General features: G+C 31.3%; 6 protein-coding genes and 1 pseudogene across 8 annotated transcripts; 1 reads left to right on the plus strand and 6 right to left on the minus strand.

Moving 5' to 3' along the window:
• Positions 1-5,018: 5,018 nt before the first annotated feature.
• Positions 5,019-27,163, plus strand: LOC128160026 (ALK tyrosine kinase receptor-like). Of its 2 annotated transcripts, XM_052823274.1 has the most exons (24): positions 5,019-5,253; positions 6,778-6,846; positions 8,456-8,539; positions 12,900-12,971; positions 13,934-14,005; positions 14,455-14,526; positions 14,667-14,738; positions 15,934-15,999; positions 16,184-16,255; positions 16,729-16,806; positions 17,269-17,438; positions 17,523-17,573; positions 17,761-17,907; positions 18,142-18,330; positions 18,890-18,949; positions 19,503-19,580; positions 19,940-20,061; positions 21,710-21,920; positions 22,636-22,746; positions 23,314-23,510; positions 24,323-24,445; positions 24,561-24,769; positions 25,461-25,566; positions 25,960-27,163. In XM_052823274.1, the coding sequence occupies exons 1-24, from the start codon at positions 5,033-5,035 to the stop codon at positions 26,371-26,373; spliced, it is 3,066 nt and encodes a 1,021-aa protein (XP_052679234.1). In that variant the 5' UTR covers positions 5,019-5,032; the 3' UTR covers positions 26,374-27,163. The 2 variants fall into 2 exon arrangements, with proteins under 2 accessions (XP_052679234.1, XP_052679235.1); XM_052823275.1 differs by lacking the exon at positions 18,890-18,949.
• A 612-nt stretch (positions 27,164-27,775) lies between these two features.
• On the minus strand, positions 27,776-35,906 carry LOC128160027 (ubiquitin-conjugating enzyme E2 N). Its single transcript, XM_052823276.1, has 5 exons — positions 35,750-35,906; positions 31,878-31,979; positions 30,797-30,941; positions 29,065-29,205; positions 27,776-28,685 (listed from the first exon to the last, which is right to left on the minus strand). The coding sequence occupies exons 1-5, from the start codon at positions 35,777-35,779 to the stop codon at positions 28,642-28,644; spliced, it is 462 nt and encodes a 153-aa protein (XP_052679236.1). The 5' UTR covers positions 35,780-35,906; the 3' UTR covers positions 27,776-28,641.
• A 749-nt stretch (positions 35,907-36,655) lies between these two features.
• LOC128159676 (prion-like-(Q/N-rich) domain-bearing protein 25) lies at positions 36,656-46,430 on the minus strand. The gene is made up of 13 exons (XM_052822845.1): positions 46,278-46,430; positions 46,022-46,156; positions 45,304-45,447; positions 43,620-43,772; positions 42,711-42,866; positions 42,443-42,598; positions 41,961-42,104; positions 41,253-41,387; positions 38,935-39,066; positions 38,528-38,554; positions 38,308-38,419; positions 38,079-38,166; positions 36,656-37,998 (listed from the first exon to the last, which is right to left on the minus strand). The coding sequence occupies exons 1-13, from the start codon at positions 46,399-46,401 to the stop codon at positions 37,714-37,716; spliced, it is 1,791 nt and encodes a 596-aa protein (XP_052678805.1). The 5' UTR covers positions 46,402-46,430; the 3' UTR covers positions 36,656-37,713.
• A 6,896-nt stretch (positions 46,431-53,326) lies between these two features.
• On the minus strand, positions 53,327-59,993 carry LOC128160474 (uncharacterized). The gene is made up of 13 exons (XM_052823804.1): positions 59,929-59,993; positions 59,780-59,846; positions 59,569-59,660; positions 58,998-59,216; positions 57,608-57,751; positions 56,971-57,126; positions 56,703-56,858; positions 56,351-56,494; positions 55,978-56,112; positions 55,467-55,493; positions 55,243-55,360; positions 54,890-54,974; positions 53,327-54,808 (listed from the first exon to the last, which is right to left on the minus strand). Exons 1-13 carry the CDS (start codon positions 59,930-59,932, stop codon positions 54,539-54,541), a joined length of 1,617 nt encoding a protein of 538 aa, XP_052679764.1. The 5' UTR covers positions 59,933-59,993; the 3' UTR covers positions 53,327-54,538.
• A 5,265-nt stretch (positions 59,994-65,258) lies between these two features.
• On the minus strand, positions 65,259-88,654 carry LOC128161710 (transmembrane cell adhesion receptor mua-3-like). Its single transcript, XM_052825075.1, has 21 exons — positions 88,560-88,654; positions 88,392-88,461; positions 88,155-88,246; positions 87,800-87,999; positions 87,486-87,582; positions 85,846-85,980; positions 84,321-84,470; positions 83,160-83,309; positions 82,914-83,057; positions 82,243-82,395; positions 81,843-81,992; positions 81,612-81,755; positions 81,333-81,482; positions 80,776-80,919; positions 79,134-79,283; positions 78,478-78,615; positions 68,922-69,065; positions 68,601-68,735; positions 67,795-67,903; positions 67,623-67,710; positions 65,259-67,325 (listed from the first exon to the last, which is right to left on the minus strand). The coding sequence occupies exons 1-21, from the start codon at positions 88,633-88,635 to the stop codon at positions 67,068-67,070; spliced, it is 2,877 nt and encodes a 958-aa protein (XP_052681035.1). The 5' UTR covers positions 88,636-88,654; the 3' UTR covers positions 65,259-67,067.
• A 5,662-nt stretch (positions 88,655-94,316) lies between these two features.
• Positions 94,317-108,139, minus strand: LOC128160173 (neurogenic locus notch homolog protein 1-like). Of its 2 annotated transcripts, none has more exons than XM_052823447.1 (15): positions 107,985-108,139; positions 107,823-107,880; positions 107,608-107,699; positions 107,315-107,518; positions 107,003-107,098; positions 106,072-106,209; positions 104,570-104,719; positions 103,908-104,054; positions 103,004-103,147; positions 100,401-100,547; positions 100,074-100,223; positions 97,500-97,526; positions 97,240-97,351; positions 97,052-97,139; positions 94,317-96,948 (listed from the first exon to the last, which is right to left on the minus strand). In XM_052823447.1, the coding sequence occupies exons 1-15, from the start codon at positions 108,025-108,027 to the stop codon at positions 96,697-96,699; spliced, it is 1,848 nt and encodes a 615-aa protein (XP_052679407.1). In that variant the 5' UTR covers positions 108,028-108,139; the 3' UTR covers positions 94,317-96,696. The 2 variants fall into 2 exon arrangements, with proteins under 2 accessions (XP_052679407.1, XP_052679406.1); XM_052823446.1 differs by having other exon boundaries at positions 97,052-97,142.
• Positions 108,140-111,794: 3,655 nt separating this feature from the next.
• Positions 111,795-120,656, minus strand: LOC128159319 (prion-like-(Q/N-rich) domain-bearing protein 25; annotated as a pseudogene).
• Between the last annotated feature and the right edge of the window lie 2,000 nt (positions 120,657-122,656).

The following is a 122,656-nucleotide window of genomic DNA, read 5'->3' on the forward strand; positions in this document are numbered from 1 at the left end:
GCAGATTATCCTATTTATGGCAAGACAAATTTATAAATATTCCTTGGTTAAAAATGAAAGTTCGCACCATATTATTAGATTAGTTCAAACAATCATGTTAAAGTGATGTACAAAATTCACCACAAAGTATAAATTTCAGACTATTTAAAAAACATTGGCTTTTGAGGAATATTTTTTTGAATTTGCCAACAAAACTACGGAAGAAATATTGAGTAAATACAATTATTGAGAGAGTTGGCTCTCTTGGTTAATGTACTTATCCTTCTACACAATGTAATTTGTTTATATTTTCTCTACACTGTAAACACATTTAATTGAGAATAAAGTTCATCGTCACTGTCATTGATATGGTTACTATATAGTTTTCTCTCTGCTATATTAACATTGATGAAATTATGTCATTTTGTTGTATCTTAAATTATACAATAATATCCTTTTGAAGAGGTCAATACATGGTTTTACAGTCTTGATGAGAATACATTGACCGCGGACGAAGTCCGAAGTTGATATACTCTCTCCAATCTATAAAACCATGTGTTGTCTGACATCAAAAGGCTATAAATGTTCTTATATAATCAATCAATAACAATTCTCTTCAAGAATAAAACTATTGCATACTTGCTTCATAATATTTAGACGTTGAATTTGCTATTGTTACGTGTACGTCACAATGTCGCACATGCAAAAAACCATTATTTTTGTAATGATAATATTTTTAGCATTATAGTTAGGTTTAAAATCTTTCTATTTCTAGTATTGTAAGGTTCATAACAGAATTTATCAAACAATCATATGTAGTTGGATAAAAATACGATCATATTATAATGAATTGTATTAATAAAGAAAACGTATAACTGTACAGATTTTACCCCAAGAAAGCTTTCACAGTATTTAGAAAAAATCATTTATACATGTATCCATTGTATCCCCAATTCATGGAATTCCACCGGAATTATACCTTGGCTAGAGTATCATAATAGCCTTACCTGTACAGTGGCAATTTTGCCAATCATGATGCTGCTATGAAGTACTTTTCATATCAGAATGATATTGAACTCACATAAGAATGATAAAAAAATTGATTCATATACGAATTATATGATCTCTATCATATAATTCTGATATAATGCCCTATTCATGTAATTATCATATCAGAATCATATGATTCTCATATGATACCTATGACATGATTCTGATATGATTTGTTTTTTATCATTTCATATCAGCGCAATTATATTAGAATCATACACTTTGGATATGAGAATTATGTGTGTCGAAATCCCCTGTGATTTTATGAACTATACAAATATACCATAATGACATACCCTATTCCCAAAGCCGTGGACTTGTTTCTATGTTTACAAGAATTTGCCTTTGATTCTTAATTGAACGGTGTGAACGGTGTACATTGTGCCAGCATATCTACCAGATTTCAAATAATACTTTGATGGTGATTGAAAAAAGTCTTTGAAGAAATCTCTTGGTCTATGATTTCCCAAGTTTCAGGTTATTCCGAGGCTATGACGCAAAATACTTAATTCATTTTTCCATATACACGTAAATAAGATTTGCTTTTATCATTTTTGTATGAAAATAAGATAAGTTTTTTGTTTGTTAAGAGAACCAAAGAGACGGCATTAAAAACGAGATAAAAATAGTAACAAAAAGATGGTTTCTTGAAAAGAAAATCAATCCCTTAAAGCTGGATAATGTATCTTTACGTGACTATCTAACATAATATTTGTTTTTTATTCTGAGAAAACACAAAGAAAATAATGAAAATTCTACATCTTCTTTCCGCAGCATGAGTGATTCTTTACTTCTTAACCTTCGCCATATATAGGTTAATTAATTTCCCATTATGCTTTACTTTTATACGACTACAAGAAAATGTACATTGTAGTTTAATAAGGAAGATTTCTCTTATTTTCTGTTCATATGACAAGCCACTGTGACTCGTCAGGTCATTAAATTGATCAGTAATGGAAGAATAATTCCTTTTTGGTAGATTTTGTTTCCCTCAGTACTTGACGAACCCACGTTTATGCTCTTAATTAGCAGAGACCAACAGGGAAAAGGATTTACACCGCAGAAACTAGCCATCTAATGATGAAACCTGCGGCGAAAAGGTTCCAAATAGCGAGAAAACATTTGTAGCTGACGATATCTATGAATCCGTTCCTACGAAATGGAGTATAACGCAGTTCAAAGTAACTTACAAACTAATACAATGTTCGAGTCATGCTTGCAAAAAAGCAGCATAAACAAGACAATTGAATTGAATTGAATTCAATTTACATTTATTTTGATATCACAAATTGTGGGCTTTATTTTTTTTGACTTTTGATTAAAAACGGTTGAATTTTGGAATTGGCAATGCTATACATTATTATTAATTAAAAAAAAAAAAAAACTATCTCGGATTGTTTGAAAAAAAAAGCAAAAAAAAAATATATATATATATATATATATATATATATATATATATATATATATATATATATATATATATAATTTGAAACCAATTTATAAATTTTAAAATAAAGAATACAACTGAGTTTGTTTTATTTATTTTAACGTTAACACGGCAAGTCGAGTGTAATTGATGTTTCAGGATGATTTTAAAAATGTTTGTTTCACGGCGAAGAAAATTAGTGTTCTCACAAATATACTAGCACCGGTATTTGAATAATGTCGCCAAAAACATAGACCGCATTCACAAGCCAAAATCTTATTCCCATTAATTAACGATAGCATGTAGACTAAGCATGTCCCGGGAGATATTCGATGCAAGTGCCCTGTTAAACATGATTACATAAATGAAACCTGTGTGTGTGTGTGTGTGTGTGTGTGTGTGTGTGTGTGTGTGTGTGACCATTATAATACATGTAAATGATTACTTCATCTTTATCATATTTTATCTTTTTATGTTCTTCGACTAATCAAAACGTTAATCTTACGTGCTAGAGTTTGAAATAAAAATACCCCTTTGCTCAATAAAATGTAGTGTTATTAGATAAACGATATGTTAAGGAACTGTCCTTAAATCACGATTTGGAGAATGCATTTACAAAAATATCACAATCTTGTTTTTTAGTGTGAAATGTAATACTGGAATCATATTAAACTAATGTATAATTCATTATTGAAAAAAAATTATAAAATGTCACAAAACTAAATAATGGACACCACTTCGATTACGTTCTCTTTATAACAATAACAACAAAAGAAACTTATGAAGTAATAATTTATTGTTCTTAAACAATTAGAGGCCTTTCATCTTATTATTATTACGTGATTAAAACACTTTTCTTTCGATAGCATTTATGAAACGTTTTCCTTGCGTAACGTCATTTAAAAAAATTCAAAAATGTTAGAACGATGTTTTTTTTTTACCTTTGACTTTTCTGTCATTTGAATTGAACAAGGACAACTTCAAGTTCATTTTCAAGTTGTTCATTGCCTTTACTATATATTCATAGATTAAAAGTTAAAATTATTTCAAACAAAACTAAGAAACGTTTGGGGCAGTAAGTTTAAAAGAGACATCAGAACCTTTTGTTATGAATAAACTACAAGAACCTTAAAGTACACTAAAGACATTGGGAAAAATGTACATCCCTTAATACGGTTTTAAAGGAGTAGCGATATCAAGCATTTGTACAATAGGCCTTGGGAATTAACTCTATTTCAAGATGGAGACTGATTGGCTATATCTAAAACGTGTTGGGAAGACCGAACTTCATCCACGAACAATTTTGCAACCCCCCCCCCCCAACAACAGAGATATGCAAACTCATAAATACACATATTTTTTTTAAGGAAATTGCATTTTAACCTGTATGTTTTAAAGATTAGCAAAGGTAGACTCTTCCATCTCATGTGGTCCGATGTCTCTACGACTTGTGGTTTTCAAGAAAGCTTACAAACTTTTAGAGTCAGTAACTGCTAGAAGGGGGCCTCTGGTTTGAATAAATTGGAAGACCCCCTGAATGAACTTAACACATCATAGTTAAATTTTCCAGTTTATATCACTTGCTATTTCAGAGGAGTAGAGATTACAGTTATTTTCTTCACTAATCAATAACTGTGTATTTTTTCTGAGAATTTTCAGGCAAAGAGTCATCTGGCGCAATAACTTTGATAAACAATTAGGTTCAAAATATGTCACAAGTTTTATTAATGTTGCTCGTAGTTAATGCTCGGCCTATTGTTTATGTAAGAGTTAAAAAGAGTTAAAACCTAGAGCATGAAGAAGACCACAAACAACTGTTCATAAAAATAACTCTGACAGAATAGAACGTTAACATTCATAAGAAAAATGCAGTTAAATACTTTAGAAATAAAACCAATAATTTTGCATTTAAATCAACTAGCAAAGACCATAGAGGCCTTTTACTGTCGACTTACAAGTAACTTATGCCCACCAGGATAGCAACTAAATGTACACAAGAATACCAGGTATTTTTTGAATTTGATTTTACTTATCATACCAAATGTCAATGTTCTCAAAACTTTCACAGAAATCATAAAATAGAAAATATCCATAGAAGATGCATTCTTTTTGAAAGTTGATAAAAAGTACCATTTATCAAATCTTGAAGTAAGATTGGTCTTACAAATAAAGAGTATAATATCTGTTAATTTGCACAATGATTGAAAGTTCTTGCCATGAATAGTTTTATATCCATATTTTTCATAAACACTTTGAACGCTGTATACAAAATAACTGCAAAATGTTTATGAAACACTAAACCAAATTTGCAACTAAAATGAGTGTTACTAGTATCATTTTGGGTGTAACATAAGTTCAAAAGAACAGGTCAATGCTTGTTATTTTTAATTTCTTCATTCACGATGAAATATCAAACCATCTTTCAGAATTGTTTTATGCTGTTATATTTTTAAGGGACAAAACATAAAATCGATATTTATCAGCATATATACGAAGTTCAAATCACTGGATCCCCATTGTTTAATGTGCTAAGCAGTCGCGTTATCGAACCTTTCTCCTCAGTCAGCTGTTAAAGTGATGGCTCTCTATGTAACTCTTAACAGGTGTTTTGTGTTGGAAGTCACTTTTGCTTTTCTGAGCCAATTATTTCAACTGGCGGTTTTGACGCCCGTGGTTTGTCCTAAAGCATGCTTATGTGGAAGTATTTTCGGAGAAAAGCCTTACGTTCGGTGCTCGAATGTGGAACAAAAGAATTTGTACAAAGTTTTATCTGAAATTCCAGAGAGTACAGAAAATATGTGAGTACATGTTTGAGGTATATATAATAGGTACTATCTACTCTTAGAATGTTTTCTTGCATAATACTTCTTTGACTAATTATCAAAAATTCACAGGGTTAGTTCTTGTACCAGTTTGCACTACAGGTACTGCATTTATCATAACATGTACATATTTAAGTGAAAAGTAATATTTAAAATGACCCTTAACTGTTTTTTGTTATCTTTTTCTTAACTACTGAGCATTTCCGCTGTGTTCACCTCTTTTTCAATTGTTGTAAGTTCTTAATCATTTAACCTCATATTAAGATTATAATATTTAATTTAGTTTATCATTAATTGATTACTATAGTATTTTATTAACCTAGCTAAAGGTTATTATAATTTTATTCACTTTTAGTGACCAGAAAACAAATAATATCTCGACAGTTTGAATATCAAGATGGTTTATGTATTTTAACAAATTCAGTAAATCGGTTTACTACAGCTACAGATTTTCACTCTGTACGTTATTAATTATCAATTTTGATAATTAGAGTGATTCATTAAAATCTGCATTTACATTTTGTACCAGATTCACCATTGTACATAAACTTGTTTTACTCAGTGAATAGGGTTAACAGTACAGTCATATATATAAACGACTATCTGTATTCTAATTCCGGGTTTCCGATTCTTCGAATTCCTTATTATTCGCTTCAGTGACTTGGATACGTAGCTTTCATAAAATAAACGTTGAGACTTTTGAACCGAGTTCATATGGTCGCTTGTAAAATAAATCAAAATTGTGTAATCTTCTCGAACAGCATTTTTTGCAATCTATCATTTAGACATTTAATTTTTCTGTCCTTTTCCGATGTAGTTATCTTTAAATTTTTGTTGGCATTTCGCTTTTATATATATATTTTTTATTCTGAAAACAGTTATTTACGACGTTGCACGACATCATTTTTTGTAATGACCTTCGATTTTGCCTACAAATATGCTCTAAAAAAATGTCAGACAGAAAGATAATATTACAAAAATATGTCCATGAAAAAAAATATATTTTCCTTAAAAATTAGTTGAAAATCAAAAGTGGTCAAATGTAATATTCTTTATCGAAATTTAAATAATAGAAAAAGTTGTATTTGTAAACAGATATGTGCAGTTTACTTGATTATTGTATCAATTTCATTGTGTGTTAAGAGCTCCAATAAAAGTATTGTAAGGAAAATTCAAATCAAAGATTGGTATTAATCAATAATTGGTATGGAAACGATATGATGGTAAGTTATCAATCGTGTTAAGTGGTGAAAATGATAATGATAGTTATCAAAAATTCCTTTTACCACTTGGTGTTTTTATCTAATCAGAATCTTATTAAAGAATAAGAAATCATTCTTTTCGTATTATATGGTAATCAAATACAGTCAAAGGTAATCCAAACCAAATACGCCCAAAGGGCTTTTTGCTAAATTTGATTTTGTTTTTTCCCATTAACATAGTTAGATTATATTAAATTCTGTCAACGTATGTACAACATACCATTCTTTTCAATTTCAGCAAAATGATGAACACATCTTTGAAAGAAGTGTTTGAATTTCGAGGAAACTTCCCTAAACTTCATGATCTGTAAGATATCTACTGTCATTTTTGAATTAATCAATAAGCAATTTACATTTTTGATATAACTTAGTCTTCAGCTTTTTCTAAGGGTGTTGGTTGGCACGTCTAACTACCTGTGCTTTTTTACTACTCATATTTTGAATACTCAAAGGCTTCAGCCTAGCATATATTATGCATAGTTAGATCATACCTTTAAGGTTTCTTGTGAATTTTCTGAGGTTACAGAGCGATGCTAAATGCATAAATAATAAATTCATCACCGACATTTGAAAGATAAACACGGTGCTTTGAATTCTTTTAATCATATCAATATTAAACCATATATGAAAGCCAATTACCAAGCATAATGTACTATATATCACGAACATATCAAATATTTATTTTGATTACTTAGGCAATGACATATCCTTATTTCTATTTTCATGGATTGGTTAAATAATGAATAATTGTAGTTCTAATAATTCAAAGCGATGGTAGAAAGGCGTTGTTTTTTGTCACATCCAGGATGCATTCACAGGAAAAAATGACGATGTACCAAATAAGCATCTTGAAAGAAGAAACCGATGCATGATTAATAGACAACTGTCTAGAGTATATCGAATTCATTTTCTCTATAAAAATAAGCCTGATTTTCAGTACTTTTTTAAGAGCCTTAGAATTATATTACCCAGGTAATGACCCCAATTTTTCGAAGAAAATATTTTTTGGCTGTTACTGTATAATCATCATTGTTTGTGGGGGACCAATTTTCGTGGGTTTCGTGGGTTCCCACGGAAGTATATACAAGCATTTATTTAATACGTATTCATTTACGAAAAAGAACTACCAAATACCAACGAAATTACGTCCCGACGAACAAGGAAAATTTTGGCTTCCCACGAACGATGACCCCAACGAATAACATGATTCCACAGTAGCTATTCTTTTGTGAAGAAATCCAAATATGCATCAAAATATTTTATCTTAAAATTTCAATCAGTTTCTGTATCCTTATGCCTGGCTTAAAAATTTTATAAATCAGAACTTATGGTTTACATTCTTATAATTCTTGTATCGTTTTAAAATTGTTGATTTAAAGAAATTAACGTTACATTTATAAATAAAATTTTCTATTAAAACTGAATATGAGAAATTACGAATCCTATAAGAACTTTGTCATAATAATGACAATTTTCAGACTTCTATCTCATTTTCAAGGAATTATCGGAATCATAAGATCATATTTATATCAGAAAAAAACTCTTGTAAATTCGGAGGGTTATTTCAAATTTCGTTAAAAGTTTCTGTTGTCGATAACTAAAAACTTCTGACCTCCTTCGTAAATGTTACAAGAAAAACTTGTCAAGTGATGTATGATGTTAACACCGATACTTTCAAATAATCCGTATGATATGATTAAAGAAAAATATACAAGCACATAGAATTTATAAAAGAAGGTATCTGCGTCCCAAATAATTAGTGCATCTATTTTAATATTTTTCATTACAAATGACATGAATTAAAAAAAAAATAGCATTTTGACATACATAATGTGTAAATATTTGATTACATGAATATTAATTTAATTTTTTTATATATATATATATGCATATGAATTTGTTTCTTTCACTTGTAGATCTTTACAGAACTGCTCAATACATGACCTCAATGAAGCTTTGCGACCTTTTCTGGAAAACAGCAAGAGGAAAATATATTCAATGTAAGTGCTGAAGAATAGATTCAGGGGTTAAATGGGGTCCTAGATTGATATGTTTTACATGGCGCCACAATACATTGGGAGGGTATTTATTGGATATGATCACACAATCCAAAATCGGAATAAACAAAGGTGAATGTTTATATATATATATATATATATATATATATATATATATATATATATATATATATATATATATATATATATATATATATATATATCAAAGGCGTCAAAACGGGGGGGGGGGGAGCGGAGCTAGGGCTAAGCCCCTCCACTTTTTTGCAAAGTTATACATAAACTATAATGATCACCTTTTTTCGCCTGTCAAGATGTTAAGTTAGTTTAGCCCACCCCGAATTTCTTTTTTTTCATTTCGTTTTTTACGACTTATATCCCCGACATCCATAAACGTCATTATAATAGTTTCATATCTCCATGAGCATGATATGGTTTTGATATTTATATGAGAAAAAGTTCTTTTTGTTCAGCAGAATAAAGATTTAATATGACACTTGTTCATAGTAAACTATGCATACAGAATGCCAAATTGTGTTTTTTATTGTCCAAAATCTATGAGATGTATTCAAACTCTCTCAGATAAGAGACTGTCAAACCTGTTTGATGGGACAAGATATTAATTTTCATGAACATTCACGGTTGATAACTGACAATCATTGGTTTTTTTTTTTTGCCTTGGGAAACATGATCCGTATAATTGAAACTTTTTTTTCTAGATATATTGATAACATTTCTGAATATTTTATACTTTTGTTTTCATAAAGAAAATGGATTTGATAGAACTATTTACTCATAACTGGTATTTATAAACAATTTAATTAAAAATAAGTTATACAGTAAAACTCGGTTACAGCAAAGTCATAAGGACAAATGGATTTACTTCGTTATATCCGTATAACGAATTCGTAATAATAAGTAATAATAATTCTTCAAGTTAATACTTCTAGTATTTACACTTATTTGATTTTTAGAGCATACGTTCAAAGAAAAGATGAGTAAGAATATTTCCAAACCACTAAATAAAAAAAAAAGAAGTTTCGGTTTTATGGTTTGTACACACCATGTTTGTACTTTCCAACTATGATAAAACTTGCCAACAATTAAAAACAGTGATGGCTATGATGAATAGAGATTTTATTTAAGCCTATGGTAACACATTCAATAATGTTAACTAAATGTGTCATAAAAGTACCTTAAATAGAGTCGCAGATCGATTTATGTATGTCCGGTGTTCATGCCGTTCATATCCGACGTTTTTCAGACAGTATGTCTGTTTCCACCCCCTCATAACCTGGATGCATGACTTCTGATTTCAAATTATTGTTTTTCTTTGTGTTTAACCTACCTTTTCCTTGACACACCACTATATCATACATACAATTTGAAATACTTAATTGGAACTGCGCTTTATGTTACCAAACACGAATGCATAAAGAAGGCACGATGGAAATATTTTCCGATTGGAAGGATCGTACGTAAAACCTGTAAATAGGCGAATATTATAGTGACATGGTGACTCAAAATAGATGTGTAAGTTTTTGATAATGACAACGAAAAAATAAGCATGCAAAATTTCAGCGTACGGAAGGGCAATGATATTAGGGTCACGTTATTGCGATTCCTGTTTAAAAATAGTAACACTGGGATTCACACTCTGTTAAAAGATTTATGTATAAAGCTATTCGATGTCAGTAAAAAAAGAAATATGCATTTATATAGAGAACTAGATTCTGTTGCTATAGCAACAAAAAGGTCTCCCGTTCCTCATGTTTTAATCTGTACAAAATATCCATTTCTCTTTTAAACAGAAAATGGACAAAATATATACTGTAAAGGAATTCCCAAGAAATATAGCAAAAAGATAAAATGTCAATTTTTGATTACTTTCTGTGACGACCGGAAGTTACGCCGGATCATACAGAACATAGTAACCATATCTTCATACATTGTTTTGTCTTTCCTTAAAGTTTAGATGTTCAAATTCTTTTAGTTATAATATCTTGCTGAGAAAAGGTTTTTTTCTCGGGACCGGAAACGAACAAAAGGAAGTGTTTTAAGAAATTGAAAGAGGATATTTTTGCACATAACCCTACGGTACGTTACTGTTCATTAAATTGAATAAAATGTTTAAGAAAACTAAAGTTAAAAAAAAGAAAACTTCTTTCGCTCGAAGGCTTTGAGTGAGAACCAGAAGTGAAGTACGACCAAATGAAACCTCTTAAACACATATTCAATCAAATGTCCATTATCAATATATGTTTTGTGCCTTGATCTCTCACAGTTTCTGAGATCTTATGGGTAGTTTGTTTTTAAAAAAGAAGGCTACCTGAGATATTTGAGAAGTCTCAACGAAGAAGAACTTTTTTTGTTTTTTTTTTACCATGTGTAGATGACCTTTCGCATTTCTATAGCTAAAATGTTACTTCCATGCAAAATAACCAAATTATTTTTAAAAAATCAAAAATGGGTGTTCTTCCTGTGACGACCGGAAGTTACGCCGGATTAAACAAAATAGTGTTAACACATGTAAATACATAGGTCTATCATCCCACAAAGTTTGGTTGTTCAAGTCATTACCGTTTTTGAGATCTTGTCTATATGAGGTTTTTTGTCTCGGGACAGGAAACGGAAAAACGGAAGTGCTCAATGTAAATTGATTTAAATATTTCTTGTATACTTGCCTTTTGTAAATTATTGTTTATCGAACTAATTACAAATATCAAAGGAATAAAGTTAAATTGATTAACAGCTCGATTTGTTTGAACTCTTCCTGTGTGGACCGAAAGTGACGGAAAACTAAATGTAACCAATTAAACACATCTTCAATCAAATGTCTGTCATCCCTGAACGTTTCGTGTTTATATCACTTATAGTCTCTGAGATCTCGTGGGAATAAAATGTGTTTTTAAAATGCTACCTGAGATAATTGAGATATCTCACCGGAAGTAGAATTTTTTTGTTAATGTAACATCGCATAGATAACCTATGTATAGATTTATACTTATATATATTTATTATATGGAAAAGGAATTTAATGCGTAAAAATAATCATTTTTGAAGTGCTCCCGGTGACGACCGGAAGTTACGACAAACAAAACAAAAAAGTTTAAACATATTTACAACTATAGGTCTATCATCCCACAAAATATGGATGTTCAAATATTTGCCGAAACTGAGATCTCGAGGAAACAAGGTTTTTTTGACGCGGGACAGGAAACGGACGACCAGAACTGATTTTTGAAAAAATGAAGAAAAAAAAAAAGACTCGAGATATAATCATTTTCAATCATCCCTAAAAATTTCAAGGAAATCTATCAAGCCATCTCTGAGAAATTCTGCCAAAAAAAAGGAGAAAAAATAATAAGTAAGAAAGAAAGAAAGAAAGAAAGAATCAAAAAACACTACAATCACTATAAGGTCTTCCGTTGGAAACGGAAGACCTTAAAATATATAGTTTTTGAAGACACAAGGTCTCATTGAGAGGCTCATAGCTCGTTATATGTCAAGTTGCAGTATTAACATTCCCCTGCGCTTGCGTGACTATGAAGCGAAAAATATTTTTGTGTTGGCCTAACGCTTAACTCTATTGTTTTCTTTCTAATTAGATTTATTTACTTTTGAACACCGTAATTTTTCAAAAGTTCATAATTTCATATGATATATGAAAATGTGGAAACCATGTAAATGTTCGATATTTGCGAAATCATGGGTTTGTGTGTAACTACGCGTGTCTCTTTAAGACCAACAGTAATTGGAAAGAAACTTTTTGATTTTGATTTGGTAATCTGTTCTGGAAAGAAATTCCGTTCTTTGAATTATGAATATTACGTAACATTGCCGATGAATCTTATTGTATTTAGGTTTCTTTAAACTAAAACTATATATGGTTTTGATTTTAGAGATATTAACGTACAATTTATGTTGCGATAAATTCATGTTTAAGATAAATATATGCATCTTTTACATCAAATTTGTTTGTCTGGGGGTTTAGAGCGTTGACCATATAACTAACTCCAAACATGCAGTGAATAGATATGTTTGTAAACAGATACTGACAAATGTTAACTCAAAACTTGAGTAATGAATCAGTGGTGTTTGTAAAGTCACGACAAAGTACATGTTATACATTAAAACTTTAATTTACCGGCAATCAATCTAGGAGATGGTCCACCTCATAATGGTAATGAAATTCAAAACGACCTCTTACACTTACTTGCGACTTTAAATGGATCGTTATTAAAGAACTGCGATATGTAATGGACTAGATGAGCGTCATTTTCCGGATAAGGAAATTGCTGTTATTAATATTGTAATTGTACCTTTGTTATCTATCCGTTTGCAGTTCCGTTAATTACCACGACATCACGACGGTGAAAGGAAGCGGCGTTCAGAGTCTAGCGACTCTACAAAAACTGTAAGTAGTATTTAGGATACCGAGCCCAATTTTGCTTGGTGTTTGATGTTGCAGAGTGAGTTGATCTAATTGATGACATCTTTTGAACTCCGTACTCTTGCTACCTCCCGTAGGCGTCATAAAGTTTAAAACGTCTGGGATCTAGAAGGGAAAGAAAAAGAGCAAACGATAATCATTCTTCAATAAATTGTAGACTTAGTTTACGGGTATTCAAAATAAATATTGATAGAGAGTCTGCGCATTCTTCTTAATTCGCAGACTCAGCCGATACAATCTCAAAGAAGACCTCTTTTGAACGTAAATATTTCAAGTTATTATATTTAGGAATATTATAATCTTTACAGCCGGGTAACTATATTAGAGGGTATGTATAATGGGATAGTGAATTATGCTTTGATATTCCTACTGTACTAATACCAGTAAATATATTTCTGTTCCACCTGTTCACCTAAATAAAATGATGTTTTATGCATGCACTTTTTTCAAATATTAGGTACGTTTTAAATGAAAAGAAAAATGCATGAGCCTATACAAACAATTGAACAGTAAAAAAAAACCGTTTTTTTTTTTCATTTCCTTTTCCAGACGTTAACTCACAAATATACCGGTTATTGGTTTCAATTTATTTTTGTATATCAAATCAAGATATAAAAAATGTTTTAAGTAAATATTGTGTTTAACTGCAAATTGTCAAATGAATGAAATGTTAAAGGAAATATGGTAGCATTATTTCATTACAATATTGAAGACGTATTATGAGTTTCAACATTTGGAGAAATTTATTTACTTGTTTAACGACACTATTTGAAACGTTTTCTGATGAATATTTTTATCAAAATTATAAATAGATATTACAAGTTTGTCATGTAAAAAGATCATGTGAGATTTATATTCTTATTCAATTTACGCTGTTGATAGATACTTTGAAATATTTTTGTCTCTATACATCTTTTCTTATTTAGTGATCTTTGCCATAATAATATACATTCCATCGACAAAAGTGCTTTTACAAATTGCTCAAGCCTTCGGATTTTGTAAGTATTTCTCCTTTCACCTTCAATTTTTCAAGTCATTATTAAAGTTTTGAATTATACAAATATTTTAGATGAAATAATGTTAATTTTTATCACCTATTTGTTGCTTTAAATACAGGAATCATCTAACTGTTGTTGATTTACTGCACATTGCATTAATACATTTATATCATTTGAATGCACTGTTCATGTAAAAAATCTAAACTGAATAAGACTTTAAATATATAATTATCATGCGCGGATCTAGAGGGGGGGTCGGGGGGGTCCCGACCCCCCCTGGAAAATGAAAATTTATTAAATTTACATAGTAAAATTATCGCGAAAATATGCCTCGGACCCCCCCTGGCAAACACAATTATCCTTCGGACCCCCCCTGGAAAAATTTTCTGGATCCGCGCATGATTATGATTAAAGTCAATTTCATATACACTGTGTCTTTTATTTTGTAGAAAGCTGTGTTTCAATAAACTGGAGATCCTGAATGAAAATGTTTTTATGACGAATACAGATTTAACATCTCTGTAAGAAAACTGTATTGATATCATAAAATGAATCACTTCAAATAACACCATGAACAAAACAAGACGAAGTCGTGTACACAGCAAACATTATGTGAACATTGTTACTCTTATTTCTGGCCTTTGCTTCTGAATTTTGACAGATACCTAGAAAACAACAATTTTAAAGAAATTCCGATGTTGTCTTTGGTGAATCTCAGAAACCTACAGCTTTTGTGAGTACGAACTACTTTGATTAGTATTGATTAAATTATCAATTTAACAGCAGTTAAAGCAAAATGAGCTGCAATTTCCATGTAGGTTTTTTTTAACGAAAATGTTATTTTCTACTAAAATGACAAAAATATCATGGTTTTTAATTTCTTTTCGCCAAATTTTGGTGAAAAGGGCCGTTAAATAAGGAGCCTTATTTTGAGCAAAATTGAATTATTGTCGTCCTATACAAAAATTGATTTGCTATATGTTCCTTAGAAGATATATCTTTCCTCTGACAAAAATTAGTGATTTTTTCTAACCTTATTTATCATAAAAGTTTAAGTTTTAGGCAGACTTACCATACTAGCAGGTTTTTACAGAAAAAGTAAAAAAAAAAAATACCGCTCATATTGCTTTAATTTTCAATATTCAAGGTATTTCAATTCATTGATATTTTACTACATGTAGTTACAGACAAAATTTCTGCAATCTTTTAGAAGAAGTGTATCAATATATCGTCGATTTGTTTTAAACGTCTCAAACAATGCACATTTTCATTGAATTGCAATCAATGAAGGTTACGAGGCAATGCTACTGAAGTTTTCATTAACCGCTGAGACAAATTAGTATTTGCTAAAAGCAATAAACCGAAAACATTGTAATTGTAACAATGTCAATCCGTCTGAATAATTGATATGCTGTTTCATGCATTTTTAAAGCCATTTTCAAGCCAAAAAACTCACATAATGCACTCAATCTAATATTTGGTTTGAAAAAAAAAAATAATAATACATTTGTCGCATACGTTGAATAATTAATAATACTTATATTTCAATATTTTGAGTGTCGGTGTCAAATTTTACCAATGATAAAAGGAATATTATCGTCATTTTATTAACCATGATCTACACATCAATTTTGACATAATACAAATATATTGCTTATATGATTAGCAGACAAAAATATAGTGTTAAACACTTTGTTTTATATTCACTTAATATAGTGGTTGATGTGTGACAAAAACATGGCATAAATTGATCAAATTAAACATATTAAATAATGGTTGATGCCCTAAAATTCCATTATCCCAAAACAAAGAAGTAGCAATCTTTAATCAAAGGTAACCTGATCAGTGATCAGCTACACATATTTAATCGTTAAATGAACTTGAATTCTAATGTAGAATGACATTTTTGGGGCTTATTTTTTTTCCAGAGACTTAAGTAACAACGACTTAGGAAGTGTACCTTCATTTGAAGATTTATCTACTCTGAAATATTTGTAAGGTTTTCAATTCTTATACTGAAATTGATCAAAATGAAGATAAAATAATTTATGTAAATTACTATTATAAAAAATTGATATTAGTTCGGTGAACATTGTGGTATATTTAAAGGAAATTAAACAAGTTTGTGAAGTAACTTTGATAATCTTGTCAAAATATTTTATTTGTTTTGTTTATTAGATATCTTTCCAACAACCGAATTACTACAGTTCAGACAAACGCTTTCAATGAGCTTCAACGCCTGTCATTTTTGTAAGAGATATTGGCATATACTATACCTCTTTTTAAAAATATATATAGGAATAATTGTTTTATTAAAGAAAATTACCATGTTGTCCTTTTATCATAATCCGAAATCGAAAATGAGTAAAACATGCATTATCATTTTCTTGTAGTTTATCTTACCATAAAACCATTTTAACAAGACCTTGTTCTTTCGGTAGGCCGTAACTGTTTGTTTCGTGCATCAAAACAAGTAAATAATGATGCCGATTTTGCGTGAAACATGCACAGATTGCGTAGTCTTAGCTCGAAAGCCAGACAAATCTTGTTGATATTAAAGAGCCATGGCTGAGTTGCCAGCAACGAAATCGACAGGCCTATGTCACACTGCTGTTTGACACAACTACCCATAGTCCAAGCTCTTGTTGAAATGGTTCTAAGATATCATGTACTTGTATAATGTTTAAAGGCGCATTACAGAACCAAACTTTGTAAATTTCCAGATGGCTCTCAGGAAACCTGATTACGTCACTTCCGGAAGACATGTCTATGTTGTTTCACTTGATGGATTTTAACCGGTTGTAAGTTTTTCTTATGAAAGGAAAGCATGTATCTTTCCTCTGATAAGATTCAAAGCTACGCTTTTAGTATTATTTATAACAAAAGTATACTGTGTATTTATCTTCATTCATTAGGCCAAATTTCAAATTTTACATTCTGAAGTACTTACTTTAATGAAATTAGTACAGTGTATTAAAACAAATATAGCTATCATTCTTAAATTGTCAATTTTTAGCTAAAACTTATACAACTGCAATTCTTCAGATTTATTTTCCAACTTGTGTAAATGGGATGGCAATTGATATAATATAATCTCATGAACATAATTTTCTAACATCTAATATCAGAATTGAACCTCGTCCAATTTTTTTGACAATTATTGAAATGATAATAATATCTGGGAGGCTGGCAACTGAAACATATGATCTCATATGATCTTGCCTTAAACAATGCTCAGCTTGTTCTTTGCTTGATTATATCAGAGTCCTCAAAGAAAATCCATTAGGCTGTAGTTGTCAAAACAGATGGATGATAGCGTGGTTTCAGAAGAAATGTTCTAAGCAAAACAAGTCCGTAGGATGTGCCTTAACCTGTACACAGAGCGGGTCTAACTTCCTAGTGAAAGATTTTGATATGAAAGGTTTAAGGTGTGGTACGTAGAACAGAATTTCTCTCTCTCTCTCTCTCTCTCTCTCTCTCTCAGCATCTTGCTAACACCGTATATGGTCTGTTACAGGTTGTACATCGCAGTGTTTCTGTCTTAATCAAGGCAATCAACAATGCAGTGGTACGTTGGCGTTCAATTCCTCTAACTTTATTTCTGCTTTCCAGTAAGAGAAATTGCAGAATGTCTTTAAGTATTTAATCTTTTATACCTTTTTTATGTACACAACACTTATAGAAAATCACTTAAAATACAAAAGAAAACATAAACCTCTGTAATATTTCATTCATTTTAACATCTTTTCGTCTAGTGGACTGTTACAATGAAACAGAAGGCTCTAATCGGATTCAAACACTGAAATGTTCCTCTTGTCCCAGCGGATCAAGTCCTCTATTTGACGGATCATCGAACTGTGTCTGTCAATCCGGACACTCGTTACGAGATGGACTTTGCAAAAGTATGAAAGAAAATATGGAATACATGTATATTAACAAGTATAGTTATATTCATTAGATATAACATCTACATGAACACGTGATATATACACCTCAATAAAACACAAACCAAGCAAGCACAAACGTATAAAACACAAACCAAGCAAGCACAAACGTATATGATTGCTTACATCTATATGTATGCAAAAAAAATCAACAATTAAGTAAGAATATAAATGTATAAATTATGTTTCAAGGGTGCCCAAAAGGAACATTCAAGCCATTAATTGGCCCTAGGACATGTACGCCCTGTCCCGAATACTCTACCAGCATGGATGGTAGTACTTCGCCTGAACACTGCGTATGCCAGCATGGAGAATTTCAAATCATGTCTGATCAAGAACGAAAATGCCAGCGATATGAAAACGAAGAATTAGTGAGATTAGGTAAAGAGACAATTTTTTATGGACGCTATACACTTTCGGTGATACGCATTTTAATTTGCTATATACAGTTGTTAATTCACAGTTATAAACGCTCTTTTAACTATCGTAAAATATTATCGGAAAAATATACGCTTACTTGAAAAGCCTTTCGACTTTAAAGTACTAAGAATATCGCCTGAGGTACGGAAATGTGCTATTATTGATGACCTGTTTAAATCAAAGAGAGGGTTTTTTTTAATGAAGAATCTATTTTTTAGCAATCCTTAATTCGAAGTAGAATTGATTTACACAGTTATCTTTTATTTTTTGTTTGTCAGTAAATCACCCATTTCAGGGGAAAACCGTAACAATTGGATAAATTTTTGCATCATTATTACCTATAAAAGAAAACATCTATGCAGGAATTTTGAAAGTCATCTTACAATTTTTTTCTTTTACACTTTAAGTTATATCATACAACAAGATATTCTGTAATGTTAAGGCATAACCTTGATAAGGAGTAGATGACAGGTTGTTTTTATACACCGTGGGCTCTAACTCTACAAACATTGACTTACAGGTTTTGGTCCAATAGTTTCATCTGGAGAGAAATTAAGTGTTGGAAAGCCGTCGATAATTGGTATTAACTTCACAACTGCGCCTAATTACTTTGTTAATGGCAAATTCTAATAGCTTTCTCTCTGTAATGTTGTCTTCATTTAGAAAGATGCACAGAGTGCTTTTTGTTTTGTTTTTTATTATGTCAAAGTATGCTTTGCACATTACGTTCTTAATGCATTCTTGTTATACATACATAAGTTGTGCTTTTTACTAACTTATCTAAAACAAGAGTTAAAAGATAAATATGTCATGGTGTCATAACTTTTATATAATAATATTGTTTGCTAAGTATATAATACATAACATTCCTAGTTATGTTATGAGTTCATCCGAGGAGAAAAAGTACAAATAAGCTTGCGCCTTTAAAAATAAACTAATAAATGTACATGTATAGTTATATAACTATAAGAGAGATAAAAATATTCATTAAGACATTCCAAAAGAGTCGTTACTGAGTTTTGTATTATTGTATATGTTTTTTGCATTGTATAAGTTTTTGTTATGATCGTAATAATCGCATAAACATTGTCTTTCACAAAATATGCACTTGTACATTTCTTCCTCTGCTCCAGGTATTCAATCAACAGTCACATTTACACCTGTCGAAAAAGACCAAAGTACACTATATGGAAAAACCTCACAAAATTCAGGTATATCAGCTAAAAATTATTCTTTCTAAATAATATCTGAAAAATATCGTTCTTTCGAGTTTCCAAGTGAATGACACATTGTTCATTTCGTGGAGAGAAAGAGAGAGATCAATTAAAGTAATATATTATAAAGGAACAATACTATGCAAAGATCTACGAAATTCGCATTTTTGCCATATAGTTCAAAAGCATCATTTGTATTTAGGCAAATAAATCAAAATAAATATCTCATCTAACTATAAGTAGACTTTTGCTAAGTTTTACGTAAGAAACGTGTCTTAAATGACGTTAAAGTATACTCCCACAAAACAATTTGATTTGATTTTAGATTATTTTATAGAGTTTTTGCTCTCTTGCAGATAGTGTGATATATGGAGTGGTGGGTACTGCAGTAACTCTACTTATTATCGGTGTAGTCTTCGCATTTTTTAAATTCAAACAGACCCACAAAACTAACTATGGCATTTCACAAAAGTTAATGGTAAGTTACAACACAAAGGGAACCTAAATTAGTATACTAGTATTTGACAGATACCTGCATTGAGCAATTCTATATTTTAAAACCGTATTCTATTGTCACAATACGAGATTGGCTTTATATGGAATATAGATTTCAGTGTTAAAGCATGCATTGTTTAGACAGTATACATCATCTAAAGAAATTTTTCTTTTAGGTTTCTTCCTGTTCATCGACTTATTTTAACTTTGTCAATAAATTCCGAAAGATGTACATACTTTACATTCGATGCGAATTGAATGTATGGTTTACCTACCTTACAATTTAAAGTAATACGAACACAAAGTTTGGATATGAGAAGCAAATGAAATATACAATTTAAATGAACTCATCCGATATAAGATGAACAAAAGTGGCGGCATGTAAAATTTTAATTTTCAAAATATCAAAGAGTTTTAAAATCATATAACTGCTTTTGTTCTTTTGAATCAAAAGAATTATGATTGGCGGAAAAATATATACAATAAAGATAAAAACTGAAAAACTACAAGCAACCTTGTTAGAACATATCAGAAATCGGAAAGTCCTATAAACCACCCCCCCCCAAAAAAAAACACAAAAAACCCTTTCAACTTAACTTAAAATCCGACTGGCATAGAAACTTTTTAAACTTGTTATTCAAAGTATAAGTATACATAGGTTTTGGTATTTCCAAAGAAAATAATATGTAAGATATGAAAGTTCCTTTTCACTCACATATGACTTAATAATGTAACAATACTGTATGCGGTTTGTAAATGTTCTAAGAAGATATATGTAGCCACGGTGTGCAGTTATGATATTTACATAAATATTCTGAGCATTTTGTAATTTTAGTACATTTTAAAACTTTTAATAAGACAGACAATTTTAAAATTATATTAAACGTGTCCCCACAACTCAGTTAATCATCAGATCGCTTTGTTCGTTGAAAAAAAAATATTGTTCTAAAAAGTTAAAGCTAAAGGTGGGCAGAATTTGCAGCTTTATTCCTCTAATAGTATGAAAAAGGCGATTTTTAAATCCTTTTAATGTGTTTTAAAGAGAGGAAATACCTGTAAAATGACTCTGTAATCGCAATTATTTTTCCTTGGAGATTAAGCATCAGATTCCCTGTACATATACGGGTAGGAAGAGCTTAAGCCTCAGAAGAATATGTTAAACATTGGAATTTAAGTGTTTTATTCTGTACGGTTCTAGGTTAAAAAGGAAATGTGTTTAAAGCAAGCATGTAATAATTGTATAATTCCGCCGACTCTTTGATGTTGTAACATTTAGTCATGATTTGCTAATCAAAATCCAGTAGAAACAGTCTTACAAAATGAACCGTGCATTAAAAACACCGAATGGACATGTTTTATCAGATTATTCCATCACGATCATACAATGTTATTGTATTAAAGCTAGGTTCTTTGGTTGTTTAATATTTTTTAAACAAAATTAAGTACTGCTTACTAAAATGCATCCTCAATTTATGGTTCATGTCCAGTTAATGTTTAACATCTTTCTTTACTTTCAAAAATATGATTAATGTAATCCATCAATGATTTTCAGGAAGTGCGTGATAGAATCAATTCTAATTCTAATGACAATAAAATACTGATACAAAAAAATGTTATGTTTCATTTTACAGTGTCAAGATTCATACCAGAACGAAGAACGCCATGGATCACTAGTTTATTCTACAAAACTTGAAAATTACTATAAGGGACTTGAAGTTGCCTCAAGCCAGTTGAAGATTGGAAAGTTAATTGGAAGGGGGGCTTTTGGAAGGGTTTACGAGGGCCATTTGCATAATACAAAGGACAGAGACACAAAACGAGTAGCTGTGAAGAGACTCAAAGGTGAAGAGTCGCCACTTTTCGTTCATTATTTCTGTAGTTTGTAATTTTCTTTTATTGGTTAACAGACATTACAAGAATTATTTTCTTTGATAAAAAAGGAACGAAAGTAATGAAACGATTGTTGTATGTTAAGGTTCTTGAACCTTAATGTTAATGTAAACCTTGGTGCTAAGGTTCTGGATGTTAAGGTTCTGGCAAAGACAGAAGCGTTAGGGGTCGTAAAGCATAGAGACGGTCAAAACTGTTAACAAAAAAGAAATTTAACAGTAAATGATAATAAAACGGTCAATTTATATATTTTATTGTGTTCATTTTAAAATGATTTTTATGTAGATATCTAGTTACATGTATATGTAAAACATTCGACTTTTTATTTTTTTTAAATTTATTGAAGTATATCTTTATCTTTAGTTAAACATGCACTTCAGTGCATACCGGTATATTAGATGAAGAAAAGAGCAATTGGTTATGAAGTGTTATATCATTTACTTAATTGAATTCTTTGGTTTTTAATCAACTGATGTTATAATACAAAATATATGAAAATGTTATCTGAAACATGCCCAGCCGATGACCTATTTCTTCATTAAATGTCATTGGTTATATGTCTTATCGTGAAAACAAAACAATGGAGTCATTTTTCTCTCATCCCCATGCTGATTTCTGGTTCTGTATAGTTTGCACAACTTCAGTTTCTTTGATATTCTACTTACAGAAGATGCCAATGGGGAAGAAAAAGAGGCATTGCAGATGGAGTTAGATCATATGATGTATGTGGGAAAGCATCCTAATATCATTGAGCTAATTGGTGTGTGTTCAATAAAAGGTATGATATCTTGTCATCTGGATACCTTTTTTCACAATGATTGATATTCAAAATTATGAAGGAACTTAAAGCAATTCCAGCAGGTTTAAATCTAAAAGACTATTGTAATAACCTTAATTACCAGAGTTATTTTGCAAAACAAACCCCTCTGAAAATGAAACAAACATAAATAGATAAATGACAAAGTAATCGATAAATAAATAAACCAATGAATACTTTTAAAAAATGAACGGAATGCAAGTAGGCGAAAAACAAAAGAGCGGAATAACTACTGTGGAATCAGTAATTTTCGTGGGGGCCAAATTTCGTGGATTGCTTAAATTTTACAGGTTCGTGGGGACGTAATTTCGTGTATTCTCTTAAACCTACAGAGGTAATATGACTTTATTACCCTAATTTATTAATTCGTGGAGGATGTTAATTCGTGGATGAAAGGTATCCACGAATTCCACAAAAATTGAGCCACCAAGAAATCTATGGATTCCACAGTATATTTCTAATGTATACTTACATAAGTTGTTTTTCTTATAGTTAAATGGTATCTTAAGTTTGCTTTCAAACCTTCAGGGACACTGATGTTGGTGCTTGAGTTTGCATCCAATGGGGACCTTCTCTCGTATCTAAGGCAGTGTTCATCTCTCACAAATCTACAACTGACCGCTCCAAGATTTGGCAACGATAAAACGGCTGTAGAGATCTTTAGGACTCTGATTATGTTTGCTTGGCAGGTGGCAAAAGGAATGTGCCATCTAGAAAAGTTAAAAGTAAAATAACGAGTTCTGCCATTGCAGACTCTGTCAAATCGTCGTTTATTGCAAACATCTTTCACAATTTCTAGGTTCTTTGAAAATAATCTTTGTTGTAGATTTTTGAACACCTTTTTTAATATCAACATTCAAATTTTTTTTAATACTTTAAAATGTGTTATGAGGGGTGTGCGGCCATCTTGCACATTTGAGGATAAGAATGTAAACATTTCTTGAACTGGCTTGTTTCTGCCCGAAACTGGCCAAAAATGTTGCCAAAAGATATAAAAGCAATAAATATGAAGTGATACATGTCATTTTATTTGAAAAGTGTGCATACAAAAACAAGACAATGCCTTTTAATCATTCAGAACAGCTGTTAAACTGCGCAGCTACAGACTTATTTTTAAGATTTAAAAATCTGATCAAATGTGAAGCAGGTTCATTGGTGTCCTTTTTACAACCATTTGTTGAGAAAAAAATATGAATTGTGCTTATTCAAGTGATAGCCTTGCCTCAAAATATGTTACTCTATTTTAATCAGTCGACATAGGATCTATTTTTAAAACAAGAAAAATCCAGTCTATACTTAGAACTTCTGTGTCCATGGAGACACATTGACGTTATATTTTCATAGAAAAAACTATTGGCAGAAAATAAATGTCAATTCAGAAAAATCCGTAAAATGTACAAGATGGCCGTACATCCTACTTAATATAAGTATCTAATATTTTTTATAATAATGTGTTGAATGTAGGTGAATTATATTTATTGGCCTACTGTTGTGATGAATACTGGGATATTTTGTTGTTATGTTTGAAACATTCCAGTGTATTCACCGAGACCTCGCCGCTCGTAATGTTCTTCTTACGTCAGACCCTATTGCTAAAATATCTGACTTTGGTCTCTCCAGGGATGTGTACGAATCAGCCTATTATTTCAAAGTTTCAAAGGTAAGTTTGAAACCTTGTGGAATTTCTAATAATACTTGTGCATGTTCTTGTACCTACAAGTAACATACTGATATAAATAAACGTACATTCGTGTTCGACATCTTTCTCGTTACAGGGACGCTTACCATTTAAATGGATGAGTCCCGAGGCCCTCCTAATGGGCCAGTACTCCATCAAAAGCGACGTGTGGTCTTTCGGAATCCTTCTGTGGGAGGTAGTAACACTTGGAGGCAATCCATACGCGGGCATCCCAGTTGAGTCCCTGTGTGAAATGTACTCCAACAATTACCGCCTTCCTAAGCCAGGCTCCTGTCCAGGCTACTTGTAAGTCTGACACCATGTCATTTTAAAAACTGAAATATTATGGTATAAGTTATGTAGCTTTACGAAACAAACAAGAAAATCAAGTTTTATTCACATGCCTGGACGCAAATGTCACTGAAAATGTCACTGAACGAAACTTTAACTAATATGTGAAAGAATTGCTGTAACAGTTCATTTAGGTATAAAATGTATGTATGGTATTAGTCTACATATATGAAAGTACAATGAATATAGTATTAATTGAAATATAATCACGTTGGTTGTTTAAATTTTGCAGTTTTACATGTTTTGTATGAAGATGCATTTTAGATGTTTAAGTCACAATATGGCGCTTGTGTTATCAAAGCTATCGAAGATCGAACAAATATAAGATTATTTCCCAAAACATTATAATATCAACCAAGTTATTGCTGTGTTTTTTATCTGTAATTTTAAAGTTCATATACTAGTATACAGTATACATGTACATTGTTCTCTTTGTTAAGAGAAATTATGTCAAGGCTATCTTGAGGCTCTGCAGTTCATTTCTCTCAGGGACATTATGGTCCTCCACATGTTATACTGTCTTATAGAATGTCTAAAATCCCTCTGATCCCGAGTTCACGGTCTCTGTGCACTTTTCACATCTTCCACACGGATTAGTATCCTACGAGATAGTATTAACTTTTTCCTATTGTTGCCTGATGGGCAGATACAGGCTAATGCTGGACTGCTGGGGAGAGCTTACCAACGACAGGCCGTCCTTTAACGACATCGAGGCCAGATTAGACACCGTTCTTCAGCACGTGGCTGACAGGGTAATATGGATTCATTAGCGCGTCTATATTTACAGATCAACCGCTCATTCGTGTATTCGTGTTTCTTTTTAGCGACAAAAATCAATAATTGAAATCAGAAAACTTTTAATGAAAGATTAAATGATAAATTGTTCTTGGCAAAGATTTAAGCATGTCCTTGTGAGACAAAAAACAGGGGAAAAGTGGGGGTGGTGTAAATGAAGGGCTTATCAGATTGATCTCCTACATCATCATTCAATAGCTGTCATTTTATTCCCCCCGAATATCCCCAGTAAAAATCATTTTGATTGGCAATACCATTACGATTATAAAGATACAAACACTTGAATGTCACACTAATCTTGTTGATAAATAATGATATTAACGAGTTTTCAATTTCATGCATGTATGCAGGACTATACAAACTTAATGGACAAAGAGGAAGTGCAGGCCTCGGTTTCAAGCACTGACGGCGTGGCCGACTCCAAGGGTTACATGACCATGTCCTCTGTCTACGACACGGACTCGGATGACCGCACCTTTCACGAGACCAGCGAATCAGATTCCAGCAAAGACATCGATCTGAGACCGGAACCGCCGACTCATCGCCCCTACCGAATCCACCAGTCAATTGCAAAGAGGGCGCCACAACAGGGCAGGGTGAGCTGTGGTCTTGTGACGTCAGAACAAGACAAGAATTCGTCATATCCGCTAATGAAATCAATGAGTTCGATTGAATTGCAGAATTTGTCCGATTATAAGGTTCAAATGTGGTCAAACCCAATTTATGGATCCACAAGAAAGGTAAAAGAGACACACTACACATGATGTCTTTGACAGTTTCTTGTGCTTTTGGGCGACATGTAAATTACATGCAACGTCTTTTGTGTGACCTATGATCGTAAAAGCTGCAGAAAACTGGTGAAATCTGCATTGGAAACATGTTCATGTCGCTATCATTTGCTAGCTACACATGACGAACCTTTTACTGCAGAAGTAATGGACCATTGACTGAAATGGCTTTAAAAAGTTGGTTGGTTCAAGAAAAAGAGGATTTGGTGCCCTTTGATTGTTACTGGTAATAGAGCAAACATGTGTCGGGCACGCAAGGAACGTCGAGAATATTTGCCCTTTTTTAATTCTGTAAATGTATCCCATTGAAAATTAAAAAAAAAAAGAAATGGTTGGATTCTTTCTTTAGCGCGTCTGTCGTTTTTCATTTATTTTGTGTTTCTTTTAGAACTGTTTGTTGCATATATCCTGTTTCTTTTCGAACGATAGGAAGGAACCCAACCACTGCAGAAAACAAAGAACCGATCAATTCAAAGCATATTATTTAAGCGACAAATATTTTTTTACAATTTTTTTTTACTTTTGATTGATGAAGAAATTTATCTTAAGTGTCAACAATTAACCTACTTCTATATCTGAAAATAAACAAAAATGTGACTAGGATATGAAATGGAATGGTCTACTAAGATTTACTTTTGACCTGCTCTGGGGCAATATGGCAGAACTAATACAGGAATTGGGGATCCTTGAATTACACGTGGCATGTGCATAATACCAAGTCGCTCCGCCAAGACAGTTACGGAAATGTAAGGTTAATTCCAGTCCAGGTCTTTGCAGTAGAAAGCTAATGATCAATGAACGGTATTAGCTCACTTCTCCGCGTAGCCAATAAAACCCTGTCAACTTCCTCTGTTCTTTACTTATTTCATTATAAGCAATAAATAACACGATTGACTTGAAAAAGGACTACCAGGTAGTCTCGTCGTCGCAGGGATACATTTATAATGGATGTACTTTTTAAAAATCCATATTTAAAATTAGAATAATCCCCCATATCTGCATGCACACAACCATTAACCAACAAACGGATCAGGAAGTGTTTTCCTCGGTGTTTAGAAGGCTGGACGAGTTGCTACGTGTGACAAACTACCTATAATATTTGGTTATAATTTTCAAGCTATAACTATTATATCAAACCCCACATTAATTTACCATATGTTAATAAAGATGATAATAATATGATTTTCATATAATTTAATAATGATGATCTCTAAAGGGTTATGGTGTATAGTAAAGAAAATTCCCTATAATTTAGCTTTAAAATTTGAACATTTTTTCTATATCTTTAAACAACGCGTTTTTTTCAAAAGGAGGTTATGATAGTCTTTAAATGGCCATGACCATCGAATCCTCTTAAATCAGAAGTAGAACACCAACGTAACAAATGAGAGTTTATTGAAACTGTCTTGATACACAAGTCCACATTCAATAAGTTACGAAAAAGCTAACATTCTCACCCCTTACCTGTGAATTCACAGGTAAGACATTTTCTTCTGGACACAACTCACTTGGGGTAAATCAATTGTACATGTCTTGATTTCAAAAAGATACATTTAACAAAATACACAATTTTTCTCACAAGAAATTATGCTTGTATGTTAGCTCTGCATATAAATGAAACTTTTAGGGACATTAGCACTTATGTAATTTATTTACCGGTAATTTAATTTTAGAACTTAGTATTTAGCAACTAAATTGCAGCACTGAAAATATAGTCAAAAAGAAGAATTCTTCACATAAAGTAAAAGTATCAATGAGGATAATTCATAAATAACAAAATATGAGTTCTGTTATTAAAATGAAAGGAACAAGACATTTGTCGGATAAGAAATCTAACTTAGTTTCACTATATCAACAATTACATACAAACATTTTGGACAGTTCATAAAGATTACTAGAACTATATATTCAGTGAAAACCTAATTATTTTTCTTGTTTTAAACTTTTGCCAAATGAAATTCGATGACAATGACAACAGAATAGGTTGTTTTCCTCAATGCATTTAAAAACCAAAACAAAACAATAATACTGAGAACAGTGGAGTGCATTATGCAATGAAAATGGACACTCATGCTACTCTTATACTAATGCGAATAAAGAAATAAATATCACTGTCTTAACAGCAATCCACTGTTAAGCTGTTGCTGAGGAAACCAAGGATAAATCATGGTGTCTTTGTCGGATGTTATCTACAAAGTCTGGTTCACAACAAAACATGGTCACTTCATTAGCTACACAGTTTTGTCATTCTCGGTCTAGCGAGGCATAAAGTTTTGTCCATGCTCTAGCTACAAAAAGGAAAAAAAAAATAATGAAATTTTCTAAGTTACCCAAACTTTCATTCTAATAATTGCTTGAAATTGATCAACACATTTTTTTTTTACGTTCACTCTTATATACAGTAGAAGCAATTTTAAAGCTAACTGGAGATGTAAACAGCATTTTGCATTCAAAAGTACTGAATTTATGGAACAAATTTAAAAGTACTGAATTTATTGAACAAATTTCAGATCTGCTTTCTTAGTTTTAATAATTTTTCTATTGCCAATTTATTCATATGATCTTTTAAACATTTCAAAATTTTCATTTCATGTTTCAGTGTTAAATGTTTTGCACAGTGTGTTAATATACTAAGGGAGCTAACTCTGGACAAGATTAGCAACTTGCCTGTCTGAATGGCTTGTGATTCGTTAACTTTCCACTGTTCTGCTACATCATTGGCTAGAGGGTCGTCAGGGTTAGGAGCACTAAGTAAAGCCTGGATTGATAGGAGGACCGTTCTTATTTGTAGAGCTGGACTCCATTTATCTGAAACAAAGACCACTCATATAAACAACTGAATGAGAATTCCAATACTGTCTAAATGATTAACCTACTAAGTACACACTCCACTTGCAGGATGTTTTCTGGCAAATAAAAGCTATGTTCAATTATATATCAGTCATATTCAGGCATAATATAGTAAACTACATGTATTTCTCTTTTTCTCTTTAATCTCTGAACATAAAAAGGTGCGATTTTTTTTTTTTGCATGAGCAAGCAGGTTAACTGGAAACAAGTCATTGGAAAGAAAAAGATCAACTAGATCCTAAAAATCAGTTCATTCTTTTAAAAAATATAACTGAGTCAATTTTAATAATTTCTTTAAGTGTAAAAACATTTAAACATTCAAACACATTTAACGTCTAAATTGATTAAATGATAGCATGTATTAAAATAAATGTTAACACTGTTACGTGTAAATTGTATCTATTATATATTTAGATTGGATATGCATGGATAATTTCATGATCAGTTGATTGACCTAACAATAATTTAGACATTTTTCTCTCTTTATATGGATAAATATAGATTCAGATAGAGAGAGAGAGACAGAGATGTACAGAAAGACACAAAAATGCTTTAAATGATTCAATGGTCTATGAAAAGGGCCATCTGGCATCATTGTAGACAAAAATCAACAAAACTGGCATCAGTTGTTTATGTATATTTATTGCATTGCTTGCTACTTTAATTGCCCATATACACCATCTAAAGACAGCAAAGCATAAATCATTTTATATTCTTTACATTTCTTTTTATCAGCATGTTAAGGTCTTTCGATTGTCGCATAACGTCATTGTGAGCATTCCAGAATATTTTACTGTTATCAGTTTTAATACAGTTGTATTAGTGTTATATGATGCATGATTTTGCCAGTATTTCTTGATTTAACTTGTGTTTCACACATTTTAAGCTATGTAAAGTGAAATGACACCAATGTTTAATAATTTATAGAGAGTATTTTGAGTTGAAATCGCTGAATTCAATGAAAAACTGATAAAACCGTACATAGGAAAAGTTGACAGAGACTACAATTCATAATTTTTACCTGGCAAGGTAAACATTTCTTTGCAGATTTCGATAGGAGATATAATGAATTACAAATGTACCAATTATTAGTGAGTTTGAACCATAATTTCAAAAGTTATAGACGTTTTATTTTCTAAACTGTACTTATTCATGGTTGAAAAATTGTATAAAAATGCACTCTAAATGTGATACCTTTCATACTAGCAAGTTTAAATGGCTTTAAAATGTTAAAATACATAAAATAAAGGATTGCGATTAATTTCTTTAATATTTCTCTATTAATTAGAAATCAGTAAAAAAATTATGTGATGTTTGATTGGAGAGCAGTCATTGCTATAATTGCCCTTAGAGTGTACCTGTGTTAGCTTTTACAGCATGAACAAAATATTTGCAACATAACGATATTTAAGTTCATTTTGAATGTTTACATATCAATCTTCAGATTTAAACAAATATTACATGGATTTAACCATAAAAACATCAAGGGTGGAGAAACCTTAAAACAATGCTTATTATGTTATGAAAGCTAAATAACAAATGTACTTACCTTTTAAAATATCTAAACATATTCTACCCAATTTATCAATATTAGGATGATAAATCTTTGTCATGAAGCGAACTTTAGGAGCTGACATTGGATATTCTTCTGGTAAAAACAATTCTAATTTAAATGTGCCACCCTCATATGGAGACTGAAAAAGAGGATTGAAGTATCAGTTGATGCATATATACATTAAACAAACCTACATATATATGTAACTGAATTTTCGTTTTTCACAATTGCTCTGTATTTATACTTTTTAAATGAGCTGATAAAATAAACAATAACAATAATTAAAAGCAATAAATGGCAAAAATGTTTTAAATGTCTATTTATAGTGTAGATGTAAACTTTTAACAGCTACAACGTAATACTTGTATTTTTTTGATCTAACATTTATTGCTCTTTAAAACAATACATAAGATCTTAAAACACAAATGTAGTAGTTATTTTTCTGCTAAAATCACACATATTTGTTCCAATTGTTTGAAATAAAAAAGATCTCCAAGAGCCTTTAATTTTTAAGAAAATTTTTCTGAAAATAATGGAAAAGGGAACTTAATCAAAAATACATATCATTGACAAGTATATTTCAATGAAGTAGGATTTCTAAAACCACTATTTTTTTCATGTAGCACATGCTATGTATTACTATGCTGCGCAGTCAATACCATTTTTCGGTTATGCTATAAGACACGCTCATTTTGTGTCACTCATATTTTATGAAGTTATTGAGGTATAGGATTCAAAATTGATTCGTAGTGTTATCACAGACCAAGGCAGTTAAAAATGTAAACATTAAGCAATGTGTACATTCTGTGAATGAATGAGGTCAACGAAGAATATTCCAAGCTTTGATCCAAGTGGTTTTTCTGTTTTATTTCATTTAAATACTCTGTACATGTAATTGATGTACATATCAAATGTATATGAAATTTCTACATCAATTTTTCACACTGCAAAGGTGGAGGAGTCAGTTTGCTAATAATGTGACTTTAATGTAAAGGTGAATTAATGAAACAGAGAGGAGGTCGGGGGGGGGGGGGGATCTCCCTGCTGCTATGTGCCTGACTCTATATTACCCTACCTCTGCTGGGCCAGCTACAATAACATGGAAATATCTGGCGTTACTCTCATCTGGGAGTGCCTGAATTCCCGGTACAGGTTCCTGTAGCAATCTCTGTGTCTCCTACAGAACAAAAATACTCTGTAGCTATATCAAAAAGACATTATAATTCAAATATACTGCAAATCAAAATGGACTGGTACACATTTTTAGTTGGTACATGAACTGTACCATTATATGGTCAAATTGTAAGCAAATACCTGGTACTTTTAATTAGACAACATGCATGCACCAACAGATTTTTTGAAAAGAACATTTCAACTGTTGTCTGTAAATTATAAATTATAAAATAGTACATGCAACCTCATTCTTATAGTTTGTGAATAATGTATTTATCATTCTATATTTAATTTCTCTGTCGCAATAAAATCAATTCTAATAAATGGTTGCAACCTGTATATTCTTTTTCCAACATTTCTTTCCTTCCTTCCTTGAAAATAGTTTCCCTATTTTCTTTTGCTTTACACCAGGAAAATTCCTGTTAAATTTGGTTTAAAAATACCTACATTATCTAGTTGTATTTACAGTTTTTACATGTTCTGAGTTCATTATTTAAAAACAATGTCAATCCACCTAAAACATCTTGACACTGTACTAGCTATTATAATCTTAATATCACTATCATCAATACACATCTAGTCATCTACACAGGGTCACAATGAAGGATACCAGTATATCATACCCTGATAGGAAAATATAACTTCCTCTTTAGTTTATTGTCATAATCAAATTACAAATATTATATGCATTAGTTGCTTTCTGCAGAAGCCATGTTTACATATAACAGACTTGAAAAGAGATAACAACAATTAAATAAAAATCAATAAATGCGTGTGTATGAGTTTGCATAATAGGACTGCATTTTTAGAGAAGGTAGCCCATCAACCCACTTCATTCTGGTATTTCCTGTCAGTGTGTGTTATCTATAACAAAATCTAGAAGGTTGTTTTTCCTTCCAGGTTCTTCATTCATCATATTTCACAAGGGATAACTGATTAGCTTGACATTCAGTTAATTATGAACTATCGACACTGGCTTTGGGGCAATTTAACTTAGATGAGCTCACTTTTGATCTCAGTCTTACTTTTAAAATTTTTTAAAGGAATATGTTAAGGGAGACTGAGTTATAAAATGAGCTCATGCATATTCACTTTAATGCCCGGAACTGGTTGTGACTATCTTGTGTATATCAAGAGCATGAAAACTTCACAAAATTCAAAAATCCTGTTCATTTATCCTCCTCCACTATAAAGTTCACATTAATCCTAAATTTTAACCTTGCATTCATTTTTGGAGCAAGTACTTTAATACCTAAAAAAATGCTGAAGGCATTTGTTTGACATTTTTAGTAAATTAAATTCTTGAGCATAAATCAATAGCATTGATTCTGTAAGTACTATTAAACTGAAGATACACTTGTTTTATTGATTTTTCGATTCAAATTTAAACTTTGAATCAACAATATGGTGTACTGTGTAAACTGGTTTGCAACATAAACAGTATAAAACAAAATTTTTGACTGATGTCCGACAAAAAAATTCAGCATTTTTTTAACAAACTAAATTGCGTTCATGATGTTGTAATGAGAAAAAAAAATTAAGGCCTGTGTCTTAACATCTTCGCTAGCCAAGGGTTTTCAGTCCACTTTGCTCCCCATAAACCCTTGGCGGATTTCATTACGAAAACTCTGTGACAAGCTCCGGATCCGTTTTATGATTGGCTGCAGCTGCAAGTAGCTGATCCAATCGCAGTGCTTGTAAATATAAACTTTAAAAGAAAACACATGTGTTATCTTTGGTGAAACATAAGTTGAAACACAAGTTCTCGAGTACAGTGCCTCCCCAATGATGATCTAACCAGATCGGTTTAAACACCTATATATTTTACTGAGATTGAACATAGTTCTACAAACTTGTCAAGGCTCGCGTGATAGCATGGGAAGTAAACATGACGAATGTAGAAGTTGCCTATCCCGTTCGTATATACGTTCCTTTTTATGGCTATTGCTTTTAAGGGTTCAATGAGCTGTGTTTTTATTCACGATAACGATACTTGGTTTTATGGCATGAAAGCTTTCATATAAATCGGCAACTTTTTCACTCCCTTACAAAACACTATGAATAAAACATCCCGTGCTTTCCCTGGGTTATAACTTAATTCGTATTTAATCACTGTTAATAGCATCAATAATTATGTTCCGATTTTAGGTTGTCAACATGTTTTCAAGTTGTATTAATGCCATGATGTATATATAACCCGTTGTTTTTTCGATTAAAATATATACATGCAAGGGGCGCAACTCAAGTTGGTCGCTAGAGAGTGCCACCACATCACCGAGTTTTCGTTACGAAATCCGCTTAGGGTTTATGGGGAGCAAAGTGGACTGAAAACCCTTGGCTAGCAAAGATGGTGTCTTAATTGCTGGGGTTTAAACTAGGGTTTTCAGGCTTTTAATTTCAACAATTAAACCAAAAGCTAGAGTTCTCAGGTTAAGAATAACAATCTTAGAGCTTTAGTACTCAATCTGAGTCACTATTAGATTTTATTACCTAATCAAAGGGTTTTTTTTGTTTTATTACAGATTAAATATTTTCCGTCTATTTTGTATGTGTAAACAGGTTTGAAAGTGATCTATTGAACTGGCGGTCAATAGACTGCGACCTATTAGACCGCTGGTCAGTAGACTGTGATCTATTGGACCGCCGGTCAATAGACTGCGATCTATTGGACCGGCAACGTATTTTAGAAAAAAAGTTTAATTGCTACAAGATTAAAAGATAACTTTATTATGTTATTTTACTATTGTTCTTAAAATTTATCTTTTAGGTCATCTTAGTATTGATTAACAATGACCTGAATGCATAATGTATGAAAACCTGTAATTTATAAATGTGAACACAAAATACTAAAAATGGAATTAGGTAATAAAACTATTATTTGATGCCTGAACAGTCAATAGACCCGACTTTTTTCCCTTGGTGCAGGGAACAGCTCAGTATGATCATACTAAGCTGTTCCCTGCACCTCGGGAAAATATTCCCGTCTATTGACTGCTCAAGCATTAAATAATTGTATAAAACCATATAATAACTGTATATAATAGTAACAAATTGTTTCCCTCTGGAGAATATTTTGCATATCAACTCTGTTTACCCTTAGATTTTGACATGAATGGAAAATACAATTTCTTTTAGCATTAAGGGATTTTTAAATTCTGACATCTTTATCAATTTGGAAGTTATAACAACACCCCATACAATTCTTCAACTTGAAGTTACTTGGGTAGCGAGGTATACAATGTATATTAACCCAAATAGAAGGAACCAAAACGATGATATGTACATGTATGAATAAATGATATAAATTTTTAGAACTGATATTAATTAATAGGTGCTAATCCTTATCCTTAATATATAATCCTTAAAATAACGAAATCTTTCTGGGGACATATATACTTTCCTGATCTGCCTTAGGATCTAAGTATTAACCGAAATTCCTCAATCCTACATTTCATTTTACCGCAGCATGGCCACATCATGTTACTAGTAGTTAGGTTACACAGAACATGTACTACACACGTGTAAAATTCCTCATGTGCATATTCTCAAAATAGTTGTTTAGAATGATTAACAGAAGTTCAGTATTTCATTAAGTTATCAGCAACAAGATTTTCAGTACAGGCAAATTCGCTATTTCCGACTCTGACTTTCTTTACTGGACAACCTACATGTAAATTGTATACTATGCGATAATGAAAACACCGACACATGGTTACACATGAATGGTGTCTAGTCTAGCTTCTATTTATTTCATTTTTATTGTTTGAGTTTTACCTTTATTATTCTTCTTGGCAACCCAGCCATATTTCAAGGCGGCTGTTTGGTCTGGTAGTTCTAGACTTCGTTCTTTCTCTACACTCGCAAAATGGCGAATGCCGATCAAGTAAAGCTAGAAACTGTCATATTTTCGTATTTCGTCATGAAACTGACATTCTCCGCCAGGAGTTGTCTATCCTGCATTATCAAAATCATGACGCACGCGGGGTAACTCTGCTTCATCGTACCCTTATCATGTGCGGATCCAAAAGTTTAACAAGGGGGAGGGGGGGGGGGGGGTCCGAGGGTTTAGAAACACCGTGGATCCAAAAGTTGATCAATGAATATTGATGAATATTAATTAGTTATAGGCCTACAATGTATGAGCTGTTTAACAGCTACTGTTTAAGAACCATGCATGACACTAATGAATTGAATTTGTTTTGAAATATTGTTTACAATATTATTTATCCTATACTTAATATTAGTTTAGTAAAGCACATGCACTTGATGGTCAAATTACTTTATTTATGGGTAGTGTGATATATAAAATTATAAATATGCGGATGTAGGACTTATTCCGGGAGGGGGGTCCCCAATTGGCAAAAGCAAATGAATGAAAATTAATATAATTTTCCTATAAGTTTAATAACTTTTGAGAGATGCAGTGACCCAGCCCCATCCAATCTTTCTATGTAGATCTGCGATTGCAGTATCATATAATTATAAAATAACCAGATATACGCAACCACTGCTCAATGAAAATTATCGGTACATGAACGACAAACTGGATATGCACCATGGCGTGATGAAATTGCTTATGCAATAATACATAACAACACATATTTGGCCACTGCTCCATTGCCCTCAATTCAATACAATCAAAGATTGGTTATATATAATAACTATATTGTCCAATTTATTTGTTCTTCATCATGAAAATCTTAAGAAATTACTAAAGAGAACATTCAAGGGTATAACTGACTTCTTTGCTTACAAATAGTTGTTGATAATATGTTAGTGGTATTTCTAAGCGCAGGCAAATTTCCTTCTCTTTATCCGGTTCTGAAATTTAATATTGCATCAACTTTTTATCGAAGATGATAATTTACAGTAAATACAGTGAATTTGTATCTTACATTTATCAAATACCTTTCCTGACCGTCAAAGTCTCAAATTTTCTTCGAACATGTTTTGATCATTATGTACTCTTACACATAGTGGTTCAATTTTTCAAGACATGTATCATCATTATATAGACTCAATTAAAAAAATAACCTTTTCAGGAAAGTTATTTAAAACAAATAAAGATGATCAAACAGTGTGAAATGTTTTTTTTCATTATAACTTACATGTTATATTCAGAAATTAAGACCATACCATAAAGGTCAAACAATTCTTTTTCTTTTAAATAATATATACTAGTAAATAAAAACATGAGTGTATTTATACATCGAGATCCTCAAACAACCCACCACTGTATGTATGAGCTATTGTGCATGGTGATAAATTAAACTATAAATGGTTAAAAACTATATAAATCCTAAGAAACAAAAAACCATCGAGTTGATAATAAGCTTCTATGCTGTAAATATTCAAATATTTAATTAATTTGAAATTTGATTTTTTTGGGAGAAATTCATGTCTAAAAGAAACAAAAATTACAGCCCCCCCCCCCCAAAAAAAAAACTATTCTAATTATAGCTTTACTTTTAAGAACATTCGTTTTGCACATTACTATGTTTCATTATTTGCTTTTCCCTATATAATTTGATTTAGCTATAGCATCTAATCGAAAATTGAAAATGATCGGGTAATTAGCTTGAAAAGTTAACACACTTGTAGTAAAAATTCTGTCTTAGAAGTTATCACAGATAAAAGACAAGACTATGTTTTGGTTATTTTCTTGATTAGAATTAAAAAAGAATAATATTATCATAAAATGCGCATTATATCAAAAATGTATTCTGTTGTAATGTTCGTTACAACGGAATCGAGATGGACTTCGGCACACCATACGTGTCATCAGACATCTGTAGAGGTTTCTGGTGAAGGTGATTGTATGTATCGTCAGAATCCTCCTCCCCTCTGTGGTAACATTGGGGTTCTGAAACACTGTAGACGTTTACAGTTTCATCGTCTTGGTCCCTTTCATAAGCATCGTTGTAGACGTTTTCAGTCTCCTGTTGCTGGTCCATTTGATGTGCTTTTTCGTAGATGTTTTTGGCTTGATCATAGATGTAACTTTCTTGATTTACTCCTTCAACCTTAAATAAAATATTCATATATTTTAATATGTAATATGTAAATAATTGCAGAGATCGACAATATGCGAAACCTTGCTCACATGATCCGTGATTCCAAATACGGTATTATCTGCGACGGAGTAGTTAATAGTACTTATTGGTAAGTGTGAAGAATTGCGACATTTTATCCTGAATTCAGCAACTGTACACGTTCCATACAATGTACGATCTGATGACCTCATAGAGATTGCACACAATTATATAAATTATTGCTAGGTACCTCACATACGTATAATCAAGTATACTCCTGAAAATATAAGGTCATTATACCTTGTAGGTTTTGATTTTCTTCTTTTCAGTGCACAAAATAGTGTAGTGACTGAACACGCTACCATACCAAACCATCCCCCGACAGCTATCAAAATTAGTTGATTTTCATATTCTAAAAATTTTAAAATAAATTTAAAATAAATAGCTTGGTTGGATAGTTATTACAATTAAAATTACACTGATAAAATGTTTGATTCTTTTAAAAGTTGTCATCAATTACCACTAAACCAAGTTAACTTTTCTTTAGCTGAAAAGAAAAAAAAAATAGAAGTATTTACAATCCTAATGTATAACAAAAATCAGACTATGACAAGTAGAATATAATTCAATGCATAAATCTATTATTTCTTAGTGTTTAGTATCTACTGTCATACAACCGATGAAGTGCGAGCTGACATTAGACATAGCTAATTGTAATTTCTAAAAAAAAACCCACAAAAAACCTTAACATTAGCTAACACAAAGATTAAATTGTTTTAATCAAAAACATGTATAAGATATTACAATTCCTGCATTTCAAATTATAATTTGCAATAAGCTACATGTTAATGAAGACAGAAATCCTAAAAAAAAAAAAGATCATTTCCAAATTATTAGATTGAAATAGAATTGTGAATGCGTACATACCTGGCAAACATTGCAGCTGATAAAGATCATATCCTTCATTACAGAAACACACTCCTTTTATACATGTTCCAACGTATTCTGTACCAGTACACTGGGTGTCATGAACACAAGATTGTCCTAGTGTTAGATTACCTGAGGTTCACAATATACATGATATAGAATATCCGGATATCTTACCTAGTATACCATAACACTACCAGTAATTATGACACAAGATAAAATACCCAACGATCTAATATACAGCTTACTCCACTTATATTGAACTCGCTTATTTTGAAATTCCGCTTATTTTGAAATAGGAATAAATCCCCAGATTTTACCTCTCATATTCTTTGCATTTATTTCACGGATATAATGAAATCGGTTATTTTGAAATATCGCTTATATTGAAGCCACTGATCGGTCCCCAAAGGTGATAATTAGTTGTTTTTATAACGGTTATATTGAAGTTCTCCCTGGCGGCTGTCGTCACGGTTGGTGACAGTAATTATGCCAGACTGACCGGTTGATATACAAAGGTGTGAATTGATAAGTTTCTCTTCATGTGTGTTTTTATACTTTTATTAAAAAGTAAAATTTATTCACTGTTTAATGTTTTGTTTTTATGAATACGGATGTATTGAGGCTAGACGTAATATGGAAACCCCACGGAAAAGAAATACCTTATCTCCGGACGCTCAATACAAACTAGTTATGAACAAAGCCTAAATTCGAAATAGCTAAGGATTTTGAGATTATCGCGTGTACACTTACGATGATATACAAGCAGCGTTCAGCAATATTTGAAGCGTTTGAGTGTGGTGATTTTTCTCTAACGTTTTTCTAAAACGTAAAAGAATGCGATCCGAGATTATGATGAGGTTTAAGATAGTAACAAAACGAAACTTCAAAACTTTCGGATATAATTTTAATCAAACTTTCAAGGACTAATGTTCCATGTAATCCGTTTATTGTAATAGATAAATGATGATCTAATAATTTGTTCGGGTTTGGTTTTCTATGCTTACATCGGGATTGAACTTTCCAAAATGGCGGCTTCACGTCAGTCAATTTCGCTTATATTGAAATACGGATATATTGAAATAATTTGCATGGTCCCCTGAATTTCAATTTATCGGGAGTAGGCTGTATATATATATATATATATATATATATATATATATATATATATATATATATATATATATATATATATATATCATAAAACATAAACAAACGAATATATTGTCATTGTCATTTTCACATTTTAACTGAGAAAGCTTGCACAATGTTTAAAATATGTGATAGTAAGGATCAAGTTCATCAAGTTAAAAAATACGGGTATCAATAAGATCACATTCATAATCAAATTTATTTCTAGATTACATATATACAAACTTTTGGTAGGTTGAACAAAATGCTTTCATTTACACACTAGCATTCATTGAATGCAATGTTTTTATAGAAAATACTACAGCTTTAATATTACTGACAACAACAAATATAAAAACTGACATCTATCTATCTAATAGCACAGATCTTTGGCATACATAAATTTAAATATATTCTACTGAAAAACTGATTATCACGATGTCTCTATCATATTTCAAGTTTAACCTCGTGTTTATGTCCACACACTTTAACTTACCTTTTTAATGGAAGTACTTAAAGTTTTTAAAAGAATTACATTAAGCTTATACCGTAATCATAAATAACTACAGGATGAACCTCTGCCATTCAGTCAACTAAATGTTAACTGAATGGTCTGGAAAGGTGTCTGAATGCCATAGGTACATGTATACCTTTCAGCCACCTTTTAGCAATCATTCAGTGACATTTTAGTTGACTGAATGGCAGAGATATCGATTAATCCTGTGAACAGAAGATCATAAACTAATTTTACGCTCGATAATAACCTTTAGTTTATTTTACACCGTTTCAAGTAAAATTTTTCTTGCAAAACCGATCACGTGTTCTTTATATCATTCGCTTTGTACATTAGTTACGACAATTTTGAGAACTCGACGATATTTTCAGTTCTTTATAACAATAAATACATTTGGTTTAAACTGCACTTGTTCAATGGTGAATATTCATTTGCTTGTCATCAAGTGCTATTAATTGTATTTTACACTACATGGCTGATTTGATACCAAATATCATGTGTCGAATCAATCATAGTAATTCACCTGTACGTTTAAACCGTGAAAGACTAATCAACTTTAAAAAAAAATTCAATTTAGAAGCCAAAAACGTTAAGTTGGAAAAATTTTGTGAATTTAAGGAATTTGATACATGTATCAAATATTATTGCATTAATTTATCTATTTTGAATCTACCTGACACACACTCTTCTCTTAGTCTGATAAACCCCTTGTCACAAGTACAAGTCTGGTTTTCCCCACATACACTGGCGTGTTCCGTTCCTGTGCACTGAATGTTTGCTTCGCACTCCTCATTAATGTCTTTATTACCTGTAATATTATATATCGGAGAATACATCGTTTCGAAGCACGACATATAAATCAATATATACATGCAACGCTGAAAATTATTTTACAATATGTTCTTGTACTACATGTATATATTAAGTCTTATTCATACTATACCTATTAAAACCTTTAAACTGGATAATCATTTAAATACATTGAGGATACATGGGACAGTCCTTTGAAGAAAGAATGTCAGTCTTCATTGAGCTCTGTCCATATATTAAGTGGAAAGTGTAAAAAAAAATATATTTTTTGGATATTGTGGTGTTCAATAATAGAGGTAAGCGGTATTTTTGGCCACATGGTCGATTATTTCCAAGGCAACTAAAAGACAATGTGAAACAAATTATTTTATTGTTGTTGTCGTGGAGACAAGCAATAAAATTTACTACTCAAATATTGTCAGAAATATGTTATATGATTTTTTATGACTTAGTTTGGTTTTTATTGATTTTTAAAATGTTCACTTTTCAAGCGAAGCTCAATGATGACTGTCATTGTCTCTCAAAAGCCAAAAGAAAAAGAGATACATTTTAGAATTGAACAGAAAAATACCCTTGATACATCTCCCCTTGAAATCCAAATATTCATCTTGACAGTAACATAATGTGTTGTTTCCAATTTCTGTACAATTTCCTGCATTGTTTGTCCCATTGCATTGATTGTTGTTAACGCAGGGTTCAAATAATTTCATTCCAACTGAAATATACTTATGCTCTATGTATGATGTACATACAAGTTCATATGTTCTGATCAGGATATAATCATATTCTGATCAGTAAAATATTCAACACATTTTAAAGTTTGTTTGATGTGTGGGCAGGGGAATGAGGAGGCATAAATAAGTATTACATCTAATATAATCTAACATTCTTCGTCTTCCCGTCTATTTAAAGGTCCAACAAATATTGCATTTCCAAACTGAATTTGAATAACATTCCAATGAATATAAATCATTTTTCGCAATTAATTATAATCTTCGACTGAATTACTGTGTATCCATGTACATAATTCTTATGATTAGCGCATGATCATACTTTTTAGGCATTTTCCATCAATCCAACCAAACTGGTCATTACATCTACATACACCTTCCTCATTTTCTTCTTTTCCATTCGTAACACATATGTTTACATTTTCCGTGCCAGTGCATTGCTCATTTATTTTACACTTTGTATGTATTTCTTTTCCAGCTACAAAACATTTTGAAACTAATTGTATCATTAACCATTCGGCTTAAAGCAAATACAATTTAAACCTTTAGAGACATAATAAATATGGATACGTTTTATGAAAATACCTTACCTTTGCGACATTTCAGGTATTCGTTGTCCTCTACAAAATCTGAATTACACATACATAGTTTTCTGTGGCGTATGTTTTTGCAGACAAGCACTTTCTCTTTTGATGTCCCGTTACACTGATCATCTTTCTCACAATCCTCGTAAAGCTTTTTATTGACTGATAAATATCAATCTCAATCAAATAAGATTTTTGTATGAGCAAATAATTAGATGATGTAAAGTCTAAGATTGCTTTAAATTAAATGCGTAAGAGAAATTATAGATAGAATATAAGTTTTCGTCAAAAGTCATCGCGCATTATTGTGTTTGATTTTTGTCATATTATAAGTTACCATTTTTGCTCATGCCATTCACCTTTGTACATACCAATATAACTATCAAATCCAACCTGATATAATTATTTTAATACTCAAACAAACGAAGACCAATATAAATAAATACAATTATATTTACATTTTCAAGTGTCTTTGCCTGTGATAACATTACGTATCGATTTTGTACCACAAAACCCATAACTTCAAATGACGTATAATTGGAGCGCCAGCGGGGTTTGCTTAATTATATTTAAAATATTAATCGTACGATGGCTTAAAATCATATAAATATAAGTAATAAGGAACCATTCTTTTAATATTATAGAGTGATAATTTTGGTCTGGGCGTGATCGCCCTTTGGGCTTTATTGGATTTGATCACGCCCCGACCAATATTATCACCTCATAATACTCAAAGAATGATTCCTTATATATATCAACTTATTGCTATTGTCAAAAAAAATCCCAAAGGCAAGAAGTTTTTCAAGTACATGTATCTTGAATGGAAATTCTGACAGTAATGAATATATGAATATGACTGTTATTAAAACAAAATTACATCTGACTTCAAATAAATTAAAACATGGTTAACTTTACATTGCAAACACCTGTCTCCATATCTTATAAATCCAGAAGTACATTGACAGACCGGCGTTACATTGTCCTGATGGTCAATCATACATACACCAGAGTTTGGTGTGCCAGTACACTGTGTATTTATGTAGCAGTTATCTCCAAGAACTAATCCAGCTAGGATAAAAAGATATCCTTATTCAAATATACAGACATTCAGTTGTCAACAATCTTCTCATTTAAACGATAGAGTAAAGTGTAAGGTTTTGATGAATTATTTTGCATTTTAAAATTTATTGTGCTTAATAATGAATATGTTTGAAATATTTTCTGTGTAACCCAAGTTCCAAGATAATTTTTTATGTACTAATTTACAGAGCAGTTGTGCAGTTAAGCATAAAAAGTGTTGAATTCTTCATTAAAATGAACTAAATTTATAGATGAAAGTTTGACTGTTATATTCAATGCAGCCTCATTTTCTCCAAAATCGTTTCGGAGAGATTCTGTATTTTTTTTGGCTACATTACGGGTATATACATGTATCTTGTGGGGATGGCCCGTTCCGGGACACAGTTGGATACTTCTATCTAAGTAGAGTGTAGTGAAATTAAAAGCATTATTGGAGTCTTAAAGCTTGGTTACGTAAATGTAAACAATACGGTATGTCGATGTATCTATTTCGTAAATGTCCGATATCATATGCAATGTCAACCCGTGCACACACGGGTCAAAGTCTAGTATTTTTATTTAGATTCAAATAATTTTTCTTGAAGACTATATTCTCTTCGTAACGGCGTTACAATTGCATCTGTTTTTAGCCGTGTTATCAATAATAACAATGTAACGCAGAGAAACGTGAATTCATCAACGTAAATCTTTTTTGATAAAATCGAACGTTGTATGCCATCGGACTTTAGCGCATGTCTCTCTGACTTTAGATTTTGGAGATTGTAAAGTAAAAACACATCTAAATAATTCCTTAAAATGTGTTATGCTATCCTTATTTTTGATATCCTTTCCGTCGTTAATGTATCACGTTCGCACGGGTGTTGAAGCGAGACTATCAATGATGTGGGAGGAAACTGGAGTACTCAGAGAGAAGCCGCCTGTCGAAGCGAGCGACCACCATACCCTATCGCATACAACAAACTTTGATCGCGGTTATCGAACATGGGTCACAGTGGCGAGAAGCGTGTTCATTGTCAACTGCGATATTCTGAATCAAAAAGTTCCTTTTTTAATAGATTTGGTATGTACAGTAAATTTTAAATTTCTAGGCTACTCCAGAATGTTAAAACCATATTTCTAAGCGAGTCAAATTTTATCTAGTTTATTATAACGCATTGTGGAATTTACTTTCTTGGGTTTTTTTGCGTCTATTTAAAGTTTTGATTTCTTGACTTATTTAGTTGACTTCACCACAAACATATGAAATGCATTAACACTTGATTACCAAGTAAATAAAAGTGTACCCATCAATTGCAAAATATGCATATGCACGTGCATATATCTATCATGGCGCTGAATCGAATTAAGGCGAATGCAGTCAAATACAATTTGTTTACATGCAAAAATAATTACCTGTTTATGTAAGATTCTACATTTTTTGAAAGAATGTTTTATCAAATATAATGATAGTTTTTACCTAATTTTGTAACTTGTCTATGTTGTTCTTCAGCTATTATCAAAATGATAGCATTTCATTAACCTTTAAGACATGCCCCTTTAATGATCTCTTTACCCTCTGGGCAGTAGCAAATTTTTTGTCCCCCGACTACTTTACATTTAGTTGCTCCACTAGACCCTGTACACTGTTCAGAGTGACTGCAGGACTCAAAAAGACGAAGATTCACTTAAATAACAAACAACGGCAAAATAAATAGGATTATTCTTATTCTATAGGTTATGTTGAACATAACTGTATAATTGTTTCAAGTACTTAATTTTTAAAGAACTTTTAATAGACTTTTGTTAAATGCAGTTTTCTTCATACTTTTTGTGAAAATTTGAAATTTGAAATTAAAAATTAATTTTAAAAAACTACATTTTACTTGTTTAACTCCTTAATAGATACTTTTGAAATGAGTCAAACATTTTTAAAAATAAAAAAATATCTTTGATATGTATTAAATAAGGTATTTTTGTACCGTTCATTGTAAAAAATGAAAATAAGTTTATGATAATGTGACAGGCTTCATTTGAATTTGTGAAGCATGGTATTTAGATATGCATTTGTTTATAAAAACACTAGTACATGCATAAGTGATGATTTCATTAAAAAGAATAACCATTATAAGGGTTTTTTTTTTACCAATAAATATTCACGTTTGCATGAATTATTTTTTTGAGTGATACAGTTTTACAATTTTTGCACTATTGTTTCTTATTGTCAGTATAATATCAATATAAATATATTTAATGCTTACTTTTAACACATTGTCCGTCAATTTCTTCGTAACCAGAAAAACACTGACACGTTCTTACATAGCCAGAAGACATACATTTGCTGTTTTTCTCACACTGTGCATAATCATTACAGGATTCATAGACATGGCGTTTTGCTATAACAAATTCAATAAATATTAGATGAATTCTTATATTAATGAACACACTTTGTAAATTTTGTTAAAATAGGTATATGTATCTATATGTTAAATGTTAAGAAATATAAATGTATCTTACGAATACAGATTTTGAGATTAATATCCTTGTGTTTTTGACACTCTTCCATTTTTCCTCTGTCACAATCTTCATTTTTTTGACATATTGTTCCGTTTAAAACTTGTATGAAATGAAAAGTTAGCATTCGAGTTTCTTCACCTGTATCTACTATATCACATGTATAAGGCCAAACTTTTTGTAAGAACAATTTTAGAACTAATAAGTATCTTAAAGAAATCTCCAAAATAACTCTGCCTCTTCTCATTATGAGAGACTTTCATTAAGTTGACTTAAGCAAATATATCATTATATGCAAAAGGGTGGGTCACTGCCTGCGCTTATACAACGTGAAGTTGAATAGTCTGTTGCTTGATATACAAAGGAGGAAACGTAATTACTTTACTTTGAATATAAAGGGAAGACGTGTTGTGCAGTCTTTGGAGTCGATTCTTTATCAAAAGTTGACATGCAAGAAAGGTCTAATATTTCACAAGATTCGTAAACTTTGGAAAACAGGGAAGCTGCAAACGTGCTTTAGAGAGAGAAGATGATCAAGAGGAATGACAACACAACGGAATAAAAAGAGACCACCCTTCCTATATGATGCTATGCTTTTCAGGCATGATCAAACACTTAGAACCTATCAACGTTTACTTAAAATAAAAAGCATGGGAAAATAACACACTTTTGAGATACTTCTAAATGTGCTCATCAAACTCTTTTTAAAACGATTTTATAACGACTTTTTTTATAAAACTAGAAATAATTATCTCAGCACAAATTGATAGGTTTTTACTAAAAAATATGTATAAAGATTAACAAGGCACTTTTTTCCTAATTAAAAAATCCTTGTCATTTGTAATTTCATAACTTTGGTTAAAATCAATTTTATAGAAAAACAATATTTTGAAGTTTATGTACGCAAAAACTACTGTTTCAGAAACTATTTCAATAACGAAATTTGTCCTACTACCTGTTTTCTCCTGGCAAAGCAACATCATTTCCACAGCTTGTAGGGTTAGGTATGATTCGCATGGAGAATGATCTACTTTAAAGTTGTATTGTACACCAAAATTTAAGTACTTTACATGAACACTGTTTATCTGTGACTTCGCAGAGAAGTTCTTAACTGAATCCAAGAATACCAAGCAAAACTCATCAGTGTTTGAATACTCTGAAATATTTGAAAAAAAAAGTAAACATAAACAAAAAGAACTAATCGTTCGTTCTCATGTATCCAAAGATTTATCTCATATGACAATTTTTTAATATTGACCCTTTTTAATGCTTGTTGAAATATTCCATGGAATTACCCCACATCTATTTTCGTTTGTCATAAATGACGTGACATCTTGAAAATCATAAGTTCTGAAAGCGATTATTCATAGTTATTCTTTGAAAGCAATATTTTATCAAATTATTACAATGAAATACAATAACTCTCCTCCTAAAATTCACAAGAAGAACAACATACAACAGCAGAAAACAGCAGAAAAAAACAACAAAGCCCACACAAATAAGACACAATATTGATATTTACCCAACAAAGTTAAATGCGTCTGATTGTTGTATCAAAAAAAGGGTCAACATCTTTACAATTAAATAACCTAAATGGAAAACAAAATAAAAAATTAACAAGGTAACTTTGTTAAGAACATAAATGAGTAAAAACAACAATAAACTAGATTTAAAATCAGACAAAAATGCACACTTACACATTTTTTGTCGAAAGCTTCAATTGGTATTTTTGATAAGGTAGGCAATGATGTTTCGATACACATCCACACAAAACATTTATTTCAGACTAATTTATCTGATTAATTTAGTTGATTGCTCTTCCTCTTTGAAACAATTGTAGATGTTAATAGTTTCTGAATAAGAGAATAAATAATAAGATTATATTGTATTTCTATAAACGTACTTCCTGTTTATTTGAAAACGATGTAGCTTATAAAACACGCACGAGGAAGAGGTACACAGGGGACTCTTCAAAATATTAATAAAGTGTGGATTATAATTTGATTTTGATAAAATCTTTCCAATTTCATCCGCAGAAAATCAATATATAAACAATACAATTCCCACGGTTTGGTTTGTGCTAAATATAGTTTGTTTTTAATTTAGCTTGTTTTAATGAGTGTTTAACGTTACATAATTGATCTTTCCCACTCACAAAACTGCGTTCGATATTTAAAACGTTATAATTATAGGAATTGGCTTTGTAATCATTTTATGTGCAGTACTCAAAACACGGAAATAAACTCTTACAATTCCTTTTCCTTGGTCATTGATTAATTAACAGCTTATATAAGTACTTTACAAATGCAGCAACACTCTCATATAGGATATCGGTCAATATAAAAAAGGCAGTTAAATAGTTCAGGTGAAAATGATAAAAAATAGTAGATATTTCTGCACTTTTTTTAACTAACAGTAATAATACAACACTATATTTTTTAAAAGACACATTTTCCAAACAGTAGTAAAATTAATTTGGTCAGAACGCTCTTTTAAAAATGAACAATAGCTGTTATATTGTCATTGGTGTTACCTGTAAACAATATACTGTACATAAAAAATAAGCAACTTTTTAGATTAAATTTGAGTTACAAATAAATGTTTACTTATGTGACTTGACAAAAAATAATCAAAGTACTGAAGTACTGACGGGAGTTGATTTTATCGATTATCATTTATTCAAAATCAACGATATGTGATTTTGCATGACAAGAAGTATCAGTAATTCAAATATTTCTGAGAAATTGTATGGATCCAAGCAAGATTGAACTCTTGTCTTGTTCAACCAAACACTCGGCTGTCTCCGTTTATCTCCGATAAGCATGAGAGACTCAGTTTTGTCGGATATTAACGGAGACAGCCAAGCGTCTGGTTGAACGAGACTTCATTGAACTATAGGGTAGGAATACATACGACTTTAAAAAATATCTAAACTGTTTGCATGTACAATTTAAAATCTTACTATTTCATGGTATTAATAAATAAGTTTTCTTGAAAAACAATGCTAATTCAGAATACATAGCATCGAATTTATCGATTATTTCAAGAACTAAGTGTTGTCAGCGGTATTGATTTATGCTTAGGTCCAAACACTGTTTCACTTTCGCTTTGCCCGAGTAAGTGCATAGGAGAGTTGATTAAAATCAACTCCCAAAAATTAATAGCATTTAGTTATAATAGTAACTTTCTTTTACAGTTTTGACATGAATATGAGACAATCTTGTAAGACATACCTGTTTCAATGTTTTAACATAAAAATGGCAATTATAACCTAATTTTCATAACATACAATCCATCCAGAATTTCAATACATTAACTATTATGATTTAAAAACCACTAAATACCTAAAGTTTTATAAGAAGAAACATTTTTTGGCTGGTTATTCCAATGACTCGATAGTAACACCAATGAAAGGTTCAGTAACGCCAATGACTTATAAACTAAAATGTTAAGTCTAAAACATCTCAAAGAATTAAAAAACCTTAACCTTTAATATATTAACCTTGCTTGATTACAAAGATGAAAAAAGATTTATTAAGTTTAAGTCTTTAAATGATTTGCAAAAGCGAAAAATGAAAAAAATAACACTAATGACATTTAGTTATCCCAATGACAAAATGCAATCATACATAGATTGTAATTAACACTCTTTTTTCTTTTATAGAACCTTGACAAATGCTTGAAAAAATCATTCAATTTGGTATATCTACCTACTTACCCAAATCTTAACTCGGCATACATTTCCACAATTTTTGCCAATTTTTTACTTTCAACGTACTTAGATCCAACCCTTATTGGCTCTTCAATCATATATTATAATATTATTTTTATTTATCATTAGTGATTATTTGAACCGACATGCGTCATAGGTATGCACTTTCCTTTTACAACTAATACCAGCTTTTAAAATGATCAATATATTATACAAGCAAAAATGTTTGTATAAAATTGATGCTATTGTAATTGGTACATACATGTATTACATGCATATGTCATTGGCGTTACCATGTACTTTTAAATTTCTTTAATGAGATAAATAGCAAAGATGTATAAAATTTTATTATTTTAATTGACATGTCTGCTATTCCTGTCTATCAACCAGCTTAATAAAAAACATTTCATTTTTTTTTTACAAAACAAACATTCATTTCATAATATTTTTGTCATTGGTATTTCATGAGCACGATTTAATGGGACCGCTGTGCGATGCAAACGCAGTAAATCTTGCGATAAATCTTGCGCCTTTATGTGACTAATGTACAATAGAAATGTGTGTTGTAAGATAGTACGATAGGATCGCGCAAGTGATCAGATGATTGGACGATTGAACGCGCACGAATGCAATGGGACTTGCGGCGCTCGTGCGATGATGCTTCCCACGGTACAAATGCCAGTGCGAGTCAGAGAGATATGCCGGTGTTTCCAACGTTCTTCAGCAGACATACTTGAATGCGAGAGAAGATGCCGTCTAAGAAGTTGAGCAAAGCAACAACCAAAGCCAAGGTGACGAACTGTAGAAAAAAAGGCCAATGGGAAGCATGGCAAATTGAAGCTGATAAATCGTGCGATGATAGTAATAGCAGGCGCAGCGAGCTCTACCGGCAAGGTGTGAGTGTGAATAGATAATTCGGACTAGCTACACATTGATTCAACGGATTTGTTTGGAGTCAGATACTCAGACCAGTAATGCCCTGTTTTTATCGGACCAGCAGTTCCCTGTAAATATGGTTTCCCATTTCACACTCTCACTAGAACAAGATAAAAGACTATGTACATGCATTGTAAATATACTGCTGACACAACGTAATTCCATTACAGTAATCGTCCTTTCGAGTGACGTCAAAATGGATTTCTTACACATTGATCCCATAGAATTTTTCGGCGTCAGTAAAGTTCGACCCACATTGCAATTCACCAATGGCGATCGATCTCACTAGACTGATTCTTCTCCCCAGTCTCAAAGTAAAACTTATGAGAAACAGATAAATTGTGAAATTTCAAGAACATCATGCTTTTTAAGTAAACAAAACAGTATATTTCGCGTAGTTTTTTTTTCAGGGTGTTTAAAGAGACAAACGACACTTGACTGGCGGGAATTTTGACGTCACAATAAAGGGAAATTACTCTAAATAGTTATTATAAATCTGCTGTAATATAATTACCAAAATCGTCTCAAAATCTTGCAGAACTAACGAAAAGAACCAGTTGTAACTTGCTCTCATTTGGATGAATGCTCACATTTATTTTATTCACTATATTTACGGTAATATTACGGTCTTTATGTTTACTTCCATTGAGTAAATATTCCGGAGGAGGGGGGGGGGAATCCATTTTCCTTATATGATCAGCAATTTTTTTAATCAGTACATGTAAATTAAAAAAAAATATCATTATTTTCAAACGGTGGGGGGGGCTCTTTGATATATATATATATATATATATATATATATATATATATATATATATATATATATATATATATATATATATATTTAAATATATATATATATATATATATATATATATATATATATATATATATATATATATATATATATATATATAAGTTTACGAAAAATGTCTGCTGCAAGAAAAGAGGAAATAAACTGCAATGAAAATTATGTTAAAATATTTCCTATTCAACAACATTGTATCTGAGATAAATTCTATTTATGAATTAAAAAAAGTCTTATAAATTATGAATATTGTAAATTTATTGCAAAAATAGGTATGTTTTATTTTATTTTGCATTCAAATTCATTTACGTTACGTTGCTGCTTTTATTTTTATTGATTTATTATAATTTATTATTTGATCACATGCTGCGCTCGCCCAAACGGTCGCACCGTAAAACATATTATGTTACAAGATTGCAAGAGACACGTCTCATGGTCGCAAATCACACACAAAGAGAGAGCTGTGATTCATCTTACGACATTTAAAAACCGTGCATCCCATCCCTCTTGCGAGTACACAAAACGTTTAAGACGTTCGTATTTATGTTCTTGCGTTGCATTGGGATGATTTGAATTGCATTCAATCTTGTCTGAATAGAGTGCAAGTCCAATATTTTGAGGAGACTTGATACGACCATTAAAACGCACTGTATCGAATGCAAGACATCGTTTAACGTATGTTACAGCTCGTTTGAAGCTTAAACATTCCGATTGCAACGTGTATTGTCCTGAGCTATCTTTTATAAAGTTTTCCTACAAGTAAATGGGTTAATAATAATTGTTTGTATAATATGTTTTCTGAATTTGGTAATGTTTTAATCACTTCAAATAAATAGGGACAATGCACGAAGTAGGATTTCTATTTACTCTGTTTCTACACCTATTTCCTAATGATAGAGAGATGTAGGAAAACGGTGTCCCTTTTTTCTTCAGATTTAATAACCTTATGCACCGCACCTTAATACCTAGGGTTTAATATCTTTTGTTCCTACCTAATCCTACCTTTAATTTCTTCTTTATATATTCTTTCTATTTCTGTCTTTCTTTCTCAAGTCACCTCTTTTGCTGTTCTGTACGATTCTAAGATTCCGCATCACAGCTAACAGCTGTTTATAGTAATCAATTTTAACTCTATTGTCACACATAATGCAGTTTCGTGTACATCTTACCTGTTCAAAACATCATGCTGCATTCCACTCATAGAAAAACTGATGCACTAAAACAGTTAAACAAAGCCACCCTTAAGAGGACATACCTATCTGTTTGCTTAAACAATATATTAAATAAATGATTTTTGAAAACATAATAGTTACTACCAAAAGGTGTTTTGCATATAGTATTGTATGTATAATCATTAACAACATTACAGGAGGAATTCTTTACTAGCTTTTTTACTTACAATATATATATAGTGGAATGTCATTGTTCCCGTTTCTAAAATACTTATCATTTAGTGCTGTGCTACTTTTTTAAATTTTAATATTTCTCAGGTCTGTAAAATACAATATAAGACTTAATCGGCCGCAATATTTGATATAGATATAACAAATCCATAATGATTTCAAAAAATTATTTTATAAACATTTTTAAGGCATATTCAGAATTGCCAAAGTTGATATTTTTATCATTAGTTTAAGCCGTGTTTATGCACTCTTCAGATAAGTTCTATTTTCAAGATGTTCTTCTCTAAATTTGGTCCCTTGGTTTTAAAATCCAAACACTCTGCCGATGAGATTTAAATTCAAATTGTTTCACTGGCTTTAAGATTCAACAAATAAGTGATTAAATGGAGGGTTAACAATTTTGCTATCTAGATCTAATCAACCTGTAGATACCTTGTGCAAAAAATGTTTTCTTACTGAGGAAGATTTGCATGTTATTTCTATTTACCCTTAATTAGATGTAGAGTTTACGCAAAAGTTACTTAATCGTTGATTTACTGTACAACTAAGTTTTAAAAAGGTTGTGTTTTAAGTAGCATAGTTGGGGATCGTTGGAATCAAAATTGATAACTGTTGAATACAAGATTTATCTTTCAGAAAAATATATCTTAAATATCTCAATTGTGACGACATTACTTCAAATTAATTGTGAAATGTTAACAAATATGATTGGATTGTTGAATGTAATGTTTTGCTTTTAATAATGTTTTGCAGGAGCATTTGCATTACAGATATTTAAGAAGAATAAAAGTAAGAAACGGATACACATAAGAATATATTAAGTATGAACAATAACACAGCTACGATACTTATATTGTGTGTTCTGATATTCCTTTTTAAGAGATCTAAGGACAATGCTTTCTTGAATTACATTTACAGGTATGTAACGTGCTTTCTAACGGTAGTCCCTTATAACCCCGATTCTAATCTTTCACCAGCTTCTTTTGGCTGTCTACCAGCCTTTTCTGGATGTAACTGGTGTACTGGGGATGAATGATACCTAATACAGTGATGTAATTCAACAGACGTCGTCAGTACTGTCCACCCATCGATACGCTGTGTAATGTTTTTAAAGTGTCCTGTCTTTCCCATTTAACTTTTTCCTTGTGCTCTAACAATTGAAATTTTTCATTTAACAATAATCACTCTTCAAAAATGTTTTCATAAGTTGCCTCATTCTTTTGATTTGGTTCATGTAAAGAAATCTAACATTAACTAAAAAATGCAGTAGGAAAACCGCTATACACGTACATGCTCATTTACAGCATTTACAAATGCATGAAAAATCATATCTAAGTGTTTTGGTACTTGGCTAATTGATACTCTTTAAAATGAAACGTGCATTATTTGAATAATGAATGATGAATTATTCCGAAACAGTGTTCTCCTGACTCTTTGGAGAGGACAGAACCAAAATTGATGATGGCACACCATATACACCGTCAGACATCTGTGGAGGTCTCTGGTGAAGGTGACTGTATGTGTCGTTGTCAGAATCCTCCTCCTCTCTCTGGTAGCATTGGGGTTCTGAAACACTGTACACGTTCACAGTTTCATCGTCTTGGTCCCTTTGATGTGCTTCGTCATAGATGTTTTCGGTCCGATCGATATTACTTTGTATATTTACCTCTGCATCCTTCAACAAAATATTTATATATTCAGGTATGTGAACATTTGCAGTGATCAGTATAATGCAAAATTTAATTACTTTGCTCACATTTAAGTTTCCAAACATATAATTATCTGCAACGGAGTAGTGGATGCTCCTCATGGGTAAACGTGAAGAACTGCTACAATCTAGTCTGAATGATGAAAGAAGGTATCATGTACGAACACTTATAAGCACCTTTAAATTGATAAGTAATGATATTTTAAACTATTTAAAGACCTTTACTAAAAAATAAATCTACTTTATACAGTACCGATCAATGATGCCAAAGGTTACATGTAACTAAGGTCTTGTACTTAAGATAAAACCATTTGGAGAAAAACTGGATGAACACTCAACACTCTAATTATCATGTTCGTATTAGCAATTGGTCTCTGTAGATAAACATTCTTTCTTTTTACCTTGTTGTTCTTGATTCTTTTCTTCTTCTCATTGCAAACAAAAGTGTTGTGGCTGAACACGATAATAGACCAAACAATGCTCCTCCCACAGCTATAAAAAGTAGTTGATTTTCTTTTTCTAAAAAATACAAATACAAATATATTGATCTGAGTTTAAAAATTAAAAAAAGTGAAACAGATTATTTTCTGATCGATGAGTCTTTTCATATATGTACAAATCTTACCACTGAACCGATGTAAGTGTCTTTTAGCTAAAAAAAAAAATAAAGCCAGGTTTTATGTAAATCTACTTACTAGTATACAAAATGAAACATAAATTCAAATCTTTGATAATAACAATAAACATAATATGCAATACATAATTCTACTACATTGTTTTTAAAAAACAAATACAAATAAAAATACAAAATGATATTTTCTGTTGTTAAAAAAAACAAATAAACAACATATAAAAAATTGACAGCCAATATCGGTCTTCTTTTTGTAAAATCATTTTTCAAAAATGAACCATTAAAAATGCAACTGTGTGTCGAACCACCTTATAATATTTACACTTAATATTCATGCATTATGTCAAAGCTCCCTTAACCCAACTTGATTTACTTAATCAAGTTTTAAGACATTTTAAAATTAAAGCTGTCATACAAAACGATCAAAAAAGATATATGCTTACATTAAAGAAGTTGTCAATGTTCATTATTGCATTTACTTATCTATTGTGAATCTACAATGTACCTGGCAGACAACCCTCTTTAAGTCTGATAAACTCCTTGTCACAAGTACACGTATGGTTTTCCCCACATACACCTGCATGTTCCGTTCCATTGCATTGAATACTAGCTTCACAATCCTCATTAAGGGTTCTATTTCCTAAATAAAATATATCTTGTGTATTTTAAATAGTAAATCAGGTTTAAGGAGAAAAGAAAAGTATGTATGTGTTTAAACTGAAAAATGCCTTTTACTTTTACTGTGAGGCCTATACTTCAATTTCTTTAAACTTTAAACTGGATAATAGATACAATTGAAATTGACGTCTTAATATCTTTGTTATTCATTTCTTTAGACCTAAAATGGTAATGGCAATTAGTAAATGAAAAGAAAATACCTTTGATACATCTTCCTTTGAAATCTAAATATTCATCTTGACAGTAACATAATGTGTTGTTTTCTATTTCTGTACAATTTCCTGCATTGTCTGTCCCACTGCATTGCTTGTTGTTAATACATGGTTCAAATAATTTCAATCTAACTGTAATTTAGAGTGCTGTATCGATATTGCTGTAAGTTTATTTTTCTTTTATTTACGGTACAAGGATCTTCACATATATCAATTTCAAAATTTAAACAAACAAAAGATCCACACATGAAACAAACAAAAAATATTGATGAGATATTTTAAAAAAAGGACTTAACGAGTGAATTTTATATAGTCTATTTATGATTATTATACATCCTACCTTTAATGCATTTTCCATTTATCAAATCATATCGGTTGTTACATGTGCACACTCCTTTTTCATTTTCATCTTTTCCTTCCTTAAAACAGTTATTTGCATTTTCCGTACCAGTGCATTGCTCGTTCATTTTACATTCTTCATGAATTTTCTTTTTAGCTAAAATTAAGTTTGAATGTATTTCAAAAATATATTGAATATTTTGCTGCAAAGAAAACGACTTAATTTCCGAGACATAAAATATGTAAAGACGTTTAGCAAGAAACGTTACCATGGATACATTCCAAATATGTGTTGTCTTCTATGTAATCTGAATTACACATGCAAAGTTTCCTGTGGCCTATCTCTCTGCAAACTAGTGCTTCCTTATTTGAGGTTCCGTTACACTGGGCATCGATCACACATTCCTCATAAAGTGTTTTATTGACTGAAAATTATTGGGAAACATATTTGAATGATCAAAAGTTCAAAAAAAATGTTGCAAACATGTCTCATTAAAGAATTCAAACAATGAGATAAACATAAAACATAGATAATAATCAATTTTTACTTTTCATATTGCCATCGTAGAAATGAATTTTTTGTATAAAATATTTCAAATGCCTTACAATATAATAAGTTTTCAATTCACTATTGCGTGTATTGAATTTCATTTACGCTATTATTGATATCATACATTTACGCATATTTCTTCCCTTATAGTTTAAATTTCCTACAAATCCAAACACAAATTATCCTAATTAAGTCACCTAATTTATAGGGTAATACGATTCTTAATAAAAAAATCACGTAATGATCGGAGTATCCTTAATCTGAAATATTTAACAATTTCGGTTGTTAAAAGCTGTTAAATCGGGTCTTACAAAATTGATTTTGACTTAGAATAAATTCTATACGATTAAATGTACCTTGTAAACATGTGCCATTGTAAGTCATAAATCCAGAATTACACTGACAGCTCGACGTTACGTTATCCTGTGGGTCAGCCATGCAAACGCCAGCATTTGGTGTACCTGTACACTGTTCGTGTATCTGGCACTTGTCACCGAGAACTTGCCAAGGGAAAATATAACCATAGTTCATTATAATAATATTTAACACCTATGATTACAAGAAGCTTTAATGTAAAACAATTATTTTTTGCCACCGAGAAAGCATTCTTATATGATAGATACAATTTGCTTGACCCCCCCCCCCCCCCGAAAAGAATATTGATTTGTAAAAATATGATACACTTTTTCAAAGTGTAGTTTCTCTTAATGTAAGGTGTAAAAATAAATATATTTGTAATTTTCTGCGTAGTCATAATACCATAATGATAATTCATTTAAGTAAATGAAAAAAAAAATATTGGATACCACGTGTCTGTGTTCGAGAGGAAATTATGCATATTATATATCAAAAAAAAACCTTTGTAGCAGACACATTCAAATAATATCTATTTCACTGGAAATAATTTGGTATGACCATCTTGAATAAACAAAAGTGTTTAAAACCACCATACTATGCAAATGACTTTAAAACATGTTTCAGTGTTTCAATCCGAGACATTTTTGTGTACATAAATTAAAAAAAAGTAAGCAGCTTCCCCACATCAACGTTAACGCACAGGAACCGCTTTATACAGTGCCGGTGTAACGTAGAATAATTACCCCCGTAGACCGGAGGTCATTTGTCGACGTAGAATAAGGGGGTCATTATTTTACGGGAGACATTGATCTTCATTACACTGACACCAGGCGCTTAAACCATAGTCAAGGAGAGAGAGAGAGAGAGAGAGAGAGAGAGAGAGAGAGAGAGAGAGAGAGAGAGAGAGAGAGAGAGGCAGGCAGCAAGTCTGCCATGAGAGAAGAACGTAAGCAGCAACGGTGCACGCGTTTTTGCACTCCATATAGATCGCCACAGTCGTGACCTAAGGTGATGCTGATAAGTTATAACAGAATATTTTCTGTATCGATCAAAGTTAAATTGGAATCGAGAGTATGGAAAATTCAGGCACACACTTCCAGTACCAGTAAAACGCTCTATTCAATCCTTGAAAATGAATCATTATCATTTAGAAAGAGAAGCAGGCCTCTCGGAATTCCAAGTGCCTTACGTAGAAAAAAATATCTCTTGATAAGTTTGATATTTTATCCAAAGAAATATTGATAACAGTTTATTTGATCAAAGTTCTAACCATTTTATCCTTTTTAAATCATAAATATTGTATTAATCAATTAACTTGTAGATTAAATGTACACAAATTTCGAGTTTTATAAAAACAACATGCTTCAAAAATGTATTGGTAACCAATACCTTTTTTTCCTTGACAGATCAAAATCAATGTCACATTTTGTAGATAATGATCATAATCAGATGAACACGGAGGTTTTGCTATTCTGATGTTGCTCTCTATACCAAAAGATTCGTATTTTACATTGACATTGTTTATCTGTGACAATGCATATAAACTGTAATCCGGCGTCATGAAAACCATACACAACTCTCCAGTGCTTGAATTTTCTGAAATATATTCTGAAATGAAAAAAAACAAACATTGAATAGCAATTTTTTTAAATTTCATTATTTTATACAGAGAAATGTTTGTCTTCGTTACATCCTCGCCTCTTTGGTTTCAACCAGCGAATTTCGAAATGGGCGAATTCAAGTGTCTTAAATTATCTTAAATTATCTTTACTTTAACATAACTGTGCCGTAATAAATTTGAATTATCTTTACTTTAACATAACTGTGCCGTAAGAAATTTGAATTATCTTTACCTTAACATAACTGTGCCGTAATAAATTTAAAACGGGGCGAAAAAATCTGTATTTAGTATCTCTCAAAGACTTAAATGAAAGTAATGATTTAAATATAACTTGTTGACCTTTTTCAATATTCGATGAAATATTCCAAGGAATAAATCTACATCCGTGTTCTCCCTTCATAAATGACATGATATTTTGATACTGATAGGTCCTGAAAGCGTAAATTAGATTGATAACAATAAGTCATTAGGTAGTTAATTTAACTGAGATATGATAAACAAACATTTCTAATAAGATTAAAAAACAATAACAAAATGCAAATATATTTACCCAATGAGGTAAAATGCGCCTGACTGTTGTACAAAATACACGATGAATATCTTTGCAATATAAGTATCTAGAAAAAATTAAAAGTAAAGCAAAAAAATGTAAGCAAATTACTGAATTAGATTCTTATCACGATTACATTGCATACGTACACATCGTTTGTTGAAATTTTGAACTAGCGAGAGCTTATTGGTTTTTCTGAACTCCTCGATCATAAATGATCAATTATATCTAGTTAACGGTGTTAAACAGTTTACTTCCTTCCATAAACAGCAACATATGGAGTTTCCTTGTGCCCAATTGAAACAAAAATGTTGACAAACGTTTCACACCTCGATCATTTAAGTTTTCCTGATACATAGTAATTTAGGACACAACGAGTCAATGCTTCACTGCTGTTGAATTCATAAAGAGTTAATGTATGTTATTTGGCAATGCATAGTTGGTTATTAACAAATCGTTGTCGCATCTTGGGTAGAACGTAGAATAATCACAGATTTCTCCTTGAATGAATAATCAAAGTACTCACGGGAGTTGATTTTATTGATTGATATTTAAAACAAAATCAACAATATATAATTTTGCATGGCAAGTAGTTTCTAAGCTACATTTGATTAGTTTAGCACTTTTTTCTTAACGAATTTTCGAACTTTTTCGACAAGTATTCCGGGCTAAAACCCAATATAAATCATGTTGTGTAATATCTAAAGATAAAATTAACACCATTACATTAACTCTACGATGCATTATGTATCAGTAGTCGAAATATTTCAGGAAAAGTGTTTTCAAACAAAAGACAAGAAACAAGCTCGTTGAAAGCAACCACAAGGACTTCCGTCGCACCTGTGTCAAACTTCTGACGTAATACAAAATTGATATCTGGTCATGATACAATAATTGATGTATAGACCCTGAGTAAAAAGACAAAATTCTTTTGATATACATAAGAGTTTGTTTCGTGATGATTTCTTTGTTAAATACAATTGCACTCAAGCCATATCCATTAAAGATATCATTTTGATTATTTCTAAAACAGAATCACTTAATTGGATACTAATCACATTTGATATCACGGTATGTCTTTTTTCAATTATACTATAGCATCTGCTTTCTAACTTCTGGACCTCCTCTTCTTTGAACAACATTGTATTAATTTTGTGCATCTTTGCCAATGCAATTGATGAAAAGATCATGTCTACTAAATGTACAATACTATATTAACAATTAAAGATCTTTAAAAGGTGTCTATTGTTTGATTCTCCGCATGTTGTTCTTTGCATTTGCAGTTTTTTTTTAAAGAAATTGATTTAATCATCATAATTGTATAAATATAAAGAGAATCCCATGAACGAGAGTTTTTTTTACACTGTTGGTATGCCCGGTATAAAGATTGAAAGACATACATTTTACGCGCATTTTTTTTAATCAAACATGGCAATGAATCTTTTAAACAATACAGTTATTTGCAGAGTTCCTGAAAATTTTTACCGTGGGTTTGGAGGAATAATTTTGTTCTTCCCTTCGGGAAGGGGGAGGACCGAGGTCTCTTTATTTGGTTGTTTTTATGATTTTCATTTAATTATTCATATTCAAAACTATCGGGATGCCGATATTACCTTTTAATGCAGTTGAAAGTTTAAATACGAACCAGTTAGTCTCGGTGAGTAGTTAGCAAACATGCATACGCGTAAGGAAGAAAATACAATATTCAAGAAATGCGGATGAACGATCTGGGTCACAGGTCGTCCATCCGTTTTTTTTCCAAACTGTGTGTTACAAATCTGTAGCTAGAGACTGTCAAACTTTTATAATAATTTAATTATCATGTAAAAATATTTTGTTTTAAAGAGGCAGTTAAAAAACCCAAGAAATCGGACGCAATTCGTAGTGTTTTACTTTACAAATTTAGGGTCTAATTAAATTTTGTATAATGTTTTGAGATGCAATTCTACATTGCTTTATCCGAAACGTTGCATTAAACGATTAACATCACATTCTTTTTAAAATACAAAAACATATGCACAATGAGCTGAGATATACAGCTAACAGACAACCATCAAGAGAGACTTCTCTTCTTAATTTTTTCTTATTTAAAAGAAATTCAAAATAAAATCAAAAGATATTTTTCCTCTATATAAATGAATAAAATCATTAATTAGTAAGGGGTTTTATGCCGTGCCATCGCCCACTTGACACATTGTAACATGGGTCTTTAAACACAATTTTAAAAGCTCTTTTTGGGGGATATTTAATTTTTCCTATTTAGTATACTCAACGAAGTTTTCGATTTTTTACACAAAGTTATCGATATTATGATATCAAAATAAAAAGGACAGAGCATCTCTCTCTCTCTCTCTCTCTCTCTCTCTCTCTCTCTCTCTCTCTCGATAACTTCAAAATGCTCAAGCACCACATACGACAATTAAGTTGACGAGACAAGACTAAATGTGATTACATGTAAGTCTATGCATGTATTGAAGTTTCAGCATAAATTGAAAAGATCAAACAAATACCTTTCGGATGTTATAATCATATTAATAGTAAAATGGTAACACAGATCGAAAGGCAAAATAATGAATTGCAGGCGAAGATGACTGCGTTGTTTGTTTTGAAGGTTTAAATTTAATGATATTAATTGGGATCAATTTTGTTTGGTGGGTTGTTTTGTATTGAAAACGGTGATAAAAACATAAGTAATTTACCATATGATGTCCAGCTTGATTTTTTATCAGCATATATAATTGCAATTTTTATATAGCGCTTTTATAATGCTGATGCATTTCTGAAAGCGCTTTTACAATTATTACCCCAGTAGACCTTATAGCATTCCAGAGCCTTCTCAGTGCGGCAGCCATTAAGGCGCTCAAACACTCACATTCTGACAATATCTTTCACTGTCTATAGTCATGTACCCATTTTACACTTGGATGGAGTGAGGAAATTCATGTAAAGTGCTTTTCCCAAGGACACAACGTCGCCTGCCGCGGCCAGGATTGGAACCCACAGCCTTTCGGTCATGAGTTCTGCACCTTAACCACTCGGCTACCGACGCCACATATATCAAAAGCATATTGGAAAAAAGAAATATTTTATCGAGCAGTTCTTATGCGAAGATAATGCATAACTCTATCAGATTTTTACAATTATCAGCTCTACTTACTAAAGAAGAGATACATCTCCAAAGAGATTATACAGGTAGCTGATAGTTAACATTGAATTCGAGCTTGTCTTCTGCCACATGCAAGCACGTCTGTTATCCTGATTTTAAAATGATTTTAAAATAGGTACCATGGCCGGAGGGTGATGAGGGGTGTCATTGCAACAAGATTGTGTACTATGATGAAATTACATTGTTGATTAATAATTGATGTTGAATTATACTCGGTAAACACAATCATAAATTTAGATTGACATACAGTATTGGAAGTTAACAGAAAGAACTAAAATGCCTGGGGAGGTTTGTTTCAGAAGCCGTTTTTTTCTATCTGCTGGACGATTCCATTCGTTTTTCATAGGGCGTATGGATGCGTGTCTTGCTAAATGTACACGCTCACACTTCAACCGAACTATTTATATGTACACATTATATTCATGGTGTACACGCGCGATTCAAAATACCCCAAAATGAAGGTAAAGAATGCAGTCTGAGTCTGCATTTTATAGAATTTGTAAAAAACACATTGCAGGTCTGATAGTTTGTTAATGTGTCATTCTATCGATATACGATTTATTAATTAGTTTTGATTGCTGAGGCTACAGCAGCATATTGGATAAACATTGAATAGCTTTTTGTCCATACAAATGTCTTATACGAAGGATAGCGAGTACATTTAAAAATCACATTTTTTTTTATTTTATTACCTTTTACACGTTTGTATGTAAATGATTTATTAATTGCTGATGAAGGCTTTTTAATATTTTCGTTTGTTGATGTTTTCAAATAGTTAAATAACGCAAAACGCAAAGCGGGTCATAATTAGTATTCCTAATAACCATGACTTAGCTACTTTGGATTCAAAACAACATATTGTCAAATATTAAACTCACTTTTTAAAATTACCTCCACAATGATAACAGTATCTTCATCGTAATTCAGTATTTTGTAATGCTTTAAAAGATAATGTCTATATAATGAAGTAGTCAAACAGGTTATTATAGGTGTGAATGGTCAGTGTGAGTGAAAGAATATTATTTATAATGTTTATCACCATGATTTTATAATATAACTTGTAAGACATCGGACAGCTACAATTACAAGACTGGTCTGTTTGCATTGTATTGAAGATTTCAAACTAATATTAAATTCTACCTAGAATGTAGTTAAATTCTGAAAAGTGCTGTTGTATAAAACAGAGGACGTCTTTCATTAGAATTGATTTAAAGAAATCGGCTTAAACAATATATATATATATATATATATATATATATATATATATATATATATATATATATATATATATATATATATATATATATATATATATATATATATATATATATATATATAACTTTGCTTAGTAGTTGACGTCATTTTATATTCATCAAGACAGCAGTACATATTAGTTCCTTAAACATTCCTTAATCTATATCAAAAGGCTGATAATGATTTATTAGTAAACGTTTGGTTTTTTCAATAGATGCAAAGAATCGTCTAGATGTAAGACATGTTGAATTAGTACATAAATTTACATCCTTCCCAATACCTTTTTTATATGTTGAAATTTCATTGTGCGTCTGTATTGCTACATACAAACTATGTACAATCATGTTCTAAAATTTAAATATGATATACTGTGGTTTCATCAATATTCGTTGATTGCCAATTTTCGTTGATTTCGTTGTTAAGTTTATCCTTGAAATTAAATATTCATTGAACTGCAATTTCTACTATTAGTTTGCTTTGATAGGGTCATTGGCCACGAAACTGCGATTTTCACTTTATCCATTAAAATTGATACCCCTGAATATTAATGAAACCACAGTATATTTTGTCTATTAAATGTTCTGCCAAAGTTTTTATTCATGTTAGAAGGTCCTGAGAAGGGGTAAGACAGAGACATTTGAGTTATGTGAACAACCTTTGTGTCAGGTTTTTATAAGCATAGGTTTTACTTATTATTCAGCAACCTAGATAAGTTAGTAACGTTAACCGTGTCCTTTTACATGTATGCAGTTTTATGATGTTAAAGATCACGCAGTGGCTTGCACAAGAGGATACATGTAATTGTAATCGGAACAAATAAACCCATCTAAAGTGAAGAATGCACTTAGGCAAAACTCAATTATATTGAGTATGTTCCGAGAAAAAAAATTAATTTAAAATGGAAAATGTCAAAATGATTGTCATAAATAATTGTAACAAGTCAATTAGGGAAATCCTAACTTAAAGTACTAAAAATAAAGTCTTTTTTTTCATTATCGGCCAAAATTCAAAAAACAACTGCAACAAGTAATTGATAAAATACCGGGAAATGCTTGTTCAATATAGTCTTCATTTTCTGAATTTTTTAATTTGACTGTAGTGTACCTGTCTCCGAATGAGGAGTTTTTATACATAAATTAAAAAGGAAACTTGACGTAATACTTTCAAAAACTATAAAAGTACATAAAAGGAGGAAACACAGTCGTTTATTGCTATACAAACTTATACTTGTTCAGTTTGGCAAAATATTATTACTTTTGTGATGCATTATCAAAGTGACACTAGATGTTTGATAATATCAGACACACCTCTTATTGATAAATGAAGCCAGAGAGGCTATATAATTTATTATGCAAGGTCCATATGTTTTAGTGAGACAATTTTGTGAGGCTAAATTTCAGGATATGAAATCATATACACAGAAAGATGGTTTTATCGAGCTGTCCCTCATTACTATGAAAAACAGGTAGGAGTCGCTTCATTGTGGGAAAACATTTACAACTTGTTTCCCACAGATGAATCATGATGACGTTTTAATATCGGTTATCAATTGACAAACATCTCAGTTTAGGGAGGTTTTGAGATTAATACATAATACCTTACTACTTAAAGCTTAACGCACAACACAAGGTCAAATTATATACAGTGAAAAAAATACATTGGCTCACCGCTTCTCTCGTTTTCAGTTCAAAAATCTCAGCGAACACGCTGATTATGCTTCAACGAGAGCTTACCATTTACAAAACAAGCTGCAGGGTATTTACACAAATTGTTTAAATTGTGTTGATTAACATACAGGGGTGCTTAGGCTACTTTTGCTTCTTCTTAGAAATATTTGGTCAAGCTAGAAGTCGATCATATCGGTGCAAACTTTGTGATTTCCTCTTGTCCATAAGGTTTAGACTATGAACATAAGATGCTATCCACACATACAAAAATTACCATAGTTTTCCTGGTAGATATACATACAATAGGTTTCTACTTCCGCAGATTCACACGCTTTTCCATTACAATTTCAGTATTGCATAAATTGTTAGTAGCTTAGGCAATCAAATCAAATTTATACTATATCGAGTGCTTATTTAAACAATTTTACTTTTTACATTTTAAGCTTTTCCAAATAAGCATCTTGGTGTGAAAATATCCCTTATTCAAAACTAAGCGAAATCAGTTTAACAAGTGTTGAGGGAAAAGTTAAAAAGGGATACGTCAGTTTTAGAAAATGTAACATAAAACTAAAAAAGGATTTATCATTATTAGGTTTACCGACGAGAAGTTTCTATCTCTGAATTACCCACTCAAAGTTAAATAGTAAATTGTTTAAATCATAGACCAACATACCTGTATCATTATTTTGCCATATCAGTTGTAATGTCTAATTTTTACATGGCCTGCACAAATGGAAATATATAAGGTTGTAACCTCAAAATTCCTTGCTTGCATTAGTATATTTCTTATCAATTGAAAACAAAATTTTCTAACAGATACCTTCTTCGGCTGATGCTTGCATAGTAGTTTTTTTTTTAATTTCAAAATTTGTCAAGGTTTGTGGGTTCTATGGTATTAAAAAATGCATTTGCACTCCCCAGTTACTCGTTTCATTTCTATGTAAAATCACGGTATTGGACAAATAGTTTTTTTATCGATATATTTTCCTTTCCTTTAATCAATTTTACACTGTGTGGTTATGCTTCATATTTTTTAACCTGAACATAAACACAGAAATTACAAAGCATTATTTTACAAGTGATAAAATTCAAACAATGTTTGCTTGAACCAACTTCTTGGGTGTTCAGCTTAGCTACTTTGCACATAAAACACTGCACCAATAACTGAATAAATGTACTATACAGTACTTATAACAAATATTCATAATCTGTGTTCTTGCATTTTTGAACACATCGATTCTGACATCGATTTTGGCACGCCATATATGGCGTCAGACATCTGTATTGGTTTTTGGTGAAGATGATTGTATATGTCGTTATCACAATCCTGTGTTCCATAACATTGTGGTTCCGAGCAATTGTACACGTTTTCAGTGCCTTGCTCCTCTCTTTGATAGGCTTCATCGTAGATGTTTTCGGCTAAAGCATTGCAATAGCTTTGTCGGTTTTCCACTGAAGTCTGAAGAAAGAAAACCACATTTTTTATAGTCTCGGGATAAAAATAACACACACACACACACACACACACACACACACACACACACACACACACACACACACACACACACACACACATATATATATATATATATATATATATATATATATATATATATATATATATATATATATATATATATATTCAATAAATCTGCTGAAGAGCCCGGTACGGCGAAAGCGCTATAGATAAAAGTTGTTTGAGCATTGGACTTATTTTTGTGCTTATCTTTTATTTATTTCTATCTTATTAACCTACCTCAGATGTACTTCCACAAGCACTGTTATCTACGATTGAGTAACGGATGTTTCCCACTGGTATATTTGAAGAACTGCGACATTCTAGACTGAAATAATAAAATATGTAATTGTACATGAACAATTCTGCAAATTACATGAAACATGTATTGTTATCACTGAATTCAGTATACCGTTTTGTATTTGGGTTTCTTCTTTTCAGTGCAAATAATATAGTAAGTGAGCATGTCAATATGCCAAAGATTCCTCCTACAGCTATCAGAAGTAACAGCATGTCCTTTTCTAAAACATTTAAAACATTAAACTGGGTTAAAATAGCTTAAGTTTCCGACATCAAGAAACTCGACCTGATGAACAACTTTTTAAAGGTAAACCCCTTATATTATGACTCCTGTGTCACTCCCGATTGACATTTATTTTCTCGCTATAATTTATTGTCACAAAACACTTTAGAAACAAAATGTAGAATATTTTTGTTAACTTTACGATACTCTGTCTCGAATATTTGCTTCCACAATTTTTCACTTAATATTTCGATAATCATGAATACCTTTGTGCTCAAACTACGTTCAACCATTAATATGAACATGTCTAGAATGTCTCTTTTGAAACGCCACTTTACTACTTCAGGTTTCGATACACAACCCAAAATAAAAAGTCTACGGGGATTTTGCATTGCATTAGCCATAAAATAGACAAAATGATAACGTTGAAAAATTGTGCGAGGTTTTTTTTCGAGTGAGTGTCGGATGAAGAAAATATAAAAGCATTTCCCATTATAAATTTCTGTAAGAAATTTGTTTTGACTCCTTTGAGTGAAAATAATTGTTTCGATGAAGATATCTTAGATATTTTCCCTTTTATCAATTCCAATTGCACTTCTTTCACATGTATGTGCATTTTAATTAAAATCATCCAAAAGTGATGTAGCAGTTACTTGGGACAGATTGTTGACAGTGATCATCTTCTACGTATTTACCTGGTAAGCATCCTTCTTTACTTCGTATGAATCCTTCATCACATGTACAGGTCTGGTTTTTTCCACAAACACCAGCATTTTCTGTTCCACTGCACTGAAGGTTAATTTCACACATATCATCTAGGTTTATTTTATCTAAAACAATAACATAGATTATATATATATAATCAAATAGAATTGGACCATACTCATCCTTTAACACCAACGATTGCTTATACCGCAAAATATAAACTTGTATGTGTTATATAGGGGGGTTTATTTTCTGATTCCTCATTTGATTGGAAAAAAAGATTTAGAAGAAAAGAGGAAATGAAGTTTTACCTTCGATACACCTTCCTTTAAAGTTTAAATAGCTATCTTGGCAAAAACATACAGTGTTATTTTCGATATCGGTACAATTTCTTGCATTTTCCGCCCCGTTACATTGCTCATGATAAACACACGACTCGTACAGATTCAATCCCACTACAATTTAAAAAAAATAAAAATGTATTGAATATTATTCATTGTTATTGAAACACGTATATGGTTATATGTTAATAGTTCAAAGTAAACAAAATAGACACATTAAGTTGCACGAAAGTCATTACGAGTACGTTCAGTGTGGCGGAATGTATAAGAATGTACACGTTCTAGCTGTGAGCATAAACAATACCAGAATGGCTTAAGTTTTGTAGCATATTTTAGGTCTACAGGAATGGGGATTTAGGGTCATTTATTTTTGGAAAAAGAGCTTATCTAAACAGCCTTTACATCATTTTGAGAACCTAAAGGTGATAAATGCATCTTTTTAGGCCTTCACAAACATAACGTTTAAAACTAGAGCAGAGCTCGTGGCAAAGCCACGAGTAGGTCTTACGTTGTTGCTGCGAGTTGAAAATATATGTGATATGGTGTCAAACGATTATAATTATTAACTTTCAGTTCTGCTTTTGTTATTAAAACGTGTTGTGATTGAAAGCCTGCATATAAAACGTGTTTTGAAAAAGAAAACTAGAGGTACTGTGAGCAAGCTCACAATTGATACCCCCCGCTAAGAAAAAAATCATTACGCGTGTATTTTTGCTATTATAGAAAATATTGGATGAATCTATTTCACTGTCCATTTTTTATAAATAACAACTGCTTTATTTTTGGAAACTGTTAATTTTTAGCTTCTAATATTTCCATTAATACAAGACATGACACAGACAGAATTTAGCTTTTTTGAAACAATGACCTTGAACTTTCTCAATTGACCTTGGGTCAAGGTCATGACACACCCTTTAATCATAAGCAATCTTTGTGTGAAGTAAGAACTTCCAATGTTTCCCCATAAGAAAGAAATGGACCAGACACGAATTTTGCACTTTTTCTGCCAGTGACCTTGCCCTTGCCCGAATGACCTTGGGTCAAGGCCATGACACACCCTAAGGTCATAAGCAATCTTTGTGTGAAGTAAGAACTTCCAATGTTTCCCTATAAGAAAGATATGGACCGGACACGAATTTTGCACTTTTTCTGCCAATGACCTTGACCTTGCCCTAATGACCTTGGGTCAAGGTCATGACACACCCTTAGGTCAAAAGCAATCTTTGTGTGAAGTAAGAACTTCCAATGTTTCCCCATAAGAAAGATATGGACCGGACACGAATTTTGCACTTTTTCTGCCAGTGACCTTGACCTTGCCCAAATGACCTTGGGTCAAGGTCATGACACACCCTTAGGTCATAAGCAATCTTTGTGTGAAGTAAAACTTCCAATGTATCTTCATAAGAAAGATATAGACCGGACACAATTGCACAGACAAGACGGACAGACAGACAGACAGACAGACAGACGGACGGACGGACGGACGGACGGACGGACAAGGTGATTCCTATATACCCCCCCAAACTTTGTTTACGGGGGGTATAATAAGAAAATGTTTTAGGAAAACTATTTGTCGCACACAGTTTATGTAATCGTAACAAACATTATTTTAAAAAATGAGATATTTAATGGCGAGTTAAATTTTCAGAGGGTAGCAAGCATTGTAATAAACAGTATGTACTCATGTGTCAGGAATTGTGGTGTTTTTTTTTAAACCGAACCCGTTTACAAAACACGTAACCTTTTCTCTAAGATAACTTCTTTATTTAAATATTTGTAAATTTTTGAAGACAATGTGCAATTTAGAATTGTTGCGTGCTGACAAAATTTACAGACCCTGAAACGTACTACTACAACAAAAAAAGCGTGCGACTTACGTGCGAAAAACGTTTCGTATTAACCGTTTAGCGTTTCGTGTGAATCGTGAAGCGTTTCGTGTAAACCGTTTAGCGTTTCGGACAAAGCGTGCAGAATTTCGGACAATGCGTTTAAATCGTTTCGAGCAAAGCGTGCGAGAACCATGTGAAACGTTTATCAGATTTCATTCGGAACTCTCTTACAATTTGTTTCAAAATGGAGCCCGTGTTTTACATTACATGTACTTTAAACTGTTTGTGATTGGCAAAACTCTCTTGTAGGTATTTTCATGAAGAAAAAAAATCTAGAAGAAATGATATACTTATCTTTTTACAAAACTGAATTTATTTCTAACAAACAAAAGAAAGGTATATGTATTAAAAGACGACTAGTTACAGAGTACATGTATATATAACGTTTTTATACGATGTTTCAGTACTGGTACAGTTTTACCGGTAACGAATATTTGCCAGTATCGAATAATTTTTAGAAAAATTATTGGTGGAAGACAAAGTTGAGGTTTTAAAAAATTCTAGCTAGGTGATTATAACACAGAAATAAATATTATATCAGTGCGTGAAGTTGTTTGCCATTTGCACGATTATTTACCGAATTGTTTACAAATTAAAAATGTGCCCCAGATTTGAGCTGCCGGATGTTCAAAGCAGAAAAAACGAAAGCCTAACTATGAAAATAAGTTTGTGATTGATCCCTATTTAGTGAATAATTAGTAAATATAATTCATTTAAAAAGATAATACATCATATCAAATAATAATGGAGCTTTGAATGAAATTACGACTTCAAAAAGAACCACGTGTAGTTTTCCTAGTTACGGTTCATTGCGACAGAAGTATTATTTGGCTGCAAAAATTGATAGATATACGGGAAAAACAAAGGAAAATGGCAACTACTTATCATCAATTACTACTATAAAGTGTTTTTATGAAAATTCAATATTATAAAGTAACGGAAATGAAAAATGTTCAAGTCCAGTTTCAATTTGACCGGAAATCGGTATGATAAAAATAACGATCATATAATTTGTTTAAATGACATATTCCCACAATTGTTTTTCCTTGTTCATTTATAAGTCCATTAACATGTACCTCTAGTATATTTTTGAAATTAATTTGCCTCAAAATATTCGGTCAGAAGAGATAAAGGGCGCTTAATTCGATACTGGGAAACGAATTCAAAACTAGGAAACTGGAGGGGGTGTTGAAATTACTGTCTCCGTAATTCATCCTTTATATTTTCGGAAGTTTGATACAGTTTAGAAGGACAAAGAAACGCGATTTAAACAAAAAATAAAAATATTTGGAATTCCGATAATAATAGTTGCATACACGAGAAACCGCATACTGATTCGTTACCGGTAACTGACTGCACAATATTAAAATTCGCTATACATAAAAAATATTAAATACAGTTAGCAAAACATGATTTCTGTTGGAACAAGCCTTAATCAACTTTAACTTACACGAGCATGTTTTGATAAGCATGTATCTTTTTTAATTTATTTACATCGATAACTCTTATTGAGACCACTCGCGGCACACATAACCTCGGACATCGGGTGAGACCTGCACCTGGCTGAACCTGTCAATCAAACTCTGTGTATTTGTTTTCATTGGATGGTCAAGCGTCTCTTTTTTTGTCAATAGCCAATGGAAAAATTAATGACTTCAAGGTAATTGGAATCAGTATTTGATGAAGCACACAATTTAAATGATAGAAAATTTATTAATTATTTGAACAAAATTAAATGTAAACATAGAAAGAAAACATACTGATCATTTCTATGAATTGCGGTAAGTAAGTTCTTTGGAATCCCGATTATAGATATTTTAAAAAGTAATTATTTTAATTACTTAAACCACTGTTAACGGAAAACAAGACGTAATTAACGCACAGGGATTTGCCTACAATGTACACAGTCATGCAATTAATTATTATGGGAATCTTTACGAATGGAACTTAATTCAAATAGATCATGATAATCTATATACACTGTACGCCGTTATACATGTAAGGAGCGCCGGTAATATATACGAAGATTGAGTCAAAAATTTAAATCATTTTTATTTCTTGTTCTTTCAATACAATGTTAAATTACTTTGAAAAAAATCCGAAATAGTAATTACAACTTTCTTTTTTGTTTAATCATTTGAATTTTTTCTGAGGTACATGGATATGTACAGAACATATTTATTTACGCGAATGATACGACATAGGAAAAAAATTATCGGATGTTTGTATAACATTGTTTTCTAACGAATGTGACTAATTTAATTTTAAATATTTTTCAACATTATCAATGTAAATAATATTAGATTAATTTCCTGTTTGTATTTTTACATCGTATTCTCTGAAACCAATAAAAATACTAATGTTAAAAGAAAAATAAAATCCCGCCGAATACTGAAAAACCGATTTCAGTTTGTAATCATACGGATTTTTATTTTTGGTATTGACTATTGAGTTACGGTAACATTTTTTCTGGATGATTTTTTATTTATATTTTATGTAGTAAAAGCACCATTCCAACTTTTACTCAATTACATAACAATTGATGACCCGGGGCTATATATGTTCTGAGCTGTGTGCGCTGAAGCGACACAAGATTCTCGGTCGCACGTGGCGATTGATTTAACACAGACTGACCGAATAAACAAACGGTTGGGAAAGTGAAACAAGAAGAAGCCACCAAAAATGATTTTCGACAGATCTTGATATCGTTTCGCCAAAAAAAAAAATACAGCGCGAGCTCCTGTCAGCGGGGCGGGAGGAAGGGGTGGGGGGGGGGGGGCAGCAATGAGTTCGCTTCCATAATGAAACGAACATGTAGAAAAACTACAGAAGTGATTAATATGTGACCGATAGAATCTAATCTAAAGTTGTTTAAAATTCATGTGAATATTCTTTAAAATAATCATCGAATGCCTCAACTCAGGACATTCTTTTATCGTGCTAGCACCTACCGCAAACACGTAACATGGAACTTTGATTATAATTTGATTTGATTTTAAACTACCTTGTACGCTATCGTATACACCAATGCTTAATCAACTGTACAAGTAAAATAAATTTATCTTTTCATCTTAAACCAAAATAATAGTTGAAAACATAATAAAATATAGTTGGTTCCGTGCAAAATGCCAAAATATGAAACATGAACGCGTGATAAGGTACAAGATCACGAACCGACCGCGGATCACTTGTCCAATCGTGCCGGATCTCCTCAGCCATGGGCGATGGATGATCATCATTTAAATGTTTAATATTTAGGGGGGGGGGGGTGTTGATTTAAAACATTATTTGTACAGTTTATAAAATATTTTATATAAACAAACCAACCATTAATTTATGTCTGACGATGTTTCCGATTTGGAGTAATATCGTTCATTAATATTCATTTACACTCAAATTTAATTAAATAAATACAAAATGGACAAACTTTTATAACATAAAATTAAAACAGTTCTTGTATTTACGACTATATTAACTCAAACACGTTCTTATGCATGGAAGTGTGCGTCTCGGTGTGCGAATCTTGTGTATAAATAACCGCTATGTAGTGCAGCCGTGGCTGAGATCCTCGGCCGTGGGCGAACGATAGATTACGTAAAGGTACAACGCACAGACCCACACAGCTCAGAACCCAGTAAGCCTTGAAAATTGTAGTATAATGACCTTACTCTATCAAATAGAAGTTATTTATTTTAAACTTAAAACCCACAATTTATCTATATCTATTATTGCTTTAGATTGAGAATGACATTGCTGTTATTAATTAACTGAACGATTTCTTAATTGACACCCAATCGTTTAATCCATAAAAAAACATGTGTAATCAAAACGAAAAAAAATTCTTGGGTTTGCGGATAAATAAACTCATATATGAGAGACGCAACTCTCGTGTATTAGATAACCCCTGACCGCTAGGTAGTCCAGCCGCGACCATGGTGACCGATTTTCTCGGCCGCGGGCGAGGGAGAGCTTACGTAATGGTACACACCAGCTCTGATTCAAGGTAGATTTTAAATGTATGGATTAATAACTAAAATATAATGCATAGATTTTTTTTAATTCCATATTTTGTGGTTTACAAGAAAAGAAAAACAATGATTTGTTTTCCAAATCCCGTTTTTAAGGGTTGAGCATTATAAGAACTTAACAACAATGACTTAAACTCCTAAAAAAGCACGTATTCTAAAAAAAAAAAATTTCTTATGAATTTATGCCGTTTGTATAAACCAGCATACTTTCTGCGGTGACTTTATGCCAGTTGTACGCGCAAAGACTTTCGTTAACTTGTCAAATGAAAACAGGTACATGTTAACATGTAAAGCTTTTTACACTCATACTACACAAATCACATACAAAATAACATTGTAACGACCTTTATGAGATCCCAACAAACAACTTTTCCAGCGACAGTCATATCAAAATCCTAACCGTTTTTGAGTTATTAAGCAAAATTTTTTAGGGGCCATTGGCCCTTAATTTAAGGGTGTTATTTACTCAGGGTTTGAGTTCTCAAATTCCGATTGTTAAAAAGTTCAATGTAAAGAGTAAAATTTGTTCTAAACACAAAAAGTATTTATGAAATAAATCATTATTGACAAAACATTCAATATTTTTACTTTATTATGGAATTATGCTCAAACAAAAATTGACTTTTAGCCAAACAGAGGAAATTCGGACTAAATTTTGCAGATTTTGTTTTCTGCTAAAAGTTTTTTAGCAGTAGTCTAATATTAAAAGTTAGGATTTTATATTTAAGTCTACGTAATTTTGCATATTTTCCGTTGGATTTACCTCACTTATTCATTAAAATAATCTTATGGCACGAATAATAAAAATATTGAAAAATGCTTAAAAACGATAAAAGTCATCATATATCAAAATTTTGATCATTGACCTCATATAAATTTTATGCCAACAGAATAAGGTCAATATAAGTAGTTCAATATCATAAATGTTTTTGTTTTATCATCATTCAATTTTTTGTAAAATAGAATCAAATATGGGTAGGGATTAGAGGAAATTCGGACTGAATTATTTTTTGAAATTGATGCTGAAATCTTCATGTTGTGTACTTATTTAGTGTCACTACCATTCATAAATTGTATCTTAATTTTTTAAAGTGTTTAATTATTTGTAATATTTTTATAATTAAGAAAATATCAATCGTAGTGTAAAATTTTATGGGATTTTTCTTGATTTTTCAATATATATTCAATGGCCATTAACTCAAAAAGTAGGTCATTGACCTAATTTTCTGAAAGTGAAAAATAACAATACAAGCAAAGGTCTATAACACACAATAGATGGTTTTTCATTATCATCAGTGGATTTTTTTTTCATTCTGAGTAAACGTCATCCTTAAGGGGCCAGTACTTTTTTATTGGTGTCAAATGAAAGCCCTCTATATTTTGCACAACTTTTATTCTACATGTCTTAACAAAATATTTTTCGTTTAAAAGATATAAAGAAAAATATGTCTAAATTTTCGCACTTTTTTGAATCCTGTTTTTTGATCCCCTACCTTTTCCTAAATAAAAAACGTAATCTAAAAACAAAAACAGATGTGCACAACTACAATGTCTCTGTTATTCAAATTCGTTGGATTCCCATTCCCTGCTATCATAGTCTCGGAGCCTTTGTCTGGAAACAAAAGGCCCTAAAAATTTTTAAAAGGGGAATAACTCTTTAACGGAAAGGGAATTCTAAATTTTATGAATTGCTTCAGATAGTGTTTTGTAAAGTACATTAGCCCTGAAAATTTGAGCAAAAACCGTTCAGAAATAAGCAAGATATGAAGCCTCAAAGTTCGCGTCTAGGAAGAAAAAAAAAAAGAAAAATAATCCTTCCCGCACAATAATAGAAAGGTCTTCCGTTGGAAACGGAAGACCTTAATAAATGGTAAATTCTGTTAACAACGTTTATTTATATCTACTATCCTTACTAGATAAAAAAAAAACTACATTTCTTATCGCAACGGTTAATCATTTGGGTTTTTAAAAATCTTTAATGTATTTCTTTGACACAATAAATATCTTCTTGAATTTAAGTATACAAGATAGCCGCCACTTTTACAGAATTATCTTTTTTTTCATGTAAAACAAACTTTGAACTCAACAAATTTTCATTATTTTTATTAGATTCAGCAAGTGTGACATTTGACGCATTGTTCACACTTTTAAAATTCTCTGCAAACTTGTGTGCTAAAAGAACTCTTCCCTTTTTAACACTCTTCTTTTTCTTGATATGTTTTGTTTACTTTTAATTGTTCCGACAGGTCTACAACCTCCTTGAACAGTCGTTCCATTTCGCCAAATTCCTCTTCATTTCCGGATCTCTAAAGATATAGTCTTATGTATTTGTTTGTAAAAGTAAGACATCAGGCAAACATGTTTTTAATTTAATAAAAATATAGGAATTTTGAGTGAATTTTGCTTGTTATCTTATTTTTACGATTAATCTTTTTTTTAATCTAGTAATTGCTTAATACATGCCTATGTATCTTTACATGTCCGTTTGTTCTCTGTTTCGTACCTTGAAATGGGAATGAGGACAGTGGCCATTTCTCTATATTGCCCCCCCCCCCCCCTCCTCCATTCATTTACTGAAGTACCTTAGTTCACAATCATAAAACAATCCAAAATGTCGGTTCACTTAATTGCTTCATTGCTTCGTCGAGGGAAAGGGAAATTCCCGATTGTATATCTTTAAAAACTTGATGCTGTCCTTCATTGAAAAGTGAAACACCGTTTTCCTTGTTGCTGATTCATCTCAGTCTAAATACTTTACCTTAAGAGATTAGAATAATCTTAAAATTTTACGGTTGAGAAAATGAATGTTCCTAATTAAAAAAGAATTTGAAAAATTAGAAAGTTGTATCACACTCTAAAATCAGAATCAGGATAATGTTGGACCCCCTTTTCTCTCTCCTCGCGCGCTCTCTCTCTCTCTCTCTCTCTCTCTCTCTCTCTCTCTCTCTCTCTCTCTCTCTCTGTTTAACCTTTTGTTAAGTTTTATGTAATTGGTTGTTCTTTACTAGGTGCAAAACTCAGAAAATACAATAAAATTGGATAGACGTTGTAAAATCTCGAATAAAAATAAAATGTACTACTTACTTGTTTATAATTCTCAAAAATACAAAAAACGAAAAACTACACGTCAAAAGAGCGCTTCATGTCTGCATATCCTGATCTCATCATACGAACACGTTTGTGTTGTTTTCTATCTTGGTACAATTTCCTGTAAATTCTGTTCCGTCACATTGTTTATGGCTGATGCACGATTCATAAAGCTTCAACCCAACTACGTTGAAAACATTGATATAAAGACTGAGAATGTCATACTAAACATATTAAAGCACTATTGAAGACAACGAAAATTCAAAGAGTGTATTAAGTACGTTCAGTCAACTTTTGAGTAAACAGTGTATGAAAGATGATTGAACGAGACAGGGCAGTCATTCATTTACATTTCAACTTCCTTCAGTCCTTATTAACTTATACAATTAGCTAGGTCTTCTCAAGTGATGTATTGATCAATTAACCACCCTTTCGTGTTAATGAAAACACCTTTGATTTTAAAAAGAATTTTTTTACATACACAATTTACAAGCATCTTAAATGTATACATGAAATTCTTACCTTCCAAACATTTTCCATTAATTGCTGTATACTTATTGTTACAACTACACACACCATCTCCAAAATTACAAGTATTTGCATTGTCTGTACCAGTACATTGCTGATGCGTTGTACATGTTTCGTTGAATTTTCGGTTAGCTATAATAGAGCAGAATAAACAAATTTAGGTCGTTGCGCCACAAAACGAATCGATCGTCTAATTTTATTTTTCTTATACAATAAGTATAGAATATAATTAACGAAATTATCTTAAATAGAAAATAATAATTCTAAATTAAATACCACAATGAATTATCTAAAATATATCATGTCTTGTGGTTTTATGTTGTGGAATTTTTTTTATCTTGCATCTGTTTGTAAATATCGACCTAATTTTGTCATGTTCTTGTACCTAATGTAAACCTGTTTACATTTTTTCCTATATACCGTTCATTTCGTTATGTTTGAAAAAAAAATGAAATATTATAAGAATACTGTATACTCCTAATGAATGCAAGATCTTTAAAATCGTGAGAAGAACCTCTCGTAGATTTTAAAATATCGCTGTTATTTTTCAGAGAGTTTGGAACTAAATCATAGCAAAAAATGGAACTCGCTATTTTATTTACTCAATCGATCGTTCGATCAATAGAGAGAGAGAGAGAGAGAGAGAGTACCTGGAATGCATCTTCTTTTATACTCAAAATATCCATCTTGACAGACACAAACTTTGTTGTTATCTTCATTCATATCAGTGCAATTCTGTGCATGTTTTGTTCCGTTGCATTGTTTATAGTTAACACACGATTCGAAAAGTTTTCTTTCAACTATAAATCAACGAAAAAATAATTGTAAGTAACAGTTATGTTATAATGTTATTATATCACGAAACACAATAGAAGTAAATGCGACAGTTATATAAAAAGTTTGTGGACACGTGTAATTTTTTTCTAGATGACGACGCCTAGAAAAGTATTATAATATGTTAATATAGGCTATATTATGTTTTTGTATAAAAATCAGAGCAATGTAGATTCTTTTTACATGTATCGAGTATGATTCCTTCTATTTCTTACGGAAACTTTTAGTTAAATCATAGCTCTATAGAAACAAGCAGACTGAAATCAACACGTGTCGTTCATCGATAAGTCAAAATCTACAGCGGCTAAAACTGACAGGAAACTGACATGACTGAAATCGATACGCCCTGTTAGTAGAGTGGTTGAAACATACAACATATACAAAATAACAATAATGATGTGAGACTCCAATTCCCATTTGGCTGCTTTTTAGCTAACGTACTGATGTACAATAAAGGGGCATGGTCACAATTTTTGTAGAATTCTATTTTTCTTTTTTAATTATATAAATTGCTTTAGAAATGCAATTCTAATGATGAAATGAAATAGTTAGTCAGTTGTGGAATTATAAGCAAAATACAGAGCTCACAATTCTTTGTCATGTAAACAAGACTCTTGCTCTGTTTGTGTTAACATAAGCTCAATTTACTAGTAAAAAATCTGTTTAAGCTGATTTTTGTTCTTGTTATTCATTTTAAGCATAAATAAACAGCTCCTATACCTTCACACATTCAGTTTAGGTCTAAAACTTTAATAATATTTTACTTCAACACTCGAAATGTAAGCAACGGCTTTGTTTATAGAGCAAAGAATTGTAAGCTCTGTAACTCGCTTATAACTCAACAAATGGCACTCAAATTTTGGCTGCCTAAAAAAATGCCTTACCAAAGCATTGTTAAACATTAAAATCAGAAAAAATCATTTTTTATCAAAATTGTGATCACAACCCTTCAAAAGTAATAAAGTCAATTTCATTAACTTTTTACAATCAATTAACTTGTTTACAAAAATGTTAATATAAATATGCTTTTTTGATAATAAATGCGGGTTATGAAGGTAGCGATCATCGCAAAATATATTAACATTACCCGGTAATGCGGGTTGTGTATTTTTTCTGCAATGTCACTTCCTTTATATCCCACATGAACACAAAAGATTGCACTTTATTGATTTAAATATTGGAGTGGTCATTAAATATGCAATGGCAATAGCACACAATCCAATCTGTATTAGGCTATAATAATGTTTTATATCGTCGTAGTCTTTGGTCTACTTGAGAGTAATAGGCAGCATTCACAGTTTGACGATACGTAATTCAAAATCGTTTAAAATGACAAAAAAGCGATTGTCTACCCACTTTTTTGACAGCCCTCGTATATTCAGCTCAGTTAATTCCCTCAAATCAATACAACTTATTTATAATTATTAATGTTTCAAACATACAATATATGTATCTTACTTTTCAAACATTTTCCGTCCATTAAATCAAATTTGTCGTTACAGTTACATATGCTTGACCTTCCAACAAGGCGACATGTATCTGCATTATCTGTACCAGTGCATTGCTGATGTGTCTCACACATTTCATTTAATTTTTTGCCAGCTACAATAAAGCAATTGAGACAAAATCAATGAATGAACTTATCTTACAAGTTTAACAGGCGGATTAAATGCAATTTCCTCATTTAGATCATGTTTTCCAAAACAATAAATACGCACTATATCAGAGGAAGAGGATAATTTACTTCAAAATATAACTGATACAGTAATTATTATAATTATTATACAAAAATTATTCACCTGAAACATACATAATAGTATATTGTATATTTTCCAATGTTAAAAAAATGTCCGAATAGCTAAATTCTAAATATTATCACTTTTAACTGACGGTGTCTGTATGTCTGTATGTTCAAAACACGTATCTGATTTATAGTGATGATGATATTGGTTTACTTCAACTTTTTTGTACAAGAATGCATGATAATGATAGAGAGAACAGAAGTGAGATAATACCTTTAATGCATTGTCCTTTAAAATTCAAATACCCATCTTGGCAGAAGCAAACTTTATTGTTGTCTACATGTGTATCTGTGCAATTCCATGCATTGTCTGTCCCATTGCATTGTTCACGATTACTGCACGTTTCAAATAGTTTCCTTCCAACTATAATTCAAAGAAAAAAAAACTTTCTAGGGAATGCAATCAAACCATAAAGCACAACAAAAGTACACATAGTTAACTTCTCGTTCGTAAAGCAAACTTTTTTAGGGTATAAAACACATTCATCCTCACTTTTCAAACACTTTTCGTGAATCCATGCAAATCCGTCGTTACAGCTACATCTGGTTATGTTCTCTCTATGAAGACACGTATTTGCATTTTCTGTTCCGTTGCATTGCTCATTTATAAGACATCTTTCATTTATTCTTTTGTTAGCTAAAATAAAGAGGAAATCTGAGGTTGCATTTCATATTCTTATTTTAACTTTGTACTCAGTTAACTTGGGAAAAATGCACAAGTCACCTTTGCGGCACTTTAGAGATTTCCTCTCCTCTACGTAACCTGCTTTACACATGCACAATTTTCTCTCATGTAATGCTGTACAAACGGCCTTCCCTGACTTCTGAGTACACTGAGTATTAATCGTACATTCTTCGAAAAGCTTTCTGTTTGCTATAAAACAATGTTTATGATAGGCTCTTTTTAACAATGTAATTAAACATATGTTTTAAATGTTTTAAATTCAGCATAAATACAAGTAAGAAAAAGGTAATTAACAATATATTTACAAAAAACTAATATTGTTCTCAAAATAAGTTACACATCAAAGAAGAAAGGAACAAAGGTATCAAATATCTGAATTTATTTCATACTTTTATGTTTGATTTTTTGAAAAATACACATGCAAAATTACAAAATGTACCTGGCAAACAATTACTGTTATGTCTTATAGATCCGTTCGAACAATGACAAAGCAGTGTTCCATTTTTATCTTGATTACCCATACAAACGCCAGAGTTTGGTGTACCTGTACACTGTCCACCTACCCAGCATGCTTCATCGAGGGTTAATCTACCTGAAATAAAAATAACTTATAAGAAAGAATAAAAGAAATACTATTTGTATACAAATAAAAAAACATCCTTATCATTACTTTTTTAAATATTTTATTCCAGACAAAATAAAAGATTGTCCTTCAAATAGATTTTTATCTAGGATATATATATATATATATATATATATATATATATATATATATATATATATATATATATATATATATATATATATATATATATATATATATATATATATATATATATATATATCATGTATATTGTTTATGAAATTCTACAGCCTGTTATTTATTCAGGAAACAAACTCGAATATCATGCAGTGCATAGCAATACTAAGTTAATTCACAAGGATTAGTTTACTGACTATAAAAATGTTAACATGTTTACATGGGAAAAAATATAAAGGCTAATCCTAGTGTTTTGGATTTTAAAAAGTGATTGTCGCAGTTTTAACTTTCTTAAAATCCCTCAAATACTTGTGTAACATTAAAAAACAAATTTGTTTGGTCGTCCTTACTTTTCAAGCATATTCCGTTGAAAACATCTTTGCCCTCTGGGCATGCGCAGATATTTACTCCGTCTTTATATTTACATTCATTAGCTCCAGTAGACCCAGTACACTGCTCTGACCATTCACAAGACTCATGAAGGCGACGATTACCTTTAAGAGTAGCGATATCAAAATGCTTCCGAAATTTAATTTAATTTGAAAAATATTCTCTAAAATTTAAACTTTCGATACTTTACATGAATTGATTCTCACTTTTGTAACATTTTGATTTTATTTCAATATAATTGTCGTTGCATATACAAGCCGATTGTTTTTTATTTCCATAGGGTGTGCACACATTTGCATTTTCCGTCCCTGTGCATTGTTTGTTTGCTCTACACTGGCCATGCAGAAAAAGTCCATCTAAAACAAAATATAGGACATAACATGATTACTATTGCAAATGATGCAAAGTGTTAGAGAATCACAATGATTTAGACATCAATGAAAGCGGAATGAAAGTGATATTGTACAAATTGAAAAAAATCGCAAAATAGGTGAAAAGTAGAAATAAAATAATGATAGAAAATTGATAAAAAATGGAATGTACCATTCCCATATTTTATTGTCTGTATATATATATATATATATATATATATATATATATATATATATATATATATATATATATATATATATATAATATATATATATATATATATATATATATATATATATATATATATATCTTTATATATATATATATATATATATATATATATATATATATATATATATATATATATATATATATATATATATATATATATTATATTTCAAAATAATATCTATTAATTATCTCTTATACTTATCTATATTTACATATTTCAACAACGGTAAATGTATGGTTTATTTTAACATTAAAATATTTTCTTTAGTGATTTATGCGGTATATTAAATCAGCAATCACTATAAAAATAATGATAATTGATAATAATAATAATAATAATAATAGTAACAATAATAATAACCATTGTTTTTTATTATTTTTTATAAAGATATATTTTAATAATATAATTCAAAACAATGTTTGGTTCATCCACTGTCACTTTCAAGCTTGCATTCATCCAGATTGGCAGCGGTTGCTTAATAATAATAATAATAATAATAATAATAATAATAATAATAATAAAAATGAATGGCCAGTTCATCGTATATGAAAATTTGAGTCTGACATGATTATCTTGTACAGTCCCTGATATTGCGTAGGTGGCCGAAGATTTCGATTAAATAAAATTCTAATAATTTGGTAAGAACTGAAACGTGTAGATTTCAGTCCCGTCAGTTTCAAAAGAGCTTCCGTGAGAGATACAAGGAATCATGCTTTTTGGATGTAAATGTATTCTGCAGGTAAAATTCATAATTTTTATTTACCTGCTATGCATCTTGAACCACTGGCAATATAGCCTTTCACACAGGAACACATTCTTCTGTTCTTAGTTTCATTATACAGACATCGGGAGGCCTTATTGGTAACCGAACACTGATCATCATAGCTGCAATCTTCTCCCAGTGACAACTCAGCTGAAATTGTAAAATGTTAATATATCGTATGTACAAAAACACCAAGATTTGTCTAATACATTGTTAAAGTTATATAGTTAATGATGAATAGAGATCTAAGAATTGTCAAAAATACTGCTTCAGTGCCCTTTATTTCTAGTATGACCTTTGATAGAATATATCATATTTCTCTACTTGTACTTTAATGATTCAAATAGTAAGATTTATTTAGTTCCTTTAAAAAAAGAAAACAAATGTCCTATTGACCCTGATCAAGGTGAGTTGAATCTTGCAAGAAAATAATAGGTTGAGTACAAATATGACCTATCAATGATTATAATTTATCCATGGCAATTCATGTAAATTCAACGAAACACAACAATAAACAATGTTTCTATTGTTTTCGATAACAGTAGAATACTTTTTGGTAAATATAACAATAAAAAAATTATACAGAGTTCAAAACTTGTTGATACTTATTGTAAAATAATGCGCATGTATATTTTTCCGTGTAATATCAAATCTGTCCAAAAACTTGACTTTATTAGTTTAAGTAGAATTATTGCTGGCAAATTCCTTGTTCAGAAATTTATGCTTTGAAAAAGCAACCTGCAGATATTCAGAATATGAAAGAGATTGTAAAACAAATTGTAACTGTTATTGTACGTAGCATATGCAGTAGCTATTATAGTAACTAGGAACTCAATATCTATGACAATTGCAATTTTAAGCAATATCTACGTAGCTGTTTTATATTTGATGTACATGATGTGATTGTCTGTCTGTCTTATTTGTTTTTTTCTCTGTCTTTCTTATATAACTCTTTTACAAAATATTATGTTATATATCTAATATATTTTTTGTACCAATACCATATGTACGTGAGAAAGTTTCAATACATAAATTTAAACAAATCATGTAATTACAAATGCAATTTTAACATCACGAGGGACTTCAAATATTTCAAACTAACTAATAACATGTTTAACAAAACATGAAGCATGTGTAATTTCCCCTTAAAAAATGGATTAAAAACAGGAAAAAGTCATTCAGTAATCTTCGATCCTCAGCCCTGAACAATCATTCTAAATTATTTTGATTTTTTATTCGTACCCTTTTTTTCTAATATTGACATATTCATTTGATCTTATAGTGTTGATATGACGATTACTTCTTCAACAAAAGCTTGGCTTAGTGGATTAAGAGGGATTTACTACATATTGCCATTGGGGTTCAAGCCCCCGATGCACTAGAAAAACCTTTTTTATTTTACTTTAATCTTAACTAATTGAGGCTAAGGGTGAGAGAACCTTAATACAGAAATTTGCATTTTATTTCGCGAGTATGTATATTACACTTCACAAACTTACAGTACAATTTACTGTCAAATACTTACACTTGACACAGTGCCAGTTAATATCAACATAACCATCCATACACTGACATGTTTTTATAGATCCCAACAATCTACATTCACTATTCCTGTCACATTGTGAATATCCATCACATGATTGGTAAAGAAGGCGAGTGGCTAAAACATATTTACACAGTTTCATATTTGCAACAACATGAAAATATGATTATAGATCTTTAAATCTTAAATCATACACTTTCATTAAAAAACCCTCTTTTTTGACGACCTAATCCACCAATAAATACATCATGTTCATCTTATTTCACAGTTTTAACAAGAGTTTATAATAAAAGAATATGAAAACAATGTTAAGATTTGTTAAATCCTGTGACATTGATATGTTAGCTAATCATTTTTTTTTCATGTGGTAGGAATAAAATAATTTTTTTTACAGCTAATGGTTTGATTACTTATGTTACATGATTTTGCGACACATATCGATTAAATATGACATATATATGCATATGACTGTTATAACACACCATTTACCAAAGAAAAGACGAGTGCACTTATGGGCTGCGGTAAATAGTAAAAAATGAAGATTCAAATTAAACATATTTTTCCTTAACATCATCTATTGATATCTATTTCATAAGAATTAAAAAGTTTTAGCGCTGAATGTTATGGTATATAAAAAGCACGATGCTTTAAAACATGGTAGGGGTCAGCAGACATTCGTGATTTTGTATAGTAAATCGAGGACGGGCATTCATTTCAAAGCCTTTGTTTACTGTCAGCCTAACCTAGTACAAACTTGTGGAAAAGACAAAATACGCATTATACATTAAGAAAACTCCTGTGAAAGTAAGAAGTTTGTACTACATTAGGCTGGTACCTAAAAAATGAAAAAACGTATGAAAATTTCAAGGTTTTTACTATAGCAAGCGAAAGCTACAATGTATTACTTGCGAGACCTATGTTTAAACCCACGCATGGAATAAATTATTTCAAACAATCACGTGGGTTCTATCCAGGTAAACGTTTGTCAAATGTTCTTCACTGTAAAACATTGACACGTTTTAAATCGCGTTCCATCATCTTTGTATGGTCAGGAATTTTTGTTTGGTCACTATGGTGATATGCAACTTAAAAACTTTATTCGATTTTTTTTTTCAGACGTAAAATAATGCATAACGTATAATTCAGCAAACGCGCAAATCGATCCACCACCAACAGAGCAATGTTGATTTAAATGTCTCCTCCCTCTGATTTAAATAGACACAATTCAAATAGGTTCGGTTCGATTTTTCCGGATTTAGATTATTTATAGGAATTTAAAAATTCTCAATTTTGTAAATTGTATGCTAATTTTGGTAAATTTAAGCGTGCATATAAATCAGAAGTATCCATCAGTGCTTAACTATTACGAGAAAAAATCAATATGTTGATATTTACTACATTAAAACGGCACTGAAAAAGGGCCCATTCTCTATAGCTTAAGTGCACTTGTTCTTTATATTAAATATACGTAACCTTTAACATCCTTGATATTTTTTCCTCGTTATTACTATATTCTAGTAGTGAACAACTCTGTGAATAAAACAATTACAACATAAAATACAAAAGGTGTGAAAAAAATGCATGCACTTAGAAAGAACCGTTAGACGGTAAACTCATCTTACGAGTACAGAACTGATCATCCATCATCAAGTTTCCTTGACAAACTTCTCCTTTTCTTTTACAAGCTGAATTTTTATCACACCTTGTTCCATTTACTACTTGGATGAAATAATGGTATATTTTTATTAATCTGGAAACTATGTGTTCATAATAATGTATTTAAAAATATATATTCTTTGAACCTCAAGATCTTTTATATGAAAATTAGCAAAATGACTATTTGACTATACAGTATTTTCTTTGATAGTTTCTCTAGTCAACAGTGTTGTTAATGTTTCAAAAAACTCATGCATATATATAAAATAAACCTGTACCTGTTTTTTCCGCGACATATCAACATCATCTCGACATGTTGCAAGTTACCCTTGAACTCACAAGAAGACGGTTTTAGTTCATAATTATATTGAACATCAAATGCAAAGTATTTGACTTCAAAAATCCCAATCTGTGACTCTGCAGACATATTTTTCACCGTCTTCATAAAACCCATACACACGTCATTACTTGTTGACTGGTCTAAGAAATAAGAAGAGAAATAATTATATATATATATATATATATATATATATATATATATATATATATATATATATATATATATATATATATATATATATATATATGAAGTTAAAACAAACACAAAAATAAAGGTCTTATATTTCCAGTTATACCATTTTCCAAATGCGATGAAATGTTCATAGGAATAAATCTACAACGGTTCTCGCTCTTTAGAAATGATATAAAATCTTGATAGTGATATTCCCTGAAAGAAAAAATCTTTTTTTTTACATTATGTTACAACACATAGCGTTTCATAAAATAAAGACAATCAAAAAATTAAAAATATGAGAAAATCAACACGAACAATACGAACAACACGATCAGAGAACTTAAATTCAAAAGTTTACCCAACGAAATTTAAATCTGTGAATGGCGGTTGCATCCCTTGAAAAACCAATGCATTGACCACTGCAACACCTGTACAGAATACACATGATATACAGAATACCTCAATGAAATCTTGAACTAAATTTATCTATAAAAAAGTCATTAAATGGACTTAAAAGTTACCGTACACAATATAAGCTGAAATCGACGCATACTTTCTGCAATGATCATAGTGGTGTGTATATTTCTTTTAAAGCCCTTCATACATATCCGTGATATTTTCCGCTTTCGCCTAATTTAAAATTATCTTAATTTTTAGCAAAAATGTGAAATGAAGTGTTATACTTCCTATTTGTTCCATCAAATTGCATATGTTGAAACTATAGTTTCCTTGTTGAAACATGATAAAAGTCGATATGCATTTCTCTTGAACATTGAAACAATTTTTGACTTCGTAGACATATGAGGAACTGAATATAGCAAAACCAATGAAATAAAAACACGTTTTATTTTCATCACTGAATACAAACTGTGCGTTCCTTTAATAAATGTAAAAAGATTGTTTTTTGTATTCTTCTAATTTTTCATTGGTCTTTTATTATAAATCAATAAACAGGTTTTTTTAAATCGTTTTCATAGGTTTTTTTTGCTGACTGACGTTTTTCATACTAATTGTCAGACAAAAATTAATCGCCTTCTTGTCTACGGACTTTTCCATCTTTTTTTCCCGATTACGACAGAGCACACGGCGTCTATGACCGGTCACAGAGGATGCTAACTCCTCCTAGGCACCTGATTCCACCTCCGATGTATATAGAATATCACACTTCTGTTTTGATCTCGGTCCTGGTATCAGCCCGAGCGGTTGGTATCGGCCCAAGCCCGAAGGGCGCGGGCCGATACCATCCGAGGGCTGATACCAGGGCCGAGATCAAAACAAAAGTGTGATGTTGTTTATATCATATATCTTAAATCAAAGACTTTATTTCAAATTTAAATTCCACATAAGGAATATAATGTATCATGAAGAAGCTATACATTTTTTTCGGATTTACAAAACTTGTTCGTTTTTATTTCTTTTTATATGTGTTAAAATTGTAAGAGTTGTCGGACTTTGTTGACAAACCATCGTCATTTGAAATACAGTAGAAGGGAGTATGTCGTCTGAAATGAAGCACTATCTTCTAGAATTCAAAATCTTCCCTCCTACGCAGCTTCGTTATGAGTCAAATTTTTTCACTGGGATTTCGTAAGTTTCCCGTCAGATTCCATTCATAAAGATCCATACTATTAAAGCAACTAGAAAGTTGTTTGAGAACGTTCATACATGTAAGCGCGTCCATTACTTTAACCCCTTAATTCTTACAGTCTAATCTTGGTTTTCTAAGATTAAGTCTCGTTCCATTCTTCTCTATATCCTCCATAATTTAAACGTTGATTGATATTAAATAAAGCGTGCTATTGTTCTAAATACACAACCGTTGTGTAGGTTACCTCCCCTTACATGGATACACATCACTCTTTGGCGCTATTTTTGAATTATTATTTTTCAATTTTCGGTAATAAATAAAATTATTCAAACGTGTAGGGTGAAAATTTGTATTATATATTCGTAATTCTATCGTTATTTCACAAACTAGTCTTAATTTAAAACAGATATACATGGAAATTATCGATTTCAAATTTGAGGGGAATACACCCCCTTGACGACGGGCTGAGACGGAGAAATATCAGCCCCGATGGCGATACAGCCCTAGCTTTCGGTTGCTGTCTCACCTAGTCCAAAACACGTGTATCAGGGCTGATACACTACTAGGTATATGATATAATGGAGGTCCGTGTTTGCTCATTGTTTGTATTTTGACCATCACAAACAAATCAAATCATCAAAGTTTCGTTTTTCCCTATAATGACACTTTCCTGATTTTGATATTTTCTTCAGCGGATGCGACCGGTCAGCAGAGGATGCTCACTGCTTCTAGGCACTTGATCCTACCACTATCTTTTTAGATGTCCGTGTTGATTTGCTTTTAATTTGTATTTCGTTTTATGGATTTTTGTTATTGTCATTTTTCATTTTATATAGAAAAGACAATGGAAATGATTAACATAATTGTAAACAATTTATAGAATAATTAAATCAAGTTGTGCTGAAACAAAGTGAATATTCAACCAAAGCCGATTAAAATCAGAATTATATTTCTTGAAAATTCTATCGCAATTAACAGATTTGTTGATATGTTATTATTTGTATGAGAAAATACCACATTGTATTCTCTTTTTCGAGGCAAAAGAAAACTGTCAAAATTTTATCTCTTATCGTGTACTAGAAAGGCAATATAAAAATTGCATAATCATATGAAAACTTCGAATTTTTATACAGAACCAAATTCAGCTGTATTTTGCCATTCATTCAACAACAATAATATATGAAGAAACTACTTATATTAATGCTGGTATACAAGAAGAAAAAAAAGGAAAAGTCATATATGTGATAATTCGTATCATCCTGTTTATGATAAGCGTATAATAACCGTCTTATCACTTGCTTATTAGATATTATTGTTTTAACCCAAAATATTAACATTGATAAAGCATGCAGTTGCCTTTCAAAGAACCTAAATATAGGTAATGATTTCCATAATGTAAACTATTTCAAATGTACATGGTTTGAGAAAACACACCATGACTTGATAACAAAAAATTGACATCTTTGTAATTTGAACTTTGATATTATAGATGAATTTACGATATTATGAAACCTTCATTTATTTCCTATTTCTTGTATATATAATTTTGATTGAAAATACCAAGATCATTGAATTGTGAACCATGATTATAAAATCCCCGCTTCATGCGTTTTAATAAATATATACAAATTGAAACATCCTGTTTCAAATGAACATGTGTTGAAATGGTTATCTTCCTCATTGCTATAATTCATAATTAAAATATTAAACTAATAATTATACACAATGTGCCGACACGTGTTAGTATTAATTATTTTCCTTGTACTTTTTAAAGTTAATAAAGACTGGAGGTACCATAGAAAAAAAACAATCACATAGCTAATAGCAATTTTGTGAAAGCAATTAGTGATTTTTATGAGTAAGGCACAGAATTGGTATCAAATTTTGAAATTTATATTTCCTATTACAATCTATCACAATGAACATTTTACACCATCTAGATATATTGATGAACTGATTGTCCTAATTTTCTATTGAACCTTTCTGATTTGTCGGGTGTCTGTCAAACGATTGGCCAATGCTGCTCTGTTTTTAGATTTATGTTCTCCTGAAGTTATTTTTTTTTAGACGCGATGGAGATTACCATTCATATGGGATATCAAGCATGTTAAGAAAGCAGATTTTGTTGTTTTACAAGTGTTTTCAAGAACCAACTTGCAACTTATTTATTCGCTTATCAATTACCCCAAAAAACACAAAAAAACAATGCATTCTTTAGATAATTTCCTGTTAAAAAAAAGAAACTGAGAGAGAGAGAGAGAGAGAGAGAGAGAGAGAGAGAGCGTTGGTCAGAATCATTAAAGAAACTAGACTTTGACCCGTGCGTGCACGGGTTGACATATTGCATATGATATCGGGCATTTACGAAATATATACATCGACACACCGTATTGTTAACATTTTCATAACCAAGCTTTAAGCCTACAGTTAATGCTATTAATAACACTTCACTCTGCTTAGTTAGTATAATCTAACTGTGTCTCGGGACAGGCTTTCACCACGCTTAAAATGCCTCCCATATACCCGCATCGTAGGATACCCACGGGTGATCGCGTCTTTTAAGTAAAAGATGTGATCAGCCATGGGTATCCGACGATGATAAACCCGTAATGTAGCAGAAAAATGCAGAATCGCAAATACTTGAAAAACAATTATTGATAAAAAAAAATGAATAAAAAATGGTCTTGATAAAAACTTTTAAATGATCAAACAGGCTGGAATGATTAAGTTTTATAAACAATACAGAACCATACGGGACAACCATAGGAGTACAAAGTGTAATGAGGAATTTTATCAAAAATCGCCACTCTCTGTAATGTCTTTTCTCTGTCTACAATCGCTTTGCTTTAAATTTTCAAAGAGGTTTATCCCCGTTTAAAACTATACGAGTAAACGCACTAATGATCTGATTTATCCAAAAAAGAAATGTAGTTTCGTTAATGTTTTTAGTTGTTTCTTTCATAACAGGGGTTAAAAGTGAAGTACTATTATGTTCACATCAACATTAGAATGATGTGAATTCATAAGAGGGTGAATATGTTTGCCTACTCCTGTATATGTCATTCCTATTTTAATCAACAGCAAAAGTTGTAAGCCAACTATGTGAATTAATGTGCAGTCACAATTAACATTTTATTTAAAAATATATACAATTTGACTTCAAAACGATGTAACAACTTCTTCAGATATTTGATATACATATTATATACATTTTATATTCTGATATAATAAATGTTCAGTATATTAACACAAAAAAACACCAAAAAATAATTTTAATATTTTATTCGTAACAGACAACCATATTTGGATTATAGTACGTAACATAAGTGATCGATGTTTTTAAATAATAATTAATAATTGCAATTTTTTATCTAGCGCTTTTATAATGCTGATGCATTCTCAAAGTGCTTTTACAATTATTACCCCAGCAGACCTTATAGCATTCCAGAGCCTTCTCAGTGCGGCAGCCGTTAAGGCGCTCAAACACTCACATTCTGACAATATATTTCACTGTCTATAGCCAGGTACCCATTTTACACTTGGGTGGAGTGAGGAAATTCATGTATAGTGCCTTTCCCAAGGACACAACGTCGACCTACCGCGGCCAGGATTCGAATCCACAACCTTTCGGTCATGAGTCCTGCACCTTAACCACTCGGCTACCGAGACCACGACCAAGACCAAGATCTTGTAATATACCGATATAAGCAACATACAATCACATATTAATCGATTTCATCCTGTTTTTTTCCATTAAATTCTGTGATTGTTAATGCCTCTAAATGCAACAACTATTCACTGGGTATTTTTAATTTACATGAATTACATTAGTAGTTCCAAAACAGTGATTTCTATGTTATCGGTTAAAAATATATTTCGTACAGGTGTCAAAACTCTATGTTTTACAAATATTCAACAACAAAAAGTTGATTTTATTGTTATAAGCAAATTTTAAGAGTTGTTTTTTATGGATTATATTTTTATTCTCAACAGTCTATGTGATAATCAGTTCAAACCGGTTTTATAAAACAGCTGTTCTTGCTGTTACTAATATACTCCCTCCGTGATATGCAATTTGTATTGATTTATTTAAGTAAATAATTGATTTCATCAGTGAGGAAATGTAATAATAAGCATAATATAATTCAGTTGGGCAGACAATTGTTTGCTCACCTGACGGCATTTATTGACACGACTATCTCAAAAATAAAAAAAACATCAATGCTATAATAGCCAGCTATGTGAAAATACAATAAAGAGTTTATAAGGAACAAATATTTTGAATAGTTATTTTATGACCAGGTTTGTTATTTATTATTCAATGTAGCTAAAGGTAACACCAGGAAGGATCTAGACATTTTCAGATAATTGCAAGTGAAAGCAATGTCCATTGCACTTGCAAAATCACCGTGTTCTTTCTGCCTCACACTGCGGTATTCAGTTTATTCCAAATATGTATTCATTAGCAACAAAAAATCATGGAAGATACGAACTGTTTCGAATGTATTTGTTCAATTCATATTTAAATTAAGTTATAAGTTTACTTTAAGGCTAACACGTTGCAGGATTTAAAAAAAGTATGGCACTGATTCATTTGGTTTTGAATTAAAAATGGAATCGTTTACCCAAACATACCATATCATAAAGTTCAATTAAAAAGGGGAAAAGGCAATGTTGTTTAGCGTGACAGTCATAATTGGGTTTGCATGAAGCTTCTACTTGAAATGCACCTGGTTGTAGTGATACATTTTGATGAAACTGTTCTACACGCTTCTTTGTTAACTCAATTTTTCAAGCATTCAAATGTTTATTGCGCACTTTAACCAACTGAGTTTGAATACCATAACAAACAATCTTTTATCACAAAATTATATCATGACCTTTGAAATTGTCATATAACTTATACATTTCGTGTTTGTCTCGCATACAATTATCCTATTTATGTACAATGTGCTAATACAAAGGTTACAAAGACAAATCTAACAATTTATTCAAGTAAAGCTAAAACTAAATGCATCAATCCAATTGGAACAAAATGTAAATTAAATTAAACAAATTACGAAATACACTTGATTAAAAATAAGGCGTATTATATTAACTATGTCATATAGAATGCTAAAAAATGATTAACTTATTGTCAATTTTTATTATCATTTAAAATTCAATAGTTTTTTAACCGTAACAGACAAAGAGGTAGGCTATAAGCCTTAATTATTTTTTATTCTATTTAGACGTTCTTAAAACATATTTTACATCATCGTTTGTTTTTTATTAAAATTAATAAACATCGATTGAAACCCAGAATATTTATGATAAATGATATAGTTAAGAAAAAAATATAAGGACATTATTGGTTTAGCATAGTATTAGTTACAACATAGTAATAAGTAAAACATGTTATTATACCAGAACGTAACAATAACCAAAAGGATAACTTTTGCTTCTACATTTACAGTGCTGAAACATAAATTAGAATATATGACGAATAAAACGAATCGGTATGAGCACAACAACATATTTATTGCATTATAAGAGATACTTGTTAGTGATGACAATGTTTCTTTTCTAGAATGGTACCAAATATGATTCGACCATAATTAGTTAAAGGTCATAAACAAAATATCAGCAACCTGTTGAAAACTATTTACAATTATTTTTTTTATAAAAGCTGAGCGTCTTCATTTAGAAAAGAAAAATTAACAATATCGATATACTTTCTAAAAAAAAATTAAATGTAACATATTGGTGTAAAATAAGTATTGGTTTAAATTAATATGCAAGTACAATTCATTTTTCATTTCGGATTGTGTAAAAGAAAATTGGGCTGTAAAAAAAAAAAAATTATCTACTGCGTATTATTGAATTTAAATTCAAATCAATTGTGGATATTTATCATTACCAAAAGAACCGAACAAATAGCCCACACTCGAGGCAATTTCATATTTCTGGTTCATCCTTGTTATATAGAAACTAATATATACCATTTCTTGTTTACCTAAGCGTTTCTATTCATGGGAATTCATATGCAAGGGGTACGTATTTCATAGGGATGTCCTGTTATCAACACAAAATATCCAAGATATAATTATATACATTATATTATGAATTATTTTCACCTTCAAGTCATTAGAATAATGCACCATGCATTATAATAAAAAATGTTTAAAGATCAATATGGTTTTAAAAAAATATAAGAATATCAAGTAAAATTTAAAAACAATGCTATCAACTTGCGACAGATGTGGCAAATTGGACCTCATTTTTAGTGTAGCCATTATATGTGCAATGGTCAAACCATATCACAATTATGTAAGAAATCGAAACAGCCACAACTGAAAACCAAAATCATGATGACAGCGGCAGTACACATATTTTTCAAACTCCCCCCTTAATTTACAGATTTGTCAATTATCCCCTTAAAGTACTTATTAATTCTCATATACATGTATGTAGTATTACAAAACCATTTACAACTTGACAATTGACAAACAAGGCAATTCAATACGCCTGGTCTTGAAAATAGAATTTGAATACACTGTATTATACACAGGTAAAATGGCAACGTTTGTTTAACATATGTTCAACATACGTTGAACATATGTTCAGAGTAACATATGTTAAACATGCTGTGAAAAATTCATATGTTTAACAAATGTTACTTAGAACTTATGTTGAACATATGTTGCAATTTTACCTCTGTACAATACACTCAATTAACATATTGAAGAACACTTTAAATGTTTTCAGGGAATATTCAGATGTTTATACTTTGCATTCGACAAAACGCCACATTTTTAAAGGAAAATGGGACCTAAAAACAAATAATATTATTATAATAATTCAGGAAAAGAGTAAATATCTAAGATATAAATCCTTCCTACATATATGCAACTTACATTTCCTCTTAATATCTTTGATAGTTATAAGAAAGCAGGTAAATCAAAAGAAAAGAAAGATATACCTTCGTGTCATCTCAATATTAACACGGTTTTAAAGTTTCCGAATTTTTTTTTTTTTACAGTTCTATTCACACAATCTTAACTGAAAATATCAACTTGCAAATATATGCAACACTTCAAGCGCTTTCTTCCTCCATTGTTGAAAGTGATGAAACCGACATCGAATTTTGAATACCATATAAGTCGGCAGACAATATGACTGACTTTTTATATAAATGACAGTAAGTACCATCATAGTGGTTTTCGTCGCCGTAAGTCCCTGGTTCTGAGAAATTGTATAAGGGTCCAGTTTCTCTTTCTTGCATTGAGTTTGCTGTGTCGTAATTGTTTTCATTTTGAAGATTTATATGGTTGTTTTCGCTTTGAGCCTAAAACAAAATAATATTTACATTTAATTTTTTTGCGGACAAAATATATGAAATTTAAAATACACCGCTTACCCCAATAGCTCCATTTTACATAGTAAATTACCTTTTCTATGAATCTAATATCGCTATTTTCTGCAATTGAGTAGTGAATGGATTCAGTTGGTATACGAGTAGATTTGTCCCTTTGAAACCTGCTATAATATATAAAACGACGGTTATTTATTTAAAAAGGTAAAACTATTAATATTAGAACACTTTAAATGTTTTAACTGTAATATAAGCGAAACATACCCGCGTCTGTTTCGAATTTTCTCTTTCAATGCGAACAAAATTGTAAAAATTGAACACATCATCATTCCAACAAATCCTCCAACAGCTATCACGAGTAGTTTGTTTTCCTTTTCTACATTGTAAATTTATATCAAATCAAAATCCAGTTAATGTCATGATACATCCAGACGGGACTGTATTTGTTGTGCATCATTTTGAAAATGTTCGTATTTTTAATAACCATTATAAGATATTTAATATACAGTGTATGTGTATGTTACCATCAATCCACGATGTTGCCGCTTTAGCTGAAACAAAATAACAAATAAGAGGCTTAGGGGCCACATCGCTCACCTAAGGAACAATAGCATTACAGTTTCAAAATATCTTGACAACTAAGTACAGTAGATCTTGCTAAAAAAAACCTGAAAATCTGCCAATTTTTATCCACCTCCTTTTTTGGGGTAAATACCAAGCCCCTTTTGTTGTTGTACCTGTAAGAAGATTTTTCTCTATTCCTATATACCCCCCACCCCCATTTCGTGGCCCCACTTTTCTTTATGGAATCATGGTTTAATCAAACTTAAATCTGCATAACATGTGCTTTCACAATAAGTACTGAGTTTAGGACCAAAAACTTTCCCAGAATATTTTTAAAGATTTCCTCTATATATTCCCATGTAAAAATTCATCCCCCATTGTGGCCTCACCCTACCCCTGGAGTATTATTTAAACAAACTTGAATCTATACGATCTGGGGGTGCTTCCACTCAAATTCGGCTTTCCTGGCCTAATAGTTTTGAGAAAAAGATTTTTAAAGATTTTCTCTATATATAAAATTTTTTCCCCCATTGAAGCCCCGCCCTACCCTAGGGACCATGATTTGAACAAACCCTAGGACCATAATTTGAACAAACTTGAATCTACACTACCTGAGGATGCTTCCATTTTAATTTGAGCTTTTCAGGCCTGATAGTTTTTGAGAAGAAGATTTTTAAAGATTGTTTCTATATATTCCTATGTAAAACTTGATCCCCCAATTGTGGCCCATCCCTACCCCCGGGGACCATGATTTGAAAAACTTAAATCTACACAACCTGAGGATGCCTCCACACAAGTTTAAGCTTTTCAGGCCTAATAGTTTTTGAGAAGATTTTTGAAAAATACCCACAAATTTTCAAAAATTCTCAATTATCTCCCCTTTAAAGAGGGCGTGGCCCTTTCTTTGAACAAACTTGAATCCCCTTCACCTAGTGGTGCTTTGTGCCAAATTTGGTTGAAATCTGCCCAGTGTTTCTTGAGAAGAAGATGAAAATGTGAAAAGTTTACAACGACGACGACGACGACAACGCCGACAACGCCGCCGACGACGACAACGACAGACAACGGACAAATTGTGAACAGAAAAGCTCACTTGAGCCTTTGGCTCAGGTGAGCTAAAAAGCAAATTTACCGTTATAATTTATGAATATCTGTTTTGAAAACAAACAATATAGTTATCTGTCACTGAAGTAAGTGCACTGTAGCTTTTGCAATCTATATCCATGTGCATAATTATTACAGTGCTTATGAACTCCTTTTTGATATTCAAGAACTGTGCAATCCAATAAGAATATATATATATATATATATATATATATATATATATATATATATATATATATATATATATATATATATATATATATATATATATATATATTATTCAGCTAGCTATGTCGTGATGTCACTAATACCCCCCCCCCCACCAAAAGCGACCAAAATATCAAATGTCAAATTTTGTATAACAATTGCTTGATTGCAGAATAAGTTTTATATCCCTAAAAATTAATCATTTTCTGTTAGGTTCAAGAGGCATAACTCTCTCAAAAATCATCTGACAGGAAGCAAGTTCAAACTTGATTTATATTTTTAAAAAGATTAACCTAATATGAAATATCAATTTCACAAATGCATCACTTCAAAAGTAAAATAGCGGAAACTAAGAATTTTCCATTTTTTCCTAATTTCAAGAGGCATAACTCTTTTAATATCATCAGACCAAAACTAAATTTAAACTTGATATGTTTTTGTTTTTTTCTGGGTTTTTTTATTTGATGTCTTTCTATGTGTAAATAACATACATATGATATATCACCTTAATGTATGCATCCCTGCAAAATTTGAGAGCGGAAACTAAGAATATCTAAATTTTTTCTCTGTTCGAGAGGCAAAACTCTATCAAAAATCATTGAACCGTAACTAAATTTAAATTCAACCGGTATAATTGTAAGAGAGATCCATATATCAAATTTGTGTTAGATGTGTCAGAGGATGAATCTCTGCCATTCAGTCAAATGAAATATGACTGAATGGTAACAGAGAGGTGACTGAATGGCATAGCTATGCCATTCAGTCACCTTTCCAGACCATTCAGCTACCATTCAGTTGACTGAATGGCAGAGATGTGCAAACGTTTTTGAGATAATGATGTTGATAGGAAAGTACCACCGGAGCCAGAACCCAGGGGCCATGAAATCAGTAATTGTGAAGAGGCACACTTCCTCGTCATAACTATGTCCTTAATTTATCGGATTAATAGCCAGAAGCAGAGAAGATTTTCAAAGAATTACTGCATTCATTTAGAACTCCCCCATAATACCAGAACCCATGACTCAGGGGCCATGAATTTCACAATATTGGAAGGGGAACTCTTCCTCATCATACCAATGAGCTCATATCATCGTCGATAATCTCCGCTGGATTAAAATATTTTAGTTCAGAACCATAAAAAAGATGGACAAGATATATTTATCTTTTGTTTAAAAAAATGAATCTTTAATGAATCGATTTTGATATCATTATAAATTGACTACCTTTGCGACAAGTAAAATCGCTATTGTCCTTTTCGTATCCATTTGCACACAAGCACATTTTTCTATGACCCATTTCTTTGCAGACTCCGCCCTCATAAGTTCCGTTGCATTGAATGTCTGTATCACAATCCTCATACATAGATTTATTCGCTGATAAGATAAAAAATGTATCATTTAGCTTTATTCTAATGCAAAGTTTGTCAACAACATCTATGGAATATTATAAATTGTTGACGATCATTTTTTTGATAACACGATACAACTGTAGCTGGTGTTTTACAACATATACAAATAATTTTCAAATAACACAATTAAATATACATGTACCTTGAAAACAACTTTCATTGTAGCGTATGTATTCCTGGTTGCAGTGACACACTGTTTCGGTGTTTATATTAGCCATACAAACACCAGAGTTTGCTGTACCTGTACATTGTCCGCCAATGTAACAGGGCTCATCAAGTGTCAACCCAACTAGTATAAGAAATGTATATAATTGTTTGAATCTATTATTTAATTAAATGAAAGTCACTGTATATTCAAAGTTATTTACAAATTAATTTCGCTTCTTTCAAAAGTATAATGTTACATGTATATGAAACTAATTTTGGATGTCACGCAGCCTGTATGTAAACATGTTGAATTAATTATTGAGTTCATACACTTTGTTAGTAAGGGTGCGCTGATTCATGCACTATCTTTCAGGACGCCCCATGAGTAAACCCTCTAAATACTGATCCTTTTTTTTTTGTTCAATTTATTTTTAAACCACAACCCCCACCCCCCCCCCCGCCATATTTTTAGTGTTCAGATTAATATTGTTTCCTATTTAATTTGCGTAAATTAGAGAGTATGTACATTATTTGTTTTATATATATATATAGAGAGAGAGAGAGAGAGAGAGAGAGAGAGAGAGAGAGAGAGAGCGTTTTCAGACCATAGGGAATGCATTTATTTGACATTATTACGCATCCAATCTTTGATTTCTGTTTCTCAATACAGCCAATAAACAATATGCGTATTTGTACGATGATATTTTTTACCATTTATTAGTTATTACGTATTATTAAATTCATTCTTACTTACTTACTTCTTACTTTATTTTAATTATATATTACAATTTTTCGGACATATCAAGTTCATAAAAATAGCATGATATTACGTAAGAACTATAATGTAATATTATGTTTAAAAGTAAAACGTAAAGTTTTACATTGTTATGCAACACTAAATGTAGCTATTTTACACGAAAATTAATTCTGGATGATTTTTTTTACAGATCAACACCATATTTAATATAATCTAATCAACCGCAGACACTTATTCAAGATGACATATCATTTTAGCATATGCATATGATAGATTATAAAGGGTAGATCACTCTTACATATATACATGATATGTTTTTAATGGTTAAACAAGTCAATAAAAATGGGAATAAAAAAGACCTTATTTTCTAAATATTTCTGATTTAGTTGTAAAACGAAATTTGTCCGAAAATGGTTTAGGCAGGTAGCTTTTTTCAGTTGACAGAGGTTCCAAAAAGATAAAACGTGTGTCACAAAAGGTGAATCAATTTTCAATAAAATAATGCATTGACTGGTTAAATAATATCTCATTAGGAAGTAAATAAATTGGACACTCGTCACAACTTCGAAACAGTTTTACAGATATTAATATGAAGAAAGAACTTTACAACTAAAATAAAAAGTTAAAAAAATGTATTTCAATTTGTTTATTTTTTTTCTTTTATAAACCATTGTAATTTTTGGATTTAATATATATATATATATATATATATATATATATATATATATATATATATATATATATATATATATATATATATATATATATATATATATATATATATATATATATATATTGCGTTTAGCGCCTGGTTGATGCGTGAGTTAAAAGTTGGTTGTTAAGCGGCAAAGCTATCGTGTTAGGTAATGCATTTAACCTATAAAATCTTGTGAATATTCTAAAAACAAATTTCCGGACATTTTTACCGTTAAGATAAAATTAACAAAATCCATGAGAAATGCATCATGTGTTCTAGAAATTAAGCAACAAAAGAAATTTTTAAATCGCGTATAAGGGATCAAGAAAAAAAAACCACCGACCAATACCAATTGACAAAATCATGTGAAAAAAAGATTTGAGGAAGGCACTAACTAGCCAATAAGTCAAAAACATTATATCTGATGTAAGCATTTCGTTTGACCTAAGTGAGCAAACTCTTTTTTATTTAATTCTACAAATATGTCATTCAAGTACATGATGGGTAAATGTTGAGGAAAATTAATGTTTTCCAGGAACTTTTCATAAATAACACGCAATTGTTTTCTAATACGATAGCAAAGTTTTAACAATGGCGTGCATGTGTACATGGCCAAACAAATTGATATGTTTCTTTAGAGTGACTTAGGCACACATTTCAAATGTTGAGCATCGTTCATCAAAGTGTTCATGAACAAATTACAATTGTCGGACAAAATAATAGCTAAAGCAATGTATGCTGTATATTTTATAACTTTATTTTGCTAGTGTGATAAGTCTGCATGTAACTTAAACTTTTATGATGTTTAAGCTTTAAAAAAAATCATTACTTTTGGCAGAAGATAGATTTTTCTTCTAAGGAATATATATCAGGTCACTTTTATACTTTTTACGCTTTTATCACTGTACACGACGACAATTATTCAATGTTGCTTCAATTAAGGCTTCCACAAACAAATGGCTTACACAATTCAAATACCATAATATTTTTGTCATGTTTTACAAAAAAAAAATCAGCATGAAAATGTAGCTAAAACTTCTGTAAAAATTGATTACCGATCTAGGTCTTTAATATTTTTAAAATATTCTCGAACATAATTATTACTGCTTCATAGTAATTTATTGTACATTTCGTCCGTCCATACCTTTTAAGCAAACTCCTTTGAAGATTGCTTTTCCATCAGGACAGTAGCAAATTCGCTGTCCCTCTACAACTTTACACTCGTTTGCTCCATGAGATCCAATACACTGCTCAGACCAAACACAGGACTCAAAGAGATGAAGATTTACTAAAGTAGTAAACATATGGAGTATTGTATGGGTTTAACGCGTTTTGAACTTTATCTAATAATAGTAAGTCAATCAAAGTACTGAAGTACTGACGGGAGTTGATTTTATCGATTATTATTTATAATAAAATCAACGATATGTTATTTTGCATGGCAAGTTGTTCACTATATGTATTTGAATTACGCACATTTTTTTAAATATGAATTCTCACGCAGGAATTGCGTGAAAATCCAATATGAATCATGTTGAGTAATATTCAAAGATGTATTCCATAAAACTACGCATCAGTAATCGAAATAGTTATGAGAAATTCTATGGACCCAAGCAAAATTGAACTCTAGTCTCGTTCAACCAGATTCTCAGCTGTCTTTGTTAACCTCCGACAAACAAGAGACACTCTCTGCTTGTCGGATATTAACGGACACAGCCCAGCGTCTGGCTGAACGAGACTATATTGAACTCTAGCGTAGGAATACATAAAATGTACGACTTCAAAAAGTATCTGAATTATCCGTACCATTTAAAATCTGAATTTTTACCAGGAGTCTATAAATAAGTTTCCTTGAAAAACAATGTTTAATAACTCATTACATCGAATTTATCGATTAGAACTATATGTTGTCAGCGGTTTATTGATTTGTGCTTAGGTCCAAACACTGTTTCACTTTCGGTTTGCCAAAGTATCTGCATAGGAGAGTTAATTAAATCAACTCCCAAAAATGGTGATGTAGTTTCATGGTATCTTCTGGGATTTCTTACTTCTGTAACACTTGGATTGTTTTTCAATATACCCCTGGTTACATCCACAGATCTGCTCCGATTTACCATTGGTAGAACATGTATTGGCATTTTCCGCCCCAGAACATTGCTGATTAACTTCACAAGTTTCGTTTATTGATAGTCCACCTAAGCAAGACATGTTTCCGAAAAACAAGAAAAGTGTCTCTCATGTAATTTTCTAAATATTGCTGATCACTGCAATTAAGTAACTTTAACTTTCCGTTAGCTAAACATAATGCCACAACATCATCTTGTGGACATAATTTAATTATAAAATTCATATTAGATGTACGTTAACGTTAAATCATCTATATACAAAGACAAGGCGTTTGTAAAGTTATAAAAGTTATAAAGTATATTTCTGTAGACATTGGACTGATCATTTAAAGACGAACTGCATACATGTATCATATTAGTATTTTAAAAGGAAATAGACACATTTATAAAACAATGTATTGAAACATACTGGTGTTGTTCTGGTATTGATTGACATGATAACCTACTTAATTTAAGTGGAAAATATTTTTAAAATAAACAACAGCCATTGCAGCGTAGAGGGAAGTTGTATCATACTCAAATTCCTCCCTGACATTACTACTTCTATTTATGTCTTTAATGTACCTCTGTGTACAAGTCCCTACCTTTGATGCAATTGGAACCACTAGCAATATAACCTTTCATACAGGAACAAACTTGTGTTTCTGCGGTTTGATTTCGAAGACATCTGGATGCATAATTTGTTCCCGAACATTGCTCTTCTTTAAAACAATTTTCTCCAAGGGTTAAACCGACTAAAATGAAAATAAAATTATCTCCAAGGATTAAGTCGACTAAAATGACATATACTTAAATGAAGACAATTATTAGAAACTAAAGAAAAGAAAATGTAATTGTGGATTTTGAAATGTTCAGCCTTTTTAAGAATTTATCGATGTGGATTTATTTTGTCAAGAGAGTTAAAACATATACAGCTGTACTGAGACTCACGTTCATACATATATGTAATCAAAGTACTGAAGTACTGTCGGGAGTTGATTATATTGATTATTATCAATTTTAAAATCAACGATATGGTATTTTGCCTGGCAAGTAGTTTCTAATCCGTATTTGAATTACGCACATTTTTATGATATGAATTGTCAAAGTTTTTCCGACAAGAATTTTGAAAAAAACCCATATGATCATGTTGAGTAATATTTAAAGATAGAATTACATTTGTAATTCCATCAAACTGTGTACCAGTAATCAAAATGTGTCTAAAAATTGTACACGTCTGGATCCAAGCAATATTGAACTTTAGTCTTGTTCAACCAGACGCTCGGCTGTCTCCGTTAATTTCCGACTACCAAGAGAGACTCTCTGCTTGTCGTAGATTTACGGAGACAGCCGAGCGTCTGGTTGAACGAGATATACAACCGTAACTTCTCGGGCCTTTCCGGCAAGCTCGAAAAAAACCCTCAAATGTATTACCTAGGCGTCCATGACAACCCCCCTTTTTGTAAAACTTGAAATAAATAGAACACATTTTACGATCTGTTGAGATGTGAGCTATACTTCATTAAAGTAAACGATATACACTTAAATATTACACAGAAGCGACATACAAGACTGTCTAGCCGATACTTATTTTAATGGGAAGCGACTCCATTTTGTATAAAATTCTAACATCCGGTGATGTTAATACATTCGAGGTGTTTTCCGAGCTTGCCGGAAAGGCCCGAGAAGTTGCGATTGCGAGACTATATAGAACTATTAGAGCTATAGAGACTATTAAGACGTAGGAATACATACAATTACAAAAAAAACTATTAAATTGTTCGTACTATATAAAATCTGACTATTTTCAAGGTATTTATGAATACGTGTCTTTTGAAAAACAATGGTACAGCATACAGTACACCGAATAATCTATTATTTTCAAGATCTACGTCTTGTCAGCGGTGATGATTTGTGCTTAGGTCCAGACACTGTTTCACTTTCGGTTTGTCAGAGTAACTGCATAGGAGAGTTGATTAAAATCAACTCCCAAAAAGTATTACGAGTAATTTCAATCCAGAAAATGATATCATAATAAGGTAATAGTTGAAACGTTAGTATTTTTATGTTGATTGATACCATGCTCAATCCATTGTCATAAACATACTTTTGACACATCTCCCATCAATTTCCCTGTGGTAGCGTAGACATTGACAAGTTCTCGTGTGGGCAGAATATTTACATTCGCTGTTGTTGTCGTAACATGTTGAATATTCGTCACATGATTCATTAATGTGGCGTTTAGCTACAAAACATTAAAATCAAGACGAGTGTGTATAAAGTAACCTTATACTTTTGTTTTATTTAATATGTGCTATATCATTTATTATATTTTGTCTTTAGCTGCTTTTCTTAAGTTTGGTTTTTTGGAAAATTGTCAATGTAGTGTTTACTAAGTTATGATTAATTACATTAGGGTTATTTGTATCTTTAAGAAACAACCAAAGTTTTTAAATTGGTTATTGTTATTAATAACATGTTTGTCCTGAAGTTGTATTTTCATTACACGAAATTAACAAAGGAAATAATGCTCTCCAACTGCTACTAAATGTAAGGAAACAGATATACATATAATACTTAAGTATTAACTTCAAATATCATTGCTTTAAAATCCGCTGTTTTTATTGCATGTTCATTAAAATTAACTCGTTGATTGTTTTATGAGGTATTTTGCCCAATAATTTTAGTAATCCGGATACTTAGTATTATAAAAAAAAAACCCACTAACATTATTAAAGGTTTATAATTCAACTTATTTTAGGATCATCAAGATAGAACGTTATAAAAAATCAAATAAAACTTTTAAAAATATGAAACCACTGAAAAGGAAGATGATGATTGTTTTTTACATTATATAACGGTTCATGTGTTTTAATCATATTCTATATGTAGACACTAAAATATTCTAAAATATATTATGGCATAAGAGCCCGAATTTTATGTTTAAAATATTCTAAATTTACAAACTAAAACATATCATGGCATTGGTGCTAGAGCTTATCTGTTCATCATTTGAAGAGAAAAGAAATCAATCTTACGGATGCAGATTTGTTTGTCAATTACTGGGTATCTACTACAGGTCTCCCTCTCTCTGTCACAGTCAGCGCTACGGTTACAGGTGATTTCGTTTCCGACTTGAATAAAGCAAAGGAAAGTAAATGAAAAGAGAAAAAATCATTGAGAAATATTTCATTCTTAGATATAAGTGCAGAAATATTACTATCTAAGTAAAGATATGTCTGCTGTACAGTTTGAATTAGAGAAGAACGTCAAGAAAGTTAAACGAATAGTGTCAGCAAGAGAGGTTTTAAATGTAACTTTTCCAAGACCTACATGAGTATAACGAGTACCTGTCTTTCCTTCACAAATCAACACCATCTCCACATGTTGTAAGTTAGCTGCTGGTTTACATGGCACAGATTGTTTCAAGTCAAACGTGTATGTCTTCCCAAAAGCAGTGTATTTTACTTTGGCCTTTGTTAATTTAGAATTTGCTGAACTATTGTTGATTTCTTTCATGAAAACCAGGCATTGGTCGTCGGCAGTTGAATGTTCTGAAATGTAAAGATTAACAAGTTTTAACACTTTGTTTAACATACTTTATAAAACTCAAGAAACAAATAATCGTTTAATTTGATCTAGCCTTTAGTAATATATGCTTTTATGTTCCCTGGCAGAAAACTGCATCTACTTCCACTCTTCATAAATGACAAGAAATCGTAATAATGGTAATCCCTGAAAGAATAAATCTAAAGTGACATATAATAAAATATTCACCAATTCATTCATTATAAAATAAGTGAAGGAATGAAAAAAAAAATCTTAAACTAGATAACAAATAACAATTTAAAAACTTACCCAATAAACACGTATGCACATAATGGATGTATCAATGTTGTGAACAATAAGTGGACGACTGCAAGTTTTAGAAATACTTATAAAACGGCGTAGTACGCATATACTTAGTAAATTATTTGTAATTACAAAAAAAACTATTAAAAATATTATTCTCATACTTACACAATACTTTTTTAAAGTATTTTTCTGTCTTTACAATTGGCATGATCAAATTAATTAAAACCACAACTTCCACTTTACATGAAACATCATTTCTCAGTTGATCCTGACTAGAACTGATTGATGTTCTGCAATTAAATCTATCGAAAGTGTCCAGCTTTTCTTCCGCCATTCAATTAAATGAATTTGTGGTAATTAATCAGATTTTTTCGTGAACACGGAATGTAAAGCTAAGTAGCTTCCCTGTTCAAACTAAAATTCTGTTCCGTATGGAAATTCATGCCATTTCCGATTACTGCAGCTTTTAATATACTGTTTGATATACAAAATTACTTGTTAAGGTCTTCCGTTTCCAGCAGAAGACCTTATTGTTTTCGAACTGTTTCTTATTATTATTTTTTCCAAATTTTGTGCACGAGATTTCTCGAAATCTATTCGATCGATCTCAACCATTTTTTCACAGATGGTTGGGCGTGATCTAATCTTCATATATTTTTCTTAATTTTTTCTTAGTCACTTCCGGTACCGAATTGTCGGTCATTTTGTAATTTTTGACGACTCATTTTGTGCAGCTATAAACTCGGAAACCATAAGAGATATGAATATGAAATTTTCAGGATAGGTAGACTATAGTTTGAAGTTGTGTAGCATGTAGTTGTTTAATGCCTGTTGCGCCATTTCTTGGAGCTCGCCTGGGCACGAAAATTGGGTATGAATTTTGATTCAAAATTTTCACACGTTTTGATTTATATCTTTTTATCAGTTGATATTTTGTTAAGACATATATAACAAAAGTGGCAGAGAATCAATAGTTCTTTCCAACAAAATCAAGAAAAAGGGGCTGGCCCCTTTATTTAGGACCCAAGACACTCTTAAACTCTATCACAAATAACTTAAAAACGATAAAGATTTTGTAATGCATTATAGAAGCAAAGTTGTTGATCGTACCAATATCTATTAGAAAAAATCATTGCCACGCCCATTTATTACGTAATTAGGGATTTTTAGGGGCCAAAGTACTTAAACTTTGACGCAATATAACTAGAGAAGTAGACATATTTTGTTAGACATCATAGAAGAGAAAATGTTTGAATTTATGATTTAAATCGATTCCACTTATCAGAACACGAATTTCTGCCCCCATTAAGGAATCTAGAGGGCTGGCCCCTAAAATATTCAAACATTTGTATCTCAAAAATGATCAACAATATTAGATGGGTTTAAGAACAAAAATTTTCAAAGAAATCAAGAAAAAGGAGCTGGACCCTTTTTATTGGGGGGGGGGGGCAAGAAACTCGTAAAGTCTATTACAAATTACATAAAAACGATTAAGATTTCGTAATGCATTATAAAAGCAAAGTTGTTAATTGTAGCAATATCTATCTGCAAAACTCATTGCAACACCCATTTATTATGTAATCATGGATTTGTATACATTATCTGAAAGTGGGTGTGTGTGTGTTGGGGGGGGGGGGGGGTAATTCTAAAATTATATCGATTATTCATGGTATGATTAAAAACAGAAATCGCAAGGAAGACCTACTCGTTACTCGTAACGAGATCGTATCTAGTTGATATTATTTGTTTGAAATAAACTACACTTCAAACTACAATTTCTATTCCTTTTTATCTCATTGATGGATATATCTTTTTTCTCTTTGTATATCGGCCAAAATAGCAATAAAAAATTATTTATCAGTACTGTAAAAGTTTACTTTTGTAGTAATAAAAAAATTAGTAAATTTAAAAAAGGAAATAAATTTTTTTTATGTTCATTATTGCATGTAAAATGGCTGTGTAAGTGGCATAGGAAAAATATAATATACAATAACTTTATATGAGTTTAAAATAGTAAAATATTGTTTGAAACCTACGCTTTTAATAAGGTCGTTGACCTAACATGTAATTTTTCGTTACAAAGTCAAAAACTGTGTTGAACCAAAGAAGTGTGATTTTGAGATTTACTAAGCTTATAATATGTTGAATGTTTCTTAAAAGAATGAATTCAATAATTTTTTGTTACATACGATATTAAATGGTTTGGGGCAGTTTACGATTTATATATTAGGGGTTTCTAAAGGAGCGTAAATTTTCCCGAACCATTTTATATCGAATAAGCTAGTGGATATTAAATTTGTTCTTTATAATTTGAATTTTTGATACATAAAAATGGTCATTTTAACTTTTAAATGACATTTAATAGTAAAAGATTCAAACGTAACGTCAGGTGGATTGATACGTTTTTGACGTTAGTCTTACTATGACGTTGGCCAAATTCGTTATATAACATTTGCCTTCGTCATGGCAAGACTAACGTCAAAAAACGTATCAATACACCTGGCGGTAAGTTTGAATTTTGTACGAAAACATTTCCTTGGTAAATGTAATATTAATTTTTCAGCTCGACTAAAGATCCTGAAAAATGTGAATGACGGTGGTCGTAAATGACTCAGTTTACTGATACCTTTCTACAGATGTAGGAATTGTCTAGTTTATTTGACTCATTATATCTTTGACACTCCAACATTTACACAAGGATCAACAAAAATGGTATTACCATTTATTAAACTTGTTCACTATCTGTTGTAAAAGTAAATATTTCAATATCTGATATTTCATTGAGTATGCCACTAATTTTAAAAACGTCAAACCTGGTGTTTTGAGAATGAAATACCGACGAAAATATCTTTATTATCATACTTTTTAGGTTGATGGGGTTTTAGTGCATGTGGATTTTCTGTAAAGGCAGAATAATTAAAAAAAAAAGAATATTTAGAATACTTTTGAACATTCTTTAACAACGTAAAAAAAAAGTCAAAATAATGATATTTAGTAATGTATGAATTGAGCAATTGTTGAAAAAAAATTTTTTATGCCGGCTAAAAGAATTTTTTTCTCTCGATTTTTGTTAATTGTATTAGATTTAATGTACAAATTTTCTTTCAGAGTAAAACACCGCTGTAATTGACTGTAAGATCCCCGTCTAGGAGTCACGATGCCCGGATACTCGGTTGGCTAGATGTCCTGATACTCTCGAATACTCGTATAACCGGATTGCTTGATTTTTCGCATGAGTTCCAAACCAGCATATATAAATTAAAAGTTATAAGCAAACATAAATTACACATATGCACGCCACACCTTCTTAACACCTTTTATATAGTAAATTCATGATCAGTGTTAGATAAGATATTCTTTTCAGTATATACTCCAATCCTCATATACACAAAAATCAAACTTTATTGCAATAATGCATATTTCTACTCAAAAGACAACCTGTAAAGATAAAAAATTACGTATTCTAATAAACCTATAACACCCAGCATTAAAAACGTGTTTCTTAATAAATAATAAAAATGAAACTTAACATAAATTCATAGAACTAATGAGCATATGTGAGTGCTTTGGGAGAAATAAATGGAATGACGATAAAATCAAGACAAATAAACCTCACCTCAGAAAAAAAATTATTGCCGTGCAAGGTCAGAGTCAGCAGTGTATGAATTTCATCTGGGTTGCAGATACGATTATGTACAAAATAAATGTCGATGATTACATGAAATACAAGAACAATTAAAGGGCTACCTACTCTCAAGACAGCGGTGTGCAAACTGATGCACCGGCTGAATGATTTCTTGTCCAGTAAATTGTAGGTTGTTTACTATGAAACTATAGCTTAGCTACAACTGTGTCGAATGTTGTCGAATGATTATATGATAATGATCCCAAGTTCCAACATAAATGCATGTGGTATAACTGGGATGCTTGTACTAAACTTTTTCGATGGAAAGTATTAATTGATTAATCAATGAATCAATCAAAGTGTATTCCATCTCCTGTGAAATTTAAGTCATTTGTTCTCATAAGATAAACCACAGTTCAACTGTTCCAAGGAATGAGTAATCCTAGTGTTTCTTCGTATATTTTTTGAGGTCTTAATAAAATCATCTTCTTCAGCAATGTTATTAAAACAAAAAATAGCTCTTCCATTTCTTTTTTTACATTTTAAGTTTAAGGCTGATTGATGTTATCGCAGAACGGTGTAATCAATAAATTATCAAACAAAGGCCATGCGAGAAAATGGTTGACACACGGTTCCCCGGGCGCACAAGGTTTGCAGTCGTCAAGCCGTGTAACAACCCTTCCAACACACACACACACACACACACACACACACACACACACACACACACACACACACACACACACACACACACACACACACACACACACACAGATAGAGAGAGAGAGAGAGAGTTTTCATAGTGATTTTTTTATTTGACTAAAGAAATTAGTATTTATTGAAGCACTGTAAATTGGTTTTTTTTCGTTGTGTTGGATGATGACCAACGGTTCTATTCATTGAATAAGTCCTTTTTTCCCTTTACAAGCGCAGTTTATATTTTTGTGTTTAACTACATGCATGACTTATCGACACGATAATAATAAATTTCATTTAATCATGATGTAATGATACTATTCTTAGCATTAATGATGCGTTACCATTCCGACATTTTAAATCGCTATTGTCCTCCATGTATCCGTTTTCACACAAACAGAATTTTCTATGACCTAATTCTTTGCAGACTCCACTAACATTGGTCCTGTTACATTGTATGTCTATATCACATTCTTCATACAGTATTATTATTTCTGTTAAGACGAAAAATAATTTAAACTTATATTCTATTTTACAAGCGAGGCGATGGGTTAGTATTAGATACATTTATTTCATTCAATTGTCGATATCATTATTGTAATGACCAATGTTACTTGAGTTTAAATCAACAAATTGTTTATAACATGAAAAAAAAACCCGAATGTATAGTTACCTTTAAAACAACTCTCATTGTATCTTATGTATCCACGATTACAGTGACAAACTTGTTCGGTGTTTATATTAGCCTTACAAACACTGCTGTACCTGTACATTGTCCGTTAACATAGCAGGGCTCATCAAGAGTCAACCCAACTAGTATAAGATATATATATATATATATATATATATATATATATATATATATATATATATATATATATATATATATATATATATATATTTGTTTTATCAATTTACTAGAATAAAATCAGTGTATATTCAACCTCTTGTTGATTTCATATTAGGCTTATTTTATATTTTTTTGTTATTTAGCAAATCAAATTCATAACTTAGAGTATACATGTATATATAAAACCGTATTGCTTCCCGATGTAATTCTCAAAGTCACTAAATCATGTTTTGCAAAATAGAATTTTTTTATTTTACTTTAAGTACTTTGAAAAAATTGATTTCACTGTTTTGCGGCTCACGTGTTACATACTTTTTAATGTGTATAATCACTATGTAATGAGTGAAATAATTGGTCACATGATGCCGATGTCATTCTTTAATAAATTAATAAATGAAATTAACGCAGGGATTCTAGCGACTCTCTTTGTAAAGACAAACTTGCTGATTTATGCACCTTCTTTCAGGCTGCAGCAGGGTAACACTTTCAAATACTGATTCTTTTCCTTTAGTCCATTTATTTAAAAATCCACCACCTACATGTACCTCCCCTCCACATTTTTAATGTTAAATTTTATATAATTATGTTTTATATTTCCTCTGTGTATTTAACGTATACGTACATTAGTTTTTTTGATATTTGGGGCGTTTTTAGACCACAAAGGTTTTTTCTGACAGTATTACCGAAAAAGACATTAATGATAACCTAACAATAAATTGACTGATAAACGTTAAGACCATAATTTTTTCCATCGTCAACTTTCCTTACATATGTAGTAATATACCTTCTTCACCTGCATGTAGCGTTTTTGTCTCTCAGTTGATACAATGACAAGAGCTTGCTCCACTTATAAACAATTCCTTAAAAGAAGCAAGCTACAGATCAACAGGTTGATAAAACAAGATTATCAACAGTATCGATTAAAGGCATCATTTCGTATGTTCTTTTGTCGATACAACGACATTGTCAGCAAATACAATCTTTTGCTAGGTCGTATGCTGTTTATTATGATATCAAGTAAATAAAAAAAAAGACCGATACAACATGACAAAAACATGCTATAAGACAGATTAGAGGAACGCGCACACTAGACAATAAGTCTTCATGTTGAATTTAATGTAAGCAGAGCGTTTGTTCTTAGAAACGATATATATTGAAGTCTACATATGAATTATGTATGTGCAAGAGGTTTCGATTTTCAAAAAAGTGATGTTGTCGAAGAAGACGTTTTCCGAAAAAAAAAACAAAAAAAAATAAATAAAAAAAAACCAACTAAATAATTTTGGAAAACGTGAAAGTTTTAGCATGGACGTAGATATTTAAATTTTTCGACGTCATACAGTACATCGCCTGACAAATCAAATTCATCTGCTTCTTAATAAACAAGCATTCTGAGAGAATTGCATAAGCAATACACGTCCCCTACTGGTCTGTATTATTTTATGAAAGCTTCGAAGCATTCATCTATTTCAAAACTGTTATAAACGAGATGTTATGCTTTAATCAGAAATAAAACACACGGGAAATTCAAACTACATCGTTGATATGGAAATGAAATAAAAATGGGTAAAATAATCTTTATTTTATCTCATGTAATTTCGGCAAGTCCATTAAGTATTTGCTGGTAGAAATTTGTGAAAACAATGCACTGCAGAATATCATTTCTTACCCTCTTCTGTACCCCAAATAAAGAGACCAACCCGAAAACGAACCCGATTGTAATAATACAAAAACACTGTCGATTGAATTTACAACACAATGTTTGACACTATTTTACAGAGCTTATTTGTTAATTAGAAACAATAAAAGGAATGGTACAAGTAATGCACGATATCATTACTGACTATATACTTTCCCCGTTGATCCAATACACACCGAACCCGATAACGAACCCGAACATTAAAAAATTGGAATATAAAAAATTAATTTTCTCGAAAATATGTCAACCAGTGTAAATTTGATCTGAAGTTTGACGTTTTGAAGCTGTTCAGCAAATTTCATATTATTCCTCAAACGCATAAAGAATAAAAGTGTGGAAAACTGATGTGGGACAGACAGACGGACGGACGGAAGGACGGACGGACGGACGGACAGACTGACTGACGCAGAGGAAAGCTATAGTCCCCTCCGGTGAAACCGGTAGGGGACTAATAAATCAGGAATAAATTTTTGGGGGGCATCGTTAATCATAGGGTCAATAAACAAATCAAAGTTGTCTGACAAAACTGCAGTAAACAACTGATTGCCGATTAAGTTTTTGATATTTTAAAAATATTCTCATAAACAAATTTAATGCTGCTTTATAGAAAGTCATTGTATATTTACATTTCGTCCGTCCTTACCATTGAAGCAAGTTCCTCCGAAAATTGCTTTTCCATCTGGGCAGTAGCAAATTTTCTGTCCCTCTACAACTTTACACTCGTTTGCACCATGAGATCCAGTACACTGCTCAGACCAATCACAGGACGCAAGGAAATGAAGATTCACTAAATTAATGAATATATGGAACACTAAATAGGTGTGTTTTCGTGTCGTTAACTTTATTTATTATTATTTTGTTAGAAGATTATGATGTAGTATAATGGTATCGCGGGTATGATAAGGCAACTCTCAGCGATCAAATTCCTCTAATTGATATGATGTCACAATAAGCAGCATGATGTCATATTTTACACAGAAATATGTCGATTTTAACTTTATCTCTGGTTTAAATTATAAAAACTACAGGCATAAAATATCACTAGAAACTCTTCTAACTGAATATATCTTCGATTTCTCTGTATTACGTATAATTATCATTGATGACGTCACAAGCATGTTTAATAGAGAGGATCATGTCGGGAGACAAATCATCGGAATGCAGTGTAAACAATGCCGAAATAAGACTTATTAAATACAGATACCTAAGATTTAGATGAGTGTCAGTTAGGATATCATCAGGATAATAAAGGCATGGATATTTTGTTTAATCAGCGAGTGTTATAAGGTAAGCAGATCTACATTTATGTGGCTTGACCAGCCTTTCCTCTGTTAGTGTGTACAAAAAAAGGCAAAAGTGTAACACTACCCCGGGTATTATGAAAGATGACTTTGGTAAATATCAACGGTAAATGACCTAAACTACTTGAAAAGTGTTGCTAGAATCCTGTGCTTCGTTGTTTTAAATGAAAAATACATACTGTTTTCAATGAAATTATGGCAGTGGAGAGGGTTTCCGACAAATATTGACAATATTTTTTTTATGCGATTAACAATAGGATTCTAGCATTATTACTAATAAACGTGAACTAATTGCCGAATTATTGTAGCAAACATACAAATGAACTTCGGCGTATTGTTACACTTTTTGATTTTTTGTTAAGGTAAAACAGTGATATATTTTTAACTGTCACGTGATACTATGGCAAGGCAGCTTCAAAGATCGAGTCGATTCCGAAGTAGAACAAAGTACTGAAGAACTGACGGGAGTTGATTTTGTCGATGTTTATTCATTTTTAAAATCAATATGTTATTTTGCATGACAAGTACATGTTTTTTCTAATTTGAATTACGCACATTTTATGATAGGAAATTTTGGACAAGAATGTCGAGATACCCTCATATGAATCATGTGAAATAATACTTAAAGATAAAATTAATTTTATCAAACTATGTATCTGTAATAGAAATATCTCTCGAAAATTGTATAGATCCAAGACTCTAGTCTCGTTCGACCAAACGCTCGGCTGACACCGTAAATCTCCGACAAGGATTTACGGAGACAGCCGAGCGTCGAGTTGAATGAGACTATATTGAACTCTGGCGTAGGAATACAAACGACTACAAAAAATATTTAAATTGTTCGTACCATTTAAAATCTGACTATTTTCAAGGAATTTATAAAAAAGTTTCCTTGAAAAAGAATGCTTTAGAATACATTACATGGAATTTATCAATTATTTTCAAGAACTAAGTCTTGTCAGCAGCAATGATTTGTGCTGAGGTCCAAACACTGTTTCACTTTCGGTTTGTGTGAGTAACTGCATAGGAGAGTTGATTAAAATCAACTCCCAAAAATAACATCTTGGTGAACACATTCACTTGGTATAGATATTCCGCAGTTTTCATAAAAATAAACAGTTTTTAAATTGATCATAATTTTGACGGTCATTAAACTCAAAGTTGCCTTAACCTACTTGCGATCGTTCTGAAATGGCTTACTTCTGTAACACCTGGATTGTTTTTCAATATATCCATGGGTACATCTATAGGTCGGCTGCGATATTCCATAGCTAGAACATGTGTTTGCTTTTTACGTTCCAGAACATTGCTGATCAACTTCACAAGTTTCGTTCAGGGAAAGTCCACCTAAGCAAGTCATGATTTCAAACACAAGAACAAGATAAGTGTTTCTCATTTCTGACAGACTAAATATAACTGATCATTGCGATTCAGTTACTTTATCTTCCTATTGGCTAAATATGATTTCCCAGCATCATTGTGTGGATATAATATGGCAAAAGCATGTATATCAAATGTACGTTAATGTTAAATCATCTTTCTACAAAGACACACGCTTGTAACATTATACGTATACTCATGTAGACATTGGACTATGCATTTACAGACGGGCAACATACATGTATCATTTTAATATTTAACAAAATATATAATTTATAAAACAATGTAAACCTGAAACAAACTGGTTGTTCTTGTGTTGATTGACATGATAATCTACTTAAGCTGCAGTTGACAATTTTGTAAAATGATAAACAGCGATAAATGCGTAGAGGGAAGTTGTACCATGTTTAAATTCCTCCCTGATCTCACTACTTCTATTTATGTCTTAACGAGGCCGGGTCTAATTTTTTCTGCCCTAGATTTTTGTATGAAATTTTTTTTACATGAATTTCAACTGATATAATTATTATTTAAAGATAAAATAATGAAACATTTACCACGCCGTTTGTTTAAGGGCTCATCTCAAAGTTTGTTAATTTTTAACATAGGACCCTATGGGATTTTGCTTGAAATGTATCAGTTTTGCACATTTTTAACATTTTCTTAAACTTCTGCCCTAGGGATTTCTTGTTCTGTTCTACATATTAAAGTTATTGCTAAAAGACATCAAATGGTCAAATAAAAAACCCTTTCACCTCCTGGTTTGTTCCAGGGGTCTTATCAAAGATGTTTTTTCTATGCCCAATATCCCATTTTTTGTTTGACAAAGACGGAAATGGTGATCTTTATAATATTATTAAAACATTCAGACATATTTACATATGTAGGTCATAAATGAATATATAAAATCAAATATTAAGGGTCATTAATATGAAATACATGGTTACTGTCTTGAAATAAATGAATTAATTTATATCTAGGCGGGTTAAGAAAACGAGACAGAGGACTAGGCTTGATGAACCTTCTTCACGATTTCGACCCGAGCCCAAATATAGCTTATACTTCGATACATGTATATTTATTTCACAATAAAATATAAATTTTACGCATCAAACGACCTATTTTCAACAAATTTCGCTGAATATCTGCATTTGAAACTATCACGCCATGGCGTCAACAAAGCAAAAAGAGGACGTCACAATACAAATGAAACGCTGCACGAAAGCGTGCGTACTCGTTCTGTACTCGGCCTCGTTAAATGTATCTCTGTGTACAAGTTCCTACCTTTAATGCAATTGGAACCACTAGTGATATAATCTTTCATACAGGAACAAACGTTTGTTTCGAAGACATCTGGATGCATATTTTGTTCCCGAACATTGATCTTCTTTTAAACAATTTTCCCCAAGGGTTAAGCCAACTAAAATGAGATGTATTAAAATATAGACAATGATTAGAAACTAAAAAAAGAAAAAAAGTATATTTGAGATTTAATTCTGGACTTTGAAATATCCAGCCTTTCGAGAGAATTTATTCATGTGGACTTATTTTGTCAATATAGATAAAACATAAACAGCGTCTCACGTACATTCATATATATAGACAGCTACATGTAACTGTTGAAGCACTACTATGTTTTACATTGATTGATATCATACTAAATTTATAATCATAAACATACTTTTAACACATTGTCCATCAATTTCCTTGTAGTCGTGTAGACACTGACAAGTTCCCGAGTATCCAGAATATCTACACTCACTGTTGTTGTCTTTACATGTTGCATGTACATCACATGGTTCATTAATGTGGCATTTTGCTAAAACATTAGAATCAAGACGAGTACGTTACAATTAACATTAAACAAATATGGTTTTGATGAATTCGTGTTATATACTCGTATGTTGTGGATTTGGATGATTTTTCTTAACTTTTGTTTTTAGATAAAATGTCATTGTAGTATTTACTGCCCTGATTTATTCCCTTAGGGTGATCACAGATATTTGTGATTTCGTCATAAAAATTAACCAAAGTTTTGAATGATAATTGTTATCGATAACATATATGGTATGAAATTATATTTTAATTAAACAAAATTAACAAAGCAAACAACTTTTGTCAACTGCTGATAAAAAGTGTTATGTAACAAGGTGTATGTATAATAAATTAATACCAACTTCAAATATCATTGTTTTAAAATCTGCTGTTTATTTATTGCAAGTAGATAGAAATTATCGTGTTGGATGTTTTTGAAAGCATTTCCCTTAAATGATTTACTAATACTTAGTCTGATGCACATTTGGGGTTTTTTTTAGAACACGAATATTTATAACGGATAATAATTCAACTAATTTAAGGGCCATCAAGTTATAACAAAGTATTGATTGATAGTTGTTTTAAAAAAAAGGAAATATAAACAGACAAAAGGAAGGTGATGATTTTTTACGGTATTTTACAGTCAATGTGCTATAATCATATCATATGAATATCAAAATATACTTATACATGTCATTAAAACCCGAGGTTCAAAATATTCTCAATAAACAAATTGAATCATATGGAATTGGGACCCAAGCTTTTTTGGTCATCGTTTGAAGAGAAGAGAAATCATTCGAACGGATGCAAATTTGTTGATTAATGGCTTGATATCTACTACAGACCTCCATATTTATGTCACAGTGAGCGCTACTTTTACATGTGATTCCATTTCCAACTTAAATAAAGCAAACAAGTGAATGAGCAGAAAAAATCGCATGGAGAAATAATCTTGTTTTTTATAATTACTGTTGAAAAATTAATATCTTTGTAAAGATGTGTCTGCTGTACAATTTTAGTGAGTTTTAAGAAGAACGTCAGAGAAGTCATACGACAAATAGAACCAGCAGAGGATTTAAATGCATTTTTTTTCAAGACCTACTTAAGCACAACGAGTACCTGTCTTGCCTTCGCAAATCAACATCATCTCCACATATTGTGAATTAATTGCTGATTTACATGAAGGTTGTTCCAAATAAAATGTGTACGTCCTTCCAAAAGCAGTGTATTTTACTCGGGCCGTTGTTAATTTCGACTTTGCTGAACTATTGATCGTTTCTTTCATGAAAATCAAGCATCGGTCTTCGGCAGTTGAATGTTCTGAAATGTAATGATTAACAAATTTTAACACTCTATTTAACAAGTTTAAAAGACTGACGAAAAATAATTGTTTAATTCGATTTAACCTTTAGTAATATATGCTGCTATGCTTCCTGGAAGAAAACCACATTTACTTCCGCTCTTAATGAATGTCAAGAAATCGACATAATGGTAATCCCTAAAAGAATAAATCCAAAATGACATAGATTAAGTTTTTCAATTATTCGTCTATTATGAAATAAGTGAAAAAATGAAAAAAGAAAAAAAAATCTAGAACCGATAGCCATTCACAATATAAAAACTTACCCAAGAAACATGTCCGCGCATAATGGATGTATCAATGTTGTGAACAATATTTGGACGACTGCAAGTTTTAAAAATATTTATAAAACAGCGTACTACGCAGAAACTCATTCTATTTTTGTAATTAGAAAAAAGATTTAGCATTCTTATACTTACACATTCCCTTTTGAAAGTATTTTTCTGTCTTGACGATTGGCATAATTAAGATTGATAAAAAATATCACTTCCACCATACATGAAATATCATTTCTCAGTAAACCTGACTAGAACTGCTGTCCTGCCATACAATCATTCCAAAGTTTCCGAATTTCTTCCGCCATTTAATTTAATGAACGTGTGGTAATTAATCAAATGATTTTTTCGTAAACACGGAATGTAAAGCTAAGTAGTTTTCCTGTTTAAACCGAAAACTTATTCTGCATCGAAACTCGTGCCATTTCCGATTACTGTAGCTTTTTAATATACTTTTTGATATACAAAATAACTCTTTAATATTATTTGATTGATGTAAACTATACTTCAAACTACAATTTCTTTTTATTTCATTTATGGAAGATATGCACTTTCTTTGTATATCAGCAAAAATATACATTTTAATAACATATTGACCAGTACTGAATTAGTTTAACTTTTTGGTAGCAATCAAGCAATTAGTATATAAAACAGAAAATGAAAAAAATAAATCTATCATTACGTGTAGTACTAATTAATAATCATTATTGCAAGAAATATGGTCATGAATATGACGTTGAAATAAACGTTCATGCTCATATGATTAAATACCCTAAATATTCTCTTCACATGAGCTCAACTTGGTTAAACATTGTTTAAACCTACCCCCATGATCAACTCGTTGACCTAGCATGTAATTTCTGGTTACAATGTAAAAAACTGTGTTGAATCAATAAGGTGTGATTATGAGATTTAAATAACATATAATATGTAAGATAATGTTACCCTTGTCAAAATCATATCTTTAATACAGTACAGTGACATAGGACTGGGTGTATTACATAGAGAATAATACCTGGCAAAGTATTTATCACATCCCATAGCAAACCGAAATTTCAAAATCAGTCCGAGGGCTGAAGGCCAGGGAACTGAAATTAGTCGATGGTTGATAGATAACGTGATACAAATTCTGACATGTATTTTTTTATTATATATTTGAATTTAAAACGCTAGTTTTTAATTTCATCTGAAATTCCTTGTTCGAAACCGTGTATTTTCGACGTAAAAAATTATTGTGCCATCATTTATACTGGGTTTTTTTCAGATCCTAACGTCAAGCTTTCGACTGCAGATATGCACAGAATTAAAATATTAAATACATTATTGTTAACACTTTATTGTCTATTTGTATACATACCTTTTCTATTTACAGTTCAGAGAAAAAACGTCATTGATGATTTCAATATTCAATGTACCACACTGAAGTCATTTTTGTTCCAATCTAATTTGTAACAATATATACGTAGGTTTCATTTTGGCTACCTTTAGGTTAATTTTCCTTCTTTATATTTTGGTAATGCTGTCTGTGTGAATTAATGTTACCAACCAATGTTTACGGCAAGTGAGCTGACTACTCATTTCAACCAAATAAAACAGGACCATCTTCACACGCATAACGACACTGAATGAGCTATCAACACTAACATTTACATAACATGTAACTCGAATTTCAAAAAAGTTCTCTCTCTCTCTTTCTCTCTCTCTCTCTCTCTCTCTCTCTCTCTCTCTGGCAAATACATTTAATATTTATATTAATCAATTTTCAAGCGAACGATTTTTTGGCACCGGCATGTCATCAGTATAAGGGTGTATAGTGTATATTCCATTTAGTGCTTA

The sequence above is a fragment of the Crassostrea angulata genome, chromosome 8, assembly GCF_025612915.1.
Source record: "Crassostrea angulata isolate pt1a10 chromosome 8, ASM2561291v2, whole genome shotgun sequence".
Lineage (NCBI taxonomy): Eukaryota > Metazoa > Mollusca > Bivalvia > Ostreida > Ostreidae > Magallana > Magallana angulata.

Bases quoted from the DNA above. Each gene is read 5' to 3' on its own strand.
- LOC128161710 (XM_052825075.1), bottom strand. From the start codon at position 88,635: ATGAAGGGCTTTAAAAGAAATATACACACCACTATGATCATTGCAGAA. The intron at 82,396-82,913 runs GTAAGGACGACC...TTTTTATTTCAG, and splicing joins CAACGGAATATGCTTGAAAA to GTAGATTAACCCTCGATGAA. The intron at 80,920-81,332 runs GTATTATCTCAC...GCTTTATTGTAG, and splicing joins TAAAGGACAATGCATTAAAG to CTGGCAAAAAATTAAATGAA.
- LOC128160027 (XM_052823276.1), bottom strand. From the start codon at position 35,779: ATGGCTGGGTTGCCAAGAAGAATAATAAAG. The intron at 31,980-35,749 runs GTAAAACTCAAA...TTTGTTCTGTAG, and splicing joins TGCCAAGAAGAATAATAAAG to GAGACACAGAGATTGCTACA. The intron at 30,942-31,877 runs GTAGGGTAATAT...CCTCTTTTTCAG, and splicing joins TTGTAGCTGGCCCAGCAGAG to TCTCCATATGAGGGTGGCAC.
- LOC128160474 (XM_052823804.1), bottom strand. The intron at 56,859-56,970 runs GTAACGTTTCTT...ACTTAATTTTAG, and splicing joins ATATTTGGAATGTATCCATG to CTAAAAAGAAAATTCATGAA. The intron at 56,495-56,702 runs GTAGGATGTATA...TCTAAATTACAG, and splicing joins AAATGGAAAATGCATTAAAG to TTAGATTGAAATTATTTGAA.
- LOC128159676 (XM_052822845.1), bottom strand. From the start codon at position 46,401: ATGCTAACTTTTCATTTCATACAAGTTTTAAACGGAACAATATGTCAA. The intron at 46,157-46,277 runs GTAAGATACATT...AATTTGTTATAG, and splicing joins TAATCTCAAAATCTGTATTC to CAAAACGCCATGTCTATGAA. The intron at 45,448-46,021 runs GTAAGCATTAAA...TTGTTATTTAAG, and splicing joins TGACGGACAATGTGTTAAAA to TGAATCTTCGTCTTTTTGAG.
- LOC128160173 (XM_052823446.1), bottom strand. From the start codon at position 108,027: ATGCCAATTGTAAAGACAGAAAAATACTTTAAAAAAGTATTGT. The intron at 97,143-97,239 runs GTATGTTTCGCT...TATATATTATAG, and splicing joins AAAATTCGAAACAGACGCGG to CAGGTTTCAAAGGGACAAAT. The intron at 96,949-97,051 runs GTAATTTACTAT...ATTTTGTTTTAG, and splicing joins ATATTAGATTCATAGAAAAG to GCTCAAAGCGAAAACAACCA.
- LOC128160026 (XM_052823274.1), top strand. From the start codon at position 5,033: ATGGCTCTCTATGTAACTCTTAACAGGTGTTTTGTGTTGGAAGTCACT. The intron at 8,540-12,899 runs GTAAGTGCTGAA...ATCCGTTTGCAG, and splicing joins AAGAGGAAAATATATTCAAT to TTCCGTTAATTACCACGACA. The intron at 25,567-25,959 runs GTAATATGGATT...GCATGTATGCAG, and splicing joins TTCAGCACGTGGCTGACAGG to GACTATACAAACTTAATGGA.